Raw genomic sequence first — 144,179 nt, forward strand, 5'->3', positions numbered from 1 at the left:
TTGGTAATATGCAAATAACTCTGCAAATATGCAATATTACAAAATATGCAAATAACCCTGAGCTACATTTTGATGCTGAAGAGCCGATCCTTCTTTAAATGTCTTTAACAACACAGCTTGTAGATTTGCAAAGGTACTTAAGAAACTAACCTACATCTTTTTTTAAAAAATAGAGACAGGGTCTCACTCTGTCACCCAGTGTGACAATAGCTCACTGCAGCCTCAAACTCCTGGGGTCAAGCAATCCTCCCGCTTCAGTCTCCCAAAGTGTTGGGATTACAGGTGTGAGGCACCTGACCTAACCTACACCTTTTTGTATGTGTTTGCATACAACTATGCAGTGCTCCGTTGCGATCCAAATGATCCTGAAATGCATGCTCTATCAGATTCTTTTAAAGGATATAAAAATCTTAGCTCTGAGAGAGTGGGCTTACTACTGATCATTGTTTTTGGAAAACAAAGCAACAAACAAACTTCCTTTACTTAGGATCTTGAAAGCAAAAGTCCTGCCTTTACTTTAGCTTGCTCAGGGGCTAGGTATTTGTCCTATTTGTGTCAGGCACTAGAGGGGAGCGTGACATCATACAAGTGCTGGGTTCTGACCTGAGAATCAGAAGACCAACTGTATGCCCACTGGTATGTCCAAATACAGTGAAAAAGTACAGCAAAGGAGGGCTTAGACAAATATTTTCCAAAGAATGAAATTGGACAACCGTGGTTTCTGAAAATCAACGGAGACCTGGAGTTTTTACCCAAAAATTTCCAATGTGGGATTTTGATCCTTTTTGAGTGACGATAACCTTCAAATAACTGGATTTTCATAGCTTTGTTATTTATTTATTTATTTTTCATTATTATTATTTTTTTGAGATGGACGCTCTTTCTGTTTCACAGGCTAGAGTGCAGTGGCGCAATCTCAGCTCACTGTAACCTTTGCCTCCTGGGCTCAAGTGATTTTCCTATCTCAGCCTCCCAAGTAGCTGGGATTACAAGTGCCTGCCACAACACCTGGCTGATTTTTGTATTTTTAGTAGAGATGGGGTTTTACCATGTTGGCCAGGCTGGTCTTGAACTCCTGACCTCAGATGATCCTCCAGGCTTGGTTTTTCAAAGTGCTGGGATTACAGGTATGAGCCACTGGGCCCGGCTGATTTATTTTATTTTAAAGTAATATATGGGCCAGATGTGGTGACTCATGCTTGTAATCCCAGCACTTTGGGAGGCTGAAGCAGGAAGATCACTCGAGTCCAGGAATTCAAGATCAGCCTGGCCAACACTGTGAGACCTCATCTCTACTAAAAATAAAATATTAGCCAGCTGTGTCCTGCATGCCTGTGGTCCAGCTACTCAGGAAGGAGAGGTGGGAGGATTGCTTAAGCCCGGGAGGCTGGCCTGGGCTAGAGTAAGACTCTGTCTCAAAAACCAAACCAAACCAAAAAAGATATATGCTTTCTTTTTAAAAAAATAAAGCCAAACAATATAGAAAAAGTCAAACAATATAGGAAACTACAAAGAAGAAAATACCACCGGAAATCACACTATATACTTCCACTATGTGGGGAGCACTTATTCAGGTATCTTTCTTTCATTCTCTGTCCACTTACAGAAATACGCATACAGTTTTTAAAACATGGAGTAATACTCTACCTGCTGTTTCTGGAGTAGTATTGTTGCAGACAGAGTGACATCTTTACACGGCAGATGACTTGATTCTTGGTGGTAAAGCAAGTGGTTGGTTATAAGTATGGGGTCTCATCGTACCTAGGTTAACATTTCTTTTCCATTCACTACGTGCCATTGAGTGAGTGATTTAACCCATCTCTCTGTGCCTCAGTTTCCTTATATACTAAAGTGGGGATGATAATATTACCTACGTCAGAGAGTTGATGTGAAGGTTAAATCAGATCAGATATTTAAGTACTTACTTAAGACAGTACCTGGAACATAGTAAGTACTTACTACATTTTAACTATTGTTCTTTTTCTTTTTTTTTTTTTTTTTTTTTTTGAGACGGAGTCTCGCTTTGTCGCCCAGGCTGGAGTGCAGTGGCTGGATCTCAGCTCACTGCAAGCTCCGCCTCCCGGGTTTACGCCATTCTCCTGCCTCAGCCTCCCGAGTAGCTGGGACTACAGGCGCCCACCACCTCGCCCGGCTAGTTTTTTGTATTTTTAGTAGAGACGGGGTTTCACCATATTAGCCAGGATGGTCTCGATCTCCTGACCTCGTGATCCGCCCGTCTCGGCCTCCCAAAGTGCTGGGATTACAGGCTTGAGCCACCGCGCCCGGCCTTAACTATTGTTCTTAACTAAATAAGTTTTAACTTCATAGTAACAACAAGGGGTTTTTAAATATACAGGTGGAATCTTTTTAAAAATACTTTTCACCATGATATTTCAAAGCCATTCTTTTAACATAAATTATTACTATTTTTGCACACACTATGTACATTATCCACTGAAATTAGTATTTGCAGGTAACTACGCTTTTGTGGAGACCTACTTAAAAACTGTCTTGTTGAACACAAGGTACCTTTAAGTGAGACAGTTTTACATGGGCTTCCTTTATAAGACATTAGTCCAACTAAAAATCCTTGTTAATTATTAAACCCTTAGGTGTTACAGGAATACCTGACACTGCAGATTGGAAACAGACAGTGTTTGTCTTTCAAGTTAAACCAACAAGTCGGTAGAAAAATGTAGTTATCAAGAAATTTTTAAAACTTCAACACTTTTTCTCTTATATTTAGTAAAGAGAGTAAAATATCTCCTGTTTTGGCTGACATCTCTACAGCCTGAACAATTGGCTTAAACCTCACTTGGGATTCCTGGTTGCTTGTTTTAGCATGGAGAAACTTGGCGTCCACAGAATCTTTCTTCTGGCTATTTCTCTGACAAAGTGTCTGGAAAGTACAAAACTGCTGGCAGACCTGAAAAAATGTGGTGACTTGGAATGTGAAAGTAAGTTTGCTTCCCCCGCTTCTTCTCCTCCTAAACTGGGGCTCTGAAATGACATAAAATCTTATTGTGGTCATGCATGATAAAAATGAGTACTGGTATCATTGAGAAATATTTGCATTATGAAGCATAGCTTGGTGTAAAAAAGAAATGTTGGAAGCAAAGCATTTTGTGATAGTATTTAATACAAATATACAAACAGCAAAAATCAGTCTGCTATAGAAATATATCAGAAGTTAAAATGATATTAATTCATACCTCAAAAACAAACTAATCAGCCCTTTTACTATTTTTAAAGATAAATCTGGGAGTCTCTGAGCCTATTCTGGCTCAGAAGGCTGCCCCATTAAAAAAAAAAAAAAAGGATAAATCTAATTGATTCACATGAAAAAAGACATCAGGCTAATTTGATAGTCCTTTATTTACGAAAGCCTTTTACTTTTTAGTTTCTGTTTCACACACAGAACTTTCTGATTCTCATGACGTTCCTAAAAAGTGTTCTTATTTCAAACCATCATGATTTATTCTTCTAAACCTTATCAAATGTTAATCATTTCTGTGTTATTATGTAAAAATACTGAAACCAGGGTTAGAATATAAATTTTTTATTTATATCATTGAATATAAAGCTTTTTTTTTTACTGTAAATGGAAATTAATTTCCATTCTATTAAGAACTAATTTTCTGTTATTCTATGGTGCAAAATAAATTATATCCCAATATATTAGAGTTGCTTTAAATAAGTTATTTTTCCTTTTGTTTTTATGTTATAATAAATATGTATTTTTTCTCTCGCAGCAAAATCAAGAGTTGCTTTAAATAAATTCTACCTTTTTGTTCTTTTTTTCTGAGATGGAGTCTTGCTCTGTCGCCCAGGCTGGAGTGCAATGGCACCATCTCGACTCACTGCAACCTCCGCCTCACAAGTTCTCCTGTCTCAGCCTCCAGGTGCACAACACCACACCCGGCTAATTTTTTGTATTGTAGTAGAGACGGGATTTCACTGTGTTGCCCAGCCTGAGCTCAGGGAATCCATCCGCCTCAGCCTCCCAAAGTGCTAGGATTACAGGCATGAGCCACTGCGCCTGCCTGTGAGAATTACTTCTAATTTGTAACATGAAAATTAAAAATGGAAAACATTATTAGTATAAACATAAATAATTTATAAGTAATAATTTTGAGTAAACATTCTTCCTTAACTTTTTGGACATATAACGTAATATGTAGAGAAGTTTGCTATATGATGTTTTATTGTCATAATAATCTTTTGGCTGGGTGTGGTGGCTTGCACCTCTAATCCCAGCACTTTGAGAGGCTGAAGTGGGAGGATCACTTGAGTTCAGGAGTTTGAGACCAGCCTGGGCCACATAGTGAGACCTCATCTCTACAAAAAATCAAAAAAGTTAGCTGAGCATGGTGGCACAAGCTATAGTCCCAGCTACTAGGGAGACTGAGGGTGGAGGATGGCTTAAACCTGGGAAGTGGAGGCTGCAGTCAGCTATCATTATGCCACTGCACTCTAGCCTAGGCAACAGAACAAGACTCTGCCTCAAAAAAATATATATAAAGAAAAAAAAAGTCTTTCTTTCCCTCTTTATATTACAACATCATTTTAGTTTTCTTAAGGCCAGACATAGAACCTGAAAAGGGAACATTCAAATTTATAGAAATTTATGATGTTATTTTAACTTTAATTGCATGACAATAAAAATATCTTGTTTTACACATGTCAGTATAATTATAATAGATAATATGGTGTGTATATTACTTCATGTGTTGAACTGCTGAATCTGGCATATGTGGCTGTGATTCGTTCATAGTTATTGAGGGCCTACTACATGTTGGGTTGGATGGGGGGCAGGTGCTATGCATCTAAGGAGAATAAAATGAGATGTAAGATAAGTTTCTTCCCCTTCAGAAAATTTAATTTTAGTGAACGATGACAAGACAGGTTAAATGAAACAGTAAATAGTGATGCAGCCTAGTAAGGATAATAGGTAATATTAAAGTTCAGAGAAAGGGCAATCGGAGTAGGTTGGAATAATCAGGCTGCCTCACAGAGGAAGCAGGGCATGACTCAAGCATGAAGGGGCAAACAGGTGTCTAGACTGGGGAAAGGACAGAAAGAAAAGCTCAGAATAAGGAAGGAGATTTTGCAGTGAGAAGAACCTCAGGGCAAATCGGGCTCCACTGGGGTTGTGTGACCAATTCTCTGAGCCTTCACTAAAGACTCATTTGTTAGACTGAGATGAAATTATTTACCTCATAGGTCTGTTTTAAGGATTTAATAAAATAAAAATATGAGAGCAATTATCATAATGCCCAGAATATGGTAAGTGCCAGGAAGAAAACTGATTACCTTTTTTCCTTTCCTACAGACTAGAGAATGATGATGATACGTTCCAGGGACAATGGATAAACAAGCTTGAGTGTAGCCAAGTCTGTGTGAAGGGATAGGAGGAGGTCCTTTCAAAGAGAGAAAGGGGACCAGGTTATGGACAGCCTTGGATACCAGGCCCAAAGGCTTAGACTCTCTAAGGCTACGTAGGTTTTTGAGGCCATAAATGATATAAAGATATTAGCATTTGGAAACATATAGGATGGATTGGAAGAGAGCAAGATGAAAGGGGAGAAATAACATTTTAATTTAATGTGTGTGTTTTTCTTTACATGTTTTACATAGCTTTAATAAGCAGAGTCTCAGCCATGAGAGATTACAGAGGACCTGACTGCAGATACCTGAACTTCACTAAGGGAGAAGAGATATCTGTTTTTGTTAAACTTGCAGGAGAAAGGGAAGATTTGTGGGCAGGAAGTGTAAGTAACTACTTTTAAAAATTGAATGCAGAATAAATGACCAACTTGCACAAGGATTCCTTTTCTTTTCTTTCCTTTTCTTTTCTTTTCTTTTCTTTTCTTTTCTTTTCTTTTCTTTTCTTTTCTTTTCTTTCTTTTCTTTTCTTTTCTTTCTTTTTGTTTTGTTTTCTTTGGAAACAGGAAACTGGGCCTGACTCTGTTGCCCAGGCTGGAGTGCAGTGGTGTGATCACAGCTCACTACAACTTCCAACCTTCATGTCCTGAGTTCAAGCCATCCTCCCACCTCAGCCTCCTGAGTAGCTAGGACTACAGGTGTGTGTCACCATGTCCGGCTAATTTTTGTATTCTTGGTAGAGACAGCGTTTCACTCTGTTGCCCAGGCTAGTCACGAACTCTTGAGCTAAAGTAATCTGTCTGCCTCGCCCTCCCAAAGTTCCAGGATTACAGGTGTGAGCCACCGCACCCAGCCAAGGATACCTGCTTTTCATCTTTAAAGAAATGTTAAGAATTTCAAAACACAGTATATATATTAAAAACCCTTAACATATTTAAACAAACAAAAAATGGTCATGTTTAGTGGGAGTTCCAATATTTCTATAAAAGAGGCTTTTTGGGAAGGCAGTATAGTTGGGATGGAGGGCTAAGAGAATGCCTAGAATTCTTGAATTTATTTTTACATAGCATGCATCATTTTTAAAATTAGATTTTTATATTTATTTGGAGGGACTTTATATTATGGGATGGCTAGGCAACCCCAGTCATTTCTTGGTGCTGCCAAAGGTCAAGGTTTTTTTTTTTTCGTTTTTTTTTTTTTGTTGTTTGTTTGTTTTTTGAGACAAAGTCTCGTTCTTGTTGCCCGGGCTGGAGTGCAGTGGTGCAATCTCTGCTCACTGCAACCTCCGCCTCCCGGGTTCAAGCAATTCTCCTGCCTCAGCCTCCTGAGTAGCTGGGATTACAGGCGCATGCCACCACGCCTGGCTAATTTTTGTATTTTTAGTAGAGATGGGGTTTCACCATGTTGGTCAGGCTGGTCTCAAACTCCTGACGTCAGGTGATGCACCTGCCTTGGCATCCCAAAGAGCTGGGATTACAGGCGTGAGCCACTGCACCCCGCCAATGGTCAAGTTGTAAAGAGACTGCAAAGTTTTAGTTAATCAGATTAAAAGACATTTCTTTCTGAGCAAATGAAGGGCTGAGTTGTTATTGAAGAGATCCCCAGAAAGGTTGGTAGCGTAGGGAAGCTAGGTGTATAAGTTTTGTTTGTTTGTTCGTTTGTTTGTTTTTGAGACAGAGTCTCGCTCTGTCACCCAGGCTGGAGTGCAGTGGTGCGATTTCAGCTCACTGCTTCCCGGGTTCAAGCGATTCTCCTGCCTCAGCTTCCTGAGTAGCTGGGATTACAGGTGCCTGCCACCACGCCCGACTAATTTTTGTATTTTTAGTAGTGGCGGGGTTTCATCATGTTGGCCAGGCTGGTCTGGAACTCCTGACCTCAGGTGATCCACATGTCTTGGCCTTCCAAAGGGCTGGGATTACAGGCGTGAGCCACCGCACCTGGCCCTACATGTGTAAGTTTTTTATAGAAAAAAATAACAGCTCAGGTCAGGTGCGGTGGCTCACACTTGTAATATCAGCACTTTGGGTGGGCGGATCGCTTGAGGCCGGGAGTTTGAGACCAGCCTGGACAACATGGCGAAACCTCATCTCTACTAAAAATATAAAAATTAGCTGGGTGTAGTAGTGCATGCCTGTAAACCCAGCTACTTGAGAGGCTAAAGTGGGAGGATCGCTTGAGCCCGGACGTAGAGGCTGCAGTGAACCGTGATTGCACCACTGCACTCCAGCCTGGGTTACAAAGTGAGACCCTGTCTCAAAAAAAAAAAAAACAAAAAACAAAAAAATAAAAACAAACAAAAACAAAAAAATAAAAAAGACAACCCAGCTGAGAGAGCCTTTTATTTGGCCCAAAGCTTTAGTATGCTGAAATTTCTAGAAGGTTAAATAATCTCTGAATATATAACATGGGAAAATCAATGATTAATACTTTCCATTGAAAAAAGGTTTCTTTTTGATTGTATCGTTATGGTTTATAATGCAAAGGTGCTATGATAAGTACTTTTACTCCCAAGCTGAACAAACATGATAGACTTGATACATATATCACTTCCATATTACATATGCACCAGACCTCTTCTTTTGTATAGCCCCTGTGGTCACTGTTTGAAGGAGCAGATTTTATTTAAAAATTCTCCTTTACCATCAGGGGCTATAGGACTGGACTTCTAGTTGTCACTGGCCAGAATTGCTTGTCTGGCCTCTGCAGTTCCCAACTTGCCCTACTGCTTCTGGTGCCTTTAAAATGCCAATCTAAGGCCAGGCGTGGTGGCTCATGCCTGTAATCCCAGTGCTTTGGGAAGCTGAAGCAGGAGGAACACTTGAGGCCAAGAGTTTGAGACCAGCCTGGGCAGCATAGCAAGAATACACACACACACACACACACAACACACACACACAAATTAGTGGGGTGTTTACATGTCTGTAGTCCTAGCTACTTCAGAGGCTGAGGGAGGCTGAGGCAGGAGGACAGCTTGAACCCAGGAGTTAGAGGTTACAGTGAGCTATGATTGCACTGCTGCACTCCAGGCTGGGCAACAGAGCAAGACTCTGCCTCTATTAAAAAATGAAAACGAAAAAACAATCTATGTCTTGAGTTCATTGGAGGCATCCAATGCAGCCGTACAAAAAGTGGCATCTTAGATGTCACAAAAGTCAAAGAAAGCATTCTTTTTTATTTACTATATGTGAACATAATGGTTCCACATAAAAGCAATGTTTAATGTGTGGAGCCAGGGCGAAGTTTTAGGCACATTTACTTTTGTGCATTTGATGTTTAGTTCATGCAGTTAGCTGTTTAAGAAACCACACTGTGGACCCACAGGCTGTCAGTTTCCAAATAGTTACAGCTATGGAGAGCTGGACAAATCACAGTTGAGGTACAAAGGTGCTGGAGTACACGACCAAAAGAAATACGTTCTTTAAAACTTTAACTGGGTTAGGAAATGGGCTGAGGGTGGCTGTGTAAAACATTCACCCTTGGGGGACAATCTGCCTTGCTTGAACTGGGTTAAGAGGATCTCTGTTATTAAGGTAGCCCCAGAAAAGTAGAATGGAACCAAATCCTCCCTGTAGGAATTGTAGACCTTTACTATCTTGATGAATCCATTTGTGGCCCTTCAGAGTTTAAACCGCCTGTCTGATTTTAACATCCTGAAAACATTGAATATGTCACTACTCCATCTAGCTTGGCTACCGCCACCATTGCCTTGCCTTTTGATATCCCAGGTCTACTCGTGTAAATCTGCAGTTGACCTGGACAGGAAAGGTTGTTAAAGAACAGAAAAAGGAATAAAATGAGTAAGTGGAACAGGTTTCTTTCTGAAGTTTGAAACAGCGACATTTTACCATTTGGCTCTTTGTTCCTTAAATAAATGCTCTTCTTTTGAATAACAAAATATGATTTTACTCTCTTTTATATGGAAATTGATTGTCAATGTTTGCGATTTGGAGTAGATGAAAGCCAAGGACATGGGACAAAATTAGGTTCAATAATTATTATTGCTTTGATCATTCTTCCTCGATGGTCTTTGTTCTTCATTTTGACAGAAAGGAAAAGAGTTTGGATATTTTCCCAGAGATGCTGTCCAGATTGAAGAGGTGTTCATATCTGAGGAAATTCAAATGTCGACTAAAGTGAGTAAACTCATTCTCAGTTGTTAATTGAATTTAAAATTTCTTGGTTAAAACAGTTTTCCCCAGTATCAGTGCCTATTGGTTATGTACCTTTTATAGTGAATGCATGAAATAGTTGACCTGAGAACTTGCTCTAGGAATAGCTTGAGCTTGAATAAAATTAAGTAAGACAAATTTGGTGACAGTAAAAGATTTTGCTTTCTGAAAAATTAACAGACAGGCAGTAGAGTGTAGTTGTTAAGAGCATGGATTCTGGAGATGGACTGAGTTCAAAGTCTGACTCAACCACTTACAAGCTATGTGGCCTGGTATGCCTCAATTTCCTTATCTGTAAAGTGGAGGTGCTGAGTATAATACAGTGCTACTTCACATATATTGAAGAATAAATGAGTATATGTAAAGTACATAGAAGAGCACTAAGTGCTCAGTAAGTGTTAGATATTATTACTAATGCTATTGTCTTACTAAGATAAAAGTTTATTTTCCACCACACTCGTTAGTCTCATATCTGCACATCCTCTTTTGCTGTTGGAGTTTTTCATGAGCATGATAATGTTGGGCTTCAAGGGAATCAGGAGGTGACTTTTCAATTAATAAACTTGGTTAGCCCATTTAATTCAGATTCTAGCTTAAGCCAATTTACCTTAAATGAGGTCAGTGAGAAGGGAGTCTATCTAGTTAAACAAACTGCCTATTTTCTGGCTCTTTCCCATCACAAACTCTGGGATTAGCTGTCTATTTACTATATAATAATTGGTCCTGTCAGTTCTATTTATAAAATATATCTGGAGTATATTGTCTTCTCTTCAATTCCATTTTCACTATCGCCCTAATTCAAGGCACCATCATCTCTTGGCTGGAACACAGTGGTACAATCAAACTGTACTATAGCCCAGAATTCCTGGGGCTCAAGCAATCCTCCCGTCTCAGCCTCACCAATGGTTGGGATTACAGGTGTGCCACCACAAGCAGCTTCATCTATTGATTAGAATACTACCATAGCCTTCTAACTATACTCTTTGTCTATACTTTTGCCCTCTTTCAATCCATTCTCCAAACAATAATGAATCTTGTAAAAACAAAAAATCAGATTATGTCATTCCTTTAAAGCCCTTTAGTGGCTTTTCACTGGACCTGGAATAAAACCCAGACTTCTTACCCTGGCTTCACAGTCCCACATGATCTGCTCCTGCCTCCCTTGCTGACCCTGTCTCTGGTGCCATTCTCCCGTCACTCACCACGATCGTGGCCAATCTGGACTTTTGACTGTTCTTAGAACATGCCAAGCTCTTTTGCAGCCCGGGGACCCAAACAGGCTATTTCTTCTGGTTGGAATGCTTTCCCCAAACACTTCACTTGGCTAGTTCTTTCTTATCCTTTAGGCCTGAGATTAAACATCAGTGCCTCCTAGGAAACTTTTGGAAGCAAAGGATATGTTTCAATATCTGGATTGTGGTGATGGTAACACAAGTGTATACATTTGTTCAAATGTGTACATTCATTATATGCAGTTTATGTATACCAATTATACCTCAATAAAACTGAAATGAAAGTATGTTGAGTTTGAAAATTAAAAATAAAAACCAGTGCCTTGGAGAGGCCTTCCATGATGATTCTAAAGGAATTGTTGCTTCTTAATCACAGTTTTCTATTTATTTTCTTCATAGCACTTATTGCAATTCTTTTTTTCTTTCTTTCTTTTTTTTTTTTTTTTTTGAGGTGGAGTTTCGCCTCTTATTGCCCAGGCTGGAGTACAATGGCACAATCTCTGCTCACTGCAACCTCCATCTCCTGGGTTCAAGTGATTCTCCTGCCTCAGACTTCCAAGTAGCTGGGATTACAGGGGCCTGCCACCACGCCCGGCTAATTTTTGTATTTTTAGTAGAGACGGGGGTTTCACCATGTTGGTCAGGCTGGTCTCGAACTCCTGAACTCAAGTGATCCATTCGTCTTGGCCTCCCAAAGTGCTGGAACTACAGGTGTGAGCCACTGCACCCGTCCTCATTTATTGCAATTTACAATTCGTTTTTTCTATTGTTTACTGCAGAATCCCAGCACCTAGCACAGTGCCATGCACAAAGTAAGTGCACAGATGCCCCAAATTCTTATATCAAGTTCCCTGGGAAACAGATATTGAAATGAATCTTTGCATCCAAGAAGTTTGCTGGGTAGTTTGGGAATAGCACCTGTGAAGGAACAAAAGAAAAAGCAGGACTTGGCTGGGCCCGGTGGCTCACGCCTGTAATCCCAGCACTTTGGGAGGCCGAGACAAACACACAAACAAACAAACAAAAACAACGAAAAAGAAAAAGAAAAAAGAAGCATGACTGGGCAGACAGAGAAGTTGAATTGTGATGTAGTTGTAGTGAAGGTCTCAGTTGATTTCCTAAGGAGCTCTGGAGCTGGAATGGCCCTTCAGAGTTGTCTTTAATAGAGAGAGAGGCAAGACGATTGGGCCTTTTATCCCCACATTTCTGGTTGTATCTGGGGTACTGTAACTTTGGGCTGGGATATGCGACTATTTACTAGAGATAGTTACTATTCTAAATGCTTGACTTATTTAATCCTCACAACACCTCGGTAAAATAGGTACTGTCATTATCCCTGGAGGATTCAAGGAGGAAAATTCTCTCTGAAAGTCAGATGAAAAGTCAACTTGCAAAAGGAAGATTAATACGTGAAAAGGCATACAAATTTATTTGATCACAATTTTACGTGACACAGGAATCTTCAGAATGGAGAACCAGGCTGGGCGTGGTGGCTCACACCTGTAATCCCAGCACTTTGGGAGGCCAAGGCAGGTGGATCACCTGAGATCAGGAGTTCAAGACCAGCCTGACCAATATGGTAAAACCACATCTCTACTAAGAATACAAAAATTAGCCAGGCGTGGTGGCGTGCGCCTGTTTTCCCAGCTACTTGGGAGGCTGAGACAGGAGAATTGCTTGAACCTGGGAGGCAGAAGTTGCAGTGAGTGGAGATCATGCCACTGCACTCCAGACTGGGCGATAGAGCGAGACTCCATCTCAAAAAAACAAACAAAAAAAAGAATGAAGACCCGAAGATACAGAGGAAACTGTCCATTTTTATGCTTAGCTTCAGTAACGTATGGATAGCCATGTAGAGATATGACTGAACAAAAAGGGTGTGATCTAATTCAGTAGACTGAGTGGGGGAACCCAGAAAGGCCTGTCTGTCTAGAATCTCGTTGGCTTTGCTGAGCATGCATTGCATCTTTCTGGTTATAGGGCAGGGCCTTCCCTGGAATGCGGGTCTTATGCCCTACAATCAAACAAGGTAGGTCAGAGAATTTATGAATAGCTTTGCATAGAAAAGAGGAGGAAACATTAGAGTAATAATTTTAGATTATATGGCTGGCTTTGGAGAAAAGGGGTTCTTGTTTCCATGAGCTGCCTTGGGAAAGCGGGATTCTACTTTCTATGACTAGCCTCGGGGGAAAATGAGACTGAGAGGTGGGGAATAGGAGAAGGTCAGAGAAGAATTTTGCTTCTGATGTCTTCATTTTGGGGGTATTCAGAGCCCCAACATCCCCATCTTACAGATGAAGGAGACTGAGGCATAGAAAGATCATAAAATTCACCCAAGGGCACAGAGGTAGTAGATGGCAGGGTTGGGCATTGAACCCAAAGGGTTTGACTCCAGAGTCTGTTCTTAATCATGGACTAGACTGTAGTGCCAAGCGTATATTATAAAATTGCAATTCTGAAGCTTATTCTTTAAAAAATCTGAACGTTATCCTCATTTCATAATGGTAATATCTAAAGGCAGCACACGTCACTATTTCTAACATTCAGATTAAAAAAAAGTCTTCATCATGTTTCTTCTTAATGATTTGGTTGTTCTGTGAGATGGACAAGTAGATCCTCACTTCCATTGGCTGTATGCAATATCTCAATAAATGAAGCCAAATTGTTTCAGTGCAACTTTTTTTTTTTTTTTTAATAGGATCTAACTCTGTTGCCCAGGCTGGAGTGCAGTGGCACAATTATAGCCCACTGGAGCCTCAACCTCCCAGGCTCAAGTGATCTTCCCACCTCAGCCTCCAGAGTAGCTGGGACTACAGCGCATGCCACTATGCCTGGCTAATTTTTGTATTTTTTTTTTTTTGTATAGACAGAGTTTCTCCATGTTGCCCAGGCTGTTTATAAACTCCTGGGCTCAAGGAGTCTGCCTACCTCACCCTCCCCAAACGCTGGGATTACAGGCGTGGGCCACCACACCTAGCTAACTTTTTTTTTTTTTTTTTTTTAAAGACAGGATCTTGCCCTGTTGCTTAGGCTGGAATGAAGTGGTGCAACCATGGCTCACTGCAGCCTTGACCTCCTGGTCTCAAGCACTCCTCCTACCTTGGCCTCCCAAAGTGCTGGGATTACAGGCATGAGCCACTGTGTCCAGCCTTTTGGTGCAACTTTAACCAAGTTTTCACGCTTTAGAGCAGAGGTCCAATCTTTTGGCTTCCCTGGGCCACACTGGAAGAAGAATTGTCTTCTGCCACACATAAAATACCCTAACACTAATATAGCTGATGAGCTAAAAAGAAATATTGCAAAAAAATCCCATAATATTTTTTAAAAGTTTATGAATTTTTGTTGGGCCACATTCAAAGCCATATTAGGCTGCATGCAGCCTGTAGGCTGCAGGTTGGACAAACTTGCTTTAGAGTCTCTGGTCTGTCTGAGATATAACCATATGCTGTGAAATTCCCCTCTGTCTTAGTCAATGCTGTGCTGCTATAACAGAATAGCAGAGACTGGATAACTGATAAAGAAAATAAATTTATTTCTCACAGTTCTGAAGGCTGAGAAGTCTTCTTGTTGCAACATCTCATACTGGAAGGCAAGATGGGGAAAAACGCTGGTGAGAGAGAGCAAGACAGGTGCTGAACTAGTGGTCCTTTTATAAGGGAACCCACTCCTGTGATAATAAGCCCGCTCACGCAGTAATGGCATTAATCCTACTCATTCTGCCCTTATGGACTGATCACCTCTCACCAGGCCTCACCTGTCAACAATATTGCATTTGGGATTCAGTTTCCAATATATGGTTTTTGGGGACACATTCAAACCATAGAACCCTACCTCAAATCACTGCAAAAATGCAAGTGTTCAGTCAGTGTGTTCTTAGGAGGTGCAAAATTTTGTGGATATGCATGCCTTTTCATGAGATTTTGTTTGCAGAATACACTGAAAGCATTGATTGTCTCTGCTTCTCAAAAATTCCAACTGTTTGAAATAAATTTTATTTATTTATTTTTTTGAGACGGAGTCTCACTCTGTTACCCAAGCTGAAGTGCAGTTGTGAGATCTCGTCTCACTGCAACCTCTGCCTCCCGGGTTCAAGCAATTGTCCTGCCTCAGCCTCCCGAGAAGCTGGGACTACAGGTGACCACCACCATGCCTAGCTAATTTTTGTATTTTTTAGTAGAGATGGAGTTTCGCCATGTTGGCCAGGCTGGTCTTGAACTCCTGAGCTCAGGCAATCCACTCGCCTGAGCCTCCCAAAGTGCTGGGATTACAGGCGTGAGCCACCATGCCTGGCCCCAAAATTTCAACTATTTAATAACAAATAAATCATAATGGGCCTGGTGTGGTGGCTCACATCTGTAATCCCAGTGCTTTGGGAGGCTGAGGTGGGATGATTGCTTGAGGCCATAAGTTCAAGAGCAGCCTGAGCAAAATAGCGAGACTCCATCTTCACAAAAGATTTTTTTAATTAGCTGGGTATAATATCAGCTACTTCGGAGGCTGAGGAGGGAGGTTCACTCGAACCCTGGAGTTCAAGCAAGCTGTGAGCTGTGCTCCACCCTGGACAGCAGAGCAAGACCCTATCTCTAAAAACAAACAAACAAAGAAACAAAAAGCCATAATGTAAAAGGTTTTTCATTTAGGTTTACATACTTAGCCTCGAAGTGAGTTGTGATATAAATATTTGAGTTTTTGCTCTGCTCTTGAGCTAGTCATGGTTCTTGGGAAAATCACAGTCATCCTTTTTACTTTCTTCTTTTTTCTTTTTTTTTGAGACAGAGTCTCTCTCTGTCCCCCAGGCTGGAGTACAGTGGCACGATCTCAGCTCACTGCAAGCTCCACCTGCTGGGTTCACACCATTCTCCTGCCTCAGCCTCCCAATTAGCTGGGACTACAGGTGCTTGCCACCACGACTGGCTAATTTTTTGTATTTTTAGTCGAGACGGGGTTTCACCGTGTTAGCCAGGATGGTCTCGATCTCCTGACCTCATGATCCGCCTGCCTCAGCCTCCCAAAGTGCTGGGATTACAGGCGTGAGCCACCAGGCACGGCCCACAGTCATCCATTTTAAATGACTCAGGGAGAAACAAGGAGCTCTAGTACATTCATGTTAATCACATGTATATTTTTTACTTTTAGGAATCTGACTTTCTTTGTCTTCTTGGAGTAAGTTACACATTTGACAATGAAGATAGTGAATTAAACAGTGATTATGGTGAAAATATATATCCTTTTGAAGAAGATAAAGATGAAAAATCTAGTATATATGAAGGTGATTTTCAGCTAGAACCTGGATTTTATGCAATTTACGAAAGTACTTTGTTTGAAGACCAATTTCCAGCATTAGAGGCTCCTGAAGATATCGGAAGTACCAGTGAATCAAAAAACTGGGAAGAAGCAGTTGTTGAAAGTGTGGAACAGGATCATATTCCAGAAGTGCATGTCCCACCATCTTCAGCTGTGCCTGGACTCAAAGAATGGTTTGGATTGAGAGGAGAACAAGCTGAAGAGAAGGCTTTTGAATCAGTTATTGAACCTGTACAAGAAAGCTCATTTCGAAGTAGAAAAATAGCAGTGGAAGATGAGAATGACCTAGAGGAATTAAACAATGGTGAGCCTCAAACAGAACATCAGCAAGAATCTGAATCAGAAATTGATTCAGTGCCAAAGACGCATTCTGAACTAGCATCTGAGTCAGAGCACGTTCCCAAACCTCAACCCACTGGTTGGTTTGGTGGTAGATTTACAAATTATTTAGGTTTTGGAGATGAGGATACAGGGCTTGAATTATTAGCTGAAGAAAGCAATTCACCACTACAAGATTTTCCCAATTCCATATCATCTGATAAAGAAGACACAGTTCCATGTACAGAAATATTAATAGAAAAAAAAGACACAATCACTAATGATAGCTTGAGTCTCGAGCCAAGTTGGTTTGATTTTGGTTTTGCTATGCTAGGCTTTGCATATGCCAAGGAAGACAAAATTATGTTAGATGACAGGAAAAATGAAGAAGATGGTGGGGCAGGTGAACATGAATATCTTCTAACAAATGAATTAGATCCTGAAAAAGAACAAGAAATAGAAATGATACAAATTATGGAAACAGAAGATCAAATAGACAAGAAACCAGTCTTAGAAAAAACAGATGAATCAGATGCCATACCATATTTGAAAAAGTTCTTGTATAATTTTGACAACCCTTGGAACTTCCAGAACACTCCGAAGGAAACGGAATTGCCATTTCCCAAACAGACACTGGATCAAAATAACGTAATTGAAAATGAAGAAACTGAAGAATTTTCCATTGATAATTATCCCACAGATAATACAAAAGTTATGATGTTCGAAAGTTCATACAATCCGTCAGGTTGGTATGAAAATATTTATATTAGAATTTATTTTATTTTTAAACATAATTTATTTTCAAAAGTGCAAATCAGATGAAAAAGTCCAGGAATCTGCCTTTTTAAAAATACTTAGCTCTTTCTTTTTTTTCTTTTTTCTTTTTTTTTTTTTTGAGACGGAGTCTCGCTCTGTCGCCCAGGCTGGAGTGCAGTGGCCGGATCTCAGCTCACTGCAAGCTCCGCCTCCCGGGTTCACGCCATTCTCCTGCCTCAGCCTCCCGAGTAGCTGGGACTACAGGCGCCCACCACCTCGCCCGGCTAGTTTTTTTGTATTTTGTAGTAGAGACGGGGTTTCACCGTGTTAGCCAGGATGGTCTCGATCTCCTGACCTCGTGATCCGCCCGTCTCGGCCTCCCAAAGTGCTGGGATTACAGGCTTGAGCCACCGCGCCCGGCCTTCTTTTTTTTTTTTGAGACAGAGTTTCACTCTTGTTGCCCAGGCTGGAGTGTAATGGCGTGATCTCAGCTCACCACAACCTCCACCTACCAGGTCCTGGTTCAAGCAGTTCTCCTGCCTCAGCCTCCTGAGTAACTGGGATTATAGGCACACACCACCACACCCAGCTAATTTTTGTGTTTTTAGTAGAGACGGGCTTTCACCATGTTGGCCACACTGGTCTCGAACTCCTGACCTCGTGATCCTCCCACCTCAGCCTCCCAAAGTGCTGTGATTACAGGCGTGAGTCACCATGCCTGGCTCAAAATGCTTAGCTCTTTCATCAATTTCTGGTTTACACTGGAATTTAGATCTTAATATTATAAAATATAATCTCAACAGAAAAACAATGACTGGAGATCTAAAGATGTTCCAGGAAAATCTTAAAGTATTTTACAATAAATTTTAATTTTTATCAAAATATTGTATGTAAATAGTTTAAAATTTGAAATAGTGCTAAGGTATTTTTTTTTTTTTGACAATAGCAATGTCTGTTCCCTCCATCTACCTCCACTTCCACTGCTTTCCCAGAGACAATAATTTTCTTTTCTTGTTTTTAAAGCAGTATCTTTTTAGTATTTAAGAGTTTTCTAAATCGAATCTTTATACTGTTCTGCTTTGATTACCCTATTTTAGACAATGTCTATTGACTTTCTATTCTGGTAGGTGTGGGTTTTCTCATTCACATTCACTTTTTAGCAATAACACCTTCCCAATACGAATGGTTTTCTTAGAAACCTAAGCTAAGAGAAACTTTTTTTTTTTGAGACAGGGTCTCATTTTATCATCTCATTTTATCATGATCTCAGGTCACCACAGCGTCGACCTCCTGGGCTCATGCAATTCTCTCACCTTTGCCTCCCAAGTAGTTGGGACTATGGGCGCGTGCCACCACGACCGCTAATTTTTGCATATTTGTAGAAGCAGGGTTTCATTATATTGCCCATGCTGGTCTCGAACTCCTGAGCTCAAGCGATCTGCCCTACTCAGCCACCCAAACTGCTAGGATTACAGGTGTGAGCCATAGTGCCCGGCCAACTAAGGGAAACTTTAATTAGTTTTGATTCCTAAATTAGATCTTATTCTAGGTCTGTAGTTTTGCTTTTCCTAAGAAGGACTATGATAACAAGAGTTTTCTTTTGTTTTTGTTCTGAGACAAGGTTTCACCCTGTCACCTACGCTGGAGTGCAGTGGTGTGATCACAGTTCACTGCAGCCTCAACCTCCAGGGCTCAACCTATCCCTTGACTTCAGCCTCCTGAGTAGCTGGGACGACAAGTGTGCACCACTACTAGACCCAGCTAATTTATTTTTATATGTTATGGAGATGGAGTCTCCTTATGTTGTCCAGGCTGGTCCCAACTCCTAGGCTCAAGGGATCCTTCCGCTTCAGCCTCTCAAAGTGCTGGGAATACAGGCATGAGCTACTGTGCCCAGCCTATGATAACAAGGGTTTCTTTTAAGTGTCAATGTAATAAGAAAACTCAAGCAAAAAGAGGGAAAAAGTTTTCAACTTTCTCCCTCAAGTCCCTCAATTCTGAGAGTTCAACAGAGGGCAACAGAAGAGAGCAGACTATAAGATAATACTTTCAGATCTAGATGTCCAGGTATCTAGCAACTCCTATGATTAAAAACATGTGGATTGTTTTTTAAGTAGACAATTTTATAATATGACTTTTTCACATCTCCATCCTTATGACTCTGTGATGGACAGAATATAAATGCAGCAAATATTGACCAATAAATACAAAAACAATTAAACCGTAGAATGACAGAAAATCTTTCACAGGAAGAGGGCAACAAACTCAGAAGGAAACACATTTCCATTAGAACCAGGTGATTTTTTTGAATTTCCAGAACTATATATAATACCTTAGCATTCCCTAAATTGGGAGCTCTCTACTCAACATCCTCAACCAACATATAGATATTTAGATTCTAACCCTTTTCCAAATGAGAAAGGTGCAGGTGTGATGCTTTTTATGACTAAAAAGCTTAGAGACCTTTTTAGGTTGCTAAAGGCTAATTAAAAGGTAAATTCTCTTGTTCTAAACTTGTTAGATCCTAAAGGAATATTTAAGAAAAGGCAGAGCACAGTAATTAGAAGGAAGACAGACTACAACAAAACAATATTAGATACAGAAATCCAGATGATTCCAAAGATTGATATATAAAAATATTTTAGAGCACAATTATAGAAACTCTAGGAATTCAAAAGGATTTCACAAAAAAATCATTTTTGTAAATTTTATTTAGCTGGGAGTGTTGGTGTGCTCCTATAGTCCCAGCTACTTGGAAGGCTGAGGTGGGAGATCGCTTGAGGCTAGATGTTCGAGGCTGGCCTGGACAACACAGTGACACTTTCTCTCTGAAGAAAATATTGGCGGGGTGTGGTGGCTCACGCCTGTAATCCCAGCACGTTGAGAAGCCGAGGCAGGCAGATTACTTGAGGTCAGGAGTTCGAGACCAGCCTAGCCAACATAATGAAACCCCATCTCTACAAAAATACAAAAATTAGCCGGGCATGGTGCTGTGCCCCTGTAATCCCAGCTACTAGGGAGGCTGAGGCATGAGAACCACTTGAACTCGGGAGGCGGAGGTTGCAGCGAGCTGAAATTGCAAAACTGCACTCCAGCCTGGGCAACAGAATGAGACTCAGTCTCATATATATACATATATATACACACACACATACACACACACACACATATATGAATATTTAAAATTTATCATTTCATATAGAGAAACTGGAAGAATTTCTAAAATTGGTAAATATTTAAATGAGAATAGGATGTTGCTGCAATTTTAACTAGTTTTGAGGAACTTTTATGAAAATATTCAGAAATTCTTTTAAATTTCAGAAAAAAAAGATGTCATTTATTAACAAAGTGGGTTATTCCAAAACACTACAATATTAAATAAAAGTTGAATGAAAAACAACCTGAGATCATGCAAAAATTTGTTTTTAAAAAAGTATCCTAAAAGAGAGATTTCTATAAAGTCACAGGCCCTATTTTCTGGATATTAGAGAAAGAATTAAACAGCAAATCTTTTCAGATTTCAACAACTCTTTCAGGGAATAACAAATGAAAACTTGCTGTAATTATAGTCATAAGCAAGATGAATCACTGATCTTGAATCTATGTTTGTGAAAGGCTCAGACTTGAGATAACAACATTTACAGAAAACTAACAAATTGATTTAGGAATTTACAAAACAGGTAAATTAGGGAACAGTTATTTATATTACAATGTGAATAACGATTTTACAAAAGGATTCCAATTGTGCATACTTAAATAATGAGTTTCCCAAGTACAGTTAAATATTAAAAATTATTATTTTATTTGGCTTAAAATTCTGCTAATAAGCAATAATAAAGAAAAGCATATCCATATTTAATGTAAATCTTAAAGCTTAGGTTTAATTGTGTAAATAATACCTAAAAATATAATTAAATATGAAAATAGAATAGGGAATATTCATTTTTCTTATTATATATTTATTTCAAATGCAGTTTAAAACAATATTTTAAAATAATCAATATAGTTATGTATAAATTTGAGTATATTTATTGAATAATCCTTTTATTCTTATAGCATTAAATGTTATTGTAGATCACTACTTGAGTCCTGTATGTACAATAATCCCTTTGGATTCAGACTCCTGATTTGAATGCTTTTAAGTATTATTATCCACAGGTGCTATTACTAAATTACTGATATGTGTTTGCTCAATTGGGACTTTCCTCTTTTAAACAATGATAAATAAATGACAGTGTCAAAGTGCTATGTTAAGACTCATAAGCTCAAAGAGCAAAATTAGACATTGAACAATTCACTTACTACTCTTTATTATTGTTTTTCAGGACCACACTGATACTTTTTTTTAGACATTACACCTTCTGGTTAACAATTGCATACATAGCAGGAATAAAATCTGAAGGGAATCTATGTGTTGCCTTATTCTTAGTCATAGGCTTATATAGTACAACAGAATTGTTGACAGTTATGTTAGTTTTAGGGTTTTTTTTAAAAGTAATTTTTAGGACAAAAAGGCATGTAGAGAATAGAATTACATATAGCTTTTGTAATTCTTCCTTGGCTGAGGAATAAAGAAAAGGCTATGTAGTAGGCTGAATAAAAGCCCCCTAAAAGATGTCTATATCTTAACCCCCAGACTCTGAGAATATATTACTTTACATGGTGGAAAGGACCTTGCAAATGTGATTAGGGACCTTGAAATGGAGAGATTATCCTCGTGTGTCTAATATAATTACAAGGCTCCTTATAAGAGGAACGTAAGTGTATCAGAGTAAGAGAGACAGAAATTAGAAGATGCTACACTGCTGGCTTTGAAAATGGAGGGTGGGGCCATGTGTCAAGGAATGCAGGAGGCCTCTAGAAAGTAGAAAAAGCAAGGAAATGGATTCTGCCCTAGAGCCTCCTGATGGAATGCAGCCTTGCCAACTTCAACACCTTGGTTTTAGAATTTCTGACTTTCAGAACTCTAAGAGGATACATTTGCATTGTTTAAACCACCAAGTTTTGGTAATTTATCTTACTAGCAATAGAAAGGTAACACAGGATACAATTTATGTTTTGGTGTATCCTTTCTTTAACGAAGTATCATAATGACCTACAAAAGTTCAGAAAAAAGACCTGCCTAGAAAACAAAAGGGGAGCCCTCAATAAAGCAAGTATTTGGGAAAAACACATTTCTTTTTATTTATTTGTAGATATGGTCTCTAATATAGAGTTACCTATGAGAATTCACGAAGAAGTACATTTCAAACCCTCATCTTCTAAAGATAGTGATGAAAATTCAAAACCATCAGTAGACACTGAAGGGCCTGCTCTGGTTGAGATAGACAGATCTGTGGAAAATACCCTGCTAAATAATCAGATGGTTTCAACTGATAATTCTTTGTCTTCTCAAAATTATATTTCTCAAAAAGGTAAGAAGCAGGTTATTTATTCTCCAATGCATCAATTAAGGAAGAAATTAGAATCAGAAGTTATATAATATCATGTTAACATATTTTTATTTATAAATCAACAGAAGATGCTTCTGAGTTTCAGATTCTGAAATACTTATTCCAAATTGATGGTTATGATTTCATGAATTCTGCATTTTCATCCATTGTAATTCTTACAGAAAGGGTAAGTTTGCCTTTTAAACCTTTTGCAATAATTTTACCTATCTTGCTAAATATAAGAGTGGCTACAAAATATGTTTGAGTGAATCCTCCCTGTATAATGTTTTTGTAATGTTTCTCTTTCCATGACATCTTACCTGTAAGATTTCTGTTTATATGAATGTTTTGTCAAATGGATATTGATTTTTAAAAACATTTCCCTAAGCTTTGTTGACGTTGACCTTGAGCAGTGTTTGCTTTTTACCTCACCCTCCCCATTTTTCAAATTAGGAAAAATTATGTACGAAATAAGTTAACTCAGGAATAATAGGAACTGGAGCTGGGTATGGTGGCGTGTGTCTGGAGTTACCACTACTTAGGAGGCTCAGGCAGGAAGAGCCTTTGACTGAATATAACAAAGAGAATAAAAGGGAAGAGTGAGCCCAAGGGTTTGAGACCAGTCTGGGCAACGTAGCTAGACCTTATCTCTTAAAAAAAAAAAAAAAAAACCGAAAATGAAAAGCAACTTGTTTGTATTCAATTGAGAGTTGTAACCTCAAAATGGTATAGTGTAGGAGTACAAAAGCAACTCAAATATCAAAATTTAACCAAACTGTAACTGAAATTCCAAATTCTATTCACTTTTTCACTTGTTGTAAATTTTACTATTAAATGAGATATTGCAAAAGGACTAGCTGTAGTACTTGGCATATAAGAGGCCTTTTACAAATGTTGCTTTTCTCATCTATTGCTATGATAGAAATAATTGAGGAAGTGCTTTTATCTTCTTATTTATATTCTAAGCTAAAATTAATAGTGGTTGTCTTCAAGGAGCTCACTGTAGTTGGAGGACACAGATAAAAAGTAATAATTTTAATATAGTAATAGTCACAGGGTGCTAGTGATATGCAGGAGTAGCTGCCTAGTAGATTGATTGGGAGGGTTAGGTAGAGAGGGTGAGGAGAAGGAGCCTGGGAGAGTGTCCCAGAGAAGATCATATTTGAGCTGATTTTGAAGGAAGAGTAGGAGTTAGCCAGACAAAGAAAGGACAGGAATTCTAGGTTGAGAAGAGCACTTTTAAAGTAGTGAAGTGGGAGGGAATACAGCACTTTTGGAGTACAATAAGCAATTGAGTTTGAACATAGATTGAAGTTGAAGAAGTACAGAGAGGTCAAATAATAGGGAGTTCAACTCTATCTTATAGATGATGGGGCACTATTGAATTTTAAGCAGGGAGTAAAATGAAAAAGTTTTATTTATAAAGTCTGTCAATGCTGTCAAATAAAGATTAAAGGGGTAAAGACCAGAGGCACGGAGTTCAGTCAAGAAGCTGTTGTGTTAGTTCTGAAAATGAAGAAAAGGCGAAAATCTAAATCAGCGTTTACTAACTCAAATGAAATGAGTGAAGTGTGGGTAAAGGTAGGTGAGAACTGTAGCCAACTAGAGATTGTATGCCCTGTCTAAAGGATAAAGGTTCTACTTACCTTCAGCCTCATTTCCCCAGATACTCTGATTTTCAAGAAAAGCTGGAAATCTGGATTTTTGTGTGTGAAATCTCGCAGTTTTTAATACTGGCAAATATTCAGAGTAAAATAAAACACAATGCAGGTCAGAAAAAACATTCTGTGAGTGGGATTTGGCCCACTGGTCACATTTTTTAGCCTCTGGCCTAACATCGATGGTTGTAGTCGAAATGATTGGAAGGACAAATTGGATAGATCTTTTGTAGACAGAATCATTGGATTTAATGACTGACTGAATGCAGCATGGAGAATTACAAGGAAAAGTGAGGATACCAGGTTTCAAGCTCGGGGACCCGATAACTTATGAGGTTTCTAGCTTGGGGGACCCGTTAGATGGTGGTGCCACTGAGTCTTAGTGAAAACTGGGCTTAATAACATACATCATTTTGCTTTGGGAGGCCTCTTCTTCACTTAATTTTTTTTTTTTGCTTGGTTCAAGAGAGTTGACATTACGTGATAAATAAGTCCAGAGAAATCATTAATTTATTCTGTATGATTTGGTGTTGAAGATGTTGATTATAAAACGTTAGTTAGGCCGGGCATGGTGGCTCCACTTTGGGAGGCCAAAGTGGGCCGATCACTTGAGGTCAGGAGTTCAAGGCCAACCTGGCCAACATGGTGAAAACTCGTCTCTACAAAAAATACAAAAGTTAGCTGGGGGTGGTGGCGCGTGTCTATAATCCCAGCTACTTGGAAGGCTGAGACACGAGAATTGCTTGAACCTGGGAAGCAGAGGTTGCAGTGAGCCAAGATCGTGCCACTGCACTCCAGCCTGGGCCATAGAGTGAGACTCTGTCTCAAACAAACAAACAAACAAAACAAAACCAGAAAAAGTTAGTTAGAAATCTGTCCCAGGTTAGGAGAAAAAAAAAAAACTAATAATAATGATAATTACAAAATAGTCCATAATAAAACTTTCAACTCCCCATGGAATTAATTCTATTTTTTGGTATGTCTTGCTGACATAACCCTCCCCTTTTAACCCCCTCCTCCACCAATTATATGAAGTTAAATAATTGAACAGATAATTTGCTAATCAATACATGATATTCACTTCTCTATAAAGTGCTTGTTTAATAAAGTCTATACTAAATATGCTTTTTTTTGGACTCAGTAAACATAGTTAAATACATTTTACTTGGATCATTTTGGATGAAATTATTTAGACATGAAAATATTGAATTTACATTTATGTTAATTATCTTGTGATCTTGGAAAGTCACTTATTGTCTGGGAAGGAGTCCCACTTTGAAAACTCCAGTATCAGAGCTGAGATGAGATCACAGGCTGCTGGTCAAAACTGGCTTTGTATTGTCTAAGAAAATTATGAATGAGTTGTCAGCATTTAAAAGGTGAGCTCATATTAAAATCTGAATTTCTGGGTTCTCTTGAAAAAGAAGACTGTGATATATAGCTGTCAATTTTTCTTGAGCAAAAAGAAACTCAAGTTGGTTAGTGCTTGCTTACATAGACATGGACTCTCCATTTTCCTACATTTATGTCAACTGCTTGGTCTCTACAGGGCTTTAAGTTCATAATCTTCAGACTAAATATTCTGAGAGTTCCTGCTAGATCTAGGATTCTAACTATCTGAATGTATCTATGAAGCACCCATAATATAGATTTGAATAGCTGTAGTAAATGGAAAATTTGAGCAATTTTCCAGTTACATTTAGGTGAAAGGTTTCCTTGTCTTCTTGTCTAAATACTTCAGGTAATTCTTCCAATTCAATGGTAGTTTCAGGTAGATTTTGTGCAGAACATACTTTCTTTGTAATGTTCAAGTACTGGGGATCAACACTACATTTTTCTTTTGAAAATTAAAATGATATTTCTTAAATGATTCCATCACGTCAAAAGCAATGGGAAATTAAATGAGGCAGTTTTTTAAAAATATAACAAAAAAATTATGAGAAAGCAAAAGGTTTTGGAAAAAAATGATTTTTAAGTTTAAAGATTCCAAAAATGTGAAGAAATTGGAATCAGCACTACTGAAAACTGAATAAGTGTTTTGAAAGTTCAAATATAGAAACTATCTAAAAAAGAAAAACATAAATAGAAATTATGAGTAAAAAGAGAAAATATATAATAAGCCAGGAGACTTATGCCAAGAATAGAATTTCCAGAAAGAGAGAAGGCAAATGAAGAGAAGGAAGAAATAATTCAAGAAATTTTAGAAAGAAAACTTATCTGAGCTTTAAAAGTAATCAAGTTGGTTTTGAGTGAGATTCTTAATCCTGAGTTCTAATTCGATTGCACTGTGATCTGAGAGACTGTTATGATTTCCATTCTTTTGCAGTTGTTGAGGAGTGTTTCACTTCCAATTATGTGGTCGATTTTAGAATAAGTGCTGTGTGTCATTGAGAAAAATGTATATTCTGTTGATTTGGGGTGGAGAGTTCTGTAGATGTCTATTAGGTCTGCTTGGTACAGAGCTGAGTTCAAGTCCTGAATATCCTTGTTAATTTTCTGTCTCGTTGATCTGTCATAATATTGACAGTGGGGTGTCAAAGTCTCCCAATATTATTGTGTGGGAGTCTAAGTCTCTTTGTAGGTCTCTAAGAACTTGCTTTATGAATCTGAGTGGGTGCATATATATTTAGGATAGTTAGCTCTTTATGTAATGCCCTTCTTTGTCTTTTTTGATCTTTGTTGGTTTCAAGTCTGTTTTATCAGAGACTAGGATTGCAACTCCTGCTTTTTTTTGCTTTCCATTTGCTTGGTAAGTCTTCCTCCATCCCTTTATTTTGAGCCTATGTGTGTCTTTGCACGTGAGATGGGTCTCCTGAATACAGCACACCAACAGGTCTTGACTCTTTATCCAATTTGCCATTCTGTGTCTTTTAATTGGGGCATTTAGCCCATTTACATTTAAGGTTAATATTGTTATGTGTGAATCTGATCCTGTTGTCATGATGCTAGCTGGTTATTTTGCCCATTAGTTGATGCAGTTTCTTCATCATGTCGATGGTCTTTACATTTTGGTGTGTTTTTGCAGTGGCTGGTACTGGTTTTTCCTTTCCATATTCAGTGCTTCCTTCAGGAGCCCTTGTAAGGCAGGCCTGGTGGTGCCAAAATCCCTCAGCACTTGCTTGTCTGTAAAGGATTTTATTGTTCTTCACTTAGGAAGCTTAGTTTGGCTGGATATGAAATTCTGGGTTGAAAATTCTTTAAGAATGTTGAATATTGGTCCCCACTCTGTTCTGGCTTGTAGGGTTTCTGCAGAGAGATCTGCTGTTAGTTTGATGGGCTTCCCTTTGTAGGTAACCTGACCTTTCTCTCTGGCTGTCCTTAACATAGTTTTCCTTCATTTCAACCTTGGTGAATCTGATGATTATGTGTCTTGGGGTTGCTCTTCTTGAGGAATATCTTAGTGGTGTTCTCTGCATTTCTTGAATTTGAATGTTGGCCTATCTTGCTAGGTTGGGGAAGTTCTCCTGGATAATATCTGGAAGTGTGTTTTCCAACTTGGTTCCATTCTCCCCATCACTTTCAGGTACACCAATCAATCATAGATTTGGTCTTTTCACCTAATCCCATATTTCTTGGAGGCATTGTTCGTTTCTTTTCATTCTTTTTTCTTTAATCTTGTCTTCACACCTTATTTTAATAAGTTAATCTTCAGTCTCTGATACCCTTTCTTCCTCTTGATTGATTTAGCTATTGATATTTGTGTATGCTTCACGAAGTTCTTATGCTGTGTTTTTCAGCTCCATCAGGTCATTTATTCCTCTCTAAAATAGTTATTCTAGTTAGCAGTTCCTGTAACCTTTTATCAAGGTTCTTAGCTTCCTTGCATTGGGTTAGAACATGCTCCTTTAGCTCAGAGGAGTTTGTTATTACCCACCTTCCGAAGCCTACTTCTGTCAATTCATCAATCTCATTCTCTGTCCAGTTTTGTGCCCTTGTGGGAGAGGAGTTGCAATCATTTGGAGAAGAGGCATTCTGGTTTTTGGAATTTTCAGCGTTTTTGTGCCAGTTTTTCCTTTTCTTCATGGATTTATCTACTTCTGATCTTTGAGGCTGGTGACCTTTGGATGGGGTTTTTGTGTGGGGGTCCTTTATGTTGATGTTGATGTTGTTGCTTTGTTTGTTAGTTTTCCTTCTAACAGTCAGGCCCCTCTTCTGCTGGTCTGCTGCAGTTTGCTGGAGGTCCACTCCAGACCCTGTTCATCTGGGTATCACCAGTGGAGGCTGCACAACAGCAAAGATTGTTGTCTGCTCCTTCCTTACATCAAGGGGCACTGGCCTGATGCCTGCCGGATATCTCCTGTATGAGGTGTCTGCTGACCCCTGTTGGGAGGTCTCTCCCAGTCAGGAGGCGTGGGGGTCAGAAACTTACCTGAGGAGGCAGTCTGCCCCTTAGCAGAGCTGGTGCGCCGTGCTGGTAGAATCCCTCTTGTTATGATCAGCTGCACTCTTCAGAGCTGGCAGGCAGGAACGATTAAATCCGCAGAAGCTCTGCCCACAGCCACCCCTTCCCCCAGGTGCTCTGTCCCAGGGAGATGGGGGTTTTGTCTGTAAGCCCCTTACTGGGGCTCTGCCTTTTCTTCAGAGATGCCCTGACGAGTGAGGAGGAAACTAGAGAAGCAGTTCTGCCCAGTCTAGACCAAACTCATTGTTCAGTTTCCTGAACCTGGCCAAGGAGGCAGATTTTGGAGAGCTACTAGTATACTGACTCTCCTGGTTCAACAATGGAAAGAGAAGAAGAGTATCTCTTTCAAATCTCCACAAGGAGCCTTGGCAAGAGTAATTTGAAAATTTAATGGATGTCTTTTGAAAATTTACTTCCTGTTAGCACTTTTCTTTTCTCTCTCTCTCTCTCTCTTTTTTTTTCCTATCTTTTGAGACAGGGTCTTGCTCTGTCACCCAAGGTGGAGTGCAGTGGCCGTATCACAGCTCACTGCAGCCTCAGCCTGCTGGGCTGAAGCAGTCCTCCCACCTCAGGCACCCGAGTAGCTGGGATAACAGGCATGTGCCACCATGCCTGGCTAGTTTTTCTTTTAAATTATTATTATACTTTAAATTCTAGGGTACATGTGCACAAAATGCAGGTTTGTTACATATGTATACATGTGCCATGTTGGTATGCTGCACCCATTAACTTGTCATTTACATTAGGTATTTCTCCTAATGTTATCCTTCCCCCATTCCCCCACCGCAGGACAAGCACTGGTGTGTGATGTTTCCCACCCTGTGTCTAAGTGCTCTCATTGTTCAGTTTCCACCTATGAGTGAGAACATGCAGTGTTTGGTTTTCTGTCCTTGTGATAGTTTGCTCAGAATGATGGTTTCCAGCTTCATCCATGTCCCTGCAAAGGACATGAACTCATCCTTTTTTATGGTTGCATAGTATTCCATGGTGTATATGCGCCACACTTTCTTAATCCAGTCTATCACTGATGGACATTTGCGTTGGTTCCAAGTCTTTGCTATTGTGAATAGTGCCACAATAAACACATGTGTGCATGTGTCTTTATAGTAGCATGATTTACAATTCTTTGGGTATATACCCAGTAATGGGATCGCTGGGTCAAATGGTATTTCTAGTTTTAGATCCTTGAGGAATCGCCACACTGTCTTCCACAATGGTTGAACTAGTTTGCAGTCCCACCAACAGTGTAAATGCATTCTTATTTCTCCACATCCTCTCCAGCACCTGTTGTTTCCTGACTTTTTAATGATCGCCATTCTAACTGGTGTGAGATGGTATCTCATTGTGGTTTTATTTTTATTTTTATTTTTTTTGAGACGGAGTCTGGCTCTGTCACCCAGGCTGGAGTGCAGTGGTGCGATCTCGGCTCACTGCAAGCTCCGCCTCCCGGGTTTACGCCATTCTCCTGCCTCAGCCTCCCGAGTAGCTGGGACTACAGGCGCCCGTCACCTCGCCCGGCTAGTTTTTTGTATTTTTTAGTAGAGACGGGGTTTCACCGTGTTAGCCAGGATGGTCTCGATCTCCTGACCTCGTGATCCGCCCGTCTCGGCCTCCCAAAGTGCTGGGATTACAGGCTTGAGCCACCGCGCCCGGCCTCATTGTGGTTTTGATTTGCATTTCTCTGATGACCAGTGATGATGAGCATTTTTTCATGTGTCTGTTGGCTGCATAAATGTCTTCTTTTGAAAAGTGTCTGTTCATATACTTTGCCCACTTTTTGATGGGGTTGTTTGATTTTTTTCTTGTAAATTTTATTAACTTCTTTGCAGATTCTGGAAATTAGCCCTTTGTCAGATGGGTAGATTGCAAAAATTTTCTCTCATTCTATAGGTTGCCTGTTCACTCTGATGGTAGTTTCTTTTGCTGTGCAGAAGCTCTTTAGTTTAATTAGATCCCATTTGTCAATTTTGGCTTTTGTTGCCATTGCTTTTGGTGTTTTAGACATGAAGTCCTTGCCCATATCTATGTCCTGAATGGTATTGCCTAGGTTTTCTTCTAGAGTTTTTATGGTTTCAGGTCTATCATTTAAGTCTTTAATCCATCTTGAATTAATTTTTGTATAAGATATAAGGAAGGGATCCAGTTTCAGCTTTCTAGATATGACTAGCCAGTTTCCCCAGCACCATTTATTAAATAGGGGATTCTTTCTCCATTTCTTGTTTTTGTCAGGATTGTCAAAGATCAGATGGTCATAGAAGTGTGCTGTTATTTCTGAGCCTCTGTTCCGTCCCAGTGGTCTGTATCTCTGTTTTGGTACTAGTACCATGCTGTTTTGGTTACTGTAGCTTTGTAGTATAGTTTGAAGTCAGGTAGCTTGATGCCTCCAGCTTTGTTCTTTTGGCTTAGGATTGCCTTGGCAATGTGGGCTCTTTTTTGGTTCCATATAAACTTTAAAGTAGTTTTTTCCAATTCTGTGAAGAAAGTCATTGGTAGCTTGATGGGGATGGCATTGAATCTATAAATTACCTTGGGCAGTACGGCCATTTTCATGATATTGATTCTGCTTATCCATGAGCATGGAATGTTTTTCCATTTGTTTGTGTCCTCTTTTATTTCGATGAGCAGTGGTTTGTAGTTCCTCTTGAAGAGGTCCTTCACATCTCTTGTAAATTGGAATCCTAGGTATGTTATTCTCTTTGTAGCAATTGTGAATGGGAGTTCACTCATGATTTGGCTCTTTGTCTGTTATTGGTGCATAAGAATGCTTGTGATTTTTGCACATTGATTTTGTATCCTGAGACTTTGCTTAAGTTGTTTATCAGCTTAAGGAGGTTTGGGCTGAGACGATGGGGTTTTCTAAATATACTATCATGTCATCTGCAAACAGGGACAATTTGACTCCCTCTTTTCCTAATTGAATACCCTTTATTTCTTTCTCTTGCCTGACTGCCCTGGCCAGAACTTCCAACACTATGTTGCATAGGAGTGGTGAGAAAGGGCATCCCTGTCTTGTGCCACTTTTCAGAGGGAATGCTTCCAGTTTGTGCCCATTCAGTATGATACTGGCTGTGGGTTTGTCATAAATAGCTCTTATTATTTTGAGATACATTCCACCAATACCTCGTTTATTGAAAGTTTTTAGCATGAAGGACTGTTGAATTTTGTTGAAGGCTTTTTCTGTATCTATTGAGATAATCATGTGGTTTTTGTCTTTGGTTCTGTTTATGTGATGGATTATGTTTATTGATTTGCGTATGTTGAACCAGCCTTGCATCCCAGGGATGAAGCCAACTTGATATTGGTGGATTTTTTTTTTTCCTATTTTTTTGTAGAGGCGAGATCTCACTATGTTGCCCAGGCCGGTCTGGAGCTCCTGAGCTCAAGGGAATCCTTCTGCCTTAGCCTCCCAGAGTGCTAGGATTACAGGCTTGAACCATCATGCCTAGCATCTTTCTTTTCTTTTTTTTCTTTCCCTTTCCTTCCCTTTTCTTTTTTCTTTTCCTTTTCCCTCCCTCCCTCCCTCCCTCCTTCCTTCCTTCTTTCCTTCCTTCTTCTCTTTCTTTTCTTTTTTATTTTCTTTCTTTTCTTTTCCTTTCTTTTCTTTTTTCTGAGACAGAGTTTCACTCAGTCACCCCTGCTGGAGTGCAGTGGAGTGATCTCAGCTCACTGCAACCTCTGCCTCCTGGGTTCAAATGATTTTCCTGCCTTAGCCTCCCGAGTAGCTGGGATTACAGGTGCACACCACCACGCCCGGCTAATTTTTTGTATTTTTTAGTAGAGACGGGGTTTCACCATCTTGGCCAGGCTGGTCTCGAACTCCTGATCTTGAGTGATCCACCCGCCTTGGCCTCCCAAAGTGCTGGGATTACAGGCGTGAGCCAACTGCGCCCGGCCCTTTCTTTCTTTCTTACTTCCATTTTTATTTTGGATTCAAGGGGTACATGTGTAGGTTTGTTACAAGGGTAGATTTTGTGGTGCTGAAATTTGGGCTATTGATTCTGTCATCCAGATAGTGAACATAGTATTCAGTGGGAAGTTTTTCAGTCCTTGATCCCCTCCCTCCCTCATTTTTAAGTCCCTAGTGTTTATTTTTCTCATCTTTATGTCTGTATGTACCCAAGATTTAGCTGCCACTTATAAGTGAGAACATGTGATATTTGGTTTTCAATTTCTGCATTAATTCACTTAGGATAATGGCCGCCATCTGCGTCCATGTTGCTGCAAAGAACATGATTTCATTTTTTATGGCTGCATAATATTCCATAGTGTATATGTATCACATTTTCTTTATCCAATCCACCGTTGATGGGCACCTAGGTTGAGTTCATGTCTTTGCTATTGTGAATAGTGCTGCGATGAACATAAGAGTGCATGTGTCTTTTGTTAGAACAATTTACTCTCTTTGGGTATATACCAAGTAATGACATTGCTGGGTCGAATGGTAGTTCTATTTTTAACACTACTTTTTTTCTATTTTACAATTGAGGAGCCTTTTTGAGTTCTAACATTTATATATTCTTAAGTAGAATGCTTCATTTATTCACAGAATATACAATGGAAATTACCCAGCTATTGTTCAACAGGTAGTTCCTGATTCAATATGTTCTGAGAACAACTCTTACATCACTAGTACAGAGATTAAAGATGTGGCTCCACAATTTTGATTTTCTTCCAAAGGACTAGATCTTAAAGTCTGTGACACTGCCTATTTAATTAAAAGGGAGTAACTAGTACTTACAGCTTTGCAATGGGACCCTTCATAAGGGATGTCGGTGTCTAGGTTGTGAACAAAGTTTACTGGTTAGCATGTTTCTGATGTTCTTGGATGTTTTCTAGTACCTGTCACAAACACTAACAGCATTTGTTCTAACATCTGCTTTAAAACAGGCACTATATAAGACCAAAAAAATCGCATGTCTACTTATGGAGGACAGTCTTTGAATATCTTTTAAATGATAGAGATCATGTACTCTATATGAATAGGCTATAGAATAAAACATTTTAGTTTTCATCAGTTTTCAAATTCAGGATTTTTCTTTTCAATTATAGATTGTAAGAGGGTAGTAATATGTACGACATTTAAAAAATATATAGGTGCGTATATATGTGTGTGAGTATATATATACTTAATAAGGAGTGAGGTCCATGAAATTGGGTTATGGGTTGGTAGTCACAACTCCACCTGTAGCACCCCTTCACCACACAAATGTCAAAACAGGATCACAGTGTAGAAACAGAAGAGTGCAGGATATATTAGAATCTGAAATCTTTCTCAAGGATACGAGGTGCCTGGTAGAACTTTATTTACGTGTTAGGAAATTTTAACATGAGCTTTTTAAGAAATGGAATTGAAAAATCCAGAGGAAGAGGTGAGTTTGTAACAATTAAGCATACTGAAAAAAATTAGGTTTGGAATTTTGCAGTAAGTTTGTTAAGCTTTACTGTGTTTTTGCTATGGGGGACACTTGGATTTTTCTTTTTTTTTCATTTTATCCTCTGTCCTTACTATTTTTAATATTTGGAATGGTAATTACTGAAAATTGGAGAGGGGCATAGAGTGACTTAGGGAGGGCAAAGGGAGGTTTTGTTTTGTTTTTTATTTTTTGCAAGTTCTAAAACCTGAAAATGATTCTGGAGTCTCCTGAAAATGTTCAGACACATTGAAGAATTTTTATCGAGTAATACAATATTCTAATTGAGGCATACACATTGTTCCAGGAGACTGTTAAATTCTAAAGATAAAAGTTTGATTATGCTTCTGTTTTGACTTCAATAAACTATTCACATAATGTAATTTTAATATACACTAATACGTATGAAAGTTGTGTATGCTCTCCAAGGTTTAAGGTATAAACCTGGGAGAATTACTAAGGTAATGGAGAATTACTAAGCAATTTCAGCTACTCTGTTATTAGCATTTCCTGAAACTCCGCAGGCTGATGTGGCAAAGGAGAAATAGCAATCTGAGTTGTGAAAAGCTAGGCCGCATTTTGGTCCTGAAAAATCGCTTGCTGTGAACTTGGGCCAGTTTTTGATTTTTTAAATGGCATAACAATTCGTTGCTACAAGAGGTTACATCAGGAAAATTTCCTAAGGATTTAAGATTTTGTTCATCTGTTGAGTTCTTTTGGGTCATTTATTTAGGAGGAGGTATCTGCTCCTTTTTGAGTTGCTTCACGAAAGACTTGAGTGAGAAGGCAGAATATAATAAGAATGATTATGCTGGTAAGGAAGACATATATATGAGATGGGTTATCCTTTACACCTACGTCAGCTAAAACCGTCTCCTACGAACAAATCCAGCACTTGGCACTTTATTCGACGGTCCTAAAAATAGGGTCCTAAATTTAGAAGGCAAGGTGCTACTTTTAGTTCCTCTTCTCGGAGGAAAACAGCCGCGCCGAGCCAGGCCAAGGTCCACGGGGATTTGATTTAGCATTTGGGTAACTGGGTGCTAATGGAATTGAAAACAGCTGGGCCTAGCAAATGCACAGGTGACTCAGGTAAGCGAGGAAACCCGATCGAGGTTCTCTTGCGTGGGACAGGTTAAACTCGGACTAGACCACAGCTGAGCCGGGACGCCTTCCTGTCCAAAGTCCAAGGTCCGGACTTGGTTGGCAGGGCGCACCGGCGCGTGCCCAGCAGGCCATTTTTCTGACTGGAATGACGGCGGCGGCTGGCTTCCCGGGGCTGCCGGGGTCTCCCGGGGTACGCCGCCGTCAGGGCTTCTGCAGGGCGCAGAGAGCAGGCTCTAGCGGGACTGCGGCAGGAAAGCCTTGGGTGTCGGGGCTGGGCCTGGCGCCGGTCCTGGGTAGAGGGGGCGCGCTGCGCTCGCCCCCAGGGGTTGTATAGAGACGCCTCTAGGAGAAGCCTCGCCGCCGCCACCGCGGCCGCCCGAGGCGGGGGACCTTGGGACACAGCCCTAGTCTTTGGGGCTGTGCGGCTCACAAGACAGCGCACAGTATGAGGCCGAATCCCATCCTCTAGTCCAAAGCCTCTCTACTACCACGGATAGGTGACTGCGCTAGGTAGAGCGCCGGCCCCTTTAAGAGTGAACGACCAGGACACGTCTGCGAAGCTTGCGCGAAGAAGGGGAAGTTTGCGGCTGTCCGCGCCTCCCCGCCTTCTCGCGGCTGCCTGGCCGAAACCAAACCGAGGGTTGGGGTGGCGAGGACAGGGTGCGTCGCAGGCTTGTGCAAGTCGGGCTCGGACCTGCGCTGCCTCAGGATGTAAAGTGTAACAAGGGGGTCGGGATGGGCAGCGTGGGCCTGTGAGGCCTGTGGGTGCCCGCGTCCCCCAGCTCCCCCCGCAGCCGGCTCCGCAGTGGTCCGCTCCTGTTGCCGGGTGCGGATTCGGGTTCCGGACCGAAGGCTGTGTGTTTTCCGCCGTTTATCGTGTCCCCGACAGGCCGGGGTTACTGCGGCGACCACGAGAGCAGCTTTGGTGCTATGGAGGAGCCCGGGGCTACCCCTCAACCGTATTTGGGGCTGGTCCTGGAGGAGCTACGCAGGGTGAGCCCAGGCGCGATGAGTGTTACGTGGCCCAGGGGTCGCGGGAGCCGCCGGGGAAGGAAGCAGTAGATGGGCTTTGGGGTGTGAGCCGCAGTGGTTGGAGGTCCCGAAGCCAGTCGTCTTCTACTGCCAGGCTCCGGCCTGTGTTCGAGGCAGTAGTGAGGCTCGCAGGGCGCTTGAGTGGTTTTTGTGTGATGGTGGAGGACCTGGGGCTCTGGAAGGTGAAGAAAGCACTTGCTTAGCTGGACTTTGCAAGGATGTAAATGTTTCCCGATTCCTGAAACTAATTAGTCTTTCCGCTATGTTGTTTATTTTGAGCAGGGGTCAGTGACACGTGGTTCCTTCGACTGTGAGAAACTTGAGGACTGTTCCTTTAAATTAGTTACATTTAGTGATGTAACTTTTCGTTGAACCTTGAAAGGACACCTGAGGTTGGGCGGGGAGTTGAAATTTTGATTCTGCATTTTTTTTTTTTTTGGAAAGAATGCCCTTTTGAGATGCTCTACCATGAGTGAGTTTGTTCTTCGCTTCTGTCTTGTTAATGTACAGTCTAGAGATAGTCAACTCCCATGTTCAAATTTTGTTTTTTTAAAGTCTAGTTTATAATCAGGTTTTAGAGATTTTTCTCCTTAAGCGTTTACAGGTATCTTTGTTCACATGTGTAGGGGCATTTATGTCGCCGTGTTTTTAAAAACTGGATTAAATCTTTAAAAAGACCACGTAATTTTGAGGCAGTTATGATTATATTTTCTTGTTATGTGAATTAAAAGTACTGTTGCCATGGTGTTAGTTTATGAGTTCATAGTTTGTCTAGTGCATATGTATATGTATTTAATATGAAAGGAGCACCTTTATGGAGATTCTAAATGGACGAAGATATAGTTTTGGCCACTAGCATCATGTTGTCAAGAGAAGACCAAAAAAAAAAAAAAAAAAAAGTACAAAGTAGAAACTGATGAAGTGCTTACCTAAGCATACACACAAAGTGCTTGTGAAATTGGGGGGTGGGAGGGATTACATTTTCTTGAGCGTTAGGAAAGTCTTTCCAAGGCTGAGCAAATAATTTAAGCAGAGGAGGCATGAAACAGCACGGTGGGTGCAGGGAACTAGGAGCTATATTACTTAGAGTGTAAAGTGGGCTTAGGGAGTGATGTGCAATGATGCTTGCCGGAGATGTAAGTAGGTTCCAAGTGCTGTAGGTGTTGGAGAGCTGTTGAAGGCTTTTCCGTGGTTAGGCTTTGGTTTAAAAGCTCTTCTTGATAGTAGCATGTAGATTAGATGTCAGGGAAACAAAACTTGAAATAGGGATTAAGGGAGAGATAACAGTAGTAGGGATAGAAAAGAGGGTACTGTGTGGGGAAATAGCCTCATAAGAGCTAAAATATGTTTGGCTTTATTGATTGCATGTGAAGGGTGAGAGAAAGAGAAGGAATCTAGAAGGACTTCCAGGTTTCTGGCTGTGGTAACTTATTCATGGAGGTAGGGTTTATAGGAAGAGAAGCATATTGTGGGATGGGAGATAATTTCAGATTGCACATTATTTCCCTTTCTTCACTAAAAACAATAATAATCAAGATTCAGTTTTTATAGGACTGCCAATTTACAGAGACATGGAGAAATGCAGCCAGATTTTGCAGTTTTCTCTAGTCTGGTGCATTGTATCTTCACCTGCACAGTTTTTTTTTTTTTTTTTTTTTGCTAAATGCAACTACCCTGGCCTGGGGGCTAGGATGGCGCAGCACTCTTCTGCTTTAAATTTTTTTTTAGTTTTTAAAAATTATTTTGTATTGAGATGTATTCACACAACATAAAATTAATCCTTTTATAATGTCCACTTCAGTGCTGTTTTTGGTATATTCACTATGTTATGCAACTGTCAGCACAGTTCCTCAACATTTTTATCACTCCAGAAAATAAACTCTGTACTGATTAGCAGTCTTAATTCCCATCCCTCATCCCTTGACAACCACTAATCTATTTTCTGTCTGTATGAACATGTCTGTTCTGCATGTGTCATGTAGTCATACTCTATGTGGCCCTTTGGCTTCTTTTACTTAGCATGTTTTCAAGGCCTATCCATGTTGCAGCATGTAACAGAGCTTCATTTCTTTTTTCTTTCTTTCTTTTTTTTGAGACAGGGTCTCACTCCTGTCACCCAGGGGGGAGTGCAGTGGCACGATCTCAGCTCATTGTAGCTTAGACCTCTCCGGCTCAGGTGATCCTCCCACCTCAGCCTCCTGCATAGGTGAGATCACAGGCATATACCACCAAGCCTGGCTAATTTTTTTGTATTTTTTGTAGAGACAGGATTTCTTCATGTTACCCAGGCTGGTCTTGAGCTCCTAGACTCAAGTGATCTGCCCACCTTGGCCTCCGAAAATGCTGGGATTACAGGCGTGAGCCACTTCACCTGGCCCTTCATTTCTTTTTATGGCTGAAAAAATATTCCGTTGTGTGAATATATCCCATTTATGTCATAGTTGATGGACATATGGATTATTAATACTTTTTGGCTGTTACGAATAATACTGCTATGTGTACAAGTTTTTATATATGTTTTTAGTTCTCCTGGGTAAGTACCTGGGGTGGAATTGCTGAGTCATATTTGCCATATGTTTAACTTTTTGAGAATTGCCAAATTGTTTTCCACAGAGGTCACACCATTTTACATCCCCACTAGCCGTTTATGAGGGTTTCAGTTTTCTGTATCCTCTTCAACGCTTGTGATTTTCTGTTTTCTTTTGTTTTTAATTGTCACCCTTGTGAGTGTACAAGTGAGTGGTATTTCACTCTTTTTTTTTTATTTTGAGACCGAGTCTCGCTCTGTCATCCAGACTGGAGTGCAGTGGCATGATCTTGGCTCACTGCAACCTCCACCTCCCAGGTTCAAGAGATTCTCCTGCCTCAGCCTCCTGAGTAGCTGGGACTATAGGCACTAACCACCACACCTGGCTAATTTATGTATTTTTAGTAGAGACAGGTTTCACCATGTTGGCCAGGATGGTCTTGATCTCCTAAACTTGTGATTCACCTGCCTCACCATGTTGGCCAGGATCGTCTTGATCTCCTAACCTTGTGATTCACCTGCCTTGGCCTCCCAAAGTGCAGGGATTACAGGTGTGAGCCACCGCGCCTGGCTTAACTTTTTTTGTTTGTTTGTTTGTTTGTTTTGTTTTTTAAGAGATGGGGGTCTTGCTTTGTTGCCCAGGCTGGAGTGTAGTGACATGATCATAGCCCACTGCCACCTTAAATTCCTGGCCTCAAGGGATCCTCCTACCTCAGCCTTCCAGAGTGCTGGTATTACAGATACAAGCCACCACACCAGGCCTCATGGTTGTTTTGATTTGTATTTTCCTAGTAACTAATGATGTTGAGCATGTGCTTATTGTTTATATCTTCTTTGGAGAAATGTCTATTCATTTCCTTTTGCTCACTTAAAAAATGGGTTGTCTTTTTATTGTTGAGTCGTAAGCATTCTTTATACATTTAGGGTGCTAGATACTTATCAGATAAATGATTTAGAAAGATTTTCTCTCATTCTGTGCATTTTCTTTTCACTTTCTTGGTGTGTCCTTTGAAGCATAAGCGTTCTAAATTTTGATTGAGTCCAATTTATCTTTTCTTCTTTGGTTGCTTGTGCTTTTGGTGCCATAGCTAAGAAACCATTGCTTAAGACAAGGTTACAAAGATTTACAGTTATGCTTCCTTCTAAGAGTTTTAGCTCTTACAGGAAGTTATTCGATCCACTTTGAGTGATTTTGTTTTCATATGTGTTGTGAAGAATGGGTCTAGATTCATTCCTTGGCATATGTATATTTATTGGCTTATTCTAGTATGATTTGTTTGAAAGGACTGTTTTTTCCTTATTGATTTGTCTCAATACTATTGAAAATAATTTACCATAAATTTAAGGTTTTATTTCTGGACTCTCATTTCTATTTCATTGGCCTGTGTCTGTCCCTATGCCATTACTACATTATCTTTAAAACATTTTTTTACCCAATGTCTTGATTATTGTAACTTTGTAGTAAGAAACAGTAGGGAAGTATGAGTCCCCCAATGTTGTTTTTGTTTGTCAGTATTCTTTTTCTTTATCAATATTGTTTTGGCTATGTGGAGTCCCTTGCATTTCTATATAAACTTTAGGAATTCAGTTTTAGGAATTTAAGATTTAATTTGTCCATTTCTGCAAAAAAGGCAGTTGGAATTTTGATAGGGGTTGCATTGAATCTGTAGATCAGTTTGGGGAGTATTGCTCTTAATAATATTAAGTCTTCCAAGCTGGGTGCAGTGGTTCATGCTTATAATCCCAGCACTTTGGGAGACCGAGGTGAGCAGATCATTTGATCCCAGGACTTCGAGACCAGCCTGGGCAACTTGGTGAAACTGTTGTGGTCTTTTGTCTCCTTAGCTCAGGTACGTCTGAGTTCTTGTCTCACAACCAAGAAGAATTAGGCATGCAGACCCCGGAGAGTGAGCGGAGTAGTATTTATTAAGTGAAAGGAAAGCTGTCAGCAAAGAGGGAATGCAGGGGGTGGTTCCCCTACCCGAAGGCGAGAAAGTCACCCTGTGTGGCTGGGTCTGGGTCCTTTTATGGACTCAGAATGGGGAGTGCATGCTGACTGGTTTGTGAGTATGCAAAAAGGTTAAAGCCAAGACACCACTCAAAGATGGGCATGACAATGTAGACAACTGATTAGGAGGCCGGGTGCGGTGGCTCATGCCTGTAATCCCAGCACTTTGGGAGGCTGAGGTGGATGGATCACGAGGTTAGGAGTTTGAGACCAGCCTGGCTAACATGGTGAAACCCTGTCTCTACTAAAGATAAAAAAAATTAGCTGAGCATGGTGGCGTGTATCTGTAATCCCAGCTACTCGGGAGGCTGAGGCAGGAGAATCGCTTGAACCCGGGAGGCAGAGGTTGCCATGAGCTGAGATTGTGCCATTGCACTCCATCCTGGGTGACAGGGTGAGACTCCATCTCAAAAAAACAACAACAACAAAAAAAACCCAAAAAAGAAAACATTAGTAAAGGGTAGGTATATGTAAAATAGGTGAAAGATGGGGATCAATCAGAGGAAAGCACACCAAGCAAGAGGGCAAGTTCTCCATCTGGTCCAAGGATTTAACTTGTAGCTTGGCTTTCAAGCTTTAAACTGTCTTTGGCTTGAAGTTGGGGTTTCACTAGGGACCTGACCCTATCTGCCTAAGCATTTGCCTGCCTCCTGCCACTCTCAAAATCCTGTCTCTGAAAGAAATACAAAAATTAGTTGGGCGAGGTGGCGTGTGCCTGTAGCTGCGCTGCTTGGGAGGCTGAGATGGGAGGATCACCTGAGCCTAGGTAGGGCGAGGCTGCAGTAAGCCAAGATCACACCACTGCACTCCAGCCTGGGCGACAGAGTCAGTCCCTGTCTCAAACAAAGAAGTCTTCCAGCCCATGGACATGGATTGGCTTTATATTTGTTTAGGTCTTCCTTAGTTTCTTTCCACAATGTTTTATAGTTTAGCGTGCACTTCTTTTGTTAAATGTATTCCTAATAATCTTACTTTTTTGATGCTATTGTATATGGAAATGTTTTCTTTATTTCATTTTCAGGTTGCTCATTGCTATTGTATAGAAATTCAACTGATTTTTCTATGTTGATTTTGTATTCTGCTATTTTGCTGAACTTATTAGCTCTTGATAGTTTTTCTATAGGTTCTTTAGGATTTTCTCTCTATGTAGAATAGCATTGTCATCTTCAAACAGTTTTTCTTCTTCCTTTCCAGTCTGGATGTCTTTTATTTATTTTTCTTGCCTAATTGCTCTGGCTAGAACCTTCATTACAATGTTGAATTCATGTTGATAGAGTGGATGTTATTGTTCCTGACCTTAGGAGAAAAGCTTTTTTTTTTTTTCCCATCATTAAGTATGATGTTAACTGTAGGTTTTGCATAGATGTTCCTTGTCAGGTTGAGGAAATTCCCTCAAATCGTACTTTGTTAAGTGTGTTTTGTTTTGTTGTTGTTTGTTTGGGACAGGGCCTCACTCTGTTTCCCAGGCCGGAGTGCAGTGGCATGATCATGATTCACTGCCGTCTCAACTTCCTGGGCTCAGATGATTCTCCCGCCTTGGCTTTCTGAGTAGCTGGGACTACAGGCATGTGACACCATGCTTGGCTAATTTTTGTTGAATGTTTTGATTATGAAAGGGTGCTAGATGTAGTCAAATGCTTTTTCTGTGTCTGTTGAGATGATCATGTGTTTTTTTTTTCTCTTCATTTTCTTAATATGGTTTATAACATTATTGTATGTTAAACCAACCTTGCATTTCTGGGATAAATCCCACTTGGTCATGGTATATAATCCTTTTTATATGTTGTTGAATTTGGTTTGTCAATATGTTTTTGAGGATTTTTGCATCTGTAGTCGTAGGATGTATTGGTGTGTGATTTTCTTTTCTTGTGATGTATTTGTCTGGCTTTTAGGGTAAATACTGGCCTCATAGAATAAGTTAGGAAGTATTTCTTCCTCCTATATGTTTGGGAATAGTTTAAGAGTAATTGGTGTTAATATTTTATCTTGGAGAGGTGTACCTTCATGGAACTTTGTGTTTTAATCAAGTATTTACAGGGCCTGCATATTGACATTCTTTTTGTTATTAATATATATCGTGTTTGAGATTAGATGAAAAACAATTTTAGTTCATTCTTAGTATATTTTATCAACTTGATTAATTGATTTTTTTTAAAGCTACTTGTTCTTGAACTCCTTTAGTACTTACGTTTTGGAAATGGAATAGATTTTAAGTGTTCTGTGGTTAGTCACTACCATATTTTATGGAGGGTTACTCTTCGGGGGGGTTACCTATCACCCTTTAAATTCCAGTTTATCAGATTACATGTAATTCTGTATTATATTTGTTGATATTTGAGAAATTTGGTTGTTCTTTCTATGTTTTTGTGAGATACGGTGTTATGTTGTAGATAAAATTTAAGGGTGAAAATCTCTTTGAGAAAGCTGGAATAATTTAGACCAGAGCAATGAATTTGAGATGAATCCTTTAGAACTCAGTTGCTTTTTTTGTTTTTGAGATGGAGTCTTGCTCTGTCACCCAGGCTGGAGTGCAGTGGCACGATCTTGGCTCACTGTAGCCTCCTCCTGGGTTCAAGCCTGCCGAATAGCTGGGATTACAGGCTCATGCCACCATGCCCAGCTAATTTTTGTATTTTTGGTAGAGATGGGGTTTCACCATGTCGGCCAGACTGGTCTCAAACTCCTGACCTCAAGTGATCCACCCACCTCGGCCTCCCAAAGTGCTGGGACTACAGGCCTGAGCCACCATACCTGGCCAAGACTCAGATTCTTTGCTTTTCTCCTGTCTACCAGATCTAACCAGCTCAAGGTTTTATTTTATTTTTTGTTTTTAAAGTCTTTTTTATTTTTATTTTTTGTAATCCCAGCACTTTGGGAGGCCAAGGCAGGTGGATCACTTGAGGTCAGGAGTTTGAGACCAGCCTGGCCAACATGGTGAAACCCTATCTCTACTAAAAATATAAAAACTAGCTGGGCATGGTGGTGGGTGCCTGTAATCCCAGCTACTCGGGAGGCTGAGGCTGGAGAATTGCTTGAACCCACGAGACGGAGGTTGCAGTGAGCCTACATGGTGCCACTGTATTCCAGCCTTGGCAACAGAGTGAGACTTCGTCTCAAAAAAAAAAAAAAGGTTTTAATATGGTTTATTACATTATTGTATGTTAAACCAACCTTGCATTTCTGGGATAAATCCCACTTGGTCTTGGTACATAATCCTTTTTATATGTTGTTGGATTTGGTTTGTCAATATGTTTTTGAGGATTTTTGCACCTGTAGTCATAAGATATATTGGTGTGTGATTTTCTTTTCATGTAATGTATTTGTCTGGCTTTTAGGGTAAATACCAGCCTCATAGAATAAGTTAGGAAGTATTTCTTATGCTTCCTAACTTAAAAAAAAAATTTTTTTTTTTGTAATCCTTAATTTCCATGTTTCCTTAATCCCCCCCCCTTTTTTTGGGACAGAGTCCAGAGTCTTGCTTTGTCCCCCAGGCTTGAGTGCAGTGGCGCGATCTGCAACCTTTGCCTCCCAGGTTCAAGCGATTGTCCCACCTTAGCCTTTCTAGTAGCTGGAACTACATGTGCCTGCCACCATGCCTGGCTAATTTTTGTATTTTTAGTAGAGGCAGGGTTTTGCCATGTTGGCCAGGCTGGTCTCGAACTCCTGGCCTCATGTGATCCACCTGCGTTAGCCTCCCAAAGTGCTGGCTTGAGCCACTGCGCCCGGCCCTAGCTCAATGCTTTAAACTAGAATTTACCATGTCCTTTTAGAGGAGAAGAGCTGATAAAATATGATTGAATCAAAGAAATATTATTGCACTGAAGATAATTACATGTTTGATCTGAGAGATGCTTTTGGAATTGCCTTTTAGAGTATCATAAGTCATACTGATTACACAATTTTTGAGGTAGTGTGCATCTTATGTGTTGGTTAAGTTAGCTAAAAGTAAGATGCTTGGAAAATGTGTGAACTGTGAAGAAAACTTTTCTCACTGGTATTATGTATTGAATGCCTTTTTCCCCCATTGGCAAAATAAGTATTTTTTAAAAATCATTAATTGCCTGTAATGATATTAGATTTCTGCGAACTGGTACCTAGGGTAATGTAGGGAGAGGCAGAAGCAGAGATCAGGGTAAAGGGATATTTTTTAGAAGTATAATCAGGTTTGTTTGGTACAGGTTAATGAAGTATAGATAGTACTTTGGAAGGAGTATATATTTGGATTAGAGTTATACAAGATTTTGGAGAGGAAAATAACTATAAATACTGTTCTTATAGGCAGAAAGGGCCTAAAAGGAAGATTTGCTGTAGATGTTTTGGGTTAAAGCCTGAAAAGAATCAAACCCGATCATACTTCAGTTTGTTCTTTCTTTCTTTCTTTCTTTTTTTTTTTTTTGAGACGGAGTCTCGCTCTGTGGCCCAGGCTGGAGTGCAGTGGCCGGATCTCAGCTCACTGCAAGCTCCGCCTCCCGGGTTTACGCCATTCTCCTGCCTCAGCCTCCCGAGTAGCTGGGACTACAGGCGCCCGCCACCTCGCCCGGCTAGTTTTTTGTATTTTGTAGTAGAGACGGGGTTTCACCGTGTCAGCCAGGATGGTCTCGATCTCCTGACCTCATGATCCGCCCGTCTCGGCCTCCCAAAGTGCTGGGATTACAGGCTTGAGCCACCGCGCCCAGCCTCTTCAGTTTGTTCTTAAAATGGCATTTTTCTTTCTTCACCTTACCTTTCCCCTTTTCTTTTTGATCGAGTGATATCTTGGGCCTGGTAACAAAGAGCAGAATAACCCCATTAGGTAAGGATGAGTAATGAACTGACCCAGAGAAAGGTGAAATATAGAAGCAACAGCAAAAGCCTTAGGCTGTGTTGTGCTGAAGGTCTGCTGTGGGGAGAAGTAATGTGGAAAGGCCATGGTCAGAAGATCAGGACCTTTGGAGGAGATAATAGAAATAATTACCCTTTATTGGACACCTATCTGGCATGTTCAAACAGCATTATTTTCATTACACATAAGAGAAGGGACCCGCAGAGGTAGGGTAGAGAGATTCAAACTCCAAACCCAAAGCTCTATCAGTGGCGTTCAAAACTCTTTTTTTTTTTTTTTTGAGACAGGTCTTACTTTGTTGCCCAGGCCGACTTTGAATCAAAGTTTTTATTTTTAAAGCTGCAAATTGATTTTTTCTTCCTGTAAGGAAGTTGTATATTGGGGAACTGATTATACTCTACAGATAAAACCTAAACTGGTTGAAATCAGGGTAAGAGTACCTGAATCCCAGGTCACTCAGTTTCTTTCTCTGGCCTTCTCTTATTGTCATCCTTGGAAGCTTTAAGGCACCTCTGTAGAACTCCAATTTGAAGATAATTGCATTTCACCATACTGCTGTTCTTTACGTGGTGATAGTGATTGAAAGTTGCCAAAAAAATGTGCTCTGATACCTTCTGTTTCCATGTTAGTCTGGTAGCCCATTTTGTGTTGACCACATAAACTTGTACCTATGTTTGTAATCAATGTTTTTATCAAAAGTACATTTTTAAGAACTTAACTTTTCTTTATCTTGAAGGTTGTGGCAGCATTGCCTGAAGGTATGAGACCAGATTCTTACGGTTTTCCATGGGAATTGGTGGTATGTGCAGCTGTTGTTGGATTTTTTGCTGTTATCTTTTTTTTGTGGAGAAGTTTTAGATCGGTAAGTAACCAGTGCTATACTAAGAGAATGTTCATTCTGTCACTGGGCTGAACAAATAATATGAGAAACTTACTTATTTGTTATTTTAAGGAAACAAGTTAGAAACTACATAAGGATTCAGAGTTTTTTTTTTTTTTTTTTTTTTTAAGAGATGAGGATCACGAACGAGAGTCAGGCCCAGTGCTGTGGCTCCCACCTCTAATCCTAGCACTTTGGGAGGCCAAGGCAGACAGATCACTTGAGCTTAGGAGTTTGTGACCTGGGCAGTATGGTGAGACCCCATCACTACAAAAAATACAAAAATTAGCTGGACATGAGGACACCCGTCTGTGGTCTCACTCAGAAGGCTGAGGTGGGAGGATTGCCTGAGCCTGGGAAGTTGAGGCTGCAGTGAGCCATGATTGCAACACTGCACTCCAGCCTGGGTGATGGAGAGAGACCCTGTCTCAAAAATGAAAAAAAGAGATGAGGGTCTCCTGTTGCTCAGGCTGGTCTCAAACTCCTGGGCTCAAGCGATCCTCCTGCCTGGGCCTCCCAAAGTCTTGGGATTATAGGTGTGAGCCACCATGCTTGACTGAGATCTTTTAATGTAAGATTTTTCATATATATCACATATTAATATATATATTATATATATATTTAAAGAGATGGGGTCTGACTATGTTGCCTAGGCTATAGTGCAGTTGCTATTCATAGATGCAATTATAGTGCAGTACAGCCTCAAATTCCTGGGCTTAAGCTATCCTGTCTCAGCTTTCTGAGTAGTTGTGACTACACAGGTCCATGTCACTCTGCCCAGCTTCATCTTTTTTTAAATTCTGGGAAATTTTATTTATTTTTGAGACAGGGTTTCACTCCTGTCGCCCAGGCAGGAGTGCAGTGGCACGATCTCGGCTCACTGCAATCTCTGCTTCCTGTGCTCAAGCCATTCTCTTGCCTCAGCCTCCTGAGTAGCTGGGACTACAGGTGCGCACTAGTATGCCTGGCTAATTTTTGTATTTTTTTTGTAGAGATGGGTTTCACTGTGTTGCTCAGAACTCCTGGCCTCAAGCGATCTGCCTGCCTCAGTCTCCCAAAGTGCTGGGATTATAGGCGTTAATCACCACGCCTGGCCTAATTTTGGGAAATTTTTAATGCATTTTTGGGACTGCTATTTTTCAGATGTTGGCCCTTCTACTTCTGACTTCCCTATCTCTTAACTTCTATTTTTTAATTTCTTTATCGTTTTCTATACCTTTTGAGAGAGTTTCTTAATCTGAGGAACTGAAATCTATTCTTCATCTATGCTCATTTTAGAGTATCTTGTCTTTTAAAGGTTTTCCCTTTTAATTTTATCTCTATCCATATTCCGTAGATGATTGAAGTCCTCGTTTCTTTTCTACTTGTTTGTGTTACCTCAACCCTAAGGCTGATCCTTTTACAAATGAATTCCCCCGTGCTTCATTATTTGAGACAGAGGTTAAGGAAGAAGAAGGTTTGGTTTACCGTTTGTTTAGTCAGTTCAGATCTATGGCCCTATGGTAACATTTCTCAGACTGTTTTATTTAGGATATTAGCATCAGGGGATATGATAATAGGAGCTTCTTGAAATTATTTTTTTAGGGTCAAATATGTTTGGGGAGCAATGGGTTGCAAGTATCTTTAAAGTTATTTCAGAGTATTTTAATATGCTAATTCACAATGTGACTCTTCAATAGGGAGTCTTTAATAAGTAGTATTTCGGCTGGGTGTGGTGGCTTACGCCTGTAGTCCCCACACTTTTGGGGGCCCAGGCAGGTGGATCACCTGAGGTCAGGAGTTCTAGACCAGCCTGGCCAACATGGTGAAACCCTGTGTCTACTAAAAATATGAAAATTAGCTGGGCATGGTGGTGGGTGCCTGTAATCTCAGCTACTCAGGAGGCTGAGGCAGAGGAATCGCTTGAACCCGGGAGGCGGAGGTTACAGTGAGCTGAGATCATGTCATTGCACTCCAGCCTGGGTGACAGAGCAAAACTCTGTCTCAAAAAAAAAAAAAAAAAAACAAAAGGAGCATTTATTTTCTCATTGGAAACAGGATACTTTTGGCTTGTATTTATACTAAGGCAATAAGAAACCTGTATTTTTAAGTTGGCAGAAGTTAAATAAATTGATTTATTTGAGAGTGTATTTGTTTTAATGTAATTTTTGTTAAAAATTTGTTTCAGGTTAGGAGTCGGCTTTATGTGGGTAAGTTCTTTTTTCTGCTTTAACTCTCGTTGTGAGGTAAACACTTATAATAATTTACTCATGATAATATTGACTTGACTCTTTTAGGAAGAGAGAAAAAGCTTGCTGTAACACTTTCTGGACTAATTGAAGAAAAATGTAAACTACTTGAAAAATTTAGCCTTGTTCAAAAAGAGGTAAGATATTTTTGAAAACAATATTCATGTTAGAGTCAGAGAACTTTATACTTCTCACTGTAGGTACTTCTGTGTAAATTTAAGATTATGAATGCTTTCTTTGCAGAGTATGAGAGTTCTCTTGCTCTTCATATTCAACACTTAACCAGTCTTACTAATTTTAACCGTTGTAGTAGGTATACAATGGTGTCTCCTTGTGCTTTCCTTTTGAGTTTTCCTGACTGATGAGGTCGAGCACACAAACACGTCCTCTACATGTGCACATTTCTGGTATCTGTTTGTGTATCCAAATGTTCTCTTTTCCTAAAGACAGCAGTCAGACTGGATTAGGGCCCACTCTAACAACCTTATTTTATTTTGACCACCTCCAAAGGCCTTGTCTCCAAATACAGTCACATTCTGAGGTACTGTAATGTGGAGCTTCAACATATGAATTTGTGGGGACACAATTCAGTCCATAATAGTCTTTGATCCATTTGAAATCAGATCTGTGATGGTGCAGTCGAGGGTGTGTGTGTGTGTCGTGTCGAGTTAACCAATGCCATTTATTGGAAGGACCATCTTTTCTCTGTTGTTCTGTAGTGTCATCTTCTTAAGTCACTGAATATATGTGAGTCTGTTTCTGTTAAATCTTCCTTTTTGTTGGGCTTTTTCTTGTTTGTTTTTTGCCAATAACATACTTTTTTATATCCTGTAGTTTTATAATAAGTCTTAGTATCTGGTATGGTTAATTTACAGTTCTTGGCTATTATGAATAAAGTTACTGTGAACATTCTTCTACAAGTTTATTTTATTATTTTTTTTTTTGTGGGCATGTATTTTCATTTCTCTTCAGTAAGTATTATTGGAATTGGTAAGTCATTAGGGCAGGTAGTATAGTTTAACTGTATAAGATAAGAAACCGGCCGAGCATGGTGGCTCACGCCTGTAATCCCAGCACTTTGGGAGGCTGAGGCGGGTCTATCATGAGGTCAGGAGATCAAGACCATCGTGGCTAACATGGTGAAACCCTGTCTCTACTAAAAACACAAAAAAATTAGCCAGGTGTGGTGGTGGGTACCTGTAGTTCCAGCTACTCGGGAGGCTGAGGCAGGAGAATGGTGTGAACCCGGGAGGCGGAGCTTGCAGTGCGCTGAGATGACACCACTGCACTCCATCCTGGGTGACAGAGCGAGACTCCCTCTCAAAAAAAAAAAAAAAAAAAGAAACCCTTCTGGCTATTTTTATCATTTTTTCTTTGTGTTTGGGTTTCAGCAGTGTTACTATGATTTGTCTGGGTGTGTTTTTTTTTTTTTCTGTTTATCCTTATTGGGATTTATGATGCTTCTAGAATCTGTGGCTTAATGTCTTTTATTTGTTTAGTTTTTTTTTTTCTTGAGACAGTGTCTCTCTCTGTTGTCCAGGCTGCAGTACAGTGGTGTGTGATCTTGGCTCACTTCATCCTCCACTTCCTGGACCCAGGTGATCCTCCCACCTCAGCCTCCTGAGTATGGGACTACCGGCATGTGCCACCATGTCCAGCTAATTTTTAAAAATTTATTGTAGAGATGGGGTTTTGCCATGTTGCCCAGACTGGTCTCGAACTCCTGGGTTGAAGCAATCTTCTCGCCTTGGCTTCCTAAAGTGCTGGGATTACAGCTGTGAGCCACCGTGCTCTACCTTCTGTTAGTTTTGAAACGCTCTTGATTGTTACTTTTCCACATACTGTTTTTGCCCTTTTTTCTTCTTTCTTTCTGGGACTATAAAAATGGGTATTTTAACTTTTTGTTATTTCTTATCTGTCTCTTATGTTCTTTTCTGGGATTTCCATCTTTTTGTTTGCCCACACTTCAGTCTAGCCATGTTCTTCTTTAACTTCCATGTTACCAATTGTGTTCATTTATGTCTAATCGTCTTTTAAACCATCCATTGAGACCTTAATTTCATCTCTTGCCTTTTTCAGTTCTGCAGTTTTATTGTGGCTCTTTTTGTAGTTCTTTTTCTCTGGTACAGTACTATTTTTTAATTCCATTTACACATTATGCTCTCTTATTTTTGTTTTGTTTTGGTTTGGTTGTTTTTTGGAAACGGAGTCTCCCTCTGTCACCCAGGCTAGAGTGGAGTGCAGTAGAGCGACCTCGGCTCACTGCAGTCTCTGCCTCCCAGGTTTAAGCGATTCTCCTGCCTCAGCCTCCCAAGTAGCTGGGACTACAGGCACATGCTGCCATGCCTGGCTAATTTTTTATATTTTAGTAGAGACAGGTTTCACTGTGTTGCTCAAGCTGGTCTCAAACTCCTGAGCTCAGGCAATCCACCCGCCTCGGCCTCCCAAAGTACTGGCTTACAGGCATGAGCCACCACACCTGGCCTATGCTCTCATTTTATTTATTTATGTGTTATTTTTATTTTCTGATTTTCAGACACCTGCCGAGAAATGTGCTCTCCTGTTTTAATGTCTACGGCATTATCCAGTAGTCTGTTTCTGGTGCTCATTTTTTTCTCTTGTTTCTTAGTCAAGTCTTGTCCTCTTGAATGCCAGGTTATTTTATATCAGCTGTCAGTGATAATATAATAAAAGTTATAGAGATAATTTTGAAGCTGTGGGTGCTGTCATCTCTCTTCAGTGAGGATTTACTATTGCTTTTCATAGGCAGCTAGGCTAGGGACATTAGAAATTTTAGATAACTTTATTTATTTGAATTTCTTTTTTGTAAAATAAGTTTTATTGTATATACTTAAGGTATAGAAATTTCAGATAACTTTGAGTTTCTTTTTTGTAAAATAAGTTTTATTTTATATATTTCAGGTATAAACATGTTGAGATACATATATAGTAAAATGGTTACTATAGTGAAACAAATTAACGTATTCTTTATCTCTCATAGTTACCCATTCCCTGCCCACCCACCCCCGAAGGGCAGCTGTAATGTACTCATTTAACAAAAATCCTGAATGCAATACGCTATTATTAACTATGGAACTCAGTTGACATCTTTTAACTTGTTCATCCCACATGTTTTCTTTTCTTTTGTTGAAACAGGGTCTCATTCTGTCACCCAGGCTGGGGTGCAGTGGCATGATCTTGGTTCATTGCAGCCTCTATCTCCTGGGCTCAAGTAATCCTCCCACCTCAGACTCCTGAGTAGCTGCGGCTACAGGCACATGATACATGTTTGCCTGATTTTTAAATTTCTTGTAGAGATGGGGTCTCCCTATGTTGCCCAGGACAGTCTCAAACTCCTGGGCTCAATGATCCTCTCGCCTCAGCCTCCCAAAGTGTTGGGATTACAGGCGTGAGCCAACATGCCCGGCCATATTTTCTACTTTGTATATTTTGACCTACATGTCTCTGTTTCCTCCCTCCCACCCAACACTGCTAACCACTGTTTTATTCTCTGTCTCTATCTATTTGACCTTTACAAAAATTTCGCATGTAAGTGAGATCATGCAATAGTTTTCTTTCTATGTATGACTTATTTTACTTAGCAAAATGCCTTCTAGGTCCATCCATGTTGTAACAAATGGCAGGATCTCCTTTTTATGGCTGAATAATATTCCATTGTAAATATATACCACAGTTTCTTTATTCATTTGTTCATTGATAGATACCTAGGTTGTCTCCATATTGACTACTGTGAATAATGCCGCAGTGAACATGGGCGTGTAGCTATCTGTACAAGGTGCCAGTTTCATTTTTTTCGGATATATATCTGGAAGAAGGCTTGCTGGATATAGTAGCTCTATTTTAAATTTCTTTAGGAGTCTCCATACTATTTTCTATAATGACTGTACCAATCTACATCCCTGCCAATAGTGTACGTACGGCAAGCCTTCAATGTCCTTGATAGTTTCTTGAAAATTGACTTTAAGTGAAACAATGTATATACTGAACTCAGTTTTTTCCCCCTCATCAATGTTATAATGAAACAATGTTGAAGAAAACAATGTAATTCAAAGGACAAAGGACCTGCTCTATGCCTTTCTCTTTTCTTGTCTAGAAAAAAGGTTCTCTCTCTCTTTTTTTTTGTAACTTTTATTTTCAGTTCAGGGGTACAAGTGCAGATTTGTTACAAAGGTAAACTTGCGTCTTCGAGGTTTGTTGTATGAGGGTTCCCTTTTCTCCATAACTTCACAAATATTTGTCGTCTCACTTGTCTTTTTGGTAATAGCTATTCTAACAGATATACGGTAATATCTCATTGTGTTTTTGATTTGCATTTCCTTGATGATTGGTGGTGTTGAACACCATTTCACATAGTGTTGGCCATTTTTATGTCATCTTCAGAGAAATACCTAAGTCCTTTGCCTGTTTTTTAATCAGGTTATATGTTTGCTTGCTGTTGAGTTGTATGAGGTCTTTTAAAATATTGAATATTAACCCCTTATCTGATATATTTTTTCTCAATCTGTAGGTTGCCTTTTTATTGTATTTACTTATGTATATTTTTATTTTTTTTTACCTTGCAGCTTCGCCTCAAAGGAACTTTCATTTTATTGTTTCTTTTGCTGTGCAAAAGCTTTTTAGTTTGATGTAGTCCTGTTCACTTATTTTTTGCTTTTGTAGCCTAAGTTTTTGATGTGATATTCAATAAATTATTGTCAAGGCCAGTGTCAGGGAGCTTTTCCCCTGTGTTTTCTTTTAGGAGTTTTGTAGTTTCAGGTTTTATGTTTACGTCTTTTGTCCACTTTGAATTGATTTTTATGTATTGTATAAAATAAGACTTCAATTTCATTCTTTTGCATGTGAAATCCAGTTTTCTCAGTTCCATTTGTTGAAGAGACTATTCTTTCTGCATTGTGTATTCTTGGTGCCCTCTTGAAAATTTGACCATATCTGTTTGGATTTATTTCTGGGCTCTCTGTTCTGTTCCACTGGTCTGTGTATTTGTTTTTATACTGGCACCACACTGTTTTTATTACTACAGCTTTGGAATATAATTTAAAATCAGTCTGATGCTGCTAACTCTGTTTTTCTCAGAATTGCTTTGACTCTTTGGGATCTTTTGCTATTCCATATTTAGATTAAAAAAAATTCTGTGAAGAATGCCATTGAGATTTTGGCTGCCTTTCCGTTTCTTTGTGTGCTCTTCAATTTCTTTCATCAATGTTTTATACTTTTTAGTGTATAGATCTTTCACCTCCTTGGTTGAATTTGTTCCTAAGTATTTTATTTTATTTTTTTGATGCTATGTAAATAGGATTGTTTTCTAGGTTTCTTTTTTGGCTAGGCCGTTATTTGTGTATAGAAATGACATAGTTTTGTTTTGATATTATATCCTGCATCTTTACTGAATTCAGTTGTTAGATCTGTATTTTTGATGACATCTTTTGGGTTTTCTACATATAGGATCATATCATCTGCAAACAGATAATTTTACTTTTCTGATTTGGATATCTTTTATCCTTCTCTTCCTTCCTTCTTTCCTTCTTTCCGTTTTTTTTTTTTTTTTTTTTTTTTTGAGACAGGGTCTCACTCTGTTGCCCAGGCTGGAGTGCAGCAGTGTGATCTCAGCTCACTGCAACTTCTACCTCCTGGGTTCAGGTGATTCTCCCACTTCAGCCTCCCAAATTGCTGGGATTGCAGGTGTGCACCACCATGCCTGGCTTTTTTTTTTTTTTTTTTTTTTGTATTTTTTGGTAAAGACAGGGTTTCACCATGTTGGACAGGCTGGTCTTGAACTCCTGACCTCAAGTGATCTGCCCACCTTGGCTTCCCAAAGTGTTGGGATTATAGGCATGAGCCACTGTACCAGGCCTTTTATTTCTTTTTCTTGTCTAATTGCTCTTGATAGTACTTCCAGTGCTATTTTGTTTTTGTTTTTTGAGACAAGGTACTCACGCTGTTGCCCAGGCTGGAGTGCAGTGGCATGGTCATGGCTCACTGGAGCCTCAGCCTTCCAGGTTCAGGTGTTTCTCCCACCTTAGCCTCCCAAGTAGCTGGGACTACAGGCGTGTGCCACCACGCTTGTGTTTTTTTTGTAGAGATGGTGTTTGGCCAAGTTGCCCAGGCTGGTCTCAAACTCTGGGGCTCAAGTGATCCGCTTGTCTCAGCCTCCCAAAGTGCTGGGATTACAGGTGTGAGCCACCGCACCCAGCCCTTCCAGTACTGTTTTGAATAGAAGTGTTGATTCTGGGCATCCTTGCTTTGTACCAGATCTTAGTGGAAAAGGTTTCAGTTTCTCCCCACTGATGATGATATTTGCTGTAAGTTTTTCATAAATGGCTTTTGTTATGTTGAGGAACTTTATTTCTTTTTATTTTTTTCATTATTTTTAAAATTTTATTATTATTTATTTATTTATTTTTTTAAGATGGAGTCTTGCTCTTTCACCAGACTGGAGTGCAGTGGCGTGATCTCAGCTCACTGCAACTCTGCCTCCTGGGTTCAAGCAATTCTGCTTCAGCCTCCTGGGTAGTTGAGACAAGTGTGCCCCACTACACCCGGCTGATTTTTTTGTATTTTAGTAGAGATGGGGTTTCACCATGTTGGCTAGCATGGTCTTGATCTCCTGACCTTGTGATCTGCCTGCCTTGGCCTCCCAAAGTGCTGGGATTACAGGCATGAGCCACTATTATTTAGTTTTTTGAGACAAGGTCTCACTTTGTTGCCCAGGATGGAGTGCAGTGGCATGCTCATGGCTCACTGCAGCTTCAACCTCCTGGGGTCAAGTGATTCTTCCACCTTAGCCTCGCTAGAGTAGCTAGGACTAGAGGTGTGTGCAACACCAAGCCTGGCTAATTTGTGTATTTTTGTTTAGAGACTGGGTTTTGCCATGTTGCCCAGGCTGGTCTCAGACTCCTTAGACTTCCTAAAGTGTTGGGATTACAGGTATGAGCCACCACACCTGGCCAGAACTTTGTTTCTATACTTAAACTGTTAAGGGTTTTTTAAATCAAGAAATGATGTTGGGCTGGACGTGAGGGTGTGTGCCTATAGTCCCACCTACTTGGGAACCTGAGGTGGGAGGGTGGCTTGAGCCCAGGAATTCAAGTCCAACCTGGGCGACATAGTGAGAACCTATCTCTCAAAAGAAAAAAAAACATGGATGTTGAACTTTGTTGAATGTTTTTTTCTGTGTCAATTGGTATGATCATGTGGTTTTTGTCTTTTAGTCTGTGAATGTGATGTATCACATTAATTGATTTATATATATATATATATATATATATATATATATATATATATATATTTATTTATTTATTTTTTGAGACGGAGTCTTGCTCTGTCACCCAGGCTGGAGTGCAGTGGCCGGATCTCAGCTCACTGCAAGCTCCGCCTCCCGGGTTCACGCCATTCTCCTGCCTCAGCCTCCCGAGTAGCTGGGACTACAGGCGCCCACCACCTCGCCCGGCTAGTTTTTTTTTGGTATTTTTTAGTAGAGACGGGGTTTCACCGTGTTAGCCGGGATGGTCTCTCGATCTCCTGACCTCGTGATCCGCCTGTCTCGGCCTCCCAAAGTGCTGGGATTACAGGCTTGAGCCACCGCGCCCGGCCTATATATATTTATATTTATTTTTATTTTTTTTTGAGATGGAGTCACTCTGTCACCCAGGCTGGAGTGGAATGGCGCAATATCAGCTCACTGCAACCTCCGCCTCCCAGGTTCAAGTGATTCTTTGGCCTCAGCCACCTGAGTAGCTAGGACTACAGGTGCCTGGCTAATTTTTGTATTTTTTAGTAGAGACAGGGTTTCACCATGTTGGCCAGGATGGTCTGGAACTCCTGACCTTGTGATCCGCCTGCCTCGGCCTCCCAAAGTGCTGGGATTACAGGCGTGAGCCACTGTGCCTGGCTGATTTGCATATATTAAACTGGCTTTGCATGCCAAGGATACATCCCACTTGATCACAATGCATAATCTTTTTGATGTATTGTTAATTTCAATTTGCTGATATTTTATTTAGGATTTTTGCATCAGTGTTTATCAGAGATATTGACCTCTAGGTTTGTTTGTTTATTTGTTTTTTGTGATTTCTTGGTCTGGCTTAGGTATCACAGTGATGCTGGACTCAAAATGTGTTAGGAAATATTCCCTCCTGTCGTTTTTCTTGGAAGAGTTTAAGAAGTATTGGTAATAATTCTACTTTGAAAATTTGGTAAAATTCAGCCATGAAGCCATCTCTTCCTGGACTTTTCTTTGTTGGGAGGTCAGATTACTGTAATAACAGATGGAGATATTTGGAAGCGGGGCCTCAGTTCAGAGGATTAGTCTGTTTTTGGTTTCGACTTTGTTAGAAGGTAGGCAGGTTTTTTTTTTTTTCTTCTTTGTTTTTTGAGACAGTCTTGCTATGTCACTCAGGCTGGAGTGCAGTGGCATGATCTTGGCTCACTGCAACTTCTGCCTCCTGGACTCAAGTGATTCTTGTGCCTCAGCCTCCTGAATAGCTGGGATTACAAGCACACATCACCACGCCCAGCAAATTTTTGTATTTTTAGTAGAGACAGAGTTTAACCATGTTGCCTAGGCTGGTCTTGAACTCCTGATCTCGTGATCCTTGTGATCCGGGCTCCCAAAGTGCTGGGATTACAGGTGTGAGCCACTGCGCCCATCCAAGGTACCAGTTTTGCTTGGTAAGGATATTAATTTCCTTTTATTGCTGTAACAAATTACTGCAAACCTAGTGCTGTAAAACAACACACATTTATTCTCTTACAATTTTGAAGGTCAGAAGTCTAGAACTAATCTTTTAAAAATTATTTTGTTGTAGAGATGGGATCTCACTATGTTTCCCAGGCTGGCCTTGAACTCTTGGCCTCAAGTAACCCTCCCCCCTTGGCCTCCCAAAGTGCTGCGATTACAGACATGAGCTACCATACCCAGCCTTAAAACCAATGTTAGGGGCAGAAATTAAGATAGCAGCAAGTCTGTTTCTTTATGCAATGTTCTAGGATAGAATCTGTGTTTTGTCTCTTATATGGAGTCTACCAACATTCCTTGGCTCATAACTACATCACCCCAATTCCTGCTTCTATCTTCATATCATATCACTTTTTTCTAAGTTTGGTTCTCTTGCCTCCTCCTTATAAGGACCCCTGGCATTATATTGGGCCCACCAAAATAATTCTGGATGCTCTTTCCATCCTAAGATCCTTTATCACACCTGGACATTCTGGGGTAGAATATCTTTGGACAGGTCATTGTTTAGCCAAGGACAGGGTTCATCCGAGTTGGCAGGTCTTGAACTCCAAGTTTTTTTTCTCAGCTTCGATTCTCCTGAAATCTCTGCTGAGTTTCTTAGCCCATCAGCCTCTTCTTCTAGGAGGAATAGACATGCCAAATACTAGACTTGCCTTTCTGGGGATTCCCACTCCTCTCACAAATTCTCACTGTTTTGATAGCTTTCTGAGGCTTTCAGACAGATACTGTTTTGTTTTGTTTTGTTTTTTTAAGTATTTTCATCAAGCTTTTCTTGTTCTTGCCAGAAAGGTGGATCCAGAACAACCTAGTCTTCAATTTAATCACTTTTTTTTGGAATAATTGAAGTGCATTTTGCCAAATGTTATAGCATTATGTCTTTTATTGTTCTTTTCATTTTTGGATGGCTGTTCCCTACCTTTTATAGATTTTTATATTCCCCACTTGCTTTATTTGTTGTATGGTATGAATTAAAAGTGAAAAGTTTTGATGGTCAGTTACTATAAATTTCTCTTTAATGAATAGGCTTAAAGAAAGGGTTTACTTGTTGTGGCCATAATTAGACAGCTTACATAAAAATACGCTCTTCGAGTAAATCTTTGGATAATCTTTAGTACAATCTTACCATTAGAATTTTAACCTCATTTTTAGTAAAAGATGCTAATATGAGTTATAGTCCTATGTTCTCTGAGAAGCAGACTTTACTCTTACAGGTGAAGTTCTGACATTTGTTGCCTGAGCTAGTCGTCTGTGATGTGTTAGCTGCTCTGGCATTGTTATAGTGGTCAGATTTGAAAAACTTAAAGCTAAGTAAATCCAAGTAAACTTAACGTACATGTGGAAATGGATTCTGTCTGCTTCTTAGGCATCTATCCAGACAAGATTTAGAATAAAATTGGTAGAGTTTTTACTTGTGCTGTTGCTTTGTTTCAGTATGAAGGCTATGAAGTAGAGTCATCTTTAAAGAATGCCAGTTTTGAGAAGGAGGCAACAGAAGCACAAAGTTTGGAGGTAAAAAATCAAATGCTATAATTTAAAAGCTGGGGAAAAAATACTAAATAACAAAAACTTTAAAAATGTGTCGTCTGAAAACTAACTGTTTGAAAGAAATGTGAAAGAGCATCTCTGGATGTTAAAACTTAAGAAAATTAATATAGGAAATGGGACAATAGTAGGTAGCATAAAATATTATAAAAATTTGAGCTTTTATTGCTAACTTGTTTTGAGTCAGGCATGTTTATGGTCAAGGAATCAGGAGCTATATAGAAACTTCATTCTATTATTCCTGGGAAATGTATTAAGGTGATCATTCCTTTTTTGACTCAATTTGCTCTAGAAAGGAGAAATAGTATTCATTTTTACAAACTTAGGAATAGTTGGCAACAAGAACTTACGTAAATTATGACAGTATTTGCCTTTACTTTTATCTTGAGGATATTAAGAGCTAACTAGAATTAGGCCAGAGGCTTATGTTGTAAGTAATGGTCCGTTGGTAAATGTTTAACAACTTTTTTTAAAAAAGCAGCCTTACTTGTAGCCATTTGCTGAGTACTGTAGTATGAATACTTCCACCATGGCCAGTTTCAAGCTACCAACATGATGTCACTGAATAAGGAGTCTGGGAAGATAATGCTTAAAGTAGGCTTTCCTGAGCCAAGTGTGATTTGGTTAATTTTAAGGAAGGAAAGTATGGTAATTTGTAATTTAGCTAAACTAAGGGTAAGTGATGGGAATGCCTTACTACTGTTTAGATATGGACGTCTTGTAAAAAGCAGAGTAGTGACAAAGGATAGCAGAGGACCCCTGCATCTGCAAATATTAAAATAGAAAACAGTAGACCTTGTACCTTTGATAAGTGTCCAGTACGGTGTGGCAGTTCTCAATCACTGCTGTCCGTAATCATCAGAAACTCTTATGTGTTATGATTCAGAATTTTCTAGTAGAGTCCAAAGGAAGTTATAAATTGGATTCTAAATAAGTTTCTTGATATTTTCTTCACTTGTTGTCTGTTACCGTCTTCAAGAAGTTGTTGAAATTATATTTTATTTGCTGACTCTCTGTCTTAACTACTCTCCCAGTAGTAATTTATTAGTTTGATAAAAGAATTTTAGAAGGCATTTGGCATGCTAACAGAAGAGCAAAAAGTAGGTAGCAAAGACATTTACTCAAGCTTCATAATATTGAGGATAAAATATTACACACCAATTTATTTTCAAGATAATGAATTATAGGAGTAAAATTTTCTGAATTTTTAGCTGCATTCAATATTTTGGAAAATCTTCAATTTTAGTAATTTTTTAGCATGGTATTTTCAGTAATAGTAATCATAACTGAATTCAAACTATAATGTAATGCAATTAAAAAAATATGATAGCTGAATCTGTAGATAAAATCAAACCAATAGAGTAATTTTGAATCAGGTCAGGGAATTCCTGTAATGAAATAGTCAAATTTGGGGTAATATGTATAAACAAGTTTTTAAATCACTGTAATGTAGTATGTATTTGTTCTGCTTTTATTTTGGCCTGCATTAAAATCTTTGAATCTTTTGGTTTATTTTTCTTTAACAAGTTTGTTGAAGGATCACAAATATCAGAGGTATGTTTATTATAGTATTTAAAATCCAGTTGGAATAATCCAATAACGAATCATTTTAAATTAAAAAGGTCATAGAAAATAGGTCTTAATTCAATGTGGAATATTATCATGAAGCAGCGTTGATGGTTTTTTAGTTGATTTTTTATGTCATGCCTTTAATTATATTAAATTAGCTTTATTTCTCATTTTTTTTCTTTATAATGGTTTTAAGCAGAGGTTGGCAAACTGTGCCTAGTGGGCCACTTTTTTGTAATAAAAAATTGTATTGGAACACAGCCATGCTCATTCATTTAGGTATTGCTTTTGTTTCTCACTGCAATGGCATAGTTGAGTAATTGCGACAAAGACTGCATGGCCTATGAGCCTAAAATATTTATTCCTGGGCTCTTTACAGAAGTTTGCTGACCACTGCTACAGTTGCTGTTATTTTGATATTATAAAAATGAGCAAATATATAAATGAAAGTTATTTAACTTACAGTACATATTTTTGATTATGCTCATCTGATTTTCTCTAATGAAAAATTCTTATATCTGTTTTATAAAGTTCGCTTTCTCTCTTAGGCAACCTGTGAAAAGCTGAACAGGTCCAAGTCTGAACTTGAGGATGAAATATTCTGTCTAGAAAAAGAGTTAAAAGAAGAGAAATGTAAACATTCTGAACAAGATGAATTGGTAGGGCTTTTTTATTTGAGGAGAATATAAGAAAAAGAAAATTACTGAGCTTTAAAAACTTCATGTGATAGTGGTTAAAGTATTACATTTTTGTAAAAAATGTAAAGAATACAGAAGGTTGTAGGGAGCAAAATTTTCTTTTTTTTTTCTTTTTTTTTTTTTTTTTTTTTTGAGACGGAGTCTCGCTCTGTCGCCCAGGCTGGAGTGCAGTGGCCGGATCTCAGCTCACTGCAAGCTCCGCCTCCCGGGTTCACGCCATTCTCCGGCCTCAGCCTCCCGAGTAGCTGGGACTACAGGTGCCCGCCACCTCGCCCGGCTAGTTTTTTGTATTTCTTAATAGAGACGGGGTTTTACCGTGTTAGCCAGGATGGTTTCGATCTCCTGACCTCGTGATCCGCCCGTCTCGGCCTCCCAAAGTGCTGGGATTACAGGCTTGAGCCACCGCGCCCGGCCAAGGGAGCAAAATTTTCTAGAGCCACTTTTTTCACTTCCCCCTAGATGTTACTGTGTTAAATTTCTTGCATATTTTTATAGAAAATTTCTGTATGTACTATGCAAGTAGCTCATGTAAATAAAAACTGAATAATCGTGTACATAGTGTATATTTGTAATTACTTAACATGTATATTAACATTATAACTTTTTCTTTTAAAAAAACCTATCTTAATGAAAATCTTGATGTATATGAGATTATTTAGTAAAACATGTTAGTGGACTTATCTTGAGCCTATATAACTTAAATGTTATGAAATATTAAAGTTGATACGAGATATTATAGTTATGTAATGTTCATATAAAATCCCTTTAAGCATATGGCTAAATAAACTGAGAAGGTTTCTTAATTTGAGCTGTCGCTTATGGAGCAAAAGTGTTAGGTTAATAGTATATCTAATATTTATGGCATTTTGGAAACTAGAGTTTAGTAAATATTTATTGCCTGATACTGTCTTTCTAGATGGCGGATATTTCTAAAAGGATACAGTCTCTAGAAGATGAGTCAAAATCCCTCAAATCACAAGTAGCTGAAGTAAGTTGAATTAGTCTGGTAGGTCTGTTGCTTTTGAAAATCATTTTAATTTAATTTTTTTAAATTAAGAAATAAGATATAATAGTAGAATTTGAGATATAGGGGATCCCAGATATGTATTATTATTATTATTTTTTAATAATACCTAAATGAATGAGCATGGCTTTGTTGCCCAGGCTGGAGTACAGTGGCATGATCTTGGCTCACTGCAACCTCCACCTCCTGGGTTCAAGCAATTCTCCTGCCTTAGCTTCCTGAGTAGCTGGGATTACAGGCATGCGCCACCACACCCGGCTAAGTTTTGTATTTTTAGTGGAGGCGGGGTTTTGCCATGTTGGCCAGGCTGGTCTTGAACTCCTGAGCTTAAGTGATCAGCCCACCTCGGCCTCCCAAAGTGCTGGGATTATAGGCATGAGCGAACGCACCCAGCTTGTATTTTCTTTTTTACATGAACTACTTCAGAAAAGTTCATCTTTTCAATGGATAAGTGTTTGTTGAGCTATTACTATATATTGAGGACTGGTTGCTTGATACTTAACATTAATAGACAAAAAAGTCCCCAGGAAGCTTAAATTTTAGTAGGGGAGACAGAACAAATAGTTATCAAAATTTGCTGCACAGTACATAGAAAGTTACAAGAGGTTTGTCCAAGGTCACATCGTAGCAAGTTAGTGGGAGAGGCAGGACTAGACCGCAATTCTAGACAAGCCTTTTTTCTGCTACACCATGCTGCCTCTGCTGTTAATATTGGCATGGTTTTGCCTTTGTTTAATTCTGTGTTCTAGGGAGTATGTGTAAAGATGTGTATTAAATTAATTGTTACAAACTTGATATTTTTTGTTTTACTTAGGCCAAAATGACCTTCAGGATATTTCAAATGAATGAAGAACGACTGAAGATAGCAATAAAAGATGCTTTGAATGAAAATTCTCAATTGCAGGAAAGTGAGAAACAGGTTTGTGTTCTGTAGGGACTCTTCAACTTGTGAATATGTAATTATAAATATTCTTGGCATCCTCATGACTGACCCATACTAGGGACAAGTGTAGGCTTTTCCTTGAGAGCACGAGAGTAGGACAGTCTCCCTTACGTATTTCAGTGTCTGTCTCTTTTGTATAGCATACCAAAGTGTATACTTTTGGCAGCCTCTACCCCCAGGACAGGGAAAGTAAGCCAGGGCATTTAGCATTTTGGTAATCATAACCAACTTAAAACCAGACTGAAGGGGTACAGAGAATGCGAGTGAGGATTATTGAAGTTATAGATCTGGGGCCTAAAGATAGAAGCAGTTCTGGCGGCAGATCACATGAGGAGGTGGTATTTGCCCTGTTTCTCGCCCACATACATAGATACTCCCAGGTATATTTCTTCTTCTGCTTTGCCAATATAATTGGAACTTTTCAGTGGGAAAATTTTTCAGTGATTAAGTTATTTTATTTTTATTTTTATTTTTTTTTTTGAGACAGAGTCTCGCTCTGTCGCCCAGGCTGGAGTGCAGTGGCCGGATCTCAGCTCACTGCAAGCTCCGCCTCCCGGGTTTACGCCATTCTCCTGCCTCAGCCTCCCAGGTAGCTGGGACTACAGGCGCCCGCCACCTCGCCCGGCAATTTTTTGTATTTTTTAATAGAGACGGGGTTTCACTGTGTTAGCCAGGATGGTCTCGATCTCCTGACCTAGTGATCCGCCCGTCTCGGCCTCCCAAAGTGCTGGGATTACAGGCTTGAGCCACCGCGCCCGGCCCGATTAAGTTATTATAATTATCCAAATATTACTCACACCAGAGCCACATGGGTTGTTGTTGTTGTTGTTGTTTTTTTTTTTTTTTTTTTAAGACGGAGTCTCACTCTGTTGCCAGGCTGGAGTGTAGTTGTGTGATCTTGGCTCATTGCAACCTCTGCCTCCCAGGTTCAAGCAATTCTCCTGCCTCAGCCTGCTGAGTAGCTGGGACTACAGGCGTGTGTACAGGCACGCGCTTCTATGCCCAGCTAATTTTTGTATTTTTAGTGGAGACGGGGTTTCACCATGTTGACCAGGATGGTCTCGATCTCTTGACCTCATGATCCGCCCGCCTCGGCCTCCAAAAGTGCTAGGATTATAGGCGTGAGCCACTGCACCTGGCCTCGTGGTTTGTTCTTATTACATATTCTGTCTTATTCAATATTTTCCTTAGAGTTAATAATTGTTTTGTTTCTTGTATACTTACCTGGTTCATCTGTACACTGTCTTCTAGAGATACAGGTATCTTATTCATGCCTTCAAATGCTTTGTTTAATATGTTAATTTCGTTTTCTTTTTCTTGAAGCAGTTTTTTTCTCGGGCCTCTCCTGGTTTAATAAGAACTTATTCTGTAGGTGTGTGTTCTGTTCTGTGTCCCGAGATTTCACTTCACCCCCATCCTAAAGATTCCTCGTCTTTCTCCTGTGTTAGATCTTCTATTTCCCATATCTAAGCTCTTTTGTGGTTAATTCTTTTGGTTAACTTTCTGAGGAAGAGGTATAGGAAGTAATTTTTTAAGAACTTACACGCCTGGAAATGTCTTGCTTCTCATACTTCTTGATATTTTGGTTGAATATATTCTGGGTTGGCATATTTTTTTTTCCTCAAAATTTTGACACTGTCACTCCATTGTCTTGACTTTCCAGTATTGCTTTTAATAAGTCAGAAGCTATTCAAATAATTGGATATATTTGGTAATCTGCTTTTTTCCTCCCTGGAAGCTTTTAATATCTTTTTATTGTTTCCTCTTCTCTGAAATCACGGATCATTACACATCTCTTGACCTCATGATCTACCCGCCTTGGCCTCCCTAAGTGCTGGGATTACAGGTGCGAGCCACCATGCCTGGTCACTGGCGGGGTTTTCTTTTCTTTTGTTTTGTTTTTTTTTTTGTTGTTTTTTTGTTTTTGAGACAGAGTCTCGCCTTGCTGATCAGGCTGGAGTGATCTTGGCTCACTGCAACTTCCGCCTCCTGGGTTCAAGTGATTCTCCTGCCTCAGCCTCCCAAGCTGGGATTATAAGCATCTGCCACCACGCCCGGCTAATTTTTTGTATTTTTACTAGAGATGGGGTTTCACCATGTTGGCCAGGCTGGTCTTGAACTGACCTCAGGTGATCCACTCGCCTCGGCCTCCCAAAGTGCTGGGATTACAAGCGTGAGCCATTGCACCCAGCTCTTGGCGGGCTTTTCTACAGGATATTCTGGTTAGAGTATTTATTTTCCTTTTTTTCTTTTTTTTTTTTGAGACAGAGTCTCACTTTGTCACCCAGTCTGGAGTTCAGGGCGCTATCTCGGCTCACTGTAACCTCTGCTGCCTGGGTTCAAGTGATTCTCCTGCCTCAGCCTCCCAAGTAGCTGGGATTACAGGCATGCACCACCACATCTGGCTAATTTTTGTGTTTTTGGTAGAGATGGGGTTTCACCATGTTGGCCAGGTTGGTCTTGAACTCTTGACCTCAAGTGATCTGCCTGCCTTGGCCTCCCAGAGTGCTGGGATTACAGGCAGGAACCACTGCGCCTGGCCAGGTTAGGGTATTTATAATTGGAGGATTCTCAGTTGTTGGTATCTGACGACCGTTTGCACGGGGATGAGTCCTCCACATTTCCCATTTGGGAGATGTAAGCCTATTTGCCAACAGTCTTGCAACTCAGTCAGGTAAAGAGTGCTGGTGTCTGACTGTTCAGTAAGTCAGTTTCCTCTCAGTACTTTTATGTTTTCAGTATGTTATTTCCACCTTCACCTGGATAGATGTCCCAGAGTCTCAGGTTCTACCTCTCCAAAGAATAACCCAGTAGGGTTTTGTGTGTGTGTGTGTGTGTGTGTGTTTGTTTGTGTGTGTGTGTTTGTTTGTGTGTGTGTGTGTGTGTAAGAGAGAGAGAGAATGAATGAGAGAATAAGAATGTGTATATATTTATGTCACGGGAGGCTTTCCAACTGCTTTTTATACAGACTTTTGGCCAGTCCTCCTTTTTTCCAATCCTGCTTATTTTCCCTACTATTTGTGCCTTCAAATCATGAGTCTTTCTGGGGTATATCAAATCAGCCTACTTTTGGGTGTTCCTACGTTCTGGCTTAGATTTTAGTTCTCTCTAGTAGGTTGAGTCTTTTTATCACACTTCCATCTCTTTCCATTTTCTACTTCTACAGTTATCTTTTGTCTCATCTCCTATTCTTTTTTCCTCGTGGGTTTATGCGTTTGAAAAAAATAATCTGTTTTCTGCCATTTTAATAGATTTGAGTAGAAAGTGGTGGTAAACCCCGTGTTAAATTTGCCATGTTATGATCAATAGTTACCTTTTCCACCTTGGAAAATATTTCACCTAGATTAGTCTTACTCTTTACAACTGCTTTCATCTAACTCCCTTGTAATAATCAAAGTTCTTGAAACAAACTGTATTCACTGATGCCATGTTCTAATACACTCCTTCTCTCATGTTTTAATACTGCATACTGTGTACTCAAGTCACTTTATTGCCTCATGAGAGATGACCTAATCACCAAATGTGAATTGTTTCCTGAATTCTCATTTGTTTTTACCTGTATCATCTGATTCTGTTATATATACATAGAAAAGGGTTACTTTTCATGTGTTAGGAAATATGCTAATGAAGCCTTAGTTTTGCAGAGAAATCCAATAATTACTGTTTGGTAGAACATAGTTTCAAAGACTGAATAAATTTAGACTTTTTCATATATATGAGCCATTTCTTTTGTGAATTGCCCGCTCAGTCTTTTTTTTTCTTTGCCTATTTTTCTTATTGAGGTCTAAGAGCTCTTTGCATGCTAAGGTTATTAACCTTCTGCTACAAATGTTACGAGAATACTTTCTTGTTGGGGTGCAGTGGGTCACACCTGTAATCCCAGTGATTTGGAAGGTCCAGGTGGGAGGATCACTTGAGGCCAGGAGTTCAAGATCAGTCTGAGCAACAGAGCAAGACCCTGATTCTACAAAAAATAAAAATAAAAAAATTAGCAGGGTATGGTGACATGTGTTTGTAGTCTAGTTGCTTGGGAAGCTGAGGTGAGAGAATATCTTGAGCCCAGTAGTTAAGATTGTGGTCCAGTTTGAATGAGAGAATGAGACCCTGCCTCTAAAAAAAAAAAAAAAGGATTCCTTTCTAGTTATTTGTCTTTAAATTTCATTTGTGTTATATTTGATTTGTGAAGCTTTTAAGCTTTATATAGTCAAGTCTGCCTTTTATGATGATCTTTACTTTTTGTCATGTTCAGAAAGGCTTTCCTTTCCTGTATATGTAGTATATGTAGTAGAATATATGTAGTGTATGTAGCAGAATATACTTTCCTGTATATGTAGTATATGTAGTAGAATATATGTAGTGTATGTAGTAGAATATACTTTCCTGTATATGTAGTATATGTAGTAGAATACTGTTTGTGCAGAATCTGGTCTGTTCTAGATTAATGTTATTATTATTATTTTTTCTTTGAGATGGAGTCTCTTTCTGTTGCCAGGCTGGAGTGCGGTGGCACAATCTCAGCTCACTGCAACCTCTGCCTCCTGGGTTCAAGTGATTCTACTGCCTCAGCTTCCCGAGTAGCTGGGACTACAGGCATGTGTCACCACGCCCAGCTAATTTTTGTATTTTAGTAGAGACGGGGTTTCACCATGTTGGCCAGGCTGGTGGTATTTCTAAAGATTAGTTATTTTAAGTACAAAATTGCACAATGATTTAAAAAATAAATTTTAATGCAAGTAAGGCATGACATTTTATATGGGATATGAGGAACGGTAAGAAATGATCAAATCTAAGATATGTATAACTCAGAAAACCTTTATTTGATATAAATATATGATATAAACTAGTTGAAGAATGTGTGTGTTATTTTACACTACCCCATTTTGAAAGTTCTTTGAAAACAGGAGCCATGTCTTTCTTTTTTAAGTGGCTACACAGTGCCTTCTTAGTATCTTTCAATGATTCACTTACGTAATGAGTTGCATTTTTAAAATTTTCATTTTCAGCTTTTGCAAGAAGCTGAAGTATGGAAAGAACAAGTGAGTGAACTTAATAAACAGAAAATAACATTTGAAGACTCCAAAGTACACGCAGAACAGGTTCTAAATGATAAAGAAAATCACATCAAGGTAAATGGCTCTACTGGTTTTAGTGACCAAGTTGGCTAGAATTTTACACTAACTCTGAAGTTTGAAAACTAGTTTTTAGCAGCTTTTATTTTCACAACATATTTTTATAACGTATTTGGCCAGATTTTCAAATGTTTCTTGAATACTTACATATTTGCAGTATGTACATGCACATACACACATACATACTTATATGAATATTCTGTGTGTCCTGTTTTCTTCTCTGTATTTTAGCCTAGGTATTTAATAAAGAAATAAAAATAATGGTTTTTACTGTTTCTCTTCAGGATGCTATCTGCTCCTGTTAGGAGGTTGGAAGAGTTTGAGAAATTGGACACATAGTTATATATATTAATTGAATATCTTTAACTGGTGTATGTACTTTCATGGAGAGGAATACTTTTAAAAAATAAATTTAATTGAAACTTGACTCTAATTGTAGGAATAAAATAATCGATATTACGCTTTGGATTTTTTGACTTTTTTCATTTCCTACTCATTTAAAAAGTCTTAATGCTGGTAAATACAGATACTCACATGTATCAAATACTATGTAAAGCTAATGTTCTATAATTTACACAGTGATGTTGTCATATTGAAAGTGATGGATTTATGCTAGTTATATTGCTGCTAAGAATATTTTCAAAATTCCAGCTTTTATTCAGAATTTGGCACACACATACACATATATTTAGTACATAATATATATTATATATAAAAATATATATTAAATATATAATATATATAATATGTATACTTATATGTATATAAAGTCCTATATATATATAAATTATATATATATAAAGTAAATATGTGTGTGTGTGTATATATATATTTTTTGGAGACAGAGTTTCAATCTTGTTGCCCAGGCTGGAGTGCAATGGCACCATCTCAGCTCACTGCAACCTCTGCCTCCTGTGTTAAAGTGATTCTCCTGCCTCAGCCTCCTGAGTAGCTGGGACTACAGGCATGTGCCAATATGCCTGGCTAATTTTTTTGTATTTTTGGTAAAGACGGGGTTTCACCATTTTGGCCAGGCTAGTCTTGAACTCCTGACCTCAGATGATCCACCTATCTCAGCCTCCCAAAGTGTGGGGATTACAGGCGTGAGCCACCGCACCCGGCTGTGACATATTGTTTTATTTTTTCTAAACTTCCTCTACTGAAGGGTTTGGGATTCTTTTAAAGATAACAAGAATGAAATGCTAACCTCAAGCTCTGCTGAAAGGTATAGGCCATGTTATTTGTGCTTGGAACTCTGAAGAGAGGGAGGAGATCGAAGGGTGAAAATTGTAGAGCAGTGCATTATTTTTAGGTGGGTTCCTCCAGAGGAATACGTGACACGTCATTTTATTATCTGTAGTGTTGGAAAATATTCTTTATTCAACAAAATTCAAAAAGTACTTTTGGAAAACCTCTAATGTTCCATTCAAATTCTATTTTATAAATGTCTTTATCTCAGTTGAACTCCTCAGCTAATTGTTTCCTTGAATAAATCAAGTAAAAATCTACGATCTTTTTATACATTATGTATCTCACTGTAGATGTGTTTGGTGTCACACAGAATTTACTCTTATGTTAATTAGGCCACTGTTATTTGTGGCATGTGAGAAATGTCATATACAAAAATATTTTACTGCTTTTTAGTTGCATGATATTAATATGTACTATACTTGATTTGGGAATAACTAGTTTTGGTTTTTATCTTGCAGAGTTTAATAGTCAATAAATGTTATCATTTCTCAAGACTACAATATCTTAGGAGGTGGAAAATAAGAGCTCTTGTGTTGTTATTTATGTGGATTGATTTTTAAACTATAACTGGACATTCAGAAGTTGTAAGGCTCTTAGCATAAGGCATTACTCTCTCTGTTTTTCCCCTTTGTTAAATGTCAAGACTCTGACTGAACGCTTGCTAAAGATGAAAGATTGGGCTGCTGTGCTTGGAGAAGACATAATGGATGATGATAACTTGGAATTAGAAATGAACAGTGAATCAGAAAATGGTGCTTACTTAGGTATTAAGTCATGACTCATCTCCTTTTGCTAAAATGGTGACTAGCTCTTCTATTTCCTTTTTTTCCCCTATGTGCACCATGTTCTTTATATGCTTTTACTTTGGCACATTCTGTCTGTCTGCAACATACTGTCCTTTCTCACCATCCCTCGTAGTTTAGCTTCAGCTGGAGCATTGCCTTTTCAGTAAGTCTTTCTCCAGCTGCTCAGACACACTTACAGCCTCCCCGCTTTGTTTTCTTTGTGTATTATACATATCTTTATTATAGCCACTTTCAAAATTACATCATAATCATTTCAATACCTGTTTTTCCCTGTACTGTAAGCTAATCAAATGGATGAATGACTAGTTTGAGAAATGAGTGTTCTATAAATGAATACTTCAGGATACTTCTTTTGCTTTCGTCAGAGGTTCAGATGGTTACAGTACTTTTAATCTTAGCCATTCAAATTGTTATTGCCACTGCTGGTTGTGCTCTGAAGTTGGTGAAAGTAGCAAAAGTTAGTTTCACTATAGCCACTTACTGTATTTTCACACCAATTCCTTTGACCTGAAAAAAACCTTTTTATTTTGAAATATGGCATCATAGGGAGTTCTAAAACTAGTACAGAGGCCCCATGTACCCCTCTCTCATTTTACCCCAGTAGTAGTTCTTCAGACTTTTATGTTATTTTTCTGTTCTCTTCCTCAACCCCCTGCATAATTAACAAATTTATTAAGGAGAAAAAAGTGCGATTAAAAGGTTTTTCATGATAACATTAATATGTTGGAAAAAATTACATCCCTAAAATAAGTATATAAAGTTCTGTTTATACTTTTTCATTTCTACTTGATCATATATGAAATAATTCTTTCTCTATTTGAGAAAACTCATGCTTGTTTAATGTTGTTTTAACTTGGGTTATAATTTTACTCATATTTTGGATGCTGTAAGAATCCAAGAATAGTTAACGATTGTGGTCTATATTTAGATGAATATCGAATCCTTGTTATAAGTCTGTTCTTCGAGTTAGAGCTGAAGAACATTGTTAAATGATATGGCACTTCAGTGCTTTTATTGTTTAGCTTCCTGGAAGCAAGTCCAAGGCCATTCTGCTTTATACCAAATGCTTTATTGTAGCAAGAAGAGGGATTATAAGTTTCTGGTTGAGTGAACTGATAAACTCATTTTGATGTCTATTGTCATATTGTACTATTTTCCCAAATCATTGTTGTGCTTTTGATTTTCACTGTAGATAATCCTCCAAAAGGAGCTTTGAAGAAGCTGATTCATGCTGCTAAGGTTTGTGCTATTAGATACATATAAAGAATAAGGAGGAAGAAAAAGAGCATGGATTACTCATGTCTCCTTTATAGTAACTGTTTAAAAAATCCATTTTATTGTTCCCATATACAAATATTTAAGAAATTACCAGAATTTTCATCGTCAATTACTTTTTACTTTCAGTTATTAACTTTAGAAGTTCATATAATTTTTGGAATTTATCAAAATAAAAAATTCCAAGTTCTGTACTCATTTTTTCAGATAAGAATATATTTAAAATGTTTCTTGTATTTTATCTCATACTTCCTTCAGTGCATTCTTTTTCTTCTAGTCTCAGTATTTTCTTACCCCTTCTGCCCTATATCCTATTTTAAGTAAATACTAGATTCCTTTTTTTCTGGTTTATTCCTTCTCTTTTCCACCCTAGTAGTGGTATTCTCATTTTTGCTGATCTATGTGAAGTCTTGGTAATGTAGTTTGAAGGCTGCTTTAATAAAAACTTTTGTTGAAAGTAAATAGAATGAAAATAGTCACTTTCTTAAGCATCCAGTGAAAAGCATTCACTACTTTTCTCTATCCCTTGTTCTGAGATTTACAAGTATTGATGACTTTGCTGGTTTTTTTAAGATGGAAGTTGCATTATTGGTTTCTGTATTCCAGGTGATAATTTCATCAAAATGATAAAAGAGCTTAAAAAGTGTTGGGGTTGTTATAGTGAGGTTTTATGTTATTTTTGTTGTTGTTGTATAACTAATTAATGTTACTTTTCTCCTTCTTCCCTTCTTTAAAGTTAAATGCTTCTTTAAAAACCTTAGAAGGAGAAAGAAACCAAATTTATATTCAGTTATCTGAAGTTGATAAAACAAAGGAAGAGCTTACAGGTAGGTCATCTATATACACACTTTTGATGTTTTTCTAAGTAAGTACACCTCCTTTCAGAGAATGGTAAAAATTAATTGAATTAATTTTGGGAAGATCCAATTATATATATATTTTAACTTTTGTTCTTGTTAGGTATTTGTGAAACAGTCCTGGTTTTTGTTGTCATTGTTGCTAAAGGTATATTGATTTCCTCTGTATTTATGTGAAGTTAAAATAATGAAATTTTTAAAAACACATGTAAAACTGTATTTATCTTTGAATTACAGTGCTATGTGTTTGTTATGTTTTAGATGTTAAAAAGCAGCAAATTGAAACTTAATGTTTAAAATCTCTGTTAATTGAAAAATTGATCTTCAGTAGTGGTACTACTTGCAGTATGATTTGTTCCTTTAATGTACATACATAGTATATTAGCACATACAAGAGTGATGTTAGACCTGTAGAAACAAAGGTTTTGTTTTAATTGAAAACATTTATGTTTATTTTGCTGATAGTGTTTGTATTTTCAAAAAGTAAACAAGTTCCGTCAATATGTTTGAAAAATTTTAAAGTTGGCATAAATAGCATCTCATTTTATAAAAATAAAAAAGAATAAGTAAAAAGATTTACTATATACATTTGGAAGGACATACTCAAATGTCAACAATGATTATCTCTGAATATGGGATTATGGACAGATTTTTATATTCTTTTTACTTATCTGTATTTTCAAAAACTTCTACAGTATGTGAACTACATTTATAATACTATTTTAAAAGATTGAACCACCAAAGATAGAGGTTATTAAACAATTATATCCCTACTCACATGATTTTAGTAATTGGATTATTTTTGGATTTAGAGAAACATTAGTATTAGTTTAAGAGAATGTTGCTATATGTAAAGCATTGTACTAAAAACCATGGGAGATTCACAGAAGGAAAAGATAGCTTACTTTCAAGGAAGTGGTATTTGAAAAAACGTGTGTACAGAGTGCCAGAGTAGCAAGGAAATTTGCTCACCAGCTGTCCCACTCCTTAATACAGTTTCCTGGCAAATCTTTGTTTTTTTTCTTAGATTAATATTTGGAGACTCTATGTCTGCCTGTACTCTTCTTCCAAATCTAACTTTTTTTAATGGATCATGAAAGATAAATTTCTGTAATTGATCTTTTATTCATAGCATGAAGATTTTCCTCTAAACTGTTTCTGCCTTTTCTCGTAATCATTTACAGTGGTCTTTAAGTCACAATTCAAAACAAAATAGCTAGAGTAGAAGTACAAAAATATGGCTAGGCATGGTGGCTCACGCCTGTAATCCCAGCACTTTGGGAGGCCAACGTGGGCAGATAACTTGAGCTGGGGAGTTCAAGACCAGCTTGGCCAACATGGTGAAACGCTGTCTCTACTTAAAATACAAAAATTAGTCGGGCGTGGTGGCACATGCCTGTAGTCCCAGCTGCTTGGGAGGCTGAAGCATGAGAATCTCTTGAACCTGGGGTGAGCCAAGATCACACCGCTGCACTCCAGCCTAGGTGACTGAGCGAGACTCTGTCTCAAAAAAAAAAAAAGGAGTACATAAATACATTAATTAAGTATTGGGTTGTAGTTTGCTTATTTGTTTTACAGTAGGGATGATTGAATTTTAATAGAGATAATACCCAACATTAATTTCTTTATGTGATTGTTCTTGGCAATGGCTTAAAGCCTAGGTCAGTGAATTTTTTTTTCTGATGTAGATTAAAAAATTTCTGTGGAAAGATAGTTACATACAATTTCCTATACATTTAATCATTTAATATTTAAAGATTTATGTAAACTGTTATTTTGGTTTGTATGTTTAATGGGTTATATTAGTCCATTCTCACATTGCTGTAAAGAACTACCTGAAACTGAGTCATTTGTAAGGAAAAGAGGTTTAATTGGCTCATGGTTTTGCAGGCTGACAGGCTTCTGCTTCTGGGGAGGCGTCAGGAAATTTACAGTCATGGTGGAAGGCGAAGGGGAAGCTAGCACGTCTTACATGGTGGGAGCAGGAGGAAGAGAGTGAAAGGGGAGGTGTTACACACTTTAAAATAACCAGATCTCTTGAGAACTCTATCACCTAGCGGGAGACAGCACTAGGAGGATGGTGATAAACCATTAGAAACCACCCCCTTGGTCCAATCACCTCCTGTCAGGCCCCACCTCTAACATTGGGAATTACAATTCAGCATGAAATTTGGATGGGGACACAAAGCCAAACCATGTCATGAGGGTTTTAGAATAATTAAATACCATTACATGTAATTACTAAAATTTTCATGCTTGTTAATACGATTTCCAAAACTTTCCTCTTTAGGCAGATTGAGTTTTGTCTGTTAAGATTTGTGGTGGTGATTCATATACATGTTATGGGAGATGATACCTTCCTTCATCTTAGAGGAGTTGAGGTTATTATCTTGGTACCTTAATATTAGAGATGTTCAGAGTTGGTACTTCAATTTTGGAGGAGCTCAGAGTTGAGGTAATTATTTTAGAAGAGAAACGAGGTTTTTAAAAAAAATTGGTGCATAAATTATAAAGCATTCATAATTATTTAGAATTATTCATTTTTATTTTATAGATTTTTTTAAAGATGGTTTAGCAGTTGAAACAAAGCTTAAAGTTGGTATTTTTCTCTCTGGTCTTGATCTGCTTTAAACTAGGAGTATGTTTGAGCGTTTGTTATGAGAAGATCCAGAATTCTGGCTTGACTTACATGTCAAAATTTTAGCTTAAAAGGGAGGGCTAGGTAGAATTTAAGTATTTATTGAGAGAGAAAGTTTTTACTAGATAAAAACAGGCATTATTCATCACCTGGAAATAGTTTTACAGGGAATGTTGAACTACAATATCTCCCTTTAAAACTCTTATCTCCAAGACCTTCCTGAGAAAGTTAGTGGCATTTAGCTCCAAAATTGAAAATTAGATGCTAGAATTAGAATGTTTAAGGTTTTGGGAATCCTCTAAATAATAATAAAAATTAGAAGTTTTTTTTTTTTTTTTTTTGGAGACAGGGTCTCGCTTTTTCACCCAGGCTGGAGTGCATTGGTGTGATCTTGGCTCACTGTAAGCTCTGCCTCCCAGGTTCAAGCAGTTCTCCTTCCTCAGCCTCCCAAGTAGCTGGAATTACAGGCGTGCCCCACAACACCTGACTAATTTTTGTATTTTAAGTAGAGACAGGGTTTTGCCATGTTGACCAGGCTGATACTGAACTCCTGGCCTCAAGTGATCCACCCACTTCGGCCTTCCAAAGTGCTGAAATTTACAGGCATGAGCCACTGTGCCCGGCCAAAATTAAAACAATTTATATAGCTCCTTAATTAAAATATTAATACACTCAGTGGAACACTATTCAGTCATCAAAAAATAATGGGATCCTGTTTTGTGGCAACATGAGTGAGCCTATTTTAAGTGAAATAAGCCACACCAGAAAGAGAAATGGCACATGTTCTCACTCATATATGGGAGCTAAAAATGTTGATCTTATACAAGTAGAGAGTGGAATAGTAATAGTAATATGAGGTTGGGAAATATAGAGGGTAGCGGATTAGGGAGAGGTTAGTTAGCAGATACAAAATTATAACTAGATAGGTGGAACGATTTCTAGTGTTCTATAGCACTATAGGGTGACTAGTTAACTTTATATTTATTTTTCTTTTTCTTAGATCTACTTTGTCATATTGTTATTTTTAAATAGCTAGAAGAGAGGATTTTGAATGTTTATAACATAAACAAATGACAAATGTTAGAGGTGATGGATATGCTAATTACCCTGATAGGATTATTACACATTGAATACTTGTATTGAAATATCACACTGTACCACATAAATATGTACAGTTTTTATGTGTCAATCAACTAATAACAATAAAAGCATTCAGGTAATCAAAATACCTTATAGATTTTCTGTTATTGGATAGAGTTCAGTTTATTAATAATTTATTATTTTTAGTAATTTTTATGTTTCTGAAATGTTAGTATGCAACTCAAAATGTTTACTCCTTTGATTATGACTTAAACTTTTTATATAGAGCATATTAAAAGTCTTCAGACTGAACAAGCATCTTTGCAGTCAGAAAACACACATTTTGAAAATGAGAATCAGAAGCTTCAACAGAAACTAAAAGTAATGACTGAATTATATCAAGAAAATGAAATGAAACTCCACAGGTAATCAAAATTATGTTAACTCCATTGAATAGCAAGTAAAATAGCTTTAGGGATACATGTTACATGGTTACCTGTAGCGATTACTGAAAGTTCTCAATTTGTGATTAGATTGTGTGTCATCAACTTATTTTTAAGAAAGGTATTTGATCTGGAATACTTTTCAATAAATCTGGAAACACTTCTGTTTTCAACAAAGAAAATATTGTAAATGATGTTGGAATTTCCAAGCTAGTTAACGAATCCTCTTTAGCTTCTAGTAAGTAGTCAGCAAATTATTACCTTAAACTTCCTAATACTGGCAGGGTTTCTGAGTGGACACTCTTGATCGAACTGCCCATTTAATTCCATCTCTGATATATGTAAAACGGATTTCTCTGTTCTGTGCAAGTTGCTTCTGCCCAAGTGTTCCTTGTCTTAGTAAATGGCAGTGTCCTTTACTTAGTTATATAGGGTGGCTCCTCAAGCCATTTTTGACTTCTTTCTTGCTTTTATATCTCGTATTTATTCTGTCATTAAATCCTGTCAGCTTTTTTATAGCCTGAATCTGATCACTTTTTACTATCTCCCTTATTAGTCTAGTCATCAGTAGTTAACATCTGGCTTATTACAGTAGCCTTATGAGTAGTCTCCTCCTTTCCACCTTTTCTCCTGCACTTTGTTTTCTCTGCAGCATGCAGGATGACCCTTAAAGTGTGAATTGTGAGTATGGTCACTCTTGTGCTCAAAATCCCCAGGTGCCTTTATATCACACTCAACCCACAGCTTTTATATCTTGGCCTACAAGACAGTACAGGATTGGACCCTTGGCCACCTCTTCAGTTTTAGCTTATTCATGTTCATTTTCCTCTCAGTACCCTCCATCCGACACTGGCCTTTTTGATGCTCTTTAGCACATTGACCTCAGGGTCTTTTGCACTTGTTTCTTCTGCTTGGAATGATGTTTCCTATATATTTGCATGGCTCAGTTCTTCATTTTATTAGGCCTGGGTTCAAATGTTACCTCAAAGAATCCTTCCCTGGCTACTCTAACTAAAATAATACCTGCTATTCTTCATCCCCTTATTTTGCCTCATAGCTCTTATTGTCCTCTGATGATTGATTGCTTTTCTTTCTTTTATCTTCCCTACATTAAATATGAACTCAGAGAGAATTATTTTCTTCACTTCTGTGTTCCCAGTGCCTAAAGCACGTGAGACACATGATAGCTGTTCAGTACATGTTTGTTGAATATATGTACAAATATGTTCAGTGCCTTTATATATTGGAGTGAAGGAGAGTGTGTGTGTGCATGCTGTTGCCTAAATGCCTAAGTACACTGAAGACCCTTGAGATATCTGAAGACTCTAGATTTTCAAATAGCACATATTTTTTTCATTGTAAAGGGTAATAAGATGTAACAGACTTTCAGGTTCCTTTAGGCTCTTAATGAAAGTTATTACAGTTGTTCTTCATTATTTATAGAATCTGTATTTGTGAATTCACTTACTTGCTAAAATTTATTTGTAAATCAGATCAATACATGCAGAGCTTTTGCAGCCATTCATGAACACATTCCGAATGATGAAAAATTGGAGTTGCCCAATGTGCATGTTCCCAGCTGAGGTCAAACAAGGCAATGCTCTGCTTTCTTGTTTCATCTCTCATTCTGCAAACAAGTGTCCTTTTACAGTATATTTAGTACCTCATTTTTTACATTTTTATGCTTTTTGCTGGTGATTAAGCTGTTTTAAATGCCCCCTAAGCATAGTGCTGAACTGCTATGTGGTGTTTTGAAGCACAAGAAGGCTGTGATGTGTGTTACAGAGAAAATACATGTGTTAGATAACCTTTGTTTAGGCATGAAGTACAGTGCTTTTGGCTGTGAGTTCAATGTCAATAAATTAACAATATATGTTAAATAAGGTATCTTTAAACAGAAGCGCACAAAAAAACAAGGTTATATATTGGTTGGTTGAGAAAATATTTGTGACCAGAGGCTATAGCAGGAAGCTAACCCTGTATTACCCTTGGGAGCAGTGATCTAGTATTTGCTAATTTACGATTTATAGTGACTTTGTGGAACATAACTAGCACAAATAATGACAGTCTACTTTATATATTTGGAAACTGGTAGAGAGTACTAATGCTTCTTTGAGATCAGGATGCTGGGTAGTGCTTGGCTCATTCACTGCCAAGTTCTGTACTTCAGTCATGATTTGGATTCAGTTCACAATTAAAAAGTTGTTATTTGTTATGAACCTTTGGCCATTTGGGACTGCTCAGGGTATGCAAGAGAATAAACTTGGCAAAATGGAAGAATTACAGTATAATCTCATGGTTTTTCAGCCAGTATACCTATGAGTGGGCCCTTCTTTTTATGTTAGAATGAAAGGTATTAAAGTAAAACTTGGATATAAGTGATTGAGGTGAAAGAAATATTTTTGAGTGTATCTTTTGAATAAAAAAAGTATATGGTTGGTTATAGAATTTTGATGAGTAATATTTAACATTTCAAAGAAAAGGTATTTTCTTTAGATTTTTAAAGGATAGGAAACTGAGTAGTATCCTAGTTGTGTGTGTTGTTCACATGATTTCATTCATTAGTTTGAAATTATTTTAAATTCCTAAAATATTTTAAATTTCCTTCTTATATTTAAGTTAAACTACTTGCTACTGAAATTCAGTGAATTATGCCATTGGTACTTCTTCAGAGTAGAATATTGAGTTGATAGTACCAGTGAAATGTTAAATTTGTATTTTTGCTGCATATAGTATAATTTAAGTTCAGTCTAGATGTTGGCCTGATGTTTTTCATGACTGATATACCGTTTTCCCAAATTTAATAGTGGAAACAAATGAAATGGTAGGACCTACAAGCTTGATGTGTTACTTTTGTTTTTTTTTTTGGGGGATGAAGTCTCGCTCTGACCCCCAGGCTAGAGTGCAGTGGCGCGATCTTGGCTCACTGCAACCTCCGCCTCCCGGGTTCACGCCATTCTCCTGCCTCAGCCTCCCGAGTAGCTGGGACTACAGGCGCCCGCCACCGCACCCGGCTAATTTTTGTATTTTTAGTGGAGACGGGATTGCACCATGTTAGCCGGGCTGGTCTCAAACTCCTGACCTCATGATCTGTCTGCCTCAACTTCTGAGAATGCTGGGACTATAGGCATGAGTCACTGCACCTGGCCAAGATATGATATTTTTAAGTCATATCCTCAGGTCTCCTTTCACAGTGTAATTTCTATTATTAATAGGCCCACCCAAATTCAATGGGAAGTTATATAGACCTCACCTTTTATCAGGAGGGGTGTCAAAGAATTTCTAGCTATCTTCAGTCTACACGGTCTGTAAAAGCACATCTCTCTTCCATATCCATGCCCATCGCACTTTCGTGCTTTTCCTAAGGAGATGACTTATTTTTTTTTACAACGTCCATGAATGTGATTGACTTTAGGGAATGCTTTCTAAGCAATAGGTAATGTAGTGTGTAGAATACAAAACATTTACTGCTATGCCGCAAGACTTCTTCAGTCGTTTGTCTTGTTCCTTCTCAAAATTCATGATGGAGGGAAGTTACCTATTTAGGACTCAATGTGTTTTCCTGTGGTATTCAATAAATGTTTCTTGGGTGACCAAGGTTATTAATGACAGTATGTGAAATGAAACAACATGGGTGTTACAGCATAAAAGAGTCACTGCTCATGAGCTCTAGGCCTTGGTTTAATGATTTCTCTGTGCTTCATTTTCGTTTTTGTAAGATGGGAATAACAGTACCACCCTTCTTGTAGAGCTGTTGTGGTAATTAAATAATACATGCAAAAGTCTAAGAACAGTTTTTGGCACATACTAATGGCTCAATAAGTTATTATTAATAGAACTAGATGTAGTAAATAGGACTGCTACTACTACTCTTTACTTTGGGTTCATTGTAATTATAATTGTGTGTGTGTGTGTGTGTGTGTGTGTGTGTGTGTGTGTGTGTATACTCACCTGGAAGCCTAACACTAACCAATATAAAAATTAATGAAACACATTTGATTAATTGGTGACTTCTTACTAGCAAATGTCATGCTTGTTTATACAGAAAGACTTGATAAGTGATAGTCATAATAGTTTTTATTAAATATATCTTTGATCCTGTTTTTAAGATAAATTTATATAGAAAACTCTTGAAACTGTTAGTAGTTGTGTATTAGGCACAATGCTTTACAATTTCGGTTTTTAATATTAAATTTCACACCAGGAATATTTATACAGGTACTTTTTTTTTCCTTGTAGGTAATGTTTTCAGTGGTATTTTAGAAATCATTTTATAGGAATCACCAGTTTTGCTACAATTAAAAAGAATTGATTATCTTATGACATGTATTAAGAGAATTAAAACATTTTTTGTTTTTAAGGAAATTAACAGTAGAGGAAAATTACCGGTTAGAGAAAGAAGAGAAACTTTCTAAAGTAGACGAAAAGATCAGCCATGCCACTGAAGAGCTGGAGACCTATAGGTATTAAATACGTTTTCCCGGTTTCTTTATTGGGATGGGAAGAGTATCTAAAAAACTTAATGCCAGAAAAAATAATAAATGAAAATAGAAAACATTTTAAAATCTGACAGGTGGTACAGACAAAAAAAATATATTTTTGTCTCATCACTTTTCATTCAGATTTCTTGCTCAGCAATTATACAGAAAATATAAAAAGGAAAAATGTTTTTCTTTCAGGCTGTGCGATTTTTAAAATCTCTCAAAGTTGAATATGGACAATTCTATTTCATGTTAGTGTCAATATGAATAGATTTTAATTTTAAGGTCTTTCCTCATTGGTTCAAATGGAGAAGAATGTATGTAATATTAGTGAATCAATAGGTGTGCCACAAAAAGAAGAGTGAGCCACAGAGCATTCTGAAGTATTTAAGACTATAAATCTAGATTTTACCTTGGTTTGATTTACGAGATCCCAGGAAATAGAAAATATAGAGAAGAAAAGGGGCACGATTCAGCAGTATCCCGAATAGTTGTGATACTTCATTTTGCCTCAGTAAGCTTGAGTTTTATCCAAAATAAGTTATCTTATTAGTCTCATAAAAGTAACAAGTAAAATTTTACTTCACAACGATTGCTAATTTCCTAGAATTCTATTAAGACTCTCCACATCTGGCTGGGCACGGTAGCTTACGCCTGTAATCCCCGCACTTTGGGAGGCCGAGGTGGGTGGATCACCTGAGGTCAGGAGTTCTGAGACCAGCCTGGCCAACATGATGAAACCCCATCTCTACTAAAAATACAAAAAAATTAGCCCGTCGTAGTGGCAGGCACCTGTAATCCCAGCTACTCAGGAGACTGGGGCAGGAGAATCGCTTGAACCCTGGAGGCGGAGGTTGCAGTGAGCTGAGATTGCGCCACTGCACTCCATCCTGGGCAACAAGAGCGGCACTCCGTTTAAAAAAAAAAAAGACTACCAACATCTGAATGAATCTTCTAGGATCATTCTTCTTAAAAATGAAAACAACACAATATACCACGTAAATATTTGCGTGACTTTTGGTTTAGGTAAACTCAAGTACTAGTATTATGTTGTAATCAATGTTAAAATTACTTTAGGAAAAAATTTACTGTAGAACCTCTCAGAGGTGATTATTTCTAAATGTGGAATTCTGGAGTTTTTTTTTTTTTTTTTTACACATGAAATAGAGCATTCCAGGTTTTCTAATAAATATTTTTTAGTAGAGAGTATGTTCTGTCATTTCATATTATATGTTAATAGTAGAATAATTATTCATTCCATTTAGAAAGCGAGCCAAAGATCTTGAAGAAGAATTGGAGAGAACTATTCATTCTTATCAAGGGCAGGTATATATATGTGTGTGTGTGTATATATATATATGTATAATTGAAAACAATTCTGATTTGTTTGAATTGATGCAGGAATATAATTACCAGTTGCACACCTCTTTTGAGGTGTTGCATGTGGCGGTGGGACACTTCCCAGGAGCCAAAGATTCTGGGATAAGAAATCTTATTTAAAATTGCCATATTGGCTGGGTGCAGTGGCTCACGCCTGTAATCCCAGCACTTTGGGAAGCTGAAGTGGGTGGATCACTTGAGGTCAGGAGTTCGAGACCAGCCTGGCTAACATGGCAAAACCCTGTCTCTACTAAAAAAAACAAAACAAAAACAAAAATCAGCCAGGTATGTTGACACATGCTTGTAATCTCAGCTACTTGGGAGGGAGAGGCGGGAGAATCGCTTGAACCCTGGAGGCAGAGGTTGCAGTGAGCTGAGGTTGCGTCACTTGCATTCCAGCCTGGGTGACAGACTGAGACTCCATCTCAAAAAAATAAAATTGCCATATCTCCTGCTGCTTTGAGAAGGTGGAGTGCATCACATAAACGTGTATCAACAGTGGGGTCTCATACTCAGTCAGGCTAGTTATATGTTAACTGGCAATTCCTGTTGATTATTGCATAAAGTAAAAGTTTACTAGACAAAAAATGTAATTGTCTTTACATTCAGTTTTTATTTTAAAATATAATTATACATGAAAATTTGCTTTGAAAATGTTGCCTACTCTTCAGAGATGCTTGGGATATTTTTGAGTTGTGTGCTACATCATAGTGGTAGATATGAATGTCTTTTACTTAAGAAAAATAATTGTTAGTGGCATTTTAATTACTTTCTTTTTCAGATTATTTCCCATGAGAAAAAAGCACATGATAATTGGGTAAGTTTTAAATTTCCTTAAGTCTCTTTTGTCAAATTGTATTTTTTTTTCAGAAGATATGTTGCTTACTTAAATTAGATGAAAATATAGTATTCTAAAAAATCAGTTTCTTTTAATTTTACAAGTAGCGAAATTATGTTCCTTGTGAACTAAACAGTTTGTTCCAACACAGTTATTGAAAAAATTTGATTTTTCCTTCTTTGCTTTTATCACATTGCTTCTTTGAAAGGAGTTTATGCTCCATAGGGAAGGTGATATAATCATGGATTGATTGTTTCAGGGCACTAAATTGCCACTGATTAGTTGTGGACCAGCTACTTAAAATTCTTTGGGCCTATTTCCTCGTTTGTGTAACAGTGGGATTAGATTAAGTGATCTTCAAAGCCCCTTCTAGTTCTAAAATTCATAAAGTTCTGTTACCTGATTCTCAGTGTTGAATTACTGGGTACACATTAAGAAAAGGGTCATTATGAGAAATAGTGTATCTGTGCTCCAGAGGAACTGACTGTGTGGGGAAGTGATAAGGATGCAGATTTTGACTAATTATAAGAAAGACACTCTAACATATAGTACTGTTGTAATAGCTGGCCTTTGGAGTACTTGGCATTAGGAGTCTTCAACAGTAGGCAGTTTGCACAGTGAGTGAATACATGGAGTCTGGAATTAGGCTGTCTTGGCTGGTGTCCTCGCTCCATCACCTATCATCAGTTTTCTTATCTGTAAGATAGAGATATCAATAGTACCTATTTCATAGGGTTATTGGGATGATTAAATTCATGTAAGGTTATTGCCAAATGCCTGACACACAGTATACATTCAGTGAATGTTAACTGTTGTTATTGTTATAGTGAAACTTGATAGATGTTTCTTAGACATGTTGGAGTGGAGATTCCTGCCTAGGGTGAGAGATTAGGTATGTTGAGAGGTATCTCACCTATTAGGTAGGGTGAGAGATTAGGTCCTCCTCAGTTGCAAGATTCTGTATGCTTTGGTATTGTGGGTTCAAATGAAAATTTGTTACTAAATTAAGCTGGGCTTGGAGATGAATTTAGTTAACCACTCCTCACCACTTGTAAAATACTTAGATGTAGATTACTCTTTGAAGATGGAGAGGTCCACACACAGTCCCAGGGTAAGTTGGTAAGAAGGCTGTTTCTGGAAGGGCAGCAGGAACATCTTACAGATCTTAGAGGGACACTGACTTGTAGAGATTAGAATAAAAACCACAAACAACAATGGCCAAGAAGGGAATATGCTGAGACCCAGAGGCAACAATTCTACATCCCTTCCTCACCCCTGCATATTTAGTAAAGTCTCCTAAGGTAAAGGTTATCTCAGACGACATGGGTAGAGGCTACAAACAGACAGTTAAGCAGCTGGATATACAGATCCGGGACAGCCAGATGACAACCTAGGATATATCTGTCCTCACGTGTTCTAGAGCACAGGACAGGCAGGAAAACCCAAGGAACCACACAGGCTAAAGAATTATGTATCAGGAAGGTCACCTGGGAGAAGCTCCACAGACAAGGTGTGTTTTTAGCTGAATTGGGATTGGTAGAGGGAATGAAAGTGACACTGAGCAGTAGCTTGTCACATGCTCCAGAGCTGAGCTACCCATAGGAGCAGACTGGGGTCTGGGCAGAAGACAGTTAATAGGAGAGGCTCATATTAGTTTCTGAAAAGTCATGTGGTAACAAAGTTTAACTTGTTTTTTAGGGAAAAAGTGTTCATTTCAAGGAACTAATCACCCAATCAGATAGAACCCAGACTGGCTGAGTTTAGAGTCCATGAGGCTCTGAATGTTTGACCTCAGGATGGGTGGGGACAAGGACATGGCTCAGACTGTCAACTTTAGAGATTTGAGGGTAGGGGGATAATAGAGTCTCAACTACAATAATAAAAAGATAGGATGTTTATTAAAATCTCTTATGTTCTAGGCACTGTACTTAAAGGCCTTTTACATACATTACTTGTTCATTCTACTCAGTAACTCTGTAAAGTAGGTATTATAATCCAGATTTATAGATGAGGAAACAGCCTAAGATCATATGACTAGAGGGTAAAGAGTAGATACAGAAATTCTGATCTTTCAGAGTCCAAGTCTTACACTTTTTCTTACTTAAGTGATTATGATTTGTATACCATTTTTGTGATATATATATATATTTTTTTTAAAAAATTTAATGAGTGTTTATATTGACATGTTTATGCTTATGTTTTAAGTTTATATAAATGTATTTTTAAAATTTGTTATTTTCTTGAAGTTGGCAGCTCGGAATGCTGAAAGAAACCTCAATGATTTAAGGAAAGAAAATGCTCACAACAGACAAAAGTAAGTATGTTAGTGGGAACATTTAAAATTAGTTATTATTCTTACTGTTATTTCATTAATTAGGTAATACTTTTATAAGATTAAGTAAGAAAACTTACAGTGAATCCAGCATATCTTGTGAGATATCTATTAGTTTTACTAGGAATGTCTAGTTTTTTTTTGTTTGTTGAAGTACTTGTCCCAGGTCGCTGAAGTGGCACTTGGAGGAAACTGTTAACAGATCCTTCTGCTATTATAGCTAAATTTTTTTTTTAAACCAGTGTAGGTGGATGGAGGTAAAAATGGATGGAAAGCGAAAGGATGAATCTCTCTGACGTAGTAATGCCGAGAATTTCAGCCTCTTTTAATGGATAAATAGATAGGATAATATTCACTAATTTCTCTCATTTCCTGGTTTTGTAGTATTGGCTGACATTGTTTTTCAATAATAAAATGAAACGTAGAATAAAAGTCTACAATATAGAATAGCAGGGAAGAGTAAGTGCTTTTCTATGAAGATTATAACAGTCTTCCTAGAATGTTATAATTTCTTGTCACAATGTACTGTTAACATTATCCAATATTAGTTTTTAGTCCTCTTGCTTGTCTTTTCTAGTCTCAGAAATTAAAATCAAATTATTAAATGTTTTATATCTCATGATTAAGAACTAGAAACAAGATTCTTTTAAAATGTCACATTTGTAGGATAAAACATTTGTGAGTAAGATAGTAGGACAAATTATTGGAATTTCCAGTGTTATAACTGGAATCATGAGTGTCACATTACAATGGAAAGCATACATGACTCAAAGCCAGGAACTCTGTGTCTTAATCCTGGCACTTTCATTGTGAATAAATCTTTTAAACTCCTAGCCTTAGTTTCCTTAGTTGTAAAGTGATAGACTTGAACTGGTTGACCTTGGAGGACTCTTGCATTTCAAAGATTTGGATTCTGTGATATGGTACTCATGGTAGTCTAGTTTTGAAGAAGAAATAAAACAATTGTAAGGCTCCACAAAACATCACTATCCCTAGGGCAGCAAGAAACTGGTTACCCTAGTTAATAAGCAGTGGGAGATAAAAGTGTTTTGGTCAGAATAATAAATTTTAGAGGATCTGTTTGTTCTGTGTAGATATTAAGATAGTGAAGAGTAGTTTGTACTTGGTAGAGGCATTTTTGTTCTTGTGGTGCTTCTCTTGGATGAGTAACTTAGAGATGTTTGTTCTTTATTTGCAGATTAACTGAAACAGAGTTTAAATTTGAACTTTTAGAAAAAGATCCTTATGCACTTGATGTTCCAAATACAGCATTTGGCAGAGGTAGTCTTTTTTTTTTACCCCTCATTTAAAATACATATTTTTATATATATATATATATATATATTGCACATATAGTTTCTATTAGTGTAAGTTAACACTGTTATTTATATAAATATTTTAGATTTTAGAACCAAGGTTCTAGTCTGAGCTTTCTCATAGACTCACAAGTTTCTAGGTTTTGTTTCCTGTGCAATAATGAAAATTATTGTTGCTTTTATTTCTCAGTGGGATTTTGTGAGATGATATATATTTAGTGCCTTGAGCTTGAAAAGCCAGGTGCTTGGCACATAGTAAGGTACTCATTAACAATTTTCTAGGAGATTGAATAAATAAGGAGTGCTTAGTTGGAATAGCATTGTGACTGTTTATATATTAACTATACTTGGAATTTGCTTGTTTGATAATTAAAAAATAGTTTTTAATTATTTAAAAGTATTAATTTAAAATGTGGGAAAAACTCAATCTGAGTTTTGATTGCTTTAATTACCTTCAAGGGAGGACCAATTTTTTTTGTAAGATATATTTAATATTTCTGTCCATTGTTGAGTTAGGGTCTGCAATGATCTCAAACTATTGCAAACAGTTTAAATTTTTTCATAATAATTTTGGTTGAATTGGAATGAAGCTTCTAAGGTAGTGAAAAATAAATATATATATATATAGGTAGAATTCCATTTTAATAACCTTGGAAAGTTATAAAAATCACTTTTGAGAGTAAAATTTCATTAAAATAAAAGTCTATTTCTACATTTAAAAAATAATAGATTATTACGAATTTCAGGTAGTAAAGTTTGGATTGGGGTGAAGTACACAGAAGGATTTTTTTTTTGGTCTGAATCCAACACAAAAGTTTCAAGGAGGGTAAATAATGCTTTGATCTTTTCTTGTAGCTGGTTTGAATATTATACCAGCTACACTCATGTTTTACATTTAACATGTTTTAAAAATGTTATTTTGGTGGTTTTTGTTTGTATTTTGTTTTTGATTTTTGACTTTGGAAACAAAACCATTATTTGAGAGTGGTGAAGTTTGTAAAGTGGTAGGTGTCTTGGCTGTATAGATTATAGATAAAGTGATTTATTTGATAATTAGTATTTGTAAACTTACTGGTAATGAATCAAAAGTAAATTGTAATCTTGTTTCAAAGTATTTTATGCATTTTTCTCCTCTTCATAATCTGAGCATTATTTAAACAATTTGTGGCCCAATACAGCCTACCTGGCCCTGATTTAAACTGAGTGCTTCTGTGTTGCAAGTCTCACTAGCTGAAATGTCCGGATGCATACTGCCAGTAAAAACAACCCCCAAAAGATCTAACTTTATGCTCCTGTAACTCTAAAATATATCTCCAATATCCCTTCTTAATATAAATGATTATTTAAGTGTATTAATTCCCAATAGGTTGATGTTTTTATTGGTTAAAGTGTCTGGTAGACAAATATTGAAAACACCAGGGTCTGTATTTAATTCTGTGCTATATTAGCAAAATCAAAGGATACATTCAGGACATAGACTAAACTTAAATTGGCAATAGGATGACCTGATGGTAATTGTTGAAATGGGATTCTAACTCTGTAGTATAGCTAAGTGAAACTATGAATTTAAATATGCTGTTTTAATTATTCCAGAGCATTCCCCATATGGTCCCTCACCATTGGGTCGGCCTTCATCTGAAACGAGAGCTTTTCTCTCTCCTCCAACTTTGTTGGAGGGTCCACTCAGACTCTCACCTTTGCTTCCAGGGGGAGGAGGAAGAGGTATATTGTTTAAACATCTTTATTACTCTAGATTTCTTCCTTACTTTATATTTTCATTTCAACTTACCTTAAAAATGATCTGTAAAATACACATTTGGAAAATACAGGCATTCCTTGCACTTATTGTAAATAACTTTTATTTGGAAAAGGATCTCTATGATATCTAATTTTGATGTGTTTTTCTCTTAGAAACAGTGCTATATTAGATAACATTTTGATCAAGGACTTGATATGTATCTTTTTAAACCATATTTTTGACTTCTTAAAAACTATATATTACATGATGTAATATAAAATTTTATAAGACCACATGAAATAAAATAACAGTATAACCTAGCATAAAATTATATATGTGTATGTATATATATGTAATTTTTTTTTTTTTTTTGAGACAGTTTTCGCTCTTGTTGCTCAGGCTGGAGTGCGGTGGCGCGATCTCGGCTCACTGCAACCTCCGCCTCCCAGGTTCAAATGATTCTTCTGCCTCAGCCTCCCAAGTAGCTGGGATTACAGACACATGCCACCATTCCTGGCTAATTTTTTTTGTATTTTTAGTAGAAACGGGTTTTGCCATGTTGGCTGGCCAGGCTGGTCTCGAACTCCTGACCTTAGGTGATCCACCCGCCTCAGCCTCCCAAAGTGCTGGGATTACAGGTGTGAATCACCATAAAATTGTGTTTTGATGAAACATTAGAATTTTGTTGGGAACCTTTACTGTGGTCTACATCATTTGTTAATACACTGGGGGCCGGGCATGGTGGCTCATGCCTGTAATCCCAGTATTTTGGGAGCCGAAGGGGACAGATCATGAGGTCAAGAGATCAAGACCATCCTGGCCAACATGGTGAAACCCTGTCTCTACTAAAAATACAGAAATAAGCTGGGTGTGGTGGTGGGCGCCTATAGTCCCAGCTACTCACGAGGCTGAAGCAGGAGAATTGCTTGAACCGAGAAGGCGGAGGTTGTAGTGAGTCAAGATAGTACCACTGCACTCCAGCCTGGCAACAGAGTGAGACTCCATCTCAAAAAAAGAAAAAAAAAAAAAAACGTTGGGAAACCAAGCCACAATTGTCTGCTGTCACCCACTTGTATGTTGTTGAGAATTTCTGTAGGTACCTCAGGCCTAATCATTAGCTATTCTACATTTATCTCATCAGCATCACCCTGGTGTTACAAAAGGCCCTATTACCTTTGAAAACTCCTGTGTACCTGGAGTTTTCCTTTTTTGATCTCTCACCATACTTTCTTCGTCAAGTTGCTTTAAAGTTTTCCCTTAATTTGTGTTGAAATTCAAAGATATAGAGCCCTATTTATTTCAGAATCAGAAGTCTTACATTTTCAGTTCCAAGTATGTGTTTTATAAAGTTAATGGCATTCTTCACCAGTGAAACATTCCCACCCTTTGTATCAGTGATTTTACCAGATTGAATTTGAGATAAGAACATAAATTAATGAATCTAAACAAAAACACCAAATTAAATACAACAAATCAAAATTCGTATACTCAGATGGATATTGCTCATCTAAATAGTATCTCAGGAAGTCTGTGTACTTGTTAGTTGAAGCTGCCGTTATTCCAAATATTTTTGGAACTCTTCCTTTGGAATTGCCTTCAAAGAATATGAGAAAATCAACTTTCTACTCTATGTTCATGAGATATTCTCCCTTTGCCCGTATCCTGTTTGTATCCTCTTTCTCCACCCTCATTGTGCTTCACTTAGAACTGTTCCTGTCCACCTCCCAGTCCCCCCGGTAGATTGGGCCACAGCCTGGGGCCCCTACAGAGCCTTTGCTTGTGTTGATTTTGAACTGGAAGCTCCTAGGGAAAGGGACTGCCCTATAGACTGATACTTAGCGCCTTAGGGAGGCTTTGCATTGAGCACTTCAGGAAAGGGACTGATTTTGAGATTGACATGTCTGCTGCAAGCTTAGGACTTAGTTATCTAAGTCCACTCCCACCTCTCCATTTTTTACCTTGACTTACATTAAGAAATGTATTTTATATCATGTCATATTGTACACCAACATGAATATGATCGAAATGTAATTGAAACCAGCTACATGAAATAGTACTTACCATTACAGTTTTGATGCTTTCTATTCAGTTTTATCCCATTTCATTAATTTAATCTTAATTAGCATTATTTTTTAAACTTCACACATCACAAATGAGTAAGAGCTAGCAGTCTGAAAAAACAGTGCCCTAGAAATAAGGGTATAATTGGCTAAACTGCAAATATGAATCACTGGAAATTGAATTACATAAGTCAAGGATTGCTTGTAGTCAATTGAATATTTGGAATGATTAAAATTTACATTTGATTTCTCCTCTTTCCTCTCCTATTTAATTTAAACATACAGTGTGTTTAGATTATCTGCAAGGGTGTTTTACTATTTGTTTAAAAAGCTACAGAAGTTCTAGGTAAGTTGTCATCGGGTCTTACAGAGTTGATTTGAACTAAAACTTTCTATGATCCACCAAAGGAGGATGGAGAGTACCTGTTGTTTTCCTTACTTTTATTATCTTTTTAATTTGAAGTTTGGATGAGTGGTATATTTGAATAATATTGAGTACGAGTAAAACAATTTTTTCTTAGAGTAAATTGTATGTAACTTGGTTTGAATAGAAAACTTTAACCATTAGCATTTTTAGGTTTGTAATTTTCACTGGGTAATCAGTTGGTCTGTAACTTTGGTCTTCTGGAAGTAAGCAATCAGGAGGGAAAGCCTTTGAATGTCTCCTTTAAATCTCTGTGCTTCATTCCAGATGAACTCAGCCTAACTGACAGCTTGCGCATTTTCTGCTTTCCCAGCCTTCTTCTTCTAATGAGCTAATTATTAGGATGAAGAAGCGAGAAGGAAAGATTTGGGGAATTTGATAGAACGTATACTCATAAGGCAAAATGATAGTTTACCTCCTGATGTAAAAGCCAGTAGATCTGATTCTACTAAAGGGAGTAGATGGAAAATTTGTTTTAAAGATTACTATATATTAAACTTGAATGCTTATGCTGATTTGTACTAGTTACCAAGAAAAGTTAAAATTAATTTTGGTTTGTTCTCTTAAAGGAGGTACTGAAATAGAGTAAGCATTTTTGTTAGACTTCTTTTTTTATTTTTTATTTTCTTGAGATAGAGTCTCACTGTGTTACCCAGGCTGGAGTACAGTGGCATGATCTCGGTTCACTGCAACCCCTTTCTCTCAGGTTCAAGTGGTTCTTGTTCCTCAGCTTCGTGAATAGCTGGGATTACAAGCATGTGCCACTACACCCAGCTAATTTTTGTATCTTCAGTAGAGATGGGGTTTCACCATGTTGGCCAGGCTGGTTTCGAACTCCTCACCTCAGGTGATCCACCCACTTCAGCCTCCCAGTGTGCTAGGATTACAGGCATGAGCCATTGCGCCTGGCTATTTTAGTTAGGCTTCTATTGAAAAAAAATTGTCCGCTGGGTGCAGTGGCTTACACCTATAATCCTAGTACTTTGGGAGGTCAAGGTGATGGGATTGTTTGAGCCTAGGAGTTCGAGACCAGCCTGGGCAACACGGCAAAACCCTGTATCCGCAAAAAATACAACAATTAGCAAAGTGTGGTGGCGCATGCCTGTTGTCCCGGCTACTTGTAAGGCTGAGGTGGGAGAATTGCTTGAGCCCAGTAGGTGGAGGTTGCAGTGAGCTGAGAATCGCACCACTGCACTCCAGTCTAGGCAACAGAGTGAGACCCCATCTCAAAAAAAAATTTTTTTTTTAAACGCTATTCCTTGAGAGTAATAAGCTTTTGTTTCCTGTACAATATAATTTTGAGAAGACCCCCCTTTCCCCCCTCAATGACACATAAATGAGGTATTAATATATTTTATTGAATGTTAAATTTTTTTTTTTTTTTTTTTTTTGAGACGGAGTCTCGCTCTGTCATTCAGACTGGAGTACAGTGGCGCGATCTTGGCTAACTGCAAGCTCTGCCTCCCGGGTTCACGCCATTCTCCTGCCTCAGCCTCCCAAGTAACTGGGATTACAGGCGCCCGCCACCATGCCAGGCTAATTTTTTGTATTTTTTGTAGAGATGGGGTTTCACCATGTTAGCTAGGATGATCTCAATCTCCTGACCTTGTGATCCGCCCGCCTCCATCTCCCAAAGTGCTGGGATTACAGGCATGAACGACCACACCAGGCCAAAATTTTTTTATATTTGTCTTTTCCATTTTAACTGAATATGGGTTTTGTTTTTTGTTTTTTTGAGATGGGTTCTTACTCTGTCACCCAGGCTGGAGTGCAGTGGCACGATCTTGGCTCACTGCAACCTCCTCCTCCTGAGTTCAAGCCATTCTCCTGCCTCAGCCTCGCTCATAGCTGGGATTACAGCACCTGCCACCATGCCCGGCTAATTTTTGTACTTTTAGTAGAGACAGGATTTCACCACGTTGGCCAGGCTGGTCTCGAATTTCTGATCTCAGGTGATCCAACCTCCTTGGCTTCCCAAAGTGCTGGGATTACAGGCGTGAGCCACTGCACCCCGCCCTGAATGTGGGTTTTTAATTAAGGTACTATCTTTTCTGTAGTCATTAAGAAGGGAACTTTAAAATTACCACCCTTTATAAATGTAAACATACCAGATTTTCTTATCCAAAATGGATGTTAGCTCATTTAAAGTGATTATTTCAACAGTGCTGTTGTTTTTGAAACTATTATTTTAGACTTGTCTTCAAAACTTATGAATTCTCCTTTTGAATGTGAATTTGATATTTAGAAATTACTAAAAGCCATTTAGTGCCAATTTGTCTGTTGTACATAATGTTTTAAATCAGGCTACTTAAAATCATTTTTGAGCAGAAGTATTTATCTTTTTTATCTTCTCATTGACTCCTAACACTATTCAGTGAATTTGGACAGAAGTAGAGAGTCATGTTTTAACTTTGAAATGCAGTTTTTTATATGGCTCTTAAGTTAATCTGAGTGCATTTCCAAAAGAATTTTTCTGAAAAATACTTTAAATAGTAGCAAATTTACTAAAATAGATATAGAACTGCTAAGATGACTGTTTTAAAGGAATCATGCTCATTTGGACTATGACATACTAGTTTAAGCAACAAAATCATTTATGTTTTTATTTAATCATTTATTTTTATATTTATTTTAAATATTTTATATTTTGTTTATTTTATATTTTTTATTTAATCATTTCTTATAATTACTTTATAATTATCCTGTTACATCTGGCATAGGAATCATAGCAATTTACTTTCTATACCCTTATTTTTCAGACTTCATATTTATAACTTATGATTTAACCACTGATTTTATGTGTAAAACAAGCACATAAGACTTTTTAAGATGAAACAGATTTGTATGTTTTTTTCTTTAATTAGGCTCAAGAGGCCCAGGGAATCCTCTGGACCATCAGATTACCAATGAAAGAGGAGAATCAAGCTGTGATAGGCTAACCGATCCTCATAGGGCTCCCTCTGACACTGGGTCTCTGTCACCTCCATGGGAACAGGACCGTAGGATGATGTTTCCTCCACCAGGTATGTAAAGACAATAGTTATTATTTCTCTTTGAAAGGCAACTGGGATGTGGAATATACAGGAATGGAAGAAGAGAGGAGTATATGTTTGTTTTCTCTTAAGAAAAATCATCATACATTTTTGAAAACAACAATGATAAGTAATCCAAACAGAATGATTGGAGGTAATTGTCCATATTATAGAAAGCTGTTTTCTCCCTCAATGGAATGTTTTTATTGTTTTTGTTGCTTGTAGAGGTAATAATGCATGTTTACTTTAGAAAATCCAAACAACACAGAAATGTATAAAGAAGTGAAAAATCCCTTTTGTCATCTTAGTGTGTCCTTCCCAGAATTTAGTTGTAGGTATATATCTTTCAGAGATTTTTTTGGGTATACATTTATACACATAGCTATTCAAATTCTTTTAATCACTCTATGCGGTTGTACCATTCACTGTCTTTTGTAATTGTCTTTTTTCACTGACCATTTTATCTTACCAAAATAAATATATTTACCAGAAGAGTGACAGCAGAATATCTTGAAATAAGATAATAACTGCTGTTCTAATAGCTGCATCATCTACATTAGGTATTTCTCCTAATGCTATCCCTCCCCTGGCCCCGCACCCCCACACAGGCCCCGGTGTGTGATGTTCCTCTCCCTGTGCCCATATGTTCTCATTATTCAACTCCCACTTGTGAGTGAGAACATGTGGTGTTTGGTTTTCTGTTCCTGTGTTAGTTTGCTGGGAATGATGGTTTCCAGCTTCATCCATGTCCCTGCAAAGGACATGAAATCATTCTTTTTTATGGCTGCATAGTATTCCATGGTGTGTATGTGCCACATTGTCTTTAACATTGATGGGCATTTGGGTTGGTTGCAAGTCTTTACTATCGTGAGCAGTGCTGCGGTAAACATATGTGTGCATGTGTCTTTATAGTAGAATGATTTATAATCCTTTGGGTATATACCCAGTAATGGGATTGCTGGGTCAAATGGTATTTCTAGTTCTAGATCCTTGAGGAATCACTACACTGTCTTCCACAATGGTTGAACTAACTTACGCTCCCACCAATAGTGTAAAGCGTTCGTATTTCTCCACATCCTCTCCAGCATCTGTTGTTTCCTGACTTTTTAATGATTGCCATTCTAACTGGCATGAGGTGGTATCTCATTGTGGTTTTGATTTGCATTTCTGTAATGACCAGTGATGATGAGCTTTTTTTCATATTTTGGTGGCTGCATAAATGTCTTCTTTTGAAAGTGTCTGTTGGCATATCCTTCACCCACATCCTTCCCCTACTTTTTGATGGGGTTGTTTGCTTTTTTTCTTGTAAATTTGTTTAAGTTGCTTGTAGATTGTGGATATTAGCCCTTTGTCAGATGGATAGATTGCAGAAATTTTCTCCGATTCTTTAGATTGCCTGTTTACTCTGATAGTTTCTTTTGCAGTGCAGAAGCTCTTTAATTATATCTCATTTGTCAATTTTGGCTTTTGTTGCCATTGCTTTTGTTGTTATAGTCATGAAGTCTTTACCTATGCCTATGTCCTGAATGGTATTACCTAGGTTTTCTTGTAGGGTTTTTATGGTTTTAGTTCTTAACGTTTAAATCCTTAATCCATCTTGAGCTGATTTTTGTATAAGGTGTAGGGAAAGGGTCCAGTTTCAGTTCTTTGCATCTGGCTAGCCACTTTTCCCAACACAATTTATTAAATAGGGAATCCTTTCCCCATTGGTTGTTTTTGTCAGGTTTGTCAAAGATCAGATGCTTGTAGATGTGTGGTGTTATTTCTGAGGCCTCTGTTCTGTTCCATTGGTCTATGTATCTGGTTTGATACCAGTACCATGCTGTTTTGATTACTGTAGCCTTGTAATATAGATTGAAGTCGGGTAGCATGATGCCTCCAGCTTAGTTCTTTTTGCTTTGGATTGTCTTGGCTATATGAGCTATTTTTGGTTCCATATGAAATTTAAGGTAGTTTTTTCTAATTCTGTGAAGAAAGTCAGTTGTAGCTTGATGGGAATAGCATTGAATCTGTAAATTAATTAGGGTAATATGGCCATTTTCACGATATTTATTCTTCCTATCCATGAGCATGGAATGTTTCTTCTTCTTTTGTTTGTGTCTTCTCTTATTTCCTTGAGCAGTGGTTTGTAGTTCTCCTTGAAGAGGTCCTTCACATCCCTTGTAAGTTGTATTCCTAGGTATTTTATTCTCTTTGTAGTAGTGTATCGAATGGGAGTTTGGTCATGATTTGGTTCTCTGTTATTGGTGTATAGGAATGCCTGTGATTTTTGCATATTAATTTTGTATCCTGAGACTTTGCTGAAGTTGTTTATTAGCTTAAGGAGTGTTTGGGCTGAGTTTCTAAATACACAATCATGTCATCTGCAAACAGAGACAACTTGACTTCTTCTCTTCCTATTTGAATATCCTTTATTTATTTCTCTTGCCTAATTGCCCTGCCAATACGATGTTGAATAGGAGTGGTGAGAGGGGGCATCCTTGTCTTGTGCTGGTTTTCAAAGGGAATGCTTCCAGCTTTTGCCCATTCGGTATGATACTGCCTATGAGTTTGTCATAAATAGCTCTTACTATTTTGATATACGTTCCATCACTACCTAGTTTATTGAGTTTTTTTTTTAGCATGAAGGGGTGTTGGATTTTGTCGAAGGCCTTTTCTGCGTCTATTGAGATAATCTTGTGGTTTTTGTCATTGGTTCTGTTTATGTGATGGATTACGTTTATTAATTTGCATATGTTGAACCAGCCTTGCATCCTAGGGATGAAGCTGACTTTATGGTGGTGGATAAGCTTTTTAATGTGCTGTTTGATTTGGTTTGCCAGTATTTTATTGAGGATTTTTACATCAATGTTCATCAGAGGTATTGGCCTGAAATTTTCTTTTTTTGTTTTGTCTCTGCCAGGTTTTGGTATCAGGATGATGCTGACCTCATAAAATGAGTTAGGGAGGATTCCCTCTTTTTCTCTTGTTTGGAATAGTTTCAGAAGGAATGGTACCAGCTCCTCTTTGTACTTCTGGTAGAATTCGACTGTGAATTCGTCTGGTCTTGGTCTTTTTTTGGTTGGTAGGCTATTAATTACTACCTCAATTTCAGAACTTGTTATCGATCTATTCAGAAATTCGACTTCTTCCTGGTTTAGTCTTGGGAGGGTGTATGTGTCCAGAAATTTATCCATTTCTTCTAGGTTTTCTAGTTTGTTCACATAGAGTTGTTTACAGTATTCTCTGATGGTAGTTTGTATTTCTGTGGGATCAGTGGTGATCTCCCCTTTATGATTTTTTATTGTGTTTATTTGATTCTTCTCTCTTTTCTTCTTTATTAGTCTGGCTAGTGGTCTATTTTGTTAATCTTTTCGGAACACCAGCTCCTGGACTCATGGATATTTTGAAGGGTTTTTTGTGTCTTTATCTCCTTCAGTTCTGCCCTCATCTTAGTTATTTCTTGTCTTCTGCTAGCTTTTGAATTTCTTTGCTCTTACTTCTGTAGTTCTATTTTTTTTTTTTTTTTCTTTTTTGAGACGGAGTCTTGCTCTGTCGCCCAGGCTGGAGTGCAGTGGCCGGATCTCAGCTCACTGCAAGCTCCGCCTCCCGGGTTCACACTATTCTCCTGCCTCAGCCTCCCGAGTAGCTGGGACTACAGGCGCCCGTCACCTCGCCCGGCTAGTTTTTTGTATTTTTTAGTAGAGATGGGGTTTCACCATGTTAGCCAGGATGGTCTCGATCTCCTGACCTTGTGATCCACCCTTCTCGGCCTCCCAAAGTGCTGGGATTACAGGCTTGAGCCACCGCGCCCGGCCCTGTAGTTCTTTTAATTGTGATGTTAGGGTGTTGATTTTAGATCTTTCCCGCTTTCTCCTGTAGGCATTTTAGTGTTATAAATTTCCCTCTAAACACTGCTTTAGCTGTGTCCCAGAGATTCTGGTATGTTGTGACTTTGTTCTCATTGGTTTCAAATAACTTATTTATTTCTGTCTTAATTTTATTATTTACCTAGTAGTCATTCAGGAGCAGGTTGCTCAGTTTCCATGTAGTTGTGTGGTTTTGAGTGCGTTTCTTTTTTTTTTTTTTTTTGAGACGGAGTCTTGCTCTGTTGCCCGGGCTGGAGTGCAGTGGCCAGATCTCAGCTCACTGCAAGCTCCGCCTCCCAGGTTTTTGCCATTCTCCGGCCTCAGCCTCCCGAGTAGCTGGGACTACAGGCGCCCGCCACCTCGCCCAGCTAGTTTTTTGTATTTTTTAGTAGAGGCGGGGTTTCACCGTGTTAGCCAGGATGGTCTCGATCTCCTGACCTCGTGATCCGCCTGTCTCAGCCTCCCAAAGTGCTGGGATTACAGGCTTGAGCCACCGCGCCTGGCCTTTTGAGTGAGTTTCTTAATCCTCAGTTCCAATTTGATTGCACTGTGGTCTGAGAGACTGTTTGTTATGATTTCTGTCCTTTTGCATTTGCTGAGGAGTGTTTTACTTCCAATTATGTGGTCAATTTTAGAATAAGTGCTATGTGGCACTGAGAAAAATGTATATTCTGTTGATTTGAGGTGGAGAGTTCTGTAGATGTCTATTAGGTCTGCTTGGTCCAGAGCTGAATTCAAGCCCTGAATATTGTTGTTAATTTTATGTCTCGTTGATCTAACATTAACAGTGGGGTGTCAGTCTCTCACTATTATTGTGTGGGAGTCTAAATCTCTCTGTAGGTCTCTTAAGAACTTGCTTTATGAATCTGGGTGCTCCTGTATTGGGTATATATATATTTAGTATAGTTAGCTCTTCGTGTGGCATTTATCCCTTTACCATTATGTAATGCCCTTCTTTGTCCTTTTTGATCTTTGTTGGTTTGAAGTCTGTTTTATCAGAGACTAGGATTGCAACCCCTGCTTTTTTTTTTGCTTTCCATTTGCTTGGTAAATCTTTCTCCATCCCTTTGTTTTGAGCATATGCGTGTCTGTGCACGAGATGGGTCTCCTGAATACAGTACACCCATGGGTCTTGACTCTTTATCCAATTTGCCAGTCTGTGTCTTTTAATTAATTAAAGATTAATATTGTTATGTGTGAATTTGATCCTGTTATTATGATGCTAGCTGGTTATTTTACCCATTAGTTGATGCAGTTTCTTCATCATGTCAATGGTCTTTACATTTTGGTGTGTTTTTGCAGTGGCTGGTACCGGTTTTTCCTTTCCATATTTAGTGCTTCCTTCAGGAGCCCTTGTAAGGCAGGCCTGGTGGTGCCAAAATCTCTCAGCATTTGCTTGTCTGTAAAGGATTTATTTCTCCTTCACTTATGAAGCTTAGTTTGGCTGGATATGAAATTCTGGGTTGAAAATTCTTTTCTTTAAGAATGTTGAATATTGGTGCCCACTCTCTTCTGGCTTATAGGGTTTCTGCCGAGAGATCTGCTGTTAGTCTGATGGACTTCCCTTTGTGGGTAACCCGACCTTTCTCTCTGGCTGCCCTTAACGTTTTTTCCTTCATTTCAATGTTGGTGAATCTGACAATTATGTATCCTGGGGTTGTTCTTCTCAAAGAGTGTCTTTGAGGTGCTCTCTGTATTTCCTGAATTTGAATGTTGGCCTATCTTGCTAGGTTGGGGAAGTCCTCCTGGATAATATCCTGAAGAGTGTTTTCCAACTTGGTTCCATTCTCCCTATCACTTTCAGGTACACCAATCAAACCTAGGTTTGGTCTTTTCACATAGTCCCATGTTTCTTGGAGGCTTTGTTCATTCCATTTTATTCTTTTTTTCTTTTATTCCATTTTATTCTTTTTTATTCTTGTCTTCATGCTTTATTTTAGTAAGTTGGTGTTCGATATCTCTGATATCCTTTCCTCTGATTGATCAATTTGACTATATTGATACTTGTGTATGCTTCATGAAGTTCTTGTGGTGTGTTTTTCAGCTGCATCAGGTCATTTATGTTCTTCTCTAAATTGGTTATTCTCGTTAGCAATTCCTCTAACCTTTTATCAATGTTCTTAGCTTCCTTGCATTGGGTTAGAATATGCTCCTTTAGCTTGGAGGAGTTTATTACTCACCTTCTGAAGCATACTTCTGTCAGTTTGTCAGACTCTTTGTCTGTCCAGTTTTGTTCCCTTGCTGGCGAGGAGTTGTGATCCTTTGGAGGATAAGAGGCATCCTGGTTTTTGGAATTTTTAGCCTTTTTGCCTGGTTTTTCCTCATCTTCATGGATTTATTTACCATTTGTCTTTGCTGTTGGTGACCTTCGGATGGAGTTTTTGCATGATCAATCACAGCACAGTCCCTCGCGCTTCCCTTGGCTAGGGGAGGAAATTCCCTGAACCCTCGCACTTCCCGGGTGAAGCAATGCCAACCCTGCTTCTGCTTGCCTTCCGTGGGCTGCACCCACTGTCTAACCAGTCCCAGTGAGATGCACCAGGTACCTCAGTTGGAAATGCAGACATCACCCGCCTTCTGCGTTGGTCTCACTGGGAACTGCAGACCGGAGCTGTTCCTATTTGGCCATCTTGCCTGGGAATCAACAATTTCTTTTGATCTATCTTCAGGTTTACTGACTCTTTCCTTTGTCATTTCCATTCTGCTATTAAGCCTGTCTAGTAAAAGTTTTACTTTAGATGTATTTTTCAGGTCTAAAATTACCATTTGATTACTTTTTTATAACTTGATTTCTCTGCTGAGTTTTTAATCTTATTATTCATTATAAGCATTTTTTTTAAACCACTGAGTATATTAGTTTTATAATAACTGCTTTAAAGTCATTGTATGGTAATTCTAACATCAGGGTCATCTTGAGGTTGGCCTCTAGTGATAATATTTTCCCTTAAGAATGGGTCACATTCTCTTTCTTGATGAGTTTGTATTGGATACTAGACACTGTGGCAATTCTAGATTCTATTCTATTCCTCTAAGAGTGTTATTGGTCTTACTGTAGAAGACCATTAACTTGGATGGGCTCAGACTGCAGCCTTTTCCCTTCTGTGGTGGGGAACAACTCAAGTATTGGTTCAGTTCTTTTTGCTTTAGCTGAAAACTGCTTAAATTTGCCGTACATATGTGTTGCTCAGGAATCAGCCATAGACTAGGGCAGAGATTGTACCCAGAATATTGGGCTGTACCTTTCCAGCTTTCTCCTTTCTAGGATATCCCAATCCTATTGCCTCGGGCTTGGGCTCTGTGCACTTGTTCTTCAGGCAAGAAAGTTTTATCGAGTTTTGACTGCTGTGTGCTGCAACTCACTGTGGTCTTCCATCAGGCTAAAACATAAAAATGGAAAACTTACCCCATACCTAGTTGTTATTCCTTTCTTCTTCCAAGCTCCCTCTTCTTTTCTAAGTCTTCCTGCTTTTGTTCATGCCCAAGGGCTTCAGGCAGTTATTTTTTTGCATATCGTCTGGAATTTATAGTTATGTGTAGGAGAGTCAGTCTGAGTTTACCATACTAGAAATGGAACCTGGTCTCCGACTTTTCATTAATTTTTTAGCTTCTTAATTGATACCTTCATCAAAGAGATATGTGTCCATTCTACAGAGTATCTCCAAATAATGAACCTGATCCCTTTGGTTTGACAGAGGGCCAACCTGTGTCAACTGTAATCTCAATGTCATAGACGAGTAATTCTACAGACACAGTAAAGGAATTTTCTGTATTGTTCCAAAATTTATGATGAGTGAGAACGGCTAAATGACTCCTGAGGCTCTAGCATGAATTAGAGTAATGCTGATAAATGTATTTCTCAGTTAGCTTCATTCCTACCTAAAGTTACAAAAATTTTCTATGTTTGCTCTTGGTACATTGGTACATGCTATTTAAATAGTCACTGAACAGGACGGGTGTGGTGGCTCACGCCTGTAATCCCAGCACTTTGGGAGGCTGAGGCAGGTGCATCACCTGAGGCCAGGAGTTTGAGACCAGCCTGGCTAACATGGCAAAACCCTGTTTCTATGAAAAATACAAAAATTAGCTGGGATGGTGGCAGGCGCCTGTAATCCCAGCTACTCGTGAGGCTTGAGGCAGGAGAATTGCTTGAACCTGGCCTGACGACAGAGAGAGAGACTCTGTCTCAAAAAAAAAAGTCACTGAACAGATTTCAGGGTTCTTTTCTTTTATGTTGTGTTTCAGTTAACAAAATGATAATGAATGAGGGGACTTAGGCCTTTTTTTTTTTTTTTTTTGAGATGGAGTTTCGCCTTTGTTGCCCAGGCTGAGGTGCAGTGGTGCTATCTCGGCTCACTGCAACCTCCGCCTCCTGGGTTCAGGCGATTCTCCTGCCTCAAGCCTCACGAGTAGCCGGGATTACAGGGCATGCACCACCATGCTTGGCTAAGTTTTGTGTTTTTAGTAGAGACAGGGTTTCACCATGTTGGCCAGGCTTGTCTCGAACTCCTGATCTCAGGTGATCCACCTGACTCGGCCTCCCAAAGTGCTGGGATTACAGGTGTGAGCCACCATGCCCGGCCTAGGCTTTTTAAATCTTATCATTGCTGTTACTTTTTTGTGTAACTTTGAGCAGTAAATTTTACCTGTCATGGTTTTCTCTCTCTCAAAATAATGGTCTCCTAGCTGGGTGCAGTGGCTCATGCCTGTAATCCTAGCACTTTGGGAGGATGAGGCAGGAGGATTGCTTGAGGCCAGGAGTTCTAGAGCAAGCTGGCCAAAATAGTGAGATTCTGTTCCCACAAAAAAACAAACAGAATAGTGACTTCTGTAAAACAGAGATGGTGATGTTCTAAAGTAATCTGCCTTTCTTTTATGTACCGTTGACTTATTGGGACTCATGAAGAGTCCTTCTCACTAATAATTGTCTTTAAGATTTTTCTTCAATTTTAAAATATTTTAGTTTAAAATACTTATGTTAAAAAATAATATGACAACTAAAATAACTAAGTTTCTGAAGAATATGGATTCTGCATTTGAGATTATCTGTCATTTAGTCTGTTAGGCATAATTTATAAAATGTATATATTTTCTTAACATGTTACTACTTGGAAGAAGTGTTTTAGATTTCCATTGACTTAGCGTGGAAGTCAATCTTAGCATCTTAGCATGCTAAGATGACTTAGCAGAAATTATTTTAAATAGTTCCATAATGACAAGGTATAATTTATCTTTGCACCATTAAATACTTTGAAAAAGGAGAAAACCTTACTTAGCTTATGTAGTCAGAAAAAACTGCTCTAACTTACCTTTTTTCTCATGTGCTCTATTCCAGACATTCTTTTAAAAAATATTTTAATAATGTTAACTTTTATTTGAGATTCACAAGGTACATGTGCAGGTTTGTTACATGGGTATATTGTGTGATATTGAGGTTTGGGGCATGTCTGAATTCATCACCCAGAAAGTGAGCACAGTACCCACAGTTTTTGAGCCCTTGCCTCCCTCTCTCTCCTCGCTCTGCTCTGGTAGTCCCCAGTGTCTCTTTTATATCCATGTGTACCCAGTGTTTAGCTACCACTTATAAGTAAGAATGGGTTAGTTTTATGTTTCTGCATTAATTCACTTAGGATAATGGCCTCCAGCTGCATCCATGTTGTTGCAAAGGACATGATTTTATTCTTTCTTATGGCTGCGTAGTATTCTATGGTGTATATGTACTGCATTTTCTTTATCCAGTCTGCCGTTGGTGGGTATCTGGGTTAATTTCATGTCTTTGCTATTGTTAATAGTGTTATGATAAACATATGGGTGCTTGTGCTTTTTTGTAGAACGACTTAGTTTCTTTTGGATATTACCCAGTAATGGGATTGCTGGGTCAAATGGTAGTCCTGTTTTAAGTTCTTTGAGAAATCTTCAAACTGATTTCCACAGTGGCCTAACTAATGATTTACATTCCCACCAACAGTGTATAAGCATTCCCTTTTCTCTACAACCGTGCCAACATCTGTTATTTTGACTTTTTAATAGTAGCCATTCTCACTAGTGTGAGGTGGAATCTCACTGTGGTTTTGATCCAAACATTCTTATTACTTAAAGGTTTTATTAGCAAGTATACACCTAGTTTCTTCAAGTAATCAACATTTTATTCTCATTATTTTCAGTAGCAGACTCAATCTTATAAACTAATAAGGATTTTAAAACGTTTAAGTTTTCTTTTAAAACTCTGTGGTATATAAATGGTTATTAAAGGTTAGTACACAAATTTGGCTACCTTATTAGGATGGAGCTAATTCTGCTGAAGCATAATATGTGTACAAAATTTTATACAGTGTTGAACAGTCTACAATGTATCTGTTCATCTAACATTCTTATATGTGCTTTTAGTTAGTTTGCATGTTTAGAACAAGACTGGCTTAGGTGAAAAGGCATTTGGACTGGAGATCAAGAAATTTGCTTTCTGGTTTTCACTCCTTTATATTTTAGTGTGATTTAAAAAATTTATTAAAAAATTTTTTAGAGACAGGATCTCACTTTGTCACCCAGCTGTAGTGCTGTGGCGTGATTATAGCTCACTGTAGCCTTGAACTCCTGGACTCAAGCAATCCTCCACTCTCAGCCTCCCAAGTAACTGGGACTGTAGGCACATGCCACAATGCCTGGGTAATGTTTATTTTATTTTAAATTGTTTTTGGAGACAAGGTTCCTCTGTGTTACCCAGGCTGGTCTCAAACTCTTGTCCTCAAGCAGTCCTCCCTCCTCAGCCTCCTGAATAGTGGGGGATTACAGGCACGACCCTTTGTGCCTGGCTTTTAGTGTGATTTTTAAAACGTGTTTCATTTATTTGGACCTTATATGTTATATAGTGACATAACTATATACAGTCTATAAGAAACTCATTCGAATATAATAGTATAAGTAGGTGGAAAGTAAAAGGATAGAAAAGATACACCATGCAAACATTAATCGAAAGAAAATGAGGTCAAGAAGATATAGCAAATGTTAAATGTCTATATGCCATCAGCAGCTACAAAGTATGGGAAACAAAAAGTGATAGCACTGAAAGGAACAAAGACAAATCCAGTTATAATTGGAGATTTCAACATCCCTTTCTCAGCAAGTAATGGAACAACCGAAGAGAAAATTCAGCAAGTATGTAGAAGAACTGAACAGTGTCCTCAACCAATAAGACCTAATTGACACTTATAGTAGAACAAGTTACCCAACAGCTGCAGAATACACATGCTTTTCAAGTAGCAGTGGAACATTTTACAAGATAGATTGTATCCTGGGCCATAACACAAACCTCAACACATTTAAAAGAAGTGAAATAATATAGAGTATGTTCTTTGATCACAATGGAATCAAACTATAAATAATGAACTTGAACTATTGAAATGTGCAACAATTTGGATGTATCTCAATGGTTGAGTGAAGAAAACCAGTCTCAAAAGTTTACATACTGTATTATTGCATGTATATAACATTCTTTTTTTTGAGATGGAGTCTCACTGTGTCGCCCAGGCTGGAGTGCTATAGTGTGATCTCGGCTCACTGCAACCTCTGCCTCCTGGGTTCAAACTGTTCTCCTGCCTCAGCCTCCCGAGTAGCTGGGACTTCAGGCACATGCCACCATGCCCGGCTGGGCTAATTTTTTTATTTTTAGTAGAGACAGGTTTCGCCATGTTAGCCAGACTGGTCTCGAACTTCTGACCTCAAGTGATCCACCCACCGTGGCCTCCCAAAGTGCTGGGATTACAGGCGTAAGCCACTGTGCCCGGCCATATATAACATTCTTGAAATGACAGTATAGAAATGGAAAACAGATTGGTGGATGCAAGAGTTTGAGATAGTAGTGGGGAGGGGAGTACGTATGACTATAAAGGGGTGGCACGAGGGAGGTGTTTTTGGTGGTACAATAATTCTGTATCTTGAGAGTGGTAGTGATTACATAAATCTACACATGCAGTAAAATGTCAGAACTGTACACATGAGTTGTACCAGTGTCAATTTTCTGGCTGTTATAATACACTATAATTATGAAAGATGTAAACATCGTGTAAAGGGTGTGCAGGACCTCTCTGTAGTATTTTTGCATCTTTCTGTGAATCTCTAAAAAAGTAAAAATCTCTTATTGTATATCATACACATACAGGAAAGTGCAAGTATTAAGCATATAATGTGATTTTTTTCCACAATTTGAGCACAGTGATATAACTAGCACTCAGATAAAGGGATAGTTTTCATTTTGGTTTTTCATAAGTTTAATTAGAAGTCTTATTCATAATTTTAGCAGAGAAAGTGTTCTTGAATAATATAAGTAAGTTGGTAATATTCACATAGTAATCAGAATTAAAATTTTAACACAAATAGATCCTGGGAATAACCAGTTCATTATAAATTCCTTATAAGTACTAACCTGCAACAAACATTTATCAATGTGACTTACCTTGCTCAGCACTTCAGTCGATAAGAAAAAACGCAAAAGTGTTTTCATATGTAGAATGAGAATATTATAGATCAAAGAGACCTGGTAAGAAAGTAGTTTAGATTGTTCACATAATTCTTTTGCCAGGGTTAACTGTAACAAAGGTGATTCTCATAAAAACTTTCAAGTTGTTACGTGTTGGCTTGTTTTGTTTTCACTTTTGAAAGTGAAAGTGAGGTATCATAATTTATTAAGTAGATAACGTCACTCTCCTGTGCATCAGCCGTCCCTAACCTTTTTGGCACCAGGGACTGGTTTCATGGAATCCAATTTTTCCATGGAGGTTGCGGGGAGGGGGATGGTTTTGAGATGAAAGTGTTCACTTCAGATCATCAGGAGTTAGTTAGATTCTCATAAGGAATGCACAGGCTAGATCCCTCACATGCGTAGTTCACAGTAGGGTTTGTGCTCCTATGAGAATAGAATGCCTCAGCTGAGCAGGTGGAGCTCAGGTAGTAATGCTTGTTTGCCCTACTCACCTCCTGCTGCGCAAACAGCCAGCAGCCCACGGAAAGGCACCGGCCCACAGCCCAGGGGTTAGGGACCCCCGCTGTAGATGACGACATACATACATACATGCATTTATTTATTTATTTCCCTGTCTTATGGTGCTGATTAATGACTACTTCTAACTGTAGCTCAGGTTGGGATATATAGTTTGAAAATTGTTGGCATATATTTAGATAGAAAGATACAGTGGGTTAGCTTTCCCAAGGAGAAGGAGTTAAAATGTTAACTCTGTATTTTTAGTTCTAAATATATTTTTAGAATCTATGTGCTACAGTTTGTTTCATTTTTACAAGAATTTCTACTGAACATCTTATTCAAGATGTTGGGACAAAAAAAGAATAAATTATTAAAAATGTATAGTTATGTATTTCAATGATGAGTTAATATAATGAAATGAATGTAATACTGAAACAGATCTTTTTCTACAACAGCTCTGTCCAATAGAACTTTCTGCAATAATAGAAATATTTTATATCTATACTGTCCGGTACAGTAGCCACTAGGCACGTGTGGCTAGTGAATTCTTAAAATGTGTCTAGTACAACTTGAGAAACAGAATTTTACATATTATTGAATTTTAATTGTCAGTTAAAATTTATTTTCTTTTCTTTATTATTTTGTTTTGTTTTGAGACAGAATCTCACTCTCATCCAGGCTGCAGTGCAGTGGCATGAACACAGCTTACTATAGCCTCAACCTGCTGGACTCAAGTGACCCTCCTGCTTTAGCCTCCCAAGTAGCTGGGACTATAGGCATGCACCACTAATGCCTAATTTTTAAATTTTCTGTAGAGACAGGGCCTCGCTATGTTGCCCAGACAGTTTCAAAATCCTTGGCTCAAGCAGTCCTCCCACCTTGGCCTCCCAAAGTGCTGGGATTACAGGCATGAGCCACCATGCCCTCCTCCATACCTTTTTGAGCTTTATTATTCCTAGTTTTAATTGTTTAAAAGAACAAGGAGTGTGTATGTGGTTTCTCCTTATTTTTGTCGGTGCTTATCTTTTACTGATTTGGATAATATATTTTATGTAAGCATAGCAAAGAGACTAAGCAACTATACCTTGGTGGTGTAATCATGAGTTAAGTGTGGTCTGTAGCCTGGCATGTTTAAAAATATTTTTCTTAAAGAGCTGAGCAAATAAGAGACATATGGTGTACAGCTAAATTGATGAGAACAGTTTTGACTTTTTCCTTGGCAAACAAGTGTGCGAAGCAGATCAAAATACCTTGGATAGCTTTGAATGCACAGGCATAGATTTTTACTTCACTGGCTCTGATTCATAGACATTTATGCTGACCATTGTCCTACATTCTGAATAGTTTTTTCAGACAAGACTCATTTGGTAGAATTATAGTTTGTCTTAATTAAGGCTCATTTTGATCTTCCTGATGAAAACTTGTGGTCTTCACAAACTTAATAAGGTGTTCTAAAGTCTTGGTATATATGCTTTTATGCTCTCAGAGGATGGTATTTACTTAAAATTGTTCCCAAATTTTAGGCTACCACTTTTTTGGGAATATATATATCTTAATCACTTATGTCTTATATAATGATCCTTTATACATTCTCATGGTTATTTGGTTGATACATTGCCACTGTATATGTTTTTATAAACACTAAAAATCTGTGTTTAATTTGTCAGTCTTCCTGAAGAGACTAGGTTGAGGAGAGATTAAGGTCTAGGGACAAATGTGGACAACTTTTTGGAAAATTTTGCTTTGAATGAAAAAGAGATGGTAGCTGGAGGGAGAGGGTTTTGGTTTTTAAAGATGGATAATATTGGCTGGACATGGTGGCTTACGCTTGTAATCCCAGCACTTTGGGAGGCTGAGGCGGGTGGATCACCTGAGGTCAGAAGTTCAAGACCAGCCTGGCCAACATGGTGAAACTCCGTCTCTACTAAAAATACAGAGATTAGCCGGGTGTGGTGGCATGCGTCTGTAGTCCCAGCTGCTTGGAAGGCTGAGGCAGGAGAATTGCTTGAACCTGGGAGGCAGAGGTTGCAGTGAGCCGAGACCACACCATTGCACTCCAGCCTGGGCAACAGAGTGAGACTCTTTCTCAAAAAAAAAAAAAAAGGCCGGGCGCGGTGGCTCAAGCCTGTAATCCCAGCACTTTGGGAGGCCGAGACGGGCGGATCACAAGGCCAGGAGATCGAGACCATCCTGGCTAACACGGTGAAACCCTGTCTCTGCTAAGAAATACAAAAAACTAGCCGGGCGAGGTGGCGGGCGCCTGTAGTCCCAGCTACTCGGGAGGCTGAGGCCGGAGAATGGCGTGAACCCGGGAGGCGGAGCTTGCAGTGAGCTGAGATCTGGCCACTGCACTCTAGCCTGGGCTACAGAGCGAGACTCCGTCTCAAAAAAAAAAAAAAAAAGAAAGAAAGATGAATAATATAATATTTATTTGCTGATGGGAATAATTCAGGCTAGAAGGAGAAATTAATGATGTTTGGGAGAGGGTCTGGTTATAAAAGTGAAACCCTGGAATATTAAGTACAAAAGATACTATCCAGAGTGTAATTGCAGAAATTGTGGTAGCTGGGTCACTTTATCCATTCTAAAAAGAAGGAAGGCAGAGCAAGTGAGCACAGATGTAGCGATTGGGTGGAGGGTGAGTGGAGGTGTCCAGTTGTTTCAGTTTTCTTGATGTGGCAAGATCATCAGCTGAAGCAGGTGGTAGATGAGAGGCTTGTGAGATTTGAAGAGAAAAAGGTATGGAGTAGCTATTTAGGAGAGTGGAAGAATTCGATCATTATTAAAGTGTAGTATGATTATAGGGCATTGTTGAGCATCAGTTTGAAATTTATGGTCATAAATTTGAAAAGCAGTCAATACTATATTTTTAATATAGTTTATAATCATAACAACAAGCTTAATTTATCAGATATTTATAAAGCTATATGTAAAATTATTTGTGTCAGACTAAATGCATTTTAATCATTCTAACACTCTTAAGAGTATTATTCTGTTATTCCCATTTTACAGATGAAGAAATACAAGCACAGAAAGGTTGGGTAACTTGGTGAACATCACAAATTGAGATATTATAGCACAATCCTGGATATCACCCTTGAGAATTTACATATTAATATTTGCTTCAGATGTATATGTGTTTGTGTGCATAAATGTGTAAATAAAACATAAAAAGAAAAAGCACACTATATAAATGAATTGAACACTATTACATTTCCTTTCCTGGGAATATTACCTTCCTTTCCTAGAAGCAGCTATTCATGAGTTTAGTGTGTGTAAACTTTCAGTTCTAATAATGATTTTTAAAAAATTAAAGTTCTCAAAGACAAAAACCACATGATTATCTCAATAGATGCAGAAAAGACCTTTGACAAAATTCAACAGCCCTTCATGCTAAAAACTCTCAATAAATTCGGTGTTGATGGAACGTATCTCAAAATAATAAGAGCTATTTATGACAAACCCACAGCCACTATCATACTGAATGGGCAAAAACTGGAAGCGTTCCCTTTGAAAAGTGGCACAAGACAGGGATGCCCTCTTTCACCACTCCTATTCAACATAGTGTTGGAAGTTCTGGCTAGGGCAATCAGGCAAGAGAAAGAAATAAAGGGTATTCAGTTAGGAAAAGAGGAAGTCATATTGTTCCTGTTTGCAAATGACATGATTGTATATTCAGAAAACCCCATCGTCTCAGCCCAAAATCTCCTTAAGCTGATAAGCAACTTCAGCAAAGTCTCAGGTTACAAAATCAATGTGCAAAAATCACAAGCATTCTTATACGCCAGTAACAGACAAACAGAGAGCCAAATCATGAATGAACTCCCATTCACAATAGCTTCAAAGAGAATAAAATACCTAGGTATCCAACTTACAAGGGATATAAAGGACCTCTTCAAGGAGAACTACAAACCACTGCTCAGTGAAATAGAAGGGTTCACAAACAAATGGAAGAACATTCCATGCTCATGGATAGGAAGAATCAGTATTGTGAAAATGTCCATACTGCCCAAGATAATTTGTAGATTCAATGCCATCCCCATTAGGCTACCAATGACTTTCTTCACAGAATTGGGAAAAACTACTTTACAGTTCATATGGAACCAAAAAAGACCCTGCATTGCCAAGACAATCCTAAGCCAAAAGAACAAAGCTAGAGGCATCACGCTTCCTGACTTCAAACTATACTACAAGGCTACAGTAACCAAAACAGCATGGTACTGGTCCCAAAACAGAGATATAGACCAATGGAACAGAACAGAGCCCTCAGAAATAACACCACACATCTACAACCGTCTGATCTTTGACAAATCTGAGAAAAACAAGAAATGGGGAAAGGATTCCCTATTTAATAAATGGTGCTGAGAAAATCGGCTAGCCATAATTAGAAAGCTGAAACTGGATCCTTTCCTTACTCCTGATACAAAAATTAATTCAAGATGGATTAGAGACTTAAATGTTAGACCTAAAACTATAAAAACCCTAGAAGAAAACCTAGGTAATACCATTCAGGACATAGGCATGGGCAAGGACTTCATGTCTAAAACACCAAAAGCAATGGCAACAAAAGCCAAAATTGACAAATGGGATCTAATTAAACTAAAGAGCTTCTGCACAGCAAAAGAAACTACCATCAGAGTGAACAGGCAACCTACAGAATGGGAGAAAATTTTTGCAAGCTACTCATCTGACAAAGGGCTAATATCCAGAACCTATAAAGAACTCAATCAAATTTACAAGAAAAAAACAACCCCATCAAAAAGTGGGCAAAGGATATGAACAGACACTTCTCAAAAGAAGACATTCATACAGCCAGCAGACATGAAAAAATGCTCATCGTTACTCGCCATCAGAGAAATGCAAATCAAAACCACAATGAGATACCATCTCACACCAATTAGAAAGGCAATCATTAAAAAATTGGAAACAACAGGTGCTGGAAAGGATGTGGAGAAATAGGAACACTTTTACACTGTTGGTGGGACTGTAAACTAGTTCAACCATTGTGGAAAACAGTATGGCGATTACTCAAGGATCTAGAACTAGAGATACCATTTGACCCAGCCATGCCATTACTGAAGATATACCCAAAGGATTATAAGTCATGCTGCTATAAAGACACATGCACACGTATGTTTATTGTGGCACTATTCACAATAGCAAAGACTTGGAATCAACCCACATGTCCATCAGTGACAGACTGGATTAAGAAAATGTGGCACATGTACACCATGGAATACTATGTAGCCATAAAAAAGGATGAGTTTGTGTCCTTTGTAGGGACATGGATGCAGCTGGAAACCATCATTCTCAGCAAACTCTCTCAAGAACAGAAAACCAAATACTGCATGTTCTCACTCATAGGTGGGAATTGAACAATGAGATCACTTGGACACAGGAAGGGGAGCATCACACACCGGGTCCTATTGTGGGAAGGGGGGAGTGAGGAGGGATAGCATTAGGAGATATACCTAATGTAAATAATGAGTTAATGGGTGCAGCACACCAACATGGCACATGTATACATATGTAACAAACCTGCACGTTGTGCACATGTACCCTAGAACTTAAAGTATAATAATAACAATTAAAAAAATATTAAAGTTCTGTTTTATCAACTTTCCTTACCAGCCTTACATACTTGAATTCTTTCCATGTTAATATATAGAGAGTTTATTACCTTACCTTAATTGTGGTATGGTATTTCAGTATATAAGAAACCACAATATATTTATCCAGTTCCTGTTGGTGACCATTTAGAGTGTCTCCAATATTTCTCCATTACTAACAATGCTGCAGCTAACACGCTTTTTGTACATATGTTCTTTCAAGATTAGTCCAGGAAATGGAATTACTAGGTAATAGGATATGCACATTTTTGGTTTTATTTTTAATTTTTTTTGTGGGGGGTGGGGTGTTGCTTTGTCGCCCAGGCTGGGGTGCAGTGGCGTGATCTTGGCTCACTGCAATCTCCGCCTCCTGGGTTCAAGCGATTCTTGTGTCTCAGCCTCCCGAGTGGCTGGGATCACAGGCCTATGCCATCACTCTTGGCTCATTTTTTTGTGTTTTTAGTAGAGATGGGATTTCACCATGTTGGCCAGGCCGGTCTCAAACTCTTGGCCTCAAGCAGTCCACCTGCCTTGGCCTCCCAAAGTGCTGGGATTACAGGCGTGAGCCACCATGCCTGGCCTGTTTTTGGTTTTAGTAGATATCTCCCCATCGTCCTCAACAGAAGCTGTGAATGAAGTATATGAGAGTAGCTTATTTCTGCAGTATAATCCTTAGTTTGCAAAACTGCTTCAGAATGCCCTGTACACTTATTCTCACTCCTTATTCATTTTTTTCTTATATTTTTTTTCCTTCCATTCTTTCTTTCTAATCATGTCTTCTATTATAAGGGTAGAATACTATTATAGAAAACAGAAGTTTGAAAGCAAAAAAGAAAGGGACCTTTCACGTCCTTCTTTTCTGTAGTTCAGTTCAGTCTTTGGTCATGTGCTTTCCACATAGCTGTATCTTATTACGTGTATATGTGTGTGTGTATATGTGCATATGAGGGTGTGTGTATATGTGTGTGTATATGTGTGTATATGTGTATGTGCATTTGACCAGAATACCCTTGATTACTTGTTCATCATTACTTTTCTTTCAGGGCAAGCTTTACTGCCTCTGACTCCTTTTCTGATTCCTGCAATCAGAAATAGATAGGCTGCCTCTTATATTATGTATATTTCCTTTTATTAAGACATTAATCACATTGTATTTATGTGTTTCTATCAGAATTAGACTGTAAGGGCAGGGTGTGTACCAAGAGCAACATTGTATTGTTTGTGCCTGACACATACTAGGCCTTGGTAAGATTTAAGGAATGAATTGCTTTTGCCAGTGGAGGGCACCATAGCCATGTAGTTTATAAAGTAGTACATTTGTAACAAAATTTTTTATTTCTGAGATTGCTGGTGTATGGGGATATAAATTAGAAGCAAAATAATGATGTAGTATCTTGAGACCTAGTTAAAAAAGAGTTGGTGTTCAGATTTCCTTATTTCATCCCCTCGTCCAACTCCACCATTTAATTAATCCTATGTTTGAAGTAGAAAGGGAAAACTGAGTTTAGATCTCAGTGGTTGGTACTGACCTTTTCTTTCATTAGGCTAACTCAAACCCGTTGAAACAGCTCCTCCCTAGGATTTTGAAAGGGAGTGTAAATGAGCCTTCAAACTATCTGGATCTTTCTCTCCTCAGTCACATTTCCCGACCTTTGGGAGCTCATTAAATATAATCTCTTCATTGACTCTGGTTGATGCCAGGTGGTTTCTTTGGTTTTGTGTAGGAGAGATGATGTGTCAGTAAGGTCCTCTGTAGTAGTAGAGATAGGGTCTCACCATGTTGGCCAGGCTGGTCTTGAACTCCTGACCTCAAGTGATCCACCCACTTCGGCCTCCCAAAGTGCTGGGATTACAGGTGTGAGCCACCATACCCATCTCTTTCCATTTGGTTTGGAATAGATACTAAATTCCAAAATGTCAGTATTACTAAAAGTTTGACAGTGATGACCTCTGAATACTCTTTCTGCTTTGATGACAAATTATAACCTATTCTGATAAATTTCTTGCTGCGCTTATGTTTTTTCTCTTTACTTTTTCCCTATGTTAGTAGTTGTTTCCTGGGTCTTTTTTGATATATGGATGTATTTACTTCCATCCATTCTTAAAATGGAAAGTTAAATGAATTTATATATAATATATATAAATTATATAAACTATATGTATATAAATATATATTTATTTTTATACACATATAGTTTATCTAAACTATATATGTAGCTTATATATAGTTTATATATATAAACTAAATTCTGTTTTCACATGTTCTAATTTACACATAGTAATTGAAACTTTCAAAATTCAAAGTAGCAGATTATGCTTGTGTTTACTATAAAAGTTATTGCCTATAGTAAAATAGGCAATTCTTCTGAAATTGTCTACTATTGTCAACCAAGAAGATGAATTTAAGTTTTCGAATGCAGGTCAAAAGTCTTAAGTTCAATACATTAAACTTAAGTAAACTTGATTTATATTAAGACATTTAAAAAACTTATTTTCTAGGACAATCATATCCTGATTCAGCCCTTCCTCCACAAAGGCAAGACAGATTTTTTTCTAATTCTGGTAGACTGTCTGGACCAGCAGAACTCAGAAGTTTTAATATGCCTTCTTTGGATAAAATGGGTAAGAAGTACTTTGTGCTTTTCTTCTTTAAAAATATTGGTGGCACACTAAAAAACTGGAAGTTAGAATAAAGACCAATATAATTGCTATCTCTAGTAGTTCCTAAGGCCAAAATCTCTTTCCTGAAAATGTCCTGGTTTTATGTTTCTTGTTATATTGTACACAGACATGGCATCCAAATATATGTTGGTGGGTTGGTTTGAGCACCATGGAAATAGGTTTACTCCATATACCTATGACGATAAATTTTTCTCTGCTCTATGACTAATTTTCTAATTTTTCTAGTCCACTTACATGTGTCCTGTTTAGTAATCAGGGAAATAAGCCAGGCAAATGTGAATGGATACATAAAAACCCACCAAACAATTTAGATGCATGCTCTGTTGATATTGTGATCAGTTATATTATTTAAACATTTCAAACTTAGATATAACTAACATATACTGAGCAATCTATTTGTCCGGCTCTCTTTTACTTAAACTACCTCATAGCAACCCATTAAAGTTGGGAAATAGATGTATGCAGTATATCAACCAGAAGTATATAACATTAAGAAAATAAATTTTTTTTTTGAAAGTCAAGATTTAAATGTATTGGTAAAAGGTTTCCTAAGGAAAGGAAATATATTTATATTTTATTAAATATATATGTGTATATATTAACATATATATAATATGTACATAATTTAAAAAATAATATTGATTTTCTGAAATAGTAAACTGTATAGTATAGCTGGGACTACAGGTGTGCACCACCACACATGGCTAATTTTTTGTAGAGATGAGGTTTTTACATGTTGTTGAGGCTGGTCTTGAACTCCTGGGCTCAAGCAATTCACCTGCCTTGGCCTCCCAAAGTGCTGGGATTACAGGTGTGAGACACCTTGCTCAGCCTAGAAAGTCAGTATTTTATTTTATTTTTTTTATTATTATTTTTGAGACAGAGTCTCTGTTGCCCAGGCTGGAATGCAGTAGTGCCATCTTGGCTCCACTGCAACCTCCACCTCCTGGGTTCAAGCGATTCTCGTGCATCAGCCTCCCAAGTAGCTGGGACTACAGACACCCATCACCATGCCCAGCTAATTTTTTGTATTTTTAGTAGAGATAGGGTTTCACCATATTGGCCAGGCTGGTCTCGAACTCCTGACCCCAAGTAATCCACCCTCTTTGGCCTTCCAAAATGCTGGGATTATAGGCATGAGCCACTGCGTCTGGCCAAAAATCAGGTTGTAAAAGTAACAAGCAAAGAAAGCAGTCCCAAGGTCCTTACAGAATTATAATGAATTCTTTCTGTTTGGCTTTAGAAATTGTTTTCCCCCCATTAAATCAGGTTTAATGGAATGAAAGTAATGGGTGATTAAACATCCATTTCTACACTATTTAAAAATTTTTACATTTGCCCATTTTTTAATACTGGTTGACCAGTACCTAATATGGCATAATAATATTTAAGTGCTACCGTTTGTAGTTGAATGTTGTCAAGCACAAGTGAAAAATGACTAGTAAGACAAGGACATTTATAACTGGCTGAAGTCATGGACTTTGGAGTCTAGTTAATTGGGGAAGGAAGTGAGGGAGGAAACTCAGTGGTCAGAAGCATCAGTGACTTCTAAGGACAGATGTTGTGAGAATAAATGAGAAAGCTACAAGAGGAGAGGTAGTTATGGTCAGAGAGGATTGCATTTCTTGATGATAACAAAGTTCAGGAACATTTATTTAGGAACAGTAGCTAAATTCCAGTGGCTAGTCTCTCTTACTTAATGCAGGAATAAGGACAGAAGGAAGAAGGGGAGGAAGGAGAAGAGGATAGGAGGGAAAAATAAAAGGAGGGAGGGGGAAAAGAAGGAAGGAGGGAGATGCTTCCTTCCAGATGTCTTCTTAGTATGCTGCTCCAGCAGGATTGCTGAGGAACTAGCCAGAGAAATCACTGCCACATGCCATCATAGAACTCTGAGTCTGCCAGAATTTCTAGGGACCTCAATCTGTTCTTATGGCTGCAATATACAATATTGGTGTCCAAATGGTTTATGTGCCAACAAGGGGAGTGGGAAAATACCAATTTTGTGATCTGGAATACTCTAGGAATAAAGTGGTAAATCATGTACTTTTCATGGTTTAACTTTTATGTCTAGATGGGTCAATGCCTTCAGAAATGGAATCCAGTAGAAATGATACCAAAGATGATCTTGGTGTAAGTATTGAAAGAGTGGAATTGTATCCATGTATTCAACAGCCGCCTTTTTTTTTTTGAAATGGAGTTTCACTCTTGTTGCCCAGGCTGGAGTGCAGTGATGCTATCTCGGCTCACTGTAAGCCGGGTTCAAGCAGTTCTCCTGCCTCAGCCTCCTGAGTAGCTGGGACTACAGGTGCGTGCGACCACACCCAACTAATTTTTGTATATTTAGTAAAGACAGAGTGTCACCAGGCTGGTCGTGAACTCCTGACCTCAGATGATCCGCCCGCCTTGGCCTCCCAAAGTGCTGGGATTACAGGTGTGAGCTACTGTGCCTGGCCCTGAGCCACCGCGCCTGGCCTGAGCCTTCCAATCTCATGGTTTACTAGAATAGAAATAACAGCTAATAGTCTAGCTTTTGATATAAAGCTGATTTTTTCTTTTTGATTAATATACTTTCTACTTAGCATTAAAGCTGTTTCTTTTGTAGATGGTAACCTGTGGTGATAAAATACAATTTGCAGACTAGGAGTTTGAGTTATTTTAGTAGTTAAACAAGATTTTAGTTCCCCTCGCCCTTGGATTTTTATTTGAATATTTTAAAATATATTTTTTTTATTAAGATAATGTTTTTTTGGAAAATATAAACATAGACATCTTGCTTTTTCTTTTTTTCCAGTATATATTTGATAAAATAATATATATTTTGGTGCTCTTGGGTTATATTTCTGTTTTATCTTTAGACAGACTATTACTTTGTTGGTTAAAGCTGTTTTCTGTTGACTTAATAAAATATTTGTGATAACTAAAATGTGATAGCTAATAGATTAATGTGGAAAGCTGTTTGAATCTTTCTTTAGAGCTTTCTAAGACTATCATGGAATGCTTTCTGTCTAGATGGTTTCTTTTAAGCCTGAGATTTTAAGGAAAACAATTGCAAATTTGCTGTTTTAGTGACTGCTATATGTCAATTTGTTGTAGAATTTAAATGTGCCTGATTCATCTCTCCCTGCTGAAAATGAAGCAACTGGACCTGGCTTTGTTCCTCCACCTCTTGCTCCAATCAGAGGTCCATTGTTTCCAGTGGATACAAGGGGCCCATTCTTGAGAAGAGGACCTCCTTTCCCTGCACCTCCTCCAGGAGCCATGTTTGGAACTTCTCGAGATTATTTTCCACCAAGGGATTTCCCAGGTCCACCACATGCTCCATTTGCAAGTATGCTTTTTTAAACTTTTTTTTTTAAAGCTCAATATGTGTTTTATTAATCAGAGATTTAATTTTACTATCTGTTAATGTAGTAACACAGTGGAGGAAACATTTTTCTAGCATTCTGTGAGTGTACCATTACTTTTCTGAATTGGGAAGGCAGCCAGCCATAAGTGGACTATAATGAGGTTTCACCTTGATTCATCTTAATAATATGGAATTATTTCTGTATTTTGGTAGTCAAGAAAATAATTGACTTTTTGCAGGTCTTATGATAAAACTAAAATCATCTGTACCTTATCTGGTAGCAACGGGTCATTTTGGCACTTAGTGAAAATAATTAAAACTTATATTCTAGCATTACAATTACTGGCTATTTTTTAGTCCTTTTCATAAGTAGTTCTGATGTAGTCCTACTTATTTAAAATTTAAAATGTATTTAATATGTTTGACCTAATTTTTGGATTTATTGAATTCTTTTAAAGCTTCACATAAGAAAAAGGGAATAATACATTGCTTTTATATTCATACTTTACTGTTTTGAACTATAAGGTTCTGCAGAATAAATAAGTGGTTACCAAATACTAGGCTTTTCCTATGAATGTCTCATATAGTCATTCCTTTCCTTATTTCTCCTCTCTTTTTAAAGTTAAAGGTGAATTAAAATGAATTTTGTTTGGGGGAATTTTAAGGTGGCCTTTGATATTACTGGAAATGTTTCAGTATAATATCAAATCAGAGTCGGGAATCACTGATATGAATTTTAAGTTTGGTGAAAATATTACATGAAAATGTTTTTTGAGAAGGACTTTGATAATGAAAGATAAAAATGTTTTTTTACAGTAAGTTTTATATATTTTGAAATAATTCCTCTTTTTTTAAAAACAGGTGTTAAGATAGGACAAAAATTACATAAAAAATTAATGATATTTCCTTTAATCTTCTGTATTGGAAGAGGTACATTTTTCTCAATGTAAAAAGTAATTTGTTAGATGAAGTAATTATCTGGTGTCAGTTTTCAAAGAAAAGAATAGGTAATGGAACTTATAAACTTAATGATTTATTAGGGCACAGTACAGGTTCTTAAAGTTAAAAAATGTCTTTTACCAATCTCTTTGAACAGTGAGAAATGTCTATCCACCGAGGGGTTTTCCTCCTTACCTTCCCCCAAGACCTGGATTTTTCCCCCCACCCCCACATTCTGAAGGTAGAAGTGAGTTCCCTTCAGGGTTGATTCCGCCTTCAAATGAGCCTGCTACTGAACATCCAGAACCACAGCAAGAAACCTGACAATATTTTTGCTCTCTTCAAAAGTAATTTTGACTGATCTAATTTCCAGTTTAAGTAACTGCTGTTACTTAAGTGATTACACTTTTGCTCAAATTGAAGCTTAATGGAATTACAGTTCTCAGGATAGTATTTTGTAAATAAAGATGATTTAAATATGAATCTTATGAGTAAATTATTTCCATTTTATTTTATTCTAGATGGTATAACTATTTTAATTTGATTGATCCACTATTACATAAACAATAGTGGGAGTTTTATATATGTAATCTTGCAGGTGGGGAGGCTTTAAATTCTAAAGGCTATGTCTTTATGCCAAGAACTGTATTTACTGTGGTTGTAGACAAATGTGAAAGTAACTTTATGCTTAAATAAATTTTAGTTGATTTAAAGATTTGTTTGGCATTGATAATAATAAAATCAGCTAGTTTTTCTATAAGTTTGACTCTATTAATTAACTTTTTTCCTTTTACCAATAACTTTGAGGTGCAAAACTCAAACTTATATGGGTCTTTCATGTTCAGTTATGTTATGACAAATGTGCCCTCTTTCTTGTAAATAGACATGAGTGGCCCAAAGCAACAAATTAATACACTCTTAAAAGTCAAAATTGATTATATTTTAAAGAAAACTGGATATTATCTAATGATCAGTTGTAGACTTTTGATCTTCTTATTCACTGAATTTCTTGCACAGTTTCTTTATTGCTTTCCCTGCCCCCCCACCCCGCTCTTCTTTTGTAATGTATTTACTATTTTCTGTGGGGAATATTGAGATTTACTACAGGATAACTGTAGTGAGTGATGTGTCATCATTTTGCGCTTTGGACTCAATAGCTTTAGTGTTTCCCTAAATCAGGTTTGTAGGTCATTTTAGGCTTCTTGCACATTAATATGATTATGGAGGAAAGGCAGTGAGGCATAGCTAATAAACATCACAATACTTATGTTGACCAGTTGGTTGTTATAGTATTAGACTTTTTTTTCAGTGCCAAAAGCTAGAAGATTAAATATTCTTGAATAAAAGCAGTGATACATTTGTAATTGGAACACTTCCCGCCAGCATTTCCCCAGGTGTTCTTTGGAACACTGATCTTGTGAAGTATTTTTGCTCCCTTTCTGTTCTAACCCTTACCTCAAAAAAAAAAAAAAAAAAAAAGGCTAAAAAGAAATACTGGAAGTGAAATGAATGCTTGATTAAAATACTAAGTAAAATGAGGACTGTGGAAATGTCATTACATTTCGTGCTTACCGTGGTCTGAATGTGTTCCCCAAAATTCTTATGTTGAAATACTAACCCCCAAGGTGATGTGTTAGAAAGTAGCCTTTTGGGAGGTGATTAAGTCATGGGGGTGGAACCTTCATGAATGGGATTTGTGCCCTTATAAAAGAGGCTCAAGGGAGCTTGTTCACCCCTTCAACCATGTAGGAGTATGCAGCAAGAAGGTTCCATCTCTGAGGTAGGGAGCTAGAAACCTCACCGGAATCCAAATCTGAGAATGCCTGATCTTGGATTCTCACCCTCCAGAATTGTGAGAAATAAATTTCTTTTGTTTAAAAGCTGCCCAGTTTATAGTGTTTTATAATAGCAACCTAAGTGGACTAACACAGTGATTAAAAGATTTCAGAGGAAACAAAAGATTTTTAAAAGTATTAATTTTTAATTATTTATTATTATGTTTTAGAGAACAAGGTCTCACTATATTGCCCAGGTAGGTCTCAAGCTCCTGGGGCTCAAGCTATCCTGCTGCCCCTGCCTCCCTAAGTGCTGGGATTCCAGGTGTGAGCCACCATGCCCAACCACTTTTCAAATTAATTAATTAATTAATTAATTAGAGGCAGAGTCTTGCTCCGTTGCCCAGGCTGGAGTACAAGTGGCACTATTATAGCTCACTGCAGCCTCTATCTCCTGGGCTCAAGGGATCCTCCTACCTCAGCCTCCCAACATGCTGGGATTGCAGGCATAAGCAACCACACCTGACTGAAGACTGTTTTTTAAGTTGGAAAGTGAAAGAAGTAGGACAGAAGTTACACAGAATATTCCAATTAAATTAATTTTTTAATAAAATAATATTTGAGGATAAACAGTAAGTTTTCTCCATTTATTCCTTATTCCCAGCTATATTTTCTGGATAGTTTGTTTTTAGACAATTTAAAATTGTTTAAAATGTAAAACAAATTCTTTTTCCTTTATTCTGGTGATTCTAGAATTTTAGGAGATATGCTTATACCTCTAATTCCTGATTTATCAACTTAACTTACTAAATATATTAATTTGTGAACTGATTTCTTGAGATGAATATTTAGATTCAACACACTTGTACTGTTTTTGTTTCCATTTTTCTTTCCTCATGTTTGATATTTATCAAAATTAAAGTTTTTGTTACCGTTGTAATTTTAATATATTTAAACCTCTGTTAGCACCCCTTCTTTTATTCCATCTTCCTTCTCCCCTACCCTGGCTAATATCCTCATTTCTATTAGCTGTACATTTATATTTTCAAATTTTCTAATAATTATGTTATGCCTACAAGTATAATCTATCTTCAGTACTTGGTTCATAGTTGATCTAAGATTTGAAAAGCAATGAGTAGCATTTACATTACTATAATTATTTAAATACTGTTCACCATTAGGCCTAATAATGTACTCAGTTTATATATATATATATATATTTTTTTTTTTTTTTTAAACACAGAATCTTGCTCTGTCGCTCAGGCTGGAGTGCAGTGGCGCGATCTTGGCTCACTGCAACCTCTGCCTCCCGGGTTCATGCTGTTTTCTTGCCTTAGCCTCCAGAGTAGCTGGGACTACAGGCGCCCGCCACTATGCCCAGCTAAATTTTTTTGTATTTTTATTAGAGACGGGGTTTCACCGTGTTAGCCAGGATGGTCTCGATCTCCTGACCTCATGATCCGCCCGCCTCAGCCTCCCAAAGTGCTGGGATTACAGGCGTGAGCCACTGCGCCTGGCCAGTTTATATTTCTTTCTCAGTAAATCCAGTGTTATAATTCCTGAGTCACTCAGAAGGGAATGTTCTTAAACATCAAAGTCAAATCACCGATTTTTTTCTTACCTTTTATTCTTCCCTCATTTGGCAGTAATAGGCTAATGATACATTGTAGTTTCCTTTATACTTAGGCCAGGTATACAATTTCCCCTTCTTACTGTTCTGGTGAATTTTCTTCTCCTTTTTTGTCTCCTCATATTTACCTTTGTTATATCCTGATTTAAAAAAATTCAATATTGTTTTTGACTTTTTTTTTTTTGGTTGAATACTTTCATCATGGAGGCCTGCTATAAACCATGCTGGTTGCTCTCTTGGGCTGTGAACAGAGCCTGCCTTTTTACTGATTTCTTGGGATTGCTTCTCTGTTCCATGTGAATCATCTACCTTGGTGTTTTTATTTCTTTATTTTATTTTATTTTATTTATTTTGTCTTTGGTTTTGTTGGAATTCACTCTCAAGTAAAATCCTAAGAAAGAATTTATGCAATATAAAATGTGAATCCTTTGATGTCTGAAAATCTCAATTCCCCTTCTTCCTTTTATTGATGTTAGTTTATCAGGGTATGAAATTGTAGGTCAGAATTTGGAGTATAGTCACCCCTTTGGTATCTCGGGGGGATTGGTTCCAGGACCCCCACAGATACCAAAATCCATGGATGCTCAGGTCTCTTATATAAAATGGCTTAGTATTTGCCTATAACTGCACTTCTTCCCATATATTTTAAATCATGTCTAGTTTACTTATTAATGCTATATACATAGTTATTCTACTCTATTTTTAAATTACATTTTTAAGGTTATTTAAATTGACTAGAAGTGTGTATGTTGTATACAGAATGATATTTTGAAGTATGTATGCTTGTAGAATGGCTAAGTTGAGCTAGTTAACATATATATTACCTTGGATGCTTATTTTTTATATTGAGAATATTTCAAATTTAAACTTTTAGTGGTTTTTCAAGTATTAAGATATTGTTATTAGGGTCTTCAAATTGTGCAATAGATCTCTTGAACTTATTCCTACTGCCTGACTGAAATTTTGTATCCTTTGACCTGTATCTCCCCAGTCCCCCTTCACCCCACCCCATCCTCTTCCACTGTTTCTTTTTCTTTTATTGGCACACAATATTTTACATATTAATGAGGTATATGTGAGTGTTACTTGCATAGACTGTGTAATGATCAAGTCAGGGTATTTGGGGGTATCCATCATCTTGAATATTTGTCATTTCTGTACATACGGTATCATTTCAAGTCCTCTTTTGTAATTACTTTGAAATATATAAAATATTGTTACTAAGTATCATCACTATCAAAATTACCAAAGATAGGAATTTATTTCATCTAACTGTATGTTTGTACCCATAACCAACTTCTCTTCATGTTCCCCTCACACCCATCAACCCTTCCAGTCTGATATCATTTTGTTCTCTGTGTACATGAGATTAAGTTTTTTAGCTCCCACATATGAGTGAGAACATGTGGTATTTATCTTTCTGTACCAGGCTTATTTCACTTAATTTAATGAACTTCAGTTCCATTCGTGTTGCTGTAAATGTTGTGATTTCATTTTTTATGACTGAATAGTATTCCATTGTGTATATATACCACATTTTCTTAATTTGTGTGTCCGTTGATAGACACTTGGGTTGATGATGTATCTTTGCTATTGTCAGTAGTGCTGTGATAAATACACAAGTGCAGACATTCCTTTGATATACTGATTTCTTTTCCTTTTTATAAAGACCCAGTTAGTGGCATTGCTGGATCATACAGTAGTTCTATTTTTAGTCATCTGAGAAATCTCCATAGTCTTTGCCATAGTGGTTATACTAATTTACATTCCTACCAACAGTGTATAAAAGTTCCTTTTTCTCCAGATCCTCTGCAGCATGTTTTTTTTGGTCTTATTAATAGCCATTTTGGCAGGGCGCGGTGGCTCATGCCTATAATCCCAGCACTTTGGGAGGTTAAGGATGAGCTCAGGAGTTGGAGACCAGCATGGCCAACATGATGAAACCCTGTCTCTACTAAAAATACAGAAATTATCCAGGCATGGTGGTGCATGCCTGTAGTCCTAGCTGCTCGGGAGGCTGAGGGATAAGAATCACTTGAACCTGGGAGGCAGAGGTTGCAGTGAGCCAAGACTGTGCCACTGCACTCCAGCCTGGGCAATAGAGCTGTCTCCAAAAGAAAGCCATTCTAACGGTGGTAAGATGATATCTCACTGTGGTTTTGATTACATTTCCCTGATGATTCGTGAGGTTGAACATTTTTTCATATACCTGTTGGCCATTTGTATATCTTTCAGAATGTGAATTCATGTCCTTTGCCCATGTTTTAATGTTTTTTATTTTTTGGTTTTTCTTTTTTTGGTTGTTGTGTTTTCTTTTTGAACCATTGAGTGCCTTGTGTATTCTTGTGTGTTCTTTATATTAGTCCTTTGTTGAATGAATAGTTTGCATGTATTTTCTCCTATTCAACCAGTTGTCTCTTAATTGTTGATTGTTTCCTTCTGCCCTTCTGCTGTGCAGAAGCCTGTTAGTTTAATATAGTCCCATCTGTCCATTTTTGTTTTCGTTATCTGTGCTTTTGAAGTCTTAACCATAAAATCTTTGCCTAGACCAATGTCCTATAGTGTTCCCCTTATATTTTCTTCTAGTAGTTTTATAGTTTTAGGCCTTATGTTTAGGTGTTTAATCCATCTTGAGTTTAATACATATGGTGAGAGATAAGGGTCTAGTTTCATTCTTCTGCATACGGATATCCAGTTTTCCCAACTCGATTTATTGAGAGTGTTCTTTCCTCCAATGTATGTTCTTGGAAACTCATTGAAAATCAGTTGGCTGTAAATACATGGATTTATTTTGGGGTTCTCTGTTTTATTTGTCTGTGTGTCTATTTTTATACCAATATTATGCTGTTTTGGTTACTACAGCCTTGTAATATATTTTGAAGTCAGATAATGTGATGCCCCCGCCTTTATTCTTCTTGTTCAGGATTGCTTTGGCTAGTTCTGGCTCTTTATTGGTTTCATATGAATTTTAGGATTGTTTTTCTATTTCTGTGAAAAATTATGTTGGTATTTTGATAGCCATTGCATCGAATTTATAGATTGCTTTAGGTAGTGTGGACATTTTAACAATATTAATAATTCCAATCCCATGATGGTGGGATGGGATCTTTCTGTTTATAGCCTCTTTAACTTCTTTTATCAGTGTTTTGTAGTTTTCCCTGTGAAGGCCTTTCACCTCCTTGTTTAAATTTATTCTTTGGTGTTTTACTTTTTTCTTTGTGGCTATTGTAAATGGGATTTCCTTCTTGATATCTTTTTCAGCTATTTCATTCATTGGTGTTTACAAACACTACTGATTTTTAAATGTTGATTTTGTATCTTGCAACTTTGCTAAATTTGTTTTTTAGATCTTAAGAGTTTGTGTGTGTGTGTGTGTGTGTGTGTGTGTGGGTGGGTGGGTGGGTGGAGTCTTTGGGTTTTTCTAAACATAAGATCATTTCATCTGCAGAGAGGGATGATTTGACCTCCCTGTTTCCAAGTTAGATGTCTTTCTCTTGCCTGATTGCTCTGAGTAGGACTTTTAGGACTATGTGTGTGTGTGTGTGTTTTTTTTTTTCTGAGACAGAGTTTTGCTCTTGTTGCCCAAGCTGGAGTGCAATGACAACATCTTGACTCACTGCAACCTCCGCCTCCTGGGTTCAAGCAATTCTCCTGTCTCAGCCTCGTGAGTAGCTGGGATTACAGATGTTCACCATCACGCCCAGCGAATTTTTTGTATTTTTAGTGGAAATAGGGTTTCACCATATTAGGCTGGTCTCGAACTCCTGACCTCAGGTGATCCTCCTGCCTTGGCCTCATAAAGTGCTGGGATTACAGATTTGAGCCACTGCACCCGGCCTTTTACTACTGTATTTGATAGGAATCATAAAAGTGTCTCATTCCAGTTCTTAGAGGGAAGGTTTTCAGTTTCATTTTGGTATGATGTTAGCTGTGGGTCTGTCAGAAATGGTCTTTATGATGTTGAAGAATATTCTTTCTATATTTAGTTTTTTGAGTGTTTTTTATCATAAAGAGATGTTTAATTTTATCTGCATCTATTGAGGTGATCTGTTTTTTGTCCTTCATTCTGTTCATATGATGTATCACATTTATTGATTTGCATATGTTGAACCATCCTTTTATCTGGGATAAAACCCACTTGAATATAGTTTATTACTTTTTGATGTGATTTTTGATTCAGTTTGCTAGTATTAGTATTTGTTGAGGATTTTTACGTCCATACTCATCAGAGATATTGGCCTATAGTTTTATTTTTTTGTTGTGTTTTTGTCTGGTTTTGGTATCAGAATAATGCTGACCTTATAGAAGGAAGTTAGGGAGAATTTCCGTCTCTTCAGTTCTTTTGGGAATAGTTAGAGGAGAATTGGTGTTAATTCTTTATCAGTTTGCTAGAATTTGGCAGTAAAGCTGTCTCATTCTGGGCTTTTCTCTGTTTGGAGACTTTTTATTACTGATTTAATTTTGGTACTTGTTATTGGTCTGTCCAGGTTTTTGCTTTCTTTCTCATTCAACCTTGGTAGATTGTATTTGTCTAGAATTTATCCATTTCCTCTAGTTTTTTCAGTTGGTCAGCATATTGTTCATAATAGCCTCTCACATTCTGTGCTATCAGTTGTAATTTCTCCTTTTTCATTTCTGATTTCTTTATTTGGGTCTTCTTTTTTTTCTTGGTTAGTCTAGCTAGCAGTTTATCAATTTTATCTTTTCAAATACCCAACTTTTTGTTTCGCTAAACTTTGTAATGTTTTTCTAGTCTCTGTTTTGTTTGGTTCTGCTCTGATCTTTATTATTTATTTCCTTCTAATTTTGGGTTTGATTTGTTCTTGCTTTTCTGTTTCCTTGAGGTGCATTGTTAGATTATTTGAACTTTTTCTACTTCTTTTATGTAGATGTCTTTTGCTCTAAAATTCCCTCTCAGCACTGCTTTTGTTGTATTACATGGGGTTTGATGTGTTGTGTTTCTGTTTTCACTTGTTTTAAGAAACTTTTTTATTTCCTTCTTACTTTCTACGTTGACCCAGTGGTCTGTCATTCAGGAACATATCATTTAATTTCCATGTATTTGTATAGTTTCCAAAGTTCCTTTTCAAAGTTTCCATGTATTTGTATAGTTTCCAATCAAAGTATTATTGATTTCTAGTTTTATCCCATTGTGTTCTGATAAGATATTTGGTATGATTTCAAGTATTTTAAATTTGTGGCCTAACATAAGGTATAACCTGGAGAATATTCTATGCCAGTGAGAAGAATGTGTATTCTACAACTGCTGGATAAGATTTTCTGTAAATAGTCTGTTAGGTCTGTTTGGTCTAAGGTACAGTTTATGTCTTAATGTTTCTGGCCAGGTGCTGTGGCTCACACCTGTAATCCCAGCACTGTGGGAGGTTTTCTTGAGACCAGGAGTTGGAGACCAGCCTGGCCAACATGGCAAAATCCTGTCTCTACAAAAAATACAAAAATTAGCTGGGCGTGGTAGAATGTGTCTGTAGTTCCAGCTACTCATAGGCTGAGGCATGAGAATCACTTGAGCCTGGGAGGTGGAGGTTGCAGTGAGCTGAGATTGTGCCTTTGTTCTTCAGCCTAGGTGACATAGCGAGACCCTGTCTCAAAAAAAAAAAAAAAAAATTGATGTTTCTGTTAATTTTCTGTCTGGATGATCTGTCTGATGCTGGGAGAGCAATGTTTTGTTTAAGTCTGTAACTCTTATTGCATTGGAGTCTGTCTCTCCCTTTGGATCTAATAATTATTTGCTTCAGGTATTTCTTCTAGGTGCTTCATTGTTGGGTGCATATGTATTTAGATTTGTTATAATCTCTTGCTGAATTGATTCCTTTATTGTTTTGTGATGTTATTCTTTGCCTCTGTATACTGTTATTTGACTTAAAGTCTGTTTTATCTCATGTAAGTACTCTTGCTTGCTTTTGGTTTCTCTTAACATGGAGTATCTTTTTCCAGCTTAAAGAGCTGAAAAGTAAAGCTTTCAGTCTATGTGTCTTTACAGGTGATATGATTTTCTTGTAGACAGTATATAGTTGGGTTCTGGTTTTTAACTCATTCAGCCATTCTATACCTTTTAAGCAGAAAGTTTAATCTCTCTATGTTCTAGGTCATTGTTCATATGTGGTAAACTTATTTTTGGCATTTAAAAAATTGTCTTCTGGGGCCGGGTGCGGTGGCTCATGCCTGTAATCCCAACACTTTGGGAGTCTGAGGAGGGTGGATAACAAGGTGAAGAGATCGAGACCATCCTGGCCAACATGGTGAAACCCTATCTCGACTAAAAATACAAAAATTAACTGGGTTTGGTGGCTCACGCCTGTAGTCCCAGCTACTTGGGAGACTGAGGCAGGAGAATCGCTTGAACCCGGGAGGCAGAGGTTGCAGTGAGCCAACATCATCGCGCTGCTGCACTCCAGCCTGGGGACAGAGTGAGACTCTCAAAAAAAAATGTTTTCTGGTTATTTTGTATATCTCATGTTTCTTTCTCTCTTGTTTATTGTAGTTTGTTGGTTTTTTTTTTTTGTAGTGGTAACATTTGAATCCTTTTTGTTCCTTATTTGTATTTGCTTTACCAGTAAGTTTTATACTTTTGTGTTTTCATGCTGATAGGTATTATCCTTTACCTTCCATGTATAGGACTCCCTTAAGCATTTCTTGTAGGTCTGTTCTAGTGGTGATAAATTTTCTCAGTTAGTCTTTCCCTTAATTTACGAAGGAATACTTTACTGGGTATAGTATTCTTGGCTGATAGTTTTTTTTTTTTTTTTTTTTTTTTTTTTTTTTTTGAGCACTGCAAATATATCACCTCATTGTCTCCTGGGCTACAAAGTTTCTGCTGAGAAATCTGTGGTTATTTGGATGGGGATTCCCTTTTATGTTACTAGATTTATTTTTTCTTATTGTTCTTGGAATCCTCTCTTTGTTTTTAACTTTAAACATTTGACTGTAATGTGCTGTGGAGAACACCTTTTTGGGTTTTACATATTTGGAATCTCTGAATTTACTGTATCTGGATGTTTAAGTGTCTTGTTTTATGTGAGAACATTTCAGCCCTTATTTTATTAAATAGGTTTTAGATTTTCTTTTTCTTTTTTTTAAAATAATTTTTTTTTTTGAGATGGAGTCTCATTGTGTTGCACAGGCTGGAGTGCAGTGGCATGATCTTAGTTCACTGCAACTTCCACCTCCCAGGTTCAAGCAATCCTCCTGCCTCAGTCCCCCAAGTAGCTGGGATTACAGGCATGTGCCACCACGCCTGGCTAATTTTTGTATCTTTAGTAGAGATGGGATTTCACCATGTTGCCCAGGTTGATCTCGAACTTCTGACCTCAAGTAATCTGCCTGCCTCAGCCTCCCAAAGTGGTACAGGCATGAGCCACTGCACCTGGCCATTAAATAGGTTTTCGGTGCCTTTAACCTTCTCTTCATTTTTCTGGAACACCCAGCATTCAAATATTTGGTTACAGTATGGTGCTCTGTATGTCACATAGGCTTTGTTCATTCTTACTATTTTTTCTTTTTTTTGCATGTGTGTGTTACTGAGTTATTTCAAAAGGCCTAGGTTTAGATTCTGAAATTCTTTCCTCTGGTTAATCTAGTCTGTTGTTGAAGCTTTCAAATGTATTTGTCATTTCATGTATTGAATTCTTTTATTTTAGGATATCTGGGTTTTTAAAAATACCTATCTATCTGGTAATTTCTCATTTATATCCTGAATTGCTTTTCTGATTTCTTTGTATTGTTCATCTGTGTTCTCTTACATCTCACTAAGCTTTAATAACATTATTTTGAATTATTTCTCCAGCATCTTATAAATTTCATTTTTATTGGAATATAATGCTGGAGAATTATTTTGTTTCTCTGGCTGTGTCACATTTCCTTTCTTTTTTTATGTTTCTTGTCTCCTTTATATTGATATTTGCATGTCTGGTGTAACAGTCACTCGTTTTAATTTTTTGTATTGGCTTTTGCAGGGCCAGACCTTTTCCTAAAAGTGTGCCTATGTTGTTGGTTGGGTAGGGTGCTTTAGCTTTGATTCTGGGTGCATGCAGTAGTGTAGTCTCTATGCAGTTTCTTAGACTTTAAGCAGCTTCAGTGATGTTTGTGATTTCATCATTCGCTTAGGCTGTAGCTATTAGTGGAGGCTGTGGTGAGGTTTTGCTGGATATAGGGATGCCAGGTGGGCCAGGCTGTCTTCAGGGCCCAGTAGTGGGAACAGTGAGCTGAGTGTGCCTGTCCTTGGGCCTCTGGGTGGCCATACACAGATACAGGTATTAACAGGTCCCAAGTAGCCTGTTCTTGGGCTTCCGCGTAGCTTTCTTGGGTGCTGGTAGTTGCATTGGTGGGCCAGGGGGGTGGGTTGTTGGGCCCCTGGGCAGCGTGTGTATCATGGGCAGTGTCTGTAGTGGTGGTAAGACAACTTTTGAGTTTCCAGATGGCATACACTTGTTTTGGAAATGGCTGTGTGGGGCTGAGTGGGCCAGGCCCCAGGCCCTCGGGGCACGTGCCAGTAGGTACCAGCTGTGATGTTAGTGGCAGGCTAAGTGAGCCCATCTTCAGGCCCCTAGGAGTAGTGCACAGATGCCAGCAGTGGTGGATGGGTTGGGGTGATCCCCACACCGCTGGATGGTGTGTTTGGAAATAGCCTGTCCTCAGTCTGTCCTGTGGTGTGCATGGGTGCAGTTTATGGTGGACACATTGGGGAGACCCTTATGTTTCCTGACAGAGCAATTGGATGGTGGCAGCTGCATTGTGGTGAGCGAAGAGAGCCCATCCTCAGGGCACACACTAGTGCACTGTTGTCCTTTTGCTGGCGGGGATGGGGTTGCTGTCAGTGCCCACAGCTGCAGGTAGGCAACTCTTAGGCTCTAGGGAGGACACACTCAACCTCTAGCATTGGTGGCAACAGCAGAAATAGTCCTCAGAAGAGTGTGTGCAAGTGCATGGCCGCTGTGCTGCTGAGGGGCGGAGAGTTGCTGCCAGTGGCGCACACTTGGGTCCCTGGTGGCAGCAGCAGTGGTGGCACATTGGAAAGCCATGCAGTTGTGTTGTGGCCCTGCTGCTGATGGAGGCAGAGTTTTTATCAATGGCAGTAGCTTTAGGCAGGCAGGTTTCAGGCTCTGGGGAACTTGTAGTACTATGGCGCCCTTTGTTCTGGGGGCAGCCTCCCTTGTGTGCTACAGTACCCAGTCCTTGGGGTACAGGATACTGTATGTGCTAGAGTGTCGGCGACCGTGTCATTCCACTGAGTCCAGTTGATGCTGTGCCACTGCAGTCATCCTGGTGAATGTAGGGGAATCAGTGCCGCTTCAGGGATGTGGAGATGCAGGGGCTGTTGAGCCCTAGAGCAGAAGGCTTAGTCTGGTGGGGCTGGATTTTGAAGTGGTACTGGGCTGCAGCAGCTTGGATTTCAGGGGCTGTGTGGTACTTGGCATGAGCTCCCTCTCTAGAGCAACGCTAACGTGCTATGTCTAGGCAGCTCCTTATGCTAGTCTGAGGGTTCTGTCCTGTCGCTAATGTTGCAGGAGTTTGCAGTGGGAATGTGGATGCCTGGGGATCCCTCACCCTTTTCCCACAGTGGAGAGCCTCTTTGGGCACCCAACTGAGCCGGCTGCCCGACTTCCTTCTCCTTCCATGCCTCAGGTATTTCCTGTCACTTGTCTGTTCAATTCCAGTGTTCTCTCTTAGGTGGTCTATTCAAAGTGTGATTATCTACATGCTATTTTGGTTCTTTGTGGAGGAGGCAAATGTCAGATGCCTCCTAGTCTGCTGTCTTGAAGCCCCTTCTCTTCTCTATTTGTATTATTTTTTATTGTTGTTTGTTTTTTTCCCCACAAATATTGTGATCTGTGGTTGACTGATTCTGTGGATGCAGAACTCACAGTTACAGAGGAACTACTGCATATTGTTTTCTAAGTGTCAGTTAATATCAATATATCATCTTTTAATGTTGTTGGTGAGAAGTCTGAAGGAAATTTCATTTTGTTCCCTTTGTTGGTAACCTGATTTTTTTCTTATGGAAATTTGCTTTTTTCCCCCCCTTTATCTTTGGTTTCTGAGAATCACAATATAATGCATTTACATGTGAGACTCTGTTAAATTATTGTTTTGTTAGTTAAGGTTCTCTGAGAAACAGATTCCAAGATGGAATTAGACAATGAAGAGATTTATTGAGGAAGAACACCTGTGAAGGATTAAGGGGCGAGAGTGCAGAATTAGGTTGAAGAGGACTTTCGGATAATGATTCAGGTCTGTCATCAGTGAGTGGAGAGAGGGAAGGAAGAAAGATTGGGTGTAAACAGTCTTAGTGCAGCTCTGAGAAAGTCTCAAGCAGGGCAATGGCAATTCCCAGGGTAAAAATTGCCTGTTAGAATAGTCCCTCATTAGGTAGGAATGGCTGTATTCTGGATCCCGTGCTGTGTTCTGTCCTTGGCCTGGAGAATCTCTGGGGAGGAACCTGGTATTTGTGTGAGTGCTGAAGGCTAAAGAACTATACCTCATAGCAGGCTTTTCTGCAGAGGAGAAACACGATTGGTGTACCGTGGCTGCCCCCTTGTGTTCAGGCACTTACACCTGAAGACTCATGTTCTGAAATTCTGGGATTTTTTTTTTTTTTTTTTTTAATCTTTTGAAAATTCCTTTTCTATTTTTCTTATATTTTTAATCTCTACTTTTTTTCTTTTTCTTTCCTTTTTTTTGGGTAACTTTTTACCTATAGATAATTTAATCTTTTATCTTTTGTTCTGAAAATTTTTTTTAGTTATGTATTTCTCTTGAAATTTTTTTCAGTAAACGTGTTTAATCTTCAAGAACATTTTAATTATACTTGTTTCTTTTTTTCTTTTTTTATTTTTATTTATTTATTATTATTATAATACTTTAAGTTCTAGGGTACATGTGTATAACGTGCAGGTTTGTTACATATGTATACTTGTGCCATGTTGCTGTGCTGCACCCATCAACTCGTCAGCACCCATCAACTCGTCATTTACATCAGGTATAACTCCCAATGCAATCCCTCCCCCCTCCGCCCTCCCCATGATAGGCCCCGGTGTGTGATGTTCCCCTTCCCGAGTCCAAGTGATCTCATTGTTCAGTTCCCACCTATGAGTGAGAACATGTGGTGTTTGGTTTTCTGTTCTTGTGATAGTTTGCTAAGAATGATGGTTTCCAGCTGCATCCATGTCCCTACAAAGGACACAAACTCATCCTTTTTTATGGCTGCATAGTATTCCATGGTGTATATGTGCCACATTTTCTTAATCCAGTCTGTCACTGATGGACATTTGGGTTGATTCCAAGTCTTTGCTATTGTGAATAGTGCCGCAATAAACATACGTGTGCATGTGTCTTTATAGCAGCATGATTTATAATCCTTTGGGTATATACCCAGTAATGGGATGGCTGGGTCATATGGTACATCTAGTTCTAGATCTTTGAGGAATCGCCATACTGTTTTCCATAATGGTTGTTTCTTTAGTTTGTACTTTGTTTCATATATCTTGTCCTTTTTGTAAAGATTTATTATCTTCTTGAATCTCTCTATATTAAATTAGAGCTTTCTAGAAGTTGTCTTCTAAATTATCTGTTTCCTCTGGAGTTAATAATTAAATTCCGTTTGCTCCTCTTGGGTCTTCTGTCCTCACCATGCTTGCTAAGCCTTCAGTTATCCATGTTTCAGAAAGGCGAACTAGTTAACTGGTACTGGCTCTTATTTTTTTTTTTTAATGTAAGATGGACTTTTCCTGTTAGATGGCTTTCTCAAGTGAGAATTCAGACTGGGAGATCTTTTTTCTTGTGGGTAGGGCTTGGGGAGGGGAGTCTGTGACTGACAGGGTTTGCCTTGGGATGAACAGATAGGGACCTGGCTGGCAGGGTGAATCCTGTTCAGATGTCAGGAAGAGATCTAGTCACACTAGAAGCCTTTGCTTGTTCCAGTTTAATTTCTTTAGGCAGGATCTGTCCAGTGTTTTAGCCAGAGGTAAATCCAGGCTCACTGCCATGTGCCTGGGATTATAGGACTAGAATGGTGGTACCAAATATTTAGGTATTCTATGTACAGATCTTTAATCTTCCTCTTTTCACACTCATCCTTAATTCTGTATATAGTATAGGGAACACATCTTCAGGTACCAGCAGGTAGACCGGCGTCTAGGCCCTGGTAACAGATTCCGGGCTGTGGCTTTCTCTAGTTATTTTATCTTCCAACCTAATCCTCACTGCTCCTCCTTTCCTCCAAAAAAATGGAAAACCTCTTATTCGTCGGTGGCCTCCTTTGTTCTTTGTACTGTTAGGGGATTTCAGTCGACTCTGTGTTTTTTTCAGTGGGGTCTCAGGAGAGGCAGATGGTAAATGCATGTGCTTTGTCTGCCATCTTGAAGCTTAAGTTTTCTACTGTTAATGGTTACCACCTTCTGAAGTGATAGTGACATGAACAGGTAAAAGTTCAACTCAGCATTATTTTGTTTTGTTTTGTTTTTCTCCCCCTATGTTGGCAGTTGTTTTAAAAAACAGCACCCCGTTTATTACAGTTTCTTCTTTGTCCATCATTTTGCTTATCAGAAGTTACTCAAAATTTAGGGGGATATATTGTCTTTGCAGACTGTCATTTGCAGAGGAGTCATGAATAATGATTACAAAGCCCCTAGTTTAGTTCCTGAATCAAAGAATAAATGACAATATAAGAATGAATTTTTTACAGCAATATTATAATACCACATTGAATTACTACAGTGAAGTGGTTGCAATTTTCACAATAAAATATTACTAGCCCAAACACTAGACAAACTAAAATCACCCAACTGCTTACAAACCAAAGTGATCAGTGCAAGCAGTTGTTGCCTCAATAGCGAAAACCAAAATCGGTAAGGCTTTTCTGGCAGTCTCTGACATGAACACTCCATCTCTGCTCAGTGAGGACCCGGGCAGCCACACTTTGGTGTTTCTTTTTATCTAAAAAGGGTGGAGTGGATCCCCAGCTTTCTCAGTTCTGCCACCAGGTCCTCATTCTGGCACATCTGCAGAAGAATGTTACAGCCCCTCACAAACTCTCCATTGAGATATGCTTGTGACATGGTGGGCCACTTGGAAAAGTCTTTAATGCCTTGTCGGAGCTCAAGGTCATCCAGCACTTTGTAGGCCAGGTCGTCACGGAGGCTGTGCAGTTGGCAGGATATGCACCACCGCGTTGCTGAAGCCTCACTGGGACTGCTCTGGCGTCCTCTTGAGGAAGTCCAGCACCTTGTCCTTCACCAGCGCCTCTCCGCCAATCCTCCATTGCCCAAGTCGGTCGCCCGTGCTGCATCCCCAGCACGGTAGAGCCACCACTTTTCACTGCTCATCCCCACACATTGCTGGAGCCCACGATGGCCCAGGCCCTCGAGTATTATTTTGAACTGATATACAGTAGACTTGAAAATTTCAAGAAAGACTACTTCTGGGTTCTATTTGGATAACTTTTCCCTTTGCTTTGATCTTATAACCTTTTAAATGGAAAACGAATACATGGTCCTTGAAGAAAAGTTGGAAAATGGTCAAAGATAGAAGAAAAATCACTCCAAGGCCATCACCAAAGCAGAGTTGCATTTTGCATTTACATATTTCCTTCAAGCTTTTATTCAAGTATCTTTTGAATTGTTGTAATTATATGTGTCTGTAATTTTATCTTTTTTCCTGAAACTTAATCCTCTAACATAAATCATTTTTATGTTACATACTCTTTTGTAAACTTCACTTTTAGTGTTTGTAAGTGGTCCATTTTGTGAATATAGTTTACTTGACTGTTCTTTTCTTGGTGAGCACTTAAGCTGTTTTCATTTTTTAAAAGGTTTTTAAAATAATTACATATGATGATGTAATATTAAATATCTTTATATATCCACTTTTGTTTTCTGGATTTAGGATAAGTTTAGGAATGTATTCCCAGAATCGGGGCCAGAATTTGGGGAAGGGGAGAGAGGGTAGTTAAGAAAAAAGGAGAAGATCATATTCTTTGTAACCAGGTTGATTGCAAAAAAAGACTTTTTAGGGCCAATTTGTAGACTTGGTTAGATGCTATAAAATTATTTTGTTAACATAGTGAGTGATTTTTAGTCTGTTTTTGCAGATGTGGTTCAGGGTTCATCATGTGTCTATTTAGACAAGCATCCAGTGTTATAATCATGACAAACTAAACCTTCTGGTTTTTCAAAGTAGCAGCTACTTTTACAGAATTTGATGTGAGTGCTACAAAAGATGATGGGTTTTTTGTGTAATAGGAGAATGCTCTGATAATTTTCTACAAAGAGCAGTTAAGCGAATTATACATTGTGTTAGGTCTCTTGCTTGCAAGATGGAAATGTGACTCAAACTGCTTTGAGAAAAACAACTGAATTTTGTTTTTTGTGACTAAGAGTTTCAAGGTTTCACAGTTACATCTAATGACTTAAATTATATTATGAAAACATAGTCTTTCTGTCCTAGTCTCTTGGGCTCTGCTTTTTCTCTGTTAATTTCATTCTCAGGCACATTATCTTCCTGTGTAGGGGCAGCATCTCTAAGCTTATGTGGTATTTAGTATTTACTACTACTTCAGAAGGTGGAGAGAGTCCTTTTTTCTTTTTTTTTTTTTAAATTGGAAAATTTCAGTAAAAGTCTTAAAGATGGCTCTAAATTTTCTGTCTTGGGGTAAATTTCCATCTCTGAACCAATCCCCTTGGCTGGGCCTTGGGATCGGGAGCTTCCCCCTGTGGCTGGGCAGGGTAATCCTCATCTGAATTATGTGGGATAAATTTCTTGTAAGTAGAGGGATTCTGTTATAAAAATGGAGTACTGTGTAGGCAGAAACAGCAGGGTCCATTTCACATAGGAATAAGCTTATTCCTCATTTCCTAGAAAGCCAGGTGTATGTTTTAAAGGTTCCCACTTGCTGAGTAGTATTGACTCAGTTTTGTGTGAAAACGTTAAAAAAAAAAAAAGTTGATGCAGGATAAATATGAAGTCTCATTTTTCCATTTAAATTATTTTAGAAGTTGTTCTTACATCAAAGATCTATGAGTTATAAGTGAATAGAGCGTAAGGTGAGTCAACAGTATAATGTGGGAGCTAAAGCAATTAAGGATGTATATAATAGAAGTTCAGTTTCCAAATTGGACCAGGCAGCAGTTTTTGGAAAACTTTGTTCATTCTGGGTGCCATATGTTAAATGTGCCTGCAGATTGCATGAACTTCGTAAATTTTACATAACTTGAGGGTATGTTTAGTTGAGAAGAGGAATCTAAGAGTATAGGAAAGGAAAATATCCTTGATGCCAGAATTAAAAAAGGGATATTAAAACCTTTTTAATGAAAAGTGATAAAAGGATATTAAAACCAGATATAAGTTGTATGGACTAATGTTTTAATGTATAAGTTGATATAGAGATTCCTGCACAAAGCTAGGACTCTTAAAGGAGTGCTAAAAACTGAATGTAACATATCTGGAATACTTGGCAGAAACTGTACTGTAGTAATACTTAAGACTAGTTGTGACTAACAGCTTGTCCGTAGACAAGCAATTCCTACTGAAATTGAGGACCCAATAAAAAGTGTGTGTATTGTATATTTCAAAATAAATAGAATAGAGTAATTCAAATGTTCAAGGGGATTGGTTTAGAGATGGAAATTTACCCCAAAACAGAAGAGTTACAGCCACCCCTAGCACAAAGAAAAGACAAATATTTAAGGTGATGGATATCCCAGTTACATGGATTTGATCTTGAACTGCATGAACATATTGAATTAGCACATGTACCCTAAAAATATGTACATTTATTGTGTTTCAGTAAAGAAGTGAAAAAGGATTTAATTATGGTTTTAGGGTATCACTAAGAAAATATTCCAGTATGTTATGTCTTTTTAAGTGTATGTATCTGTAATTGCTTTATTAGTGTAAATACATACTGGCTTTCTATGTTAAAAAGCAAAAAATTCTTGGCCCCCCCCCCCCCAAAAAAAGTAAGCGTGCCACTGAGGGAAAACCAGAAGACATAATAGACTGGGAAATTAGCAACCTATGTAATTGAATTCAAAGAACAACTTGAATGAGATTTTAAAGTATATTTTAAAAATAATTTGAAAGATAAAAGAATAAAAGCCACGAAGAGCAGAGCATTATGAAAAAGGCTGAGGCATTGTTGATAAGAATCAATTAGAATGTATAGAAATGAGAAAATAGGGCCAGGCGCGGTGGCTCACACCTGTAATCCCAGCACTTTGGGAGGCCAAGGTGGCGGATCACCTGAGGTCAGGAGTTCGAGACCAGCCTGCTCAACATGGTGAAACCCCGTCTCTACTAAAAACACAAAAAATTAGCTGGGCATGGTGGTGTGCACCTGTAATCCCAGCTACTTGGGAGGCTGAGGCGTGAGAGTCACTTGAACCTGGGAGGCAGAGGTTGCAGTGAGCTGAGATCACTCCATTGTACTCCAGCCTACGTGACAGAGCAAGAGTTTGTCTAAAAATAAATAAATAAATAAATAAATGAGAAAACAGTCATTAAAAAAACGAACTCTTGCCAGGTGCAGTGGTTCATGCTTGTAATCACAGCACTTTGGGAGTCCAAGATGGGAGAATCACCTGAGCCCAGGAGTCTCTCCCAGCTTGGCAACATAGCAAGACTGTCTCAATAAGCAAACTCAAGGTGTGAGATTGGACCCAGCTAAAAAGAGAATATGTGAAATTACCAGAATATATTAACAGATAAATAAATGGGGGACGTTATGGGACAGAAGACAGAATGAAAAGTCCAATATGAGCCTTGTAGGAATTCCAGAGGGAAGACTGGAAGAGCAGCAACATTCAAAGAAATGGTACCTGAGAATTTCTCAGAGTTGATGAAAAATGTAATTCTTCAGATTGCAGAAGCACTTTGAGTCCAAAGCAGATAAATAAAAGTATATCTACACCTAAGGTCATGCCATTGGAAATCTACAGAATACGAAGGAAATTTGAAAGCAACCAGCAGGAAAAATTACCTATAAACAGCAAACTAATAGCCTTCTCATCAGTAATGATACAGGTCCAAAATTATGTATATACAGATGCTAACACAATAAGTGATAAAACATTAACTTTGAGAGCAGGTATGATTATGGCTATCTTTTTTTGGAAAAAGGAAATGTGATCTTTCAAAAGGCAGAACATCAGAGAATCTTGGGGTTGGAGAAGACTGAAAAATGACTCAGTTCATTTCTATAGATATGGAATAGATATTTTGCCTAACCAGGGCCAGTGTGTGTTCATCCCAAGAGATCTTGTCTAATATTCAAACAGGCAGTTAGAGGAGGCTGTCCTCTTCCTATCAAGGTATGTGTTCACATGGAAATTGGGCAGCTATTTAACAGGTCTGAAGGATGTTTCTGTATTGAGACTGACCCAGTAGCCTCTGGGATTACTTCCAAACTCCTATTCTCTGAATGTTAGTAATATGAGAAACTCATTTTTGCATGTAATACTTCATATTTTTCAAAACAATCCTGTGAAGCAGTTAAGGCAGGTATTTGAATTCTCATTTTAGACATAACCTTAGGAAGCAGCTCTTTCAAATTGGGTTTTATAACTAAAACTGACTCATGATGAGGTGCTTTAAAACTTACACAGTGTGCTTCATTTTTCACTTCTGAGTTATGAAGGTTTGGACGTGGCAAAGAAAACCAGGGATTAGACATGGATTGGTATGAGGTAAAGGAAATGTGTAATCAGGAAATAAGTATTCTTCCTGCTGCTTGTTAGTAAGGGGAGAAGCATGTGCTCCTGATTAAAACTTAAGAGGCTTCTGCTTTCTAAATTGTTTTTCATTTATGGAGAAAGCTATTCCTTCAATTCTAAGGAATTGACTAGGCAGATGAATAATTGGCTCTGTTGATTAAAGTTGCACTTCTAGTATTTTTACTGGTGTTACTGAAAATGTTATCATTAGTTCATACTTTATTCAGTATTTACCTTGGATAGAGTTTTTGCCATGTTAAGTTCAGCCTGAAATGGTAAAGCTTTTAGAAACTGTAAAATGAGAGCATTATTAAAGTTGTGGATCCAGGCCAGGCATGGTGGCTTACACCTGTAATCCCAGCACTTTGGGAGGATGAGGCAGACAGATCGAGCTCAGAAGTTTGAGACCAGCCTGGCTAACATGGCGAAACCCTGCTCTACTAAAAATACAAAAAATTAGTGAGACATGGTGGCGCACGTCTGTAATCCCAGCTACTTGGGAGGCCAAGGCAAGAGAATTGCTTGAACCCTGGAGACGGAGGTTGCAGTGAGTGGAGATCAGTCCACTATACTCCAACCTATGTGACAGAGCAAGAGTCTGTCTTTAAAAACAAAACAAAAAAAATTGTGGATCCACTTGAGAGATGAGAAGTTCAAGAAAACAACCTGAAAATTAATATTTTGTTACTGCTTCACTGAACAAAATCATGTAACTGAAGTTCATTTCATAAGCTCTTGAAATTATGAATCTTGTTTAGAGAAAAAAAAGTCTATAGTCTCATGAGCTTTTTAAAGTAGGATATTGTTATTTTAGTTATATAGCTTTTTTTGTAACCTAAAGCAAAAAGTGAAAAATTGATTTTTTTTTTTTTTGGAGACAGAGCCTGGCTCTGTTGCCCAGGCTGGAGTGCAGTGGCACAGTCTCAGCTCACTGCAACCTCTACCTCCTGGGCTCAAGTGATTCTCCTGCCTCAGCCTCCTGAGTAGCTGGGATTACAGGTGCATACCGCCACACCCAGCTTTTTGTATTTTTAGTAGAGATGTGGTTTTGCCATGTCGGCCAGGCTGGTCTCAAACTCCTGGCCTCAAGTGATCTGCCAGGCTTGGCCCCCCAAAGTACTGGGATTACAGGTGGGAGCCACTATCCCCAGCCAAGTGGTTTTACATTTCTTTATCTATAAAGTGAGGGAATTAGACAAGTTGATTTCTAAACGATTTTTCAATATTATAATTACATGAGTTTAACATGATAAATTATTGTGTCATTTTATGCTGTGGGTTGATTTACTGTTTTAAAAAGTTAAACATTTGAAACATTTTAATATATAAACATTTTTAAAGAAAATTAGCTTTAGCATTTAAAATTATGTTTAATATCAATAGGTTTCATATAATAAATTTATGAAAACAGAAAACATGGCCAATTTGAAATCTTTATTAACTGGAACATAAGAGAATGTACTATTTCAAGCTAAAGGTGAACTAAGTATTTAGGAAGAGAGTTTGTTTTTTCAATCTCATGTAAAACAAAAAGTATGTGAGACAAATCTCAATCAGTTTAGAAGTTTATTGTGCCACGATTGAAGACACACCCAGGAGACAGATCTGTGCCTGTCTCCAAAGATGATTTTGAGGGCTTCAATATTTAAAGGGGCAAAGCAGGCTGGAGGGGAAATAGGGAGTGCAGGGTCACATTACTGAATCCACACGTTGCAAGATAAAACCACATAGGGGAATAGTCAATTATGTCTTCGTCTTATGCTCAGTAAATCTGTGCTGTACACAAGATAAGGTGATAGAGTGGAGATATTTGACCTTTATCTGTAGCTCTCTGCTTAGGAACTAAAGGAAAGGCAGTTGCTTGCATGACTCAGTTTTTAGCTTAAATTTTTCCTTTTGGCCTAGTGAATTGGAGTCCCGAGTTTTTATTTTCATTTCACATTTCTCCCCACTTTTCTTTTTAAAATATTTCAGAGAAAGCATTTTAGAAGAAAACGATTCTCTGGTCTTGGGTTTTGTCTGATCTTTTGTGGCTAGGACAGTTTATTCCTAGACAAATAGTTCTCTATGTTGTTAGGAAGCTAATTTTTTGGCAGGTTGTGAAGTCTCATGTCCTACAAAGAGAACATAGAGGGAGGAAGAAAAACAAAAAAAGATGGAGAACAATCCTGGAATAATGACAAAGGCCATATTATATTACTCTGAAGTCCATTCATCAGTAGGCAGGTATGAAAGTGGTTTATGTATATAAGTAGGTTGCTCTTGTTTTCTTCTGAAGTTTAAGTTGTCTAGCTTCAGTTCACAGGGCTTTAAGAAAAGCGGAGTTTAATTTTCAGTGATTTCAAATCAGGAAAAAGTAGAAAACAAGAAGGAAAAGAAATAAGGAAAAGAAATTGAAAACATTATTTTGGAGAGTCATAGCCAGCAAAATTTTTAGAATTCAGTCCAAATTGTAGAAAATAATAAAAATGAAAGCATTTAGGCAAGGCTGGAGTCTAATAACAGGTATACTGTAATTTAATTTGAACAAGATTTTTCTCTCTCCAGTAACCCAATTTTATTTAAAATCATAGTAGGACCAACTTATTTGTAAAATACATTTTAGACCTATTGCACTTGGCTTGATTATTTGCATAAAGTACAGCAAGAATAATCATTTGTTATACAGGCTCTCTCCCTTTTTTTCTTTTTAATTGGCTTTGCTGGAAACTTTTTTTTATAAGGAATCTAAGATTCGACTTTCTTAAAAACCTTGAGCCCAGCCAAGGATTTATATCTGTGTCTTCAAATACCTGTGTGAATTAGGTGATTTTTTTCTCTTTTTGAGGTTCCAAGAAAACTTGGGGTTCCTGGGCCTGTCAGAAAGTGACATTCTTTACTTACCACAGATTAGGACCCTGTAAAGAACAAGGTATGAGGCCAGTTTTTCCAAGGGGCTCCAATTATACACTTGTATAAAAGAAAATAGCTTCTTATTAAAGTTATGCAAATAACTATATTTTCATATTCTCCTGGGTGTGTCTTCAATATTGGCACAAGAATTCTCACAAATAAGTTACCAAGTTTTGGAGAAATTAGGTTGAGCAAAAGGAATTATGTTTTAAATTTTTATCATAAGAGTATACATTACTGAATTGTTAAAAGCTGCAAGTAGCCTAAAAGAAAAAAAAGTTTTCTTGACTCTGAAAAACAAAACAAAAAGAATCAGCAAATGTTTTAAACAAAAAGTCATAAAAGATTATTTCCAGTCTGCTACTAGTTTAGCCCATGCAATTAACTCCTACTGTGTTCAATATTGGATCAGCAAACCTCATGAATACACAGCTCTCCATAAGAATCCTGGAAGTTTTCCTCTTTATTCCAATGACACCATC

At 38.2% G+C, this 144,179-nt stretch overlaps 1 protein-coding gene across 12 annotated transcripts; it reads left to right on the forward strand.

The window, feature by feature from the left end:
• Nucleotides 1–2,603: 2,603 nt before the first annotated feature.
• MIA2 (MIA SH3 domain ER export factor 2) lies at nucleotides 2,604–120,437 on the forward strand. 12 transcript variants are annotated; one of them, XM_015143540.3, is made up of 30 exons: nucleotides 2,604–2,957; nucleotides 5,638–5,771; nucleotides 9,432–9,518; nucleotides 15,923–17,153; nucleotides 22,360–22,578; nucleotides 22,683–22,783; nucleotides 46,300–46,425; nucleotides 48,611–48,632; nucleotides 48,720–48,808; nucleotides 58,858–58,935; nucleotides 60,496–60,522; nucleotides 61,086–61,196; nucleotides 62,152–62,223; nucleotides 63,074–63,178; nucleotides 68,206–68,328; nucleotides 70,226–70,346; nucleotides 71,581–71,627; nucleotides 72,400–72,490; nucleotides 76,525–76,663; nucleotides 81,043–81,144; nucleotides 82,428–82,488; nucleotides 83,324–83,359; nucleotides 85,627–85,694; nucleotides 86,911–86,993; nucleotides 88,622–88,750; nucleotides 94,115–94,273; nucleotides 115,210–115,332; nucleotides 117,464–117,522; nucleotides 118,486–118,720; nucleotides 119,835–120,437. In XM_015143540.3, the coding sequence occupies exons 1-30, from the start codon at nucleotides 2,843–2,845 to the stop codon at nucleotides 119,999–120,001; spliced, it is 4,260 nt and encodes a 1,419-aa protein (XP_014999026.3). In that variant the 5' UTR covers nucleotides 2,604–2,842; the 3' UTR covers nucleotides 120,002–120,437.
• Nucleotides 120,438–144,179: the final 23,742 nt, after the last annotated feature.

The sequence above is a fragment of the Macaca mulatta genome, chromosome 7 (genome assembly GCF_049350105.2).
Source record: "Macaca mulatta isolate MMU2019108-1 chromosome 7, T2T-MMU8v2.0, whole genome shotgun sequence".
NCBI classification, from domain to species: Eukaryota; Metazoa; Chordata; class Mammalia; order Primates; family Cercopithecidae; genus Macaca; species Macaca mulatta.

Bases quoted from the DNA above. Each gene is read 5' to 3' on its own strand.
- MIA2 (XM_015143540.3), top strand. From the start codon at position 2,843: ATGGAGAAACTTGGCGTCCACAGAATCTTTCTTCTGGCTATTTCTCTG. The intron at 72,491-76,524 runs GTAGGTCATCTA...CTTTTTATATAG, and splicing joins AACAAAGGAAGAGCTTACAG to AGCATATTAAAAGTCTTCAG. The intron at 76,664-81,042 runs GTAATCAAAATT...TTTGTTTTTAAG, and splicing joins AATGAAATGAAACTCCACAG to GAAATTAACAGTAGAGGAAA.